General features: G+C 51.1%; 4 protein-coding genes and 1 pseudogene across 4 annotated transcripts; 2 read left to right on the top strand and 3 right to left on the bottom strand.

The window, feature by feature from the left end:
* Positions 1 to 4,055: 4,055 nt before the first annotated feature.
* LOC148590799 (olfactory receptor 14J1-like) lies at positions 4,056 to 5,057 on the top strand. The gene has a single exon (XM_088538589.1). It carries the CDS (start codon positions 4,137 to 4,139, stop codon positions 5,055 to 5,057), a length of 921 nt encoding a protein of 306 aa, XP_088394715.1. The 5' UTR covers positions 4,056 to 4,136.
* Positions 5,058 to 58,189: 53,132 nt separating this feature from the next.
* Positions 58,190 to 59,149, bottom strand: LOC148590798 (olfactory receptor 14A16-like). The gene has a single exon (XM_088538570.1). The coding sequence runs from the start codon at positions 59,147 to 59,149 to the stop codon at positions 58,190 to 58,192; it is 960 nt and encodes a 319-aa protein (XP_088394696.1).
* A 3,767-nt stretch (positions 59,150 to 62,916) lies between these two features.
* On the top strand, positions 62,917 to 87,996 carry LOC148590797 (olfactory receptor 14C36-like; annotated as a pseudogene).
* Positions 87,997 to 90,601: 2,605 nt separating this feature from the next.
* LOC148590796 (uncharacterized) lies at positions 90,602 to 127,624 on the bottom strand. The gene is made up of 4 exons (XM_088538588.1): positions 127,184 to 127,624; positions 126,324 to 127,019; positions 125,694 to 125,763; positions 90,602 to 90,618 (listed from the first exon to the last, which is right to left on the bottom strand). The coding sequence occupies exons 1-4, from the start codon at positions 127,622 to 127,624 to the stop codon at positions 90,602 to 90,604; spliced, it is 1,224 nt and encodes a 407-aa protein (XP_088394714.1).
* Positions 127,625 to 127,722: 98 nt separating this feature from the next.
* LOC148590795 (uncharacterized) lies at positions 127,723 to 128,869 on the bottom strand. The gene is made up of 2 exons (XM_088538587.1): positions 127,886 to 128,869; positions 127,723 to 127,743 (listed from the first exon to the last, which is right to left on the bottom strand). Exons 1-2 carry the CDS (start codon positions 128,867 to 128,869, stop codon positions 127,723 to 127,725), a joined length of 1,005 nt encoding a protein of 334 aa, XP_088394713.1.
* Positions 128,870 to 141,675: the final 12,806 nt, after the last annotated feature.

Below are 141,675 nucleotides of genomic sequence, written 5' to 3'. Positions count from 1 at the left end.
ACCCTTAATCTGATGCTCACCCACAAGCACTACCCAAACCATTGCCTAAGTCATGGAAGCTCTGCATACATCTGAGCTGCCCCTCCATACAAAACAGCCTTCCTGAGAGTCTCCCCTGAAGAGCTTTTACCCCAGCAGCACAGACCCCCAGTTTTGTGAGTGGTCCTAATGCATCTCAGTTATTCCAACGATGTAGAGTTCCTGTGATAGTTTATGCTGCGTATGCCAGGCTCCAGGTATTTGCATATATTTGGGCTGCAAAACATCAGGTGTGGCACAGAAAAGAGATTTCTCACAGTGAAACTCACTACCAAGAGCCAAAGACGCTGTGTGCAATGGCCCACTTGAGAGCAGAGCCATGCTGACATGGAGAGCAGGTGGCAATGTAAATGGTGAGAGGACGTTCCCACTAAGAGAGCAAAGCCTGCAATGCCCAAGACCAGGGAGAAACAGAGTGTGGCTGTGCAGGAATGGCAAGAGAGGGCTTTGTTGCCTGAGCTGATTTGTAGCACTTTGTAGACTGTGATAGAGGTGAGCCAACCTCCAGACAGCACAAGGCATCACTGAAGGTGTTCTTGGGCTTGAGCCAGCTGTGATCCAGCCATCCTGGGGTCATCATTAGCCCCATCATATCATCCAGGGTGAAAAGAGGTTCTGTAGGAGCAAAGTGAGAAGCTTTTAAGAGTGCAAAGACCAGAGCAGACTCCTTGGTGTGACATGCCTCTCCCATTTATGGAGCATGCTCGGCTGCAGGAGGGACGGACTTGGCCGAAAGGCAGTGGTGGGATCCAGTTGTTTGGGCACTGCTAGGGAACCTGAGGTGTCCTGGGGCACTTTTCCAGCTCCAGCTCCAAAGGGACATGGCTTCCCATAGATCCCATGCTGTGTCTGCTGGAGGAGACGTTTGGTTATGCTGGACAACAAAGGCATCTGTCTCGGCCCAGCCTGCCTGTTCCTTTGTCACTGAGTGATATGTCTGCACTGAATTATATTAACTTTTTGCACTGTGATGATCTGCCTGTGTCTCTGCTTTATACTACATGGTGCTCACATAGTAGTGGAAGGCACCTGGGGTCATTTGAGATGGCCAAGGACATTCCCCACCTGGTCTTGTCCTGGAGCTCCATGAGAATGTGGGTCTGAAATTTGCTTCTTAAGAGCAAACAGACATGGGCACATTTTTGGTACCTCCACTGTCTCTTCAACTGTCCCCAGCTGTTTGTGTGTTGTCAGCTGACTCCCACCCTCCATCAGCAGTGATTACAAGGGGAGCTTAGAGAAGGAGCTCCCGTGGAGATGTCAGTGCTGTGCACACTTTGGCGTGGGCAAGCAGAATCCCACCTTCTGTGTGTTTGTGGAGTTCAGGGGAAGAATGTGAATCCCATCCCAGATCAGTGACTTCTGAACCAGCATGTGATGCCCACATTGACTCATCTGAATCAATGAGCCTCCTTCTTGCCCCTGTCTCAGTGTCCTGCCTATTAGGGTCTTACTAACTAGGGACTTCCAGAGTGGGACCTTTTTAACTTGCATAGATAGTCACCCTCTGACGAAATAGATGGCAACCTGGGAATCATTCTTTCTCCACTCAGTTGGAAAGGACAACAAGTGATTATTTTAGTTTACTTAACAAACGTTTCCCAGGAGGAGGGGGGACAAGGGACAGAGAAATTCTCTGCTCCTGAGCGGGGCCAGGCTCCTGGGACGGAGGCAGCTCGTGGCGGCCTGGCAGCACTGCCCAGAGACAGCCGAGTGCAGGAGCAGCTCCTGTGCCAAGAGCAGCAGGGCTGCGGGCACTGCCTGCTGCTGCGGACAGGAGAAGAGAGAAGGCAGCGAGGGGTGAACGGCAGCGTGAAGGAGAGAGGAGAGCTTGTTGTGGGGCAAACTTCTCCGCCCTTGACACGGTTAGTTTCTAGCTGCAGGGCAATGCTGCTGAGGTTCCTGGCGGGGACTTCTACACTTGGTCCATGTCATTGTGCATTGGGTTTTTAATAGTCTCTCTTCTGAATTATTCAGGGCATAACAGGTTGAGGAGATGCTTCAGAGCAGGGATTCCCTGCCACACACTCACAGGGACAGGGCATCCTGCTCCCTTTTCTTAGGGAAGATGGGGGGTATGAAGCCATGGTCTGCACCCAGCTCTGCATGGGCTGTGATTGAGAGCAGCATCCACCAGGCCCAGGGTGCTGTGTGCCCAGGACAGTGACTCTGCAGCCTGCGAGGGGCAGCACCTGCCCAGGGTGCTCCCCACAGCGCTGCGGGGAAGCGCTGCGTGGGGAGACAGACACCCGTCAGGGCAGGATCATTTTGCTGCTAAGAGGCTGCTGCAGAGTGAAGTCTGCTCACAGCTCCAGCTCATACACAGGGCATGTGCGAGGGGTCCTTTATAGGAGAAGATCAAGAGAAGGGCTACTTGGATGGGAAGGACCTTTCCTTTGTGTCTCTGCTCTTTCAGTCTCCTTATTATGGCAAGGAGAATGAAGGAACAAGTTTTCTGTTTTGACAGGGAAGTGGGAGTCCTAAACCTTCACTCTGAAAGATTAATAGGTGTGTGAGAAACCTCAGCAAGCTGCTTCATCCCCACCTTAGTCTAGAGGCAGCATCAATATCATCTTTGTGGCCTCCTAGGACTGTATGTGACTTCCTTCTTAGGATCTGCAACTGCAGCGCTTCCCTTGGACATTGCCCAGAGGTTTGTGCAGGGCAGAGCTGACCACAGATAGGGTCATATGGGATCTGTGAGCAGTGGCAGGGACAAGACCCAGGGACAGAGGAAGGGCTGCTGTCAGGGACAGCTGCAGGCAGCAGAGATGGGCAGGGAAGGGGCAGGAAGTGCAGGGCAGGAGCCGCCTCCTCTGCAGCCAGACCTGGGAGATCTCTCCTGCCACGGGACCATCTCCAGCCTCCCCACCAAGGGACTAAGATGTCCCCTCTGTGAGGTGACATACCCAGCTGGTAAGGTGAAGCTTTTCCACAATGCTTCTCCATTCCTCTCCCTTCCTCCACCCAGCACATTGAAGGTCTTGCTCCTTAATTCTTCTCCTGTCCATGCTGCTCCTGTTCTTGCTCTCAGCTTTCCGTGGTTGAGTGTTTTCAGCTGCACTTCAGACATTGATGCTGCAAGGTGTAGAACAGAGGGGTCTGAATGGGAATGAGGTTCTTCCCAAGCCTACCCTGTAGAGCTCCTGGAAAAGCAGTCCCTGGGTCTGGGAATTGAGCTGACTCTCCCTTAAGGAGAGCCCGTCTTCAGTGTTGCCAGTCCTTTGGCTATTGCCCTGTGGTGTCCTGCCAGGCTGCCCCCTTCCCTCCTGAAAGGCTCTGCTGTCTCATGGCCTATCTGTGCTATCTGAGCAACCCATGAGGAAGCTGCTGAGATGCTGAGGGTATGGAGGTGGTAGTGGGAGATTGCCCAGGAGCAGCTGAAATGAGCCCTGTGCGTCTTTGGCCAGGAGTGTGGAGCCCTCCCTTAGGTGTATGGAGACAGGGTGAGAAAGGTGGAGGTGGGCACTTAGAAACTGTACTGCTCTGCTCTCAGCAGGGCCTGTCTCTTTTTAGGGCACCATATGAGCAAGATGACACTCTAGCTCAAGGAAACCGGTGCACAGGACATCTGGGAACGAAACTTAACAGACAAATGAGATGTCCCCACTCTGCACATAAGTGACTGTGGATGCATTCCTCTAAGGACTCAGAGTTGAAATGTGAAGGATTTGTCCTTTGGGGAACACTCCCAAGGAGTGACAAGGACATCTCAAAGAAACTAAAACTTACTGTTCCTCAAACATCTTTGCTTATTCTTGGGAGTAAAGCTGCTGAAAAGCTCATCTACATCTTGAATGAATCTCACCGGCTAGAAAAGGTAAAACATCCAAAAGTGTGGCCTCCGTTCCCCACTTCCCGCTACTGTCCAGCACAGACGGTTCACGAGTTGAGGTCTCTGCTCCTCACGGCACACTCAACCAGTGCAAAATGGAGCTCAAGCAAAGGAACTGCACTAAGACACTCTTACTAAAGAGAGGCAGTGCTGGGCAGTGTCATAAAAGAAATGACTTTGGAATTTTATTTCTTGTAAAGTCCCTCCTAACTTTTCATTGTTTTCTGTTCCTTAGACAGGCCCACACAACTGCAGGGAGCTAATGTCCAACAGCAGCTCCTTCAATGAGTTCTTCCTCCTGCCATTCGCAGACACGCGGGAGCTGCGGCTCTTGCACTTCTCGCTCTTCCTGGTCATCTACCTGGCTGCCCTCCTGGCCAATGGCCTCATCATCACAGCCGTAGCCTGCGACCACCATCTCCACACACCCATGTACTTCTTCCTCCTCAACCTGTCTGTCCTTGACCTAGGCTCTATCTCCATAACCATGCCCACATCCATGGCCAATTCCCTGAGGGACTCAAGAGTAATTTCCTATTTGGGGTGTGCTGCCCAGGTCTTTTTCTTCTTTTTTTTAGTAGTAGCAGAGTATTTTCTCCTCACAGTCATGGCCTACGACCGCTTTGTGGCCATCTGCAGACCCCTGCACTATGGGACCCTCATGAGCAGCAGAGCTTGTGTCAAAATGACAGCAGCTGCCTGGGCCAGTGGCTTTCTCAATGCTCTCCTGCACACTGGGAATGCATTTTCCCTGCCACTCTGCCAAGGCAATGTGGTGGAGCAGTTCTTCTGTGAGATCCCCCAGATCCTCAAGCTCTCCTGCTCACACTCCTACCTCAGGGAAATTGGGCTTCTTGGGGTTAGTGCCTGTTTAGTCTTTGGTTGTTTCATTTTCATTGTGGTGTCCTATGTGCAGATCTTCAGAGCTGTGCTGAGGATCCCCTCTGAGCAGGGCCAGCACAAAGCCTTTTCCACGTGTCTCCCACATCTGGCTGTGGTCTCCCTCCTGACCAGCACTGCAGCATTTGCCTACCTGAAGCCCCCCTCCATCTCTTCCCCAGTTCTGGATCTGGTAGTGGCTGTTCTGTATTCGGTTGTGCCTCCATCACTGAACCCCCTCATCTACACCTTGAGGAATAAGGAGCTCATGGAAGCCCTGAGGAAAATCATCCAGTGGGTCTAACCTCAACATCAATACCTCTACCCAGAGAAATGGCATCAAGGATTTGTGTTGTTCCATTATTTATTTCTTACCTTTCTTTTTTTTTTTTTTTTCTTTTACTGTAGCATTCCTGTAAAGGAAAATGAATGTTCTGGTTCATGTCACTTGTTCTCAGGAATCTCTCATTTCAATCTGACTCTTTGGCATTTTGAAGTTGACCTGAGTCTGTTTCCCACCCTGACAAGCAGCAGTTGTGGCAGGGCCAGGGCTCTCATGCTGTGCTGGCCAGCAGGGTGGGCCTGGAGGGCCTGGAGGCAGCCAGGGAGCGGATCTGCTGGGAACAGGGGAAAAAGAGAGGGATCAGCCTCATTGCAGGGCCTCCTGCTCCTGTCAGGGAGCTTCTGCCCTTGTCCTCGGAGTTGCCCTGCGGGGCCCAGGTTCTGCTGGATGCTGCTCATGTTCTCCCAAATGTCGCTCTTCAGAGCCACATCGCAGAGCCAGGAGGAGGAGAGAGATTTCCCTTCATGTCCTGGAAAGCAGTCCTATCCTTACCCTACAGGGATTTCCCAAAACCGTTCTTTCAGGAACATCTCCAGATGGTGCCAAAGGCTGTGAAATGGCTCAAAGAGAGCCTTGGAGAGGTGCCTTCTGCACCCCTGCCCCATCAGGTCTCTTTTCTGGGCAGTCCAGTGTGGGAATCTAGGACTTGAGAATGGTACAGGGCAGGATCAACATCCTGTGGTCTGTAACAGCACAAAGTGTGGCTACACGCTGAGATGCTTTGAGGAGCCTCAAAACTTGTTTCAATGGTCAGTAGCTCTTTCAGTAGCAGAAGGATGGAGGACTGGACAGGACAGGACACAGCCTTTGTCCTCGAGGCACCACTGGAGAATCTCTTTTTACAAAACTCCTCAGAGGGGTTTCTCAGACTGTGGTGCTCAAGATAGAGATGAGACATCAGAAAGGAGCCGATATGCCCTTTAACACGTTATCTCGAGGGCTTTATTTGAGGGTGATGGCTCTTGCCATGCTAGGTAAGAATGCTGACTGTAGCATAAAAACATGATGCTGCATGCAAAAATTGTGTGCAAGTTTAGAAATGAGGATTTTGTTTTTTAATTATTGCATTGATGATACTTTAGAGACATCTTTAAAACTTACTTTAACAGGGATATATTTAGTTTGTGCAAAGCTGACTATGCCAAAACAGAGCATTTCCTTGAAGCTGCTCCCCTGACTTTCCACACCAGTTGAGAGAGGATGACACCTCCAAGAGTGATGGGCTCTGTGCAGAGAGTGAGGGGTGGCAGGGGCAGCTGTGGGCAGAGGGCTTTTCTCAGTGCTGGTCTCTGAGTGGTACAAAGAAACCTCCTGCTTAGTGGTATAGGCCTGAATATAACAGAAATGTTTAGAAAATGTCTTTAAAAACAAAGCTAGAAATAAATTAAGTGAAAGAATTTGAGCAAATGTTTTTTTCTTACACTTTCCACCTTGTTCTATTCTAGCACACCAGACTTCGGCATCATCTTTTTTTCTTGCAAAATAGTGATTTTCAGAAGTGGGTGGGATGCAGTCCCAGGGTCCTGCACAGCTGGTGCCATTCCAGGTGCCGTGGTCCCCTGTGCCCAGCCTCCCTCTGCAGCTCCAAGGGGCTCTGCTCTCCCGCAGGTCCCTGCGAGAGCTCTCAGGCCCATGCAGGTCACTCAGAGATACTGGGACATCTCCAAGTTCCACTGGGTGCTGGTGCTCGGACACTTGAGCTGTGTCTGCAAAGATGAAGGACTGTTTTGAATGTTTTGCAGTGATGAAAGAGTGGAAATCTTCAGGAACTTGCTGAATCTGCTGTGAAGAACTATTTATTTGCCCTTGCCTTTTATTTTCCAGTGCTCCCTCTATCGGACTGTAGAGGAAATCTCTGTGATCACTCCCATATTCTCTATGTCTTGAATACATTGATCATTCCTGCAGCCCCTCTGGGCAGCCCCTCTCCCAGCACAGCACTCACCCCCACTGCAGGCATCTTCTGCCCCTGGAGGTCTCCTGTGCTCCCTGGTGGCTCCATAGCCCCTTCCAGGAGGATGGGCGTCTGTCCCAGCTCTGTAACGAGTGTAACTGTCCTCAGCAGATCCCTCCTGAGCACTCACCCTCTGCAGGGCACTGGGCACTCACAAGTGGCACATGAATCCAGTCCTCTTTCCCTAACACATCACTCCAAGAGCTTTTGACCTTTGGCCCATACAAAACTTAGAGGTTTCCAGTATTTTTTTTTTTGAGGGCTATTCCCTGTTTCCATTCTTACTTCCAGCTTTGGAAGAAGAGCCCAGTCATCAGGCAGAGAGGAGACAATCCTGTTTTACTACTAGGGAGGCCAGTTCTGACCCAGTGTGGGGCAGATTGATAGAAGGGTGCTAGGTCAGACCAGGTGGGTTTGTGCCTATTGAGGAGAGAGATGAATTTAGATATTTGTGTAGAAATGTGCTTATCAAACACAGAACAGCCAAAACACCGCTGTTACCTAAAACAGCTATGAAATCACTTTCAAAGAATGATGTGCAACACGTGTGCCCCGTAATTAGAATAAGGGAGACGTAGTGAGATCATTTGAATGGCTATAGTCCTTCAATGGCAACCTGGAATTCTGGAGGGGAGACCACCAGGGAAGATGAGTAGGCGGAAATGCTAGAATGGAGAGCTTGGATACATGGAGCTCTTCCATTTGATGGACCAAGGCAAGTAGCTCTGAAGGATGGAGGACCTCAGGAGAGGCAACCATTAATTAAGCATCTGTCAAGAAGAAGAATGCTGCATACAAACAGTTGTTAAAATTAGGAAAATCTCTGGAGCCCAGCTTGACTAAACAAGGAACTGGCATGTGGTCTTCAAAGTCAATAAGGCAGCATGTGGAAAGAGGAAGAAGAGAGAGGCTGCAAAGAAGGAGGTCAGAAATATTGTTGAGCAAAGTAAGGATGGTTTGAGGAAAGACAAATCTCCCTTCTCCTGCTTCAGTGACAGGAAAAGAATAAAGAAGGAAAATGTGGGTTCATAGACGAATAGGACTGGGATTCTAGCAAGTGCAGCCCTGCTTGGCCTCAGTCAAACTTCACCAACAAGGTGAAGCCCGAGAAATGTCTAAAAGGGGCAACTGGAGAGGTCAATTCTCCGTCCCTGCCCTGGCAAGTGTGTGCCCTGGGCAGACCATGGTGTTGCCTGAGCTTGGGGTTTGGGGCTTGGTTTGGAGGTTTGGCATTTGGTAAGACAGGATCAAAGGCCTGTGGGATAAAAGAGCCCAAAGTTTGAGCACAGGTTGAGATGAGGGTGAGCCTCAGCTCCATGATGACTGCTGTGGGCTGCTCTTTGGGTAGAAGTGGGATGTAGGACTGTCTGTGACAGAAGACAGTCTTCCTCCTGGAGGCACCGAAGCAGGCTCACTGTTCTTCAGTTCCTCAGTGGGGTTTCATGCACTGTGCGGATTAAGATAGAGATGATAGGCCAGAAAAGAGCAAAGGTGCCCTTAACACAGATCCTCCTGAGAATCTTATCTCGGAGTCTGCTTCCTGCCTTACTTCATTGCCATGGTGAACGTTGTGCACCAACATGGTGCTGCCAAAAAAGAAGAATGAAAATGTATTTCATAATGTTAAAAAAGGCCAGAAGTTTTGGAAGGGTTAATTTTTGTTATTCTATGAAAATGTTCTGACTTATGACTAAAATCTGCTGGAGGGGTTGGATTCAATTTGATCACATAGAGAGGCTGGTGCTGCTGGAGATTCCCTGGAGCAGTTGTGTTCCCCTGTGGTGCTGAAATCAAATGTCTGTTAAGACCACCTATTCCGCTCCATTGACTAGAAAGGGAATTCCAGACAACTGCATTTGACAGACACAACTACATGGATGGGGTCTGACATAGAGTGGAATCTGCCTCCTCACAGACATAATGTCACCAATTTCTCACCTATCTCTAAATGCTTGATAAATTTTATCACTTTGAAAGTCAGCTTTGATTCAGATGATCTGTACATCTGCACTTTTCATGGTTTGATTATTCCTTCCCCCCTTGCGCTTTATTGTTCAGACAGCTCTCAACTCTTCCCTTGCTGCTTTCAGTTTCAGGGAGTCTTTCAGGAGTCTCTTAACCAGCTCATTCACCCTGTGTCTATGCAGCCTTTTCTATCTATTCGTGAAAAACAGTTTAAGGAAGGTTATTCCTTGTAGGCTGTGAAGCTCCTTGGAGGAAACTCAGGACTCAACCTGCAGTTTCGGAGTATTTTGTTTTCTATGACAGTGTATTTTGTTTTCTATGACAGAGGATCAAGGTTATTTTGTTTAAACACACTTAACTCTTCTGAATGTTTGCAGCTAGTTCAGGTGGGAATTGGTGCACATGAACTGTAACATTCAACTACTGGAGTGGAAAAACAGTTTGATTTTAAGCAGAGTGATCCGAGTCCCCAGTGGCTAACGAGGGAAGTGGCAGGGCTGGGAAGCTGGGCAGGAAGCTTCTGCATACAGGTCTCTCCTCAGAAATACTCCTTTTCACACATCTCCAGACTTCATTGGGAGACACTCTAGGAAGTGAAGAAAGTATGTATGGCTGATTCAGAAAAAGAAAGAATAAAGACAGCTGAAAAAAAAAGTCATCTTTCTTTTTCAGGTGCTCATTGAAATCCACCTAATTTCAATACACTCCAGTCCAATTAGCTACAGCAGACTTGAAGATTGACGAAAATTATGGCAAGAATCATGGCTTCTGAGGGGGTTTGCATTTGACTGACCTCTTGTGTGTATTTGGTGCTGAGTCCATAAACGTCTGATGCTGAGAGGGGACTGAAGAAACTTCTCCAAAAGTTCAAGTCAGAAGCACATCCCGAAGTTTCTTGGAGGGTTAATGGATCCCACTGTGGTTCACTACCAAGCAAAGACTCCTCAGGGGTTAATTAGAGCAGAGAGTTGGAATCCATGATTGCAAGAAGGCAAAGTGCAGGTGCCTTCTGATGCCATCTCAACCCTTCATGTGTGTTATCAAGAAGATTGACCAGACGTGCCCAGGCCCTGAGTAGGGGTGTCCTTTCCACCATGCTTTCCCAAGGCTTTTGGTTGGAGCAGTGTGTAGGTGGGGGTTTCAAGGCCTGGGCGGGACACCTTGTGTCTCTGGGGGAAAGCAGGCAAGGAGGCCCTGTTGCCAGAAGGAAGAAGTGTCTTCTCTTAGGCCTCAATGGCAGATACACCAGCCATGGCCAAGAAGACATAGACCTAGTTCTTGAGGAGGTTTTTGGCTGAGGCACTGCCCTCGGTTTTTCTCCCCCTCGAACTGTCCTACACTTTCCCATGCTTGTGCCTTTTTCCCTGCAGCTTGTAGACACCCAGGCTGCTTCCCCACCTTGTTCTCCCCCCAGCATCTCTCCATCTTTTCCCATGTCTCTTTGTCCTTGGTGAGTGTTCTTTGAAACACAAAGGCATGGCTTGATCTCAGGTCCCCTCTGGGGGACCTCTTGCACCACAGCAGTGCTCTTAGGTGACATTTCTTTTTTCTTCAAGACATGTCTGTACCTCAAGCTGTAGTTTGTGGCTCTTTCCCCTTCGCAATTTCTTTCCCACTACCAGAACAACTTCCATCATCCCTGAAACCACCCTGCAGGCAGTCACAGGCTGCTGCTCTCTTCCCATTAGCTGTAACACTTCAGCAGGCTAAAGAAGCTCATGGCCCTCAGCTTCTGCATGCAGGCTGTGTGCTTACCAGGCCTGAAAAAGCAACGTCACACCAGTAGAATGGCCTGACTCTGTGGAGGCCATGTCATGTGCTGACACACAGGCAAACAAAAAAACAAAATTAAAAAAAGAAAAAGAAAAGAAAAATTCAGCAGAAACCATACCTTCTTTACACTGTACAAACCCATAACCTCTCCTCACAGTGGGGCAAGTGGTGCTCCAGCCCCCAACTGCCTTGGAGGCCTGACACTGAACTCACTTCATTTGATGAGCAGAGTTCTACGGAGAGCCCCAAATGGATGCATAGCTAGAGGTACTCTCGTGAGTAAAGAGCAGGGGGCTCCTGTTCATGCAGTCCAGGACACTGTGGCCTCCAAAGCATGTTGCTGGCTCACATGCGACTCTCTGCTCACAAAGGTCCTCCAAAGAGCTGCTGCCCAGCTAGACATTCCCCAGTCCATATCACTGCGAGGGTTGATCTGTCCTAAGATAGGACCTGGTTTTTGTCCTTATTGTAACACCATCCCTTCAAAGTAGACAACACTATCCTGTGTAGCCAAGCTGATCTCCCAAGGTATCTTCTAGTTTTAATGAGCATCGGGATGGACCATCCTTCTTCTGGGTGGCTATGGTCCTTAAAGACCTGCTGGCTTTCCTAAGCTTCACTGCCCTTCAGATTGTCGGTTCCCCCCATCGGTAGGGAGCCTACGCAAGCTCTCCCTCAGACCTTGATCCAACCCCTGCAAGAGCTCCTTCCATCTGAATTGTCCATTCACATCAAGGACATACACCCCACTCTGCTCCTCCCTGCTCACCTTTCTTCCTGTGGAGCTTGTCCTCTGCTATCACAACCCTCTACTCATGTGAGTGGTCTCAAAGCATCTCCATTATTCCAACCATGGTTCAGTGCAGTGACAGCTTGTGCTGCTCCATGTGCTCCCCTCTGCCCCCCAGGCTGCATGCATTTGTGTGGGATACTGGGGTTGGAGAGCCTCAGCTGTGGCACAGAGAAGAGATCTGCAATGGTGCAACCTGTTACCAAGAGCCAAGGACGCCCTGTGTGCAATGGCCCCACTTGACAGCAGCGACATCCTCGTGTAGAGAGCCCTTGTCAGGGCTATGCTGAAAGGAGGTTCCCATAAAGAGAGCAAAATCTGTAATGTTCAAGGCCAGGGAGAAACAGAAGAGGGATTTGCGTCCCATGGGTAATTAATGGCAACTTGGGCCTGTGACAGAGGTGAACCCCTCTCCAGGAAGGACAAGGTGACCCCCAAGGAGTCCCTGGACCTGGGCAGCCTGTGACTTGCCACGCTGAGGTCATCATTAGCCCATTTCCCTCATCTAAGCATGAGAAGAGTCTCTGGAGAGGGAGCTCTACAAGAGTTTAAGAGTGCAGTGACTAGAGCAGAGACCTTGGTGTGATGTGGCTCTACCATTTATGAAGCATGCGTGGCTGGAGATAAGGAGGCCTTGGCCTTAGGCAGTGGCGGCATCCAGTTGATTGAGTAACTGGAAAGAAACTTGAGTCACTGTAGGTCTCTCATCAGCAATCACTCCAAAGGGACGTGGCTTTCCTAAAAGTCCCATGCTGTATCTGCTAGAGACATGTGCTTGTTCAGGACCCCAGGTGACCAGTTCTGCTAAAGCATCACTCACTATGAAGCTAGGACACAAGTAGTTCCTTACGATGCAAAATCATAATGCCATCCCCTCAGACTCTTCATCCAATCAATGACACAAAAATAGACCTGAAAGGCCATGTCAGCTGCCTGGGACATCCTGCACAACTGCATGTTTCTAGCACATAGAGCCTGGCACCCCCAGGAAAGCCATGTCCTTTTGCAGTGGTGCTGGGCAAGTGCCCCAGGGCATCCCCAGTGTCCCACCTCTGCCTTTAGGCACAGTCTGCGCTGTCCATATCCAAGTGTGCTGCTTTAATGGGACACACATCACACAAAGTTCTTCACTTGTATCCCTGGGCTCTTGAAACCTTGTAGTTCTCCTTTACCCTCTTTTCACCACCAGATGACAAGAATAAGGACACTGTTAATTATATCCACAGGGTCACTGGATTGCGGACCAAGCCAGGACCTTCTTCACTGGTGCATTGTCCTTCCCTGGAGATCAGTTCAGCTCTGTTCCATGCACCAAGGTGCTGCAGAGGGAGCTCAGGCAGCAAAACCCTCTCCTGCCAAGGCTGGGCGGCCCAGCTCTGCTTCCCCCTGGGCTCTGCAGGCTTTGCTCTCTTAGTGGAAATCTCCTCTCACCATCACATTGGCACCTGCTCTGCATGACAGCATGTCTGTGCGCTGAAGTGCAGACACCGTAAATGCTGTGTCATGGCCTTTGGTAGAACAAGTTTCACTATCGCCAATCTGTTCCCTGTGCCACACCTGAGGCTTTGCAATGGAAACCTGCACAAGTGTGTAAAGCCTGGGACCGAGAAAGGAGCAGACGGAGGTGCCCAACTGACGGCGGCATTCTTGCTAGAATAGCTGGGATGTGGTGGAATCTCACACAGGATTATACAGCCCGTACAGTGGCAGGGTACGAGATCTTCAGGAGAGAGCAGAGGATGATGAGCAAGGGGGCTGCCCTTGGTGTGAAGGGGCAACTCAGCTGTGTGGAGTTCTTTGAACATGAGGGCTAGGGCTTGGGTGCGAGCTTGTAGGTGACAAGGGTGAGACCACAATGGGAGTGACCAACCACTCAAGCAGGATGAGGAGGTGGGTGCAGTCTACAGTCTCCTTTAAGCAATGTGATATGAGCAAGTGTGTCAAAGGGCACCCCATGTGCACACACCCTCCCTGCACTGGCTCCCAGGTTGTGGGGATAGTTGTTCTCCAGGCCTGGCTGGCTCCTGCAATGACCTCCCAGGAGCTGGCAGAGGGCCTAGCAGGCAGCCGTGCCCCGGTCCCCAGCACACGTCAGGATCTTCACCTCGCAAACCACAGGAGGACTCATGTCCCTTCTTCCTGCACTCCTCCCAGCGACCAACTCCTCCCCAACAGGCTGAGGGAGCCTGAGGCCTCCCTGTCCACCCAGAGGGCATGTCCCGGATGGGCTCCCATCAACACTGCCAGCTGCTTGTTCCCAAGTGCCTGTCCCAGGAATCGTTCTCTGGAGGGGACTGCTCACTTGTCATAACCACAGGCAGGGCAGTGCCAAGAGGATGGCGCCAGGCCTGTTCTTCCAACATTGCCTCACAAGTGGCTTGTGAGGAGCAGGAATGGCCAGGCCCCATGGGTGTCCCTGCAGCCAGCTGTAGGGAGCAGCTTGGAGAGGTGGTTGGGTTCAGCATGGAGAAACTGTGGGTGCAGCAGCAGGGCTGGCCATCACTGGTGCTGGAAAGCCCTGAGAAAGAAACAGACACTTTGATGGTGAAAGTCCCTGAGCACATTTTAAAATCCAACTTTGGAAGGAGAGGCAAAACTTCAAGTACTACAGTGAGGAAAAACACTTTTATTTGAGCTAAGCCAGGACTGATATCGAGACACAAGGACAGACATATTTAAAGCAGGTACGGCAATTACACAGAGTGGGTTCATGCTTCTGGCAAAGTAGGATGCATTTAAAAACATATGTTAAAAAAAAAAAGCATTATAAACACAGAGAAAATGCCCAAAGCACAGAACTATCTGAGATGCATTAGGAACCACTTGTTAGGAAGGACAGGGAGCTTATTTCTAGCACCGACTGAGACAGTTTCTTTAGGGCGTTCTTGAGATCCTTGCTCCTCATGCTATAGGGGAGGGGGTTGACCACTGCATACAGAACAGCCACCACCAGATCCAGAGCTGGGAAGGAGATGGCTGGGGGCTTCAGATAGGCAAACGTGCCACTGCTGAGAAACAGGGAGACCACGACCATGTGCGGGAGGCACATGGAAAAGGCACATGGAATGTATTGCATGGACCGCAGGTGCCTGCTGGATTCAGGGCAGCAGGACCTGGCGCGAGAGCTCCTGGGGGCAGTCAGGAGCCCTGGAGAGTCCCAGCCCCACAGGGAGCAGCCCTGCATGGCCAGCATGTTTCCAGCCTGTCCTCTGCACAGACAGACGCGTCTGCACAGTCCGTGTCACAGCTCCATCCTCTGATCAGCTGCTCACACTGAGGAGACCTGACACGCCCTTGGCTAGTGCTGGTCCTGCTGCTGGCCAATCCCGCACGGCAGCAGCAGTGACCTCACAGTGTGCCCTGGAACCTTCAATGGGCTCTGGCCTATCAGCTGCAGGGACAGAGGTGACATCACAAGAAACCTCAGCAACCCAGAGCCTGCTGATGGCCTCAGGTCTACAGAGAACGATGTGACCTCACAGTCACCATCAAAGTCATGTCCCTGCTTTTGGCCTATCAGGATCAGGCACAGCAGTGACCTCACAACCAACATCCAGGTCATGTGCCTGCTGTTGGCCTATCAGGGACTGGCACAGCAGTGACCTCATAAACATGATCCAAGCCAGGTGCCTGCTGCTGGCATATCAGGTACTGAAGCAAAAGTGGCCTTGTAATCAACATTCAAGACATCAGCTTGCAGTCGGACAGGTGCTCCTTTCCTCTTCTCCAGGGACATCCCTGCTTCCCAGAGAGCCCTTCCCAGGTTGGTGCACCAGTGCTGGCCTGCCTGGCCATTCCTGGAGCTTCCCCTGTGCTCCCTGCAGGCTCCCAAGCTGGAGGGGCTGCTCTGCAGAGTGAGAGGGCTGTGGTGCCCAGGGCCACAAGGTAACTCCATGTTTGCCATGGTGACTTGGGTGGGAAGCAGATCCAGCTGGACGGGTGTCACTGAATCTGACAACCTCCTACCAAGGAGTCTGTGGCCATGGATGGTGCTTTGAGTAATCACAGGCCATTTCAAATGGCTCAGACTGTGTCCAGGTGTGTTGCTAGATCCAGACCACGGTTCTCTATTGAAGGTGACAGAAACCACTCTCCAGGCTCCCTTTCCATTTGCCACCAGTCATTTCATACATGAAACAGTCCTAGGTAGATACTGCTTGACCATTCACCACTACCAGGAGCACTGGGCACCCACACGGGAGAGTTGAATCCAGCGCTCATTCCGCATCACATGATCCCATTAGCTCATCACCTTCAACCCATGGAGAACCCTGGAAAGCAAGAGGCCCTTTCAGAGTGGAAATCTTTGAGCAGATTCTTGCCTCCGACTTAGGAAGAAGAGCTCAACTTGCAAGAACTGCACTGACAGCATCACTGACTTGGCATCCTCCTGGAGAAGTGGGATGAATTCCAACACTTCTGCACAAACATCTTTATCACAGAGAGAATGCTCAAAGCACAAGAGCAGTGTGAGACAAAAGAGAAGTCACTTACGAAGAGGGATAGGCGACTTATTGCTGCTGAACTAGTACCCGTTGGATCAGTTTCTTCAGGGCCTCCTTGAGCTCCTTGTTCCTCATGCTGTAGATGACGGGGTTCACTGCTGGAGGCACCACTGCATACAGAATGCCCAACATAAGATACAGAGCTGGGGAAGAGATGGAGGGGGGCTTCAGGTGGGCAAACACTACAGTGCTGACAAACAGGGAGACACGGCCAGGTGTGGGACACACATAGGAAAGGATTTGTTCTGGCCCTGCTCAGAGGGGATCATGTGAAGATCTGCACATAGGATAGGACAATGAAAGCAAATCACACAAAGTCTACAGAAAGAATAACCACCAGGATCCCAATTTCCCTAAGGTGGGAGTCTGAGCAGAAGAGTTTGAGGATCTGGAGGATTTCAGATGGATTTGCTATTGCAAATGTATTCACAGTATGCAGGATGGCACAGAGAAAACCATACATCCTCCATCCCAATAAATAAATAATTAAATAGGTAGGAAACTGAAAGCAGAGACTCAAGAAAAGTCCTTAAGTTAAGCTATCATGACTATCCTCTTGAAGAGACCCCCCAGCAGATATTGTGGGGATCAACTCAAGCAGAGAGCAGCCTTAACCCATAGAACACCCTTGTGATGGGGGAACAACCCTGCCCTGATGAGGGTCTCTCCTGCCACCCAGAGCTTCTCCCTACAGTGCAATGGTCATTTCCGTAGGCAGGCTGAGTGCCGACCCTCGCGGGTGGCAGAATCACTGCCCTGGCCACACAGCACCCTGGGGCACAGGGGCACTGCTCTGCATTGCTGCTCACGCACACCTGGGTGCCCTCTGCAGCTTCACACTGCTACACCTGCCCTAGGAGAAGGGAGTCATCATGCCCTGTCCCTCTAAATGTGTGGCTAGGAATCCCTGCTCTGAAGCACCTCCTGCTCCAAACAGGAGAAGCTGGGAGAGACACCCTGACACATCCTATTAGCCTGAAGGTGCCAGGTTCAGAAGATTCCTCCAGGAACCACAACAGTGTTGCCCTGCAGCCAGAAACTTACTGTGTCTAGGAAGAGCTGGGAAGATTCATCCCTGCAGAGAGCTCTCAGCTGTCCTCCCATTCCCGACTATGTTTCACTTATGAGTGACTCATCCCAGCCTGGTGCCTGCGGGCAGTGCCGTAAGTCTTGCTGCTCCTTTAGGAGGAGCTGCCCATGGGCAGAGCTGTCTTTCTGCAGCACCTGCCAGGTTGCCATGGGCTCCTGCAGCCCCAGGAGCCAGGCCCAACTCAGGAACAGGGACCCAGCTGCAGAGGGACATTTCCTGTCCCCTCTTCACCCTCCAGGTGGTTCTGGGGCTGCAAAGCTGACAGTTCCTGAAAGGCAGCAGGTCACCCTGGGCAAATGTCCTCTGAGGTAGTCTAAAATGATCACGGATGGTCCCTTTGTGAGCCTTGGAGACTGAGCACAGTGTTGAAGTTGATGTCATCAGAGGATGGTTATCTAAGAGAGGGGGATATGTTCTGCTCTGGAAGCCCCTGCTCCCATCGCATGATAGGACAGGATCCCTGCACAGTGAGAAGAAGGGATTTTTTTTACTTGTGCTTCGGGGAATGATTGGAGGACTTAAGATATTTACTGACCACTGAGAAGCCCCGAGAATGGAGCAGGATTCCACTGTTTCCCAAGAATTCCACAAACTGACAGGAGGTGGGAATCCCTTTGCCCAAGTTTTGGGATGTTGGAACTGGGTTTCTGCCTGGGAGCTCCTTACCTAAGCTCCCGCTGTAACCAGTGGAGATGAAGGGAGGGAGTCAGGGGTACACTCACAGCACCCTTTGAATATTTGAAGGCACAGAGGTGGATATGTGCAAGTATCTGCTTCCTCTGATTGAGCAATCAGGAGACCCATGTCCCTCTAGAGCAGGGGTCCTCAAACTACGGCCTGGGGGCCAGATACGGCCCCCCAGGGTCCTCAATCTGGCCTGTCGGTATTTACAGAACCCCCCCGCTCCCCTGACGGGGTTGTGGGGGGGAACCAAGCAGCCGCAGATGACTTCCTGCCGCTTAATCTGCGCAGCCCCCAAGCACCCGCCGGGACAGGGCTGAAACCAGTACCTCGTCCTTGACCTGCCCTCGCCAGGGGGTGACTCTCGGCTACAAACCGCGCCATCCTCCTCCTCCTCCTCTGCAATGCACGGCAGGCGAGAGGCGCAGGCATCTCCTCTGCTGGGAAGCTCAGTCGGCAGCCTCTGGACCGCGAGGTCCAGCCAACTCGGGCGAATCGCCAGAGCCCCGGCACGGCAAAGTTCCTTCGGGCCCTTCTGGCCACCCTTTCAAGACTGCACGGCCAGGCTGAGGAGGGGAACGGCGGCATCAGTGAGGGGGGCGGCTGCCCCGTCTCTCCCTCCCTCCCTCCAGCTCCCAGGCAGGACAAGCAGCCAGCACCAGTGGGAAGCGCGCGCACCATCATGTCAAAAAAAAGAAAAATTGACTCCGAGTGCAGGGTGTTCCAAGAAAAGTGGACTTCTGATTATTTTTTCACAGAGTACAAAGAAAGAGCTGTTTGTCTGATATGCCAGAATTCAGTGTCTGTGTTCCAGGAATACAATTTGCATCGACACTACGAAACTCAACATAAAGATAAATATGATTCTTTGGTCGGACAAGTGAGAAAAGATAAAATATTAAGACTGAAACATGGATTGACAACTCAGCAAAATACTTCTGTGAAGCAAAAGGCAGCTCAATATATCATCACTTCGAGCAAGCTATCAAGTTGCCAAGCTCATAGCGCGCACTTGCAGAGCATTCATAGAGGGAGAATTTGTTAAAGAATGCCTTCTTTCTGTTGCCAAGGAGATGTGTCCAGAGAAGGCAGATTTATTTAGTACAGTGAGTTTTTCAGGACCTACAATGACACAAAGGATTGAAGAAATGGGGGAAAATTTGAATCTGCAGTTGCAAAACTCCTCAAAAAAACTTTGCTATTTCTCATTGGCACTCAACAAAAGCCATGATGTTCATGATTCTGCACAACTTCTGATTTCATTCGTGGGACAAACGATTCTTTCGAAGTCACAGAGGAGCTTGCTGCACTGAAAAGCATCAAAGGAACAATTACAGGGGAGGATATCTATGAGAAAGTTTGCCAAACTATGAATGATTTGGAGCTGGACTGGGGTAAACTATTCAGTGTGACAACTGATGGTGCTCCTAGCATAGTGGGGTCCATGAAAGGAGTGGTTGCACGCATTAACAAAGAGAGGGACAAACGCAACCATTCACATCCAATAGCCATACACTGCATCATGCACCAACAAGCACTGTGTTGTAAATCACTGAAGCTGGACTCTGTCATGAAAATTGTAGTTTCTTGTGTTAACTTAATTAGAGCTCATGCACTAAACCACAGACAGTTTCAGGAATTTCTGTCTGAGCTAAATGTTGCTTATGAAGATATTCTGTACCACACAGAAGTCCATTGGCTGAGTCAAGGGAGAGTTTTGAAACGATTTTATGACTTACTTCCACAGGTTTATGATTTTATGCTTTCTAAAAACAAAGAAGTACCAGAGCTCAAAGATGCAGAATGGAAATGGCACCTTGCATTTCTGACAGATGTGACAGAACTACTCAACAATTTCAATGTCCAACTTCAAGGAAAGGGGAAGCTCATCTGTGATATGTATTCACATGTGAAAGCATTTCAAGTCAAATTAGACCTGCTCATGAACCATGTAAAGGAGGAAAACTTCTGCCATCTCCTCACAACTCAAAACCTGTCTGCAGAAAAACCAGCAGTTGCACTCCCAAACAAAACATGTATGGATGTACTAGAAATGTTGCAAAAGGAGTTTCAAATTAGATTTAAAGAAGAACATGAACAGGACATACAGCTTTTCCGGAACCCATTTTCTGTTGACACTGAAACTGTTGATCTGATTTACCAAATGGAATTGGCCGAACTACAGACTTGTGACTCGCTGAAAGATGCATTCAAATCAAGCAGCCATATTAATTTCTATGTATCTCTCCCCTCGGAGACATATCATCATCTCAGGAACCATGCACTCAAAATTGCAACCATCTTTGGCAGCACCTATGTCTGTGAGCAGACTTTTTCAGAATGAAACATCTGAAATCTCCAATCAGATCCAGACTAACTGATGAACATTTGCATCACTTGCTACGACTATCAGTGAGAAATATGGAACCTAACATTGACCATCTCATTAGCCAAAAGCAGGCCCATAGTTCACATTGAAATATTATTTGTTTTTCTTGATTACAGTTGTTCTTCATTTTAATTATTGCATTCTTCTTCCTGCTTTTTGTGCACTACTACAAATAAAATATGTACAGTGTGGATAGGAATTCGTTCATTTTTTTCCAAACTATAGTCTGGCCCCCAACAGTGTCTGAGGGACAGTGAACTGCCCTGCTGTTTAAAAAGTTTGAGGACCCCTGGATTAAAGGTTATGATACCCATTTGGTTGGGCCTGACTCCTACTCCTGGTCACAAGGGCAGTGAATTGTCACCCTTAGCCGCCTTATCTCTCCCCCCTCCCCCCTCCAACATCCTTCCCAGCTCTGGATCTCTCTGTACTGGCCAGTCGGTACTCAGTGGTGCCTCCAGCTCTGAACCCCCTTGTCTACAGCATGAGGAACAAGGAGCTCAAGGAGGCACTGAGGAAACTTCCTCAATGGGTACAAGGCCAGTGCCAAAAAATGTCCTGTGTGCTGTCACTTGTCATTCCCATGTACATGGCATGAAACACGTGCTCTTCATTTATTTCTTTCTGAATTTTTACTCTTACCTTCCTGATAAAATAATAATAAATACTTATTTAAAATACAATACAACAATACGGTAGGAAGAAAAGGCAGACTAGGGAAAATACGGGCCTGCTGCTAAATGGGCCAAGAGCCCTGGTGAGAGAGGACACAGAAAAGGCCACCTTTGCCGCAGGCTTTAGTGCTAAGAGTGACCCTCAGGAATCCTAGGCCCTGGACACCCTGCAGAAATGGAGAAAGGAAGACTTTCCCTTGCTGGAGGAGGATCTGAGTAGGGCTCACTTCACCAAACTGGACACCCACAAAACCATGGGCTCTGAGGGGACTCTCTTGCACTGTTCAGTGCCCACGTCTGACAGAGCTCCATGAACTGGAAGAAACTGAGTCCCTCCAGTTACACTGCTTGTACCTCTGGCCCTTGGCAAGCGATCTTCACACATTAGAGACTCTCTGAGCAGTGCCTGATAGATGCAAAAAGGGTCTCACATTGGAATGCTGCATTTATGACACTGCATCTCGCACTGCTTTCATGCCTCCTGATGGTTAGCTTGCTTCCCTTTACCCCTTCTCTGTTTGTCGCACTGCACCATTGCATGTGTCACGATCACATCTCAAAGTGCACAAGTGGCAGTTTCTCCTCTGGTATTATTCCTGTGTTTCACACCTCAGACAACTTCACCTGCCACCTGCATGGTCAAAGTGACAACTGGGAACAGAAGAGCTGAGCGCAAGGAAGGACCTTGTTCTACCTTGCTTGGTCTTGTTACAGATATTGCCTGGTTCAGGCTGGGCTGCTTTTTCTTGGAGAGCAGCAAGAGAAGAGGCATCTTTCCCTTCTTTTAAAAGTCATCAGGCAATAATTTGCATGCTGCTTGTAACACACACTTGCTACTCAGGACCATAAGGGCTCAGGGCTTGGGGCATGCAAAGGAGCACGGTGAGAATGAAGAGCACCTGCACAGTTCTGGGGCAGATGGGGTGGCGGAAAGAACCAGACCCCACTGGAAAGAATGGTCTTATTTCATGGTCTTAATATTAAGGCAGTACAGAATATGGTCTTAATATTAAGGCGCTACAGAATGATACATTTAACAAAATAAGCTTATTACACACTGGTTTAAGCAACAGACAAAATAACCAAAGTAATGCACCTAACCATTAGTATATGAGAAAGAGAATAGCGATTAAAAGATACATCACCAATTGCCTAAATATGCCATCATATGTCATCATCATCCAGATGCCCAGTCGCTAGGGAGTCCCTGTTGCGGCAAGGATTTGGAGAACCTCCTGGCAACTGGGAGGTCTTACGTGCTGCATCCTCCCATGAGGTCTCCAAAATCGTGGCAAGAGTGTCCATCTTTTATAGAGACAAATCAGCAAATCATGATAACTTGAATTTTGTTTGTGAGCAATAACATCTGATGTGGCATACTTTCCCTATCATGTGGGATGGGGATCTGGTCAGAGCCCAGGCCTTGGATGGGAGGGTTCCCTTCAAGGTCAAAAACAGCCGCACGAGAGATTTAAAAAGCTACAGTTTAATAAGCCTCTGTGCAAGCTGGCACGAGCAATTCTACAGGTAGTGTTGTGTACTGCAAAGGCAGTGAAAGGCAGTTCATCACTAAGTGAACTCTGACTCGGGCCTGTCGTTCAGGCCCTGGCACATCAGTTCCTCACGTTCCACTCTGTTGGGACACACCAGGTTATATTCATCCTCACATTGTGGGGATGAATATATGTGCCAAGACATTTCCCTGATAGTGGGAAGCAGCATGAAAAGAGGAAACAGGACCAAAATACAGCTTGGGAAGCTCAGATTGGGCAATAGGATGAAGAAATATCACTTGAAGGGTAGAGCAGTGGTGCTACAGGGCACCCAGAGCGAGTCTGTCACCGCCAATGGTTTTTTGTTCCAAGAAACAGCCTCTGAGAATGCAAAAGCCATCAAGGAAGGGAAGGAGAACCTCTTGTGAGAACTTGCTGGGGAAGCAGATTGGGTGTCCATAGTCTGCAGGGACACAGGAGCAGGTCAAGGATGGCCTGTGGTAGAGATGGCCAAGGGCACTGCCAAGGCCCCAACAGAATGGAGGTCTTTAACCTCTTGACTATGGCTGTTGTATCTGTCACCGAGGCCTATCAGGAATCATCAGGACTTCTTTGCCCCCTTTATCCTTCTGCGGACCCTGGGAGGTGTCGTGTGTTTGTCCTGCACTCAGCACTGCACACTCTCACCCAAACACTGATACCAGGGAGGACGTGGGCAACACATGGAGCAAAGGATCTCCCTTCCCAGGGTTTCTCTGCCTGTGTTCTGCCATTTTCCTTGATAAAACACATCAAGGGTGTATTCAGCATCACAGCCACCTGAGTATTTTCTCTACCTAACTATTACCAGTGATTATATTTTTTAGCTTTAACCAGCCCCTGGTGAGTTGTTGTAGTTAATGGCCTCAGTGGGATTCATTAATGCTCTACAAAACTTTAGAGTTTCCTTCTGATTTTGACTTCTTCATGGATTTCTTCAATCTCCTTTCAATAGCTGCAATTCTTGGACTCAGCTGCAAGTACTGCATGGAGCTCATTAAAAAGCAAAAAGCCCTGATGCACCAGGACTCTCCCTGCAATTTCCTTCAAGTGTCCATGGCTAATTGGAGAGGTTTGGGATGTGTAGCTGAAAGCTGAAGACAACAATTATATACAATTATATTTCATCTTTTTAAAGTTTTCTATTATTATTCTAAAGAATAGGTGACAGCACACTGTTCAATTCATAGCCATCCAAAGTGACTCCTAATGAAGTCAGCACATATAGGAAAAGCAGTGTCCCAGAGATCAGGCACTGTATGCACAATCTTCCTCCCCACCTCCCCAGTCCCAGCATTTCCCTCACCAGCCTCTCAGGAATTTAAATCAATCCTGTTGAAAGCTGTCCTTAGTCCACTGAAGTCTGCACTCAGTGTTATAGCTCACCTGCCCCAATTCTCACCTGCTCTACTTAGACAACTGTCTGCCAACACTGCACAGGGGGATCTTCTTTTAGTTACAAGGAAACAAAAAATAAAGCAGAGTATAGTTTCATGGAAAATAATGACACTCTTTTTGTTGGGAATTGGCTACGAGAGCGTGGACATGATTATGGTTATACTGACTTTGGTTCAGGCCTGCAACTGAGCAAGCAGGGGCTTCTGGGAGATTGGGCCTCAGGAGAGAAGTGCTGAGGACGTGCTGGTAAGGCAAGGACACTCTGTCCTTGGCTAGTTTCGTAAACAACTTTGAGGGGATAAGGCAGGAAGAATGAAGAAGCTGCTTGCTTATCGATCGTAATCTGGGCTGGCCAGACAGAAGTTATCTTTCGAATAAACAACCAAATACCGTCGAATAAACAATCAAATACCGTTAGCAACCAATCATGAGCTCAAGTTCTGTAATATGCATGAGGCTGATTAAGAAATGTATAAGAAGCAAGCTAAAACGACTAATAAACGAGTCTTGTTGATGACCAACTGGTGTCAGCAGTCTCCCTTTCTCCTACAAATGGTGACCCTGGCGACGTGATACAGCAAAGGACTGAAATCCTCCCGGACTGAAAAGAAAACGGGGGAGGACGCGCCACGGTGGAGAAAGTAGGAGTTGGGTCCCCTGCAGCCGGGACGGTGTGAAGTCCGCCGAGCAAACGCTGGAAAGACGGCACCCCTGAAGATCATATAGGTGATTTCGGGCCATACGTGCCACCGGAGCCTGGAGAGCTGCAACAGCGCTGACGCAAAAAATGGATAGGCAAGTGGCATATGAATTATTTACTCGTACCCTGCAGCAGTGTAACGTACAGGGAATTGACTTAAAGAAAGAATTACCGGGATTATTAGCATGGAGGTATGCGAAAGGTTGCTTTATTGTCCCACATACAGTGCATGAATTATCGGAGTGGCGAAAATTGGGGGATAAGTTATGGGAAGCAACTATAGATGATGATAAGACAGCTAGGAAGATGGGGAAGCTGTGGAGGGTGGTACACAATACTCTGCTACAACGGGTGGCAGAGAAAAAGGCCGCAGATCAGGTGACTGAAGCTCATAAGAAAAATTTGCAGTACCCGGAGGGGGGCTATCAGCCACGAGCTCCTTCCGTGACTAGAGTAATGCTACCTACGGCACCACCGCCACCTGAAACTAGCGCTGCCCCTCCAGAAGAGCCGCAGCAAAAGGAGCAATCGGGGGACCCCCAGTCTTCAGCCTCAATAACGGACCCTTGGGAGGGCAGTGACGGGAATTTGATCAAAGAAAGAGTAAGGGAGAGAAAGGACGCGTGGCAAAATGTCGCGCAGCAGGCGCTGTTTTTAGTGCTGTCAGAACGAAAGGCCCCATCATTTACCATGGTGAAGCAGGGATTGTGGAAGTCCTACGGAAATTTGGTGAATAGGCTCGTGCAATCCCTGGAGCAAGCTACTGATGAACAGGCCCTCTGCAAGCTTTTGATCTGGTGCAGAGAGAATGGGTTCAAAGCCGAGCCCCACCTAGTATTCAAATCCGATGTGAAAGCAAAAAGCAAAGTGGCCGCCGGAGTCACGGCAGCCTTTGTGAGCACTTCAGGACCGGGACCGCCAAGCCACCGACAACGGCTGGTGTTTGGAGATCCATCGCTAACCCCCCCGCCCGTGCCTGCCTCTGTGCCTGCACCTGCGGTGCCTACAACGTCTGTGCCCCTGCTTCCGGACTGCTCCCGTCGCGCCTGAAGAATGGCCCGGCTGGGTCCAGGACTTGTTAGATCGCCTTGAAAAAAAAAAAAGGAGAAAGGGGGGCCGGGGAAGAGAAGGCGAATGAGATCAAGGAAACTTACGTTGCTGAGGGCTTGACAACAGCCGGGGGGAGGTGCAGGGGGGTTTGATCTGTCTTTTAAAGTGGGGGTTGAAGAATTGTAATGCTTTAAGTGAGGACAGAAACCGTTATTAGGGCTATTATTTCTGTTTGCTATGTTCGTCTGTATTATGTGTTGTGTCCTTTGTATAATAATGCTGACACGAGGTATGGTTGAAAGGAGGAAATTTGTATGATCTGTAGAGTCATAATGCGATCTTGAGAAAGAAGATGTTTGCCTGCCCGGGAACTGCAAACATCCTCTAAACTAGTTTGAAGGTCAAACACCCGAGAGGAAGATGAGGAAGGCAGGAGCCTCAGACTGACGGCTGAGACCACTTACTGGTATGCGCACCTGCGCGACCAGGATGGAAGGTTATGTGACTGAAGGCGGGTTTGTCCGCCCCCCGGACTGCTTGCTGGCACGTACTGGCCCTACGTGGCAGGATGCACCGGGCATAAACAGACAGTGCAGAGAGAGGCGGGGTGAGACTCCTAGCACTGAGACCCACGTTGTCTCTGCGGGGACGCCCGCTGAGTTAGGAGCCTGTCAGCAACCCTCTAATCTGCCAACTCGAGAAGAGGTTCAGTCTCAGTATCCTGCCAACAAGTATTACCTCAAGAGTAATTATTCATACTTTGCTTATTAAAGGTGCTTTCACCTGAATAGAGGCTCGAAGTAGCCACATTGTTTTGGGTGATTATTGCCAAATCCCAAGCCCATTCGCACCTAATTGGCGACAAGGATGGGCTTTGGCAATTGAGACAGTGGAACTCACTAGTGAAGTGCACGGCTACGTGAGGTCGTGCCACTAGACAGAAACTATGTTTGTGCTGTTTGTGTGTGTAGTCTTTAGATGTTTATTGTGTAATGTGTATCAGCAGAGAGGGCTGACTAAGTACAACAAGAAAGTGCAGAATTTGAAAGCGGGAAAGCCAGGAGTAACTCAGACTACAGTGTACTCCACCCCACCCCCACCAGTGGAGGACTGGGAGTTGTACTCTGACTTGTATCCCTGGAAAGAGACTAGGGAAATACTTCAGCACAGGAAGTAAGAATGAAGAACCAAACACTGAAATGCCATCTCGAATGGTTGTATACATCACTGCAACCACACACAACTATTCAGCAGAAAGTAGAAAACTTGGCGGAACTGATTATGAAAGGGAGAACACGAGTGGTGCAGATCACAGGAATGGAACCAGGTGTAATTAGAATTCCAATAAAAAGAGATCTGCTTGAATGGTACCTGCAGCATTCTGGAGAATTACAAGCGAGTCTATTACCAACAGCTGCTGATATCAAAGTAGATTCTATAAAGTCACCGGAACTACAATGGGTGAGCCGAAATGAGTGGATTATGCCACATAAAAGAAGTGAAGTACCGTTAGCGGACGCAGTCACCGCGTTCACGGATGCAGGGAAGAAATCACGATGAGCAGCTATCACCTGGATGGAAGGAGTGGAATGGCATCACCACCTGCTAGAAGCAGAAGCAGGAGACTCACTACAAACGCTGGAACTGGCTGCGGTGGTTTGGGCGGTGCTTAGATGGCAAAATGAGCGACTCAATCTGGTCACGGACTCTTTATATGTTGCTGGAATTGTTACGCGCATAGAGGGGGTGAGGGTCCGGGATGTTAAAAATCCGCGGTTGAATGAGCTCTTACGCATGTTGCAAACTGCTTTGCAACAACGGTTGTGCCCGTATGCTGTGATACACATCAGGAGTCACATGTGGACTCAGGGTCTGGGCGAGGGTAATCACAGGGCTGATCAATTGGTGGCCGCGGCTGTACCTCTCAATGACTTCATTAAGGCTAGGGAAGCACATCACATGTTCCACCAGAATGCTAAAGGCCTTAAAAGTCAGTTTAATATAACAATGGAAGAGGCCAGGGGAATCGTGCGCGCCTGCCCCGAATGCAGCCATCATGGACCGGGGTTGGGCATTGGGGTAAATCCGCGTGGTCAAGGCCCTTGTGAGCTCTGGCAAATGGATGTTACCCATGTTCCAGAGTTTGGCCGCTTGAAGTACCTTCATGTCACTATTGACACATTCAGCCACTTCATATGGGCAACTCACAGGTGGGAGAAAAGGCGGTCCATGTAATCTGTCACCTGATGGCCTGCTTTGCTGTAATGGGAGTTACTGGATGGCTCCGCAATATTTTGCAGAGCTTGCTAATGTTTTTAGTAGTAGCTATAATTGTATTGTTATGTTTAAGCTGTATCTTATCCTATGTAAAACGCATGATAAATAAGAGCATGGGGGATGTCCTGCTCGCGCAAAAAGAAAAAGGGGGAATTGTTGGGAATTGGCTACGAGAGCGTGGACATGAGTATGGTTATACTGACTTTGGTTCAGGCCTGCAACTGAGCAAGCAGGGGCTTCTGGGAGATTAGGCCTCAGGAGAGAAGTGCTGAGGACGTGCTGGTAAGGCAAGGACACTCTGTCCTTGGCTAGTTTCGTAAACAACTTTGAGGGGATAAGGCAGGAAGAATGAAGAAGCTGCTTGCTTATCGATCGTAATCTGGGCTGGCCAGACAGAAGTTATCTTTCGAATAAACAACCAAATACCGTCGAATAAACAATCAAATACCGTTAGCAACCAATCATGAGCTCAAGTTCTGTAATATGCATGAGGCTGATTAAGAAATGTATAAGAAGCAAGCTAAAACGACTAATAAACGAGTCTTGTTGATGACCAACTGGTGTCAGCAGTCTCCCTTTCTCCTACATCTTTTAATGTATCCATACAATCCGTACATATAGTAAGGACTTGGCTAGTGGGGCAGACTACAGAAAGACAGAGCAAGCTTTAACCTCCCTAAAGGGCAAACCAGCCTCTGAGTGAACAGAGTATCAGGAGGATTCACAATGTGTCCAGAGAGTGCCCTAAAGGGGATGTTAGAAATTGTCACTTCAAACAGGACACGTGGGAATGGGAGACTTATGTAGATGCACAGGAGACAGGGGAGCGAACGGGCCAAGACTCCCAGCATGCAGAGCTGGGCCCACAGCATCACTGATGAGCTGCTACAGACTGAATAAGCAACCCAAAGAAGCCCTTCCTTTGCCAGTGACTTGGAAAGCCACATCTCTGACAGGGTTCCAGGCAGATGGGGTTTCCCTTCTGTAACATGGTCCCCAGGACTCTGCAGAGATTAGAAACAGCATGAAGGGAGGTTGCAGGGATATTCACCAGCTTCATCAGCTGCAGAGCAGGGAGCTGGTCAACTCAAAATTGCTGATGGAGTCAAATGAAATGGGGGACTGATGAGTGAGATGGGAACTGCTGGAACAACACCTGCAGCCTGGACCTCAGTTCTTGTTCTCAGTGATCCTGCTGTTCTCCATCAAGGCTCCGAGCTTCGGGAGCTCCTTCCCGAGGTGTCACAGAGAAACTGTCACTGCAAAGACCCCTGTGGATCCCGGGCTGTGGCAGTGGCTGCTCAGAGCTGGAGGCTGCCAGAAGAGTCCTGCCTGAGGGTCCCACCTTGCTTGGGAACAATGTGGCAGCAAGGACTCCTGGGGGCTGGGGCTTCCCTGAGACCCAAGGCTCCCATGGGGCAGCTCCAACCCTTGTGTGGGTGCTGGGGGCAGAAGGAGAGAATCCAGGGCAGGTTTCCCTGGCACTGGCTGCCCCTCTTCTCCCCACGCCGGGATGGGCAGTGCTGGCTGAGCCCAACACAGCAGCTCACACAGCCCCCCAGGCCCCCACACCAGCACCCCCAGCACCCCCAGCCCTGAGCTGGGCTCCCCTCCCTGCCCCGGCCCTGCACAGACGCCAACACAGCCAGGAGCCCCAGGGGGCCTCACAGCCAATGGCTGCCCTGGGCACGAGGAGGTCACTGCTGCCGCAGCCCCTGATAGGCCAGCTGCAGGGAGAGGGCGTGGCTGCTGCTTGGGAGGTCCCCGCTGCGGGCAGAGCTGATTGGGCAGCAGCAGGGCTGGCTCTGCCTGGTGACTGTGAGGTCACCGCTCCCGCAGCGCCTCATTGGGCAGCAGCCAGGCCCTGCGGGGCTCTGCGCTGCTGAGATCATCTCTGCGGAGCAGCTGCTGAGCCTGGGCTGGGCTCCTGGCGGGGAAGGGCTGGGGAGGCCATTGCTGCCCTGGAGGGCAGGGCCAGAGAGCTGGGCGGGACGGCGCTGTGACGTCATGTCTTTGTGAGTGCCTGATTGGCCGGCAGCAGGCAGGCAGGCGTGGGCGGTGGGTGGGGGGTCTCTGTGGTGAGAGGAGCTGAGAGGGCAGCAGTGGTTCCTGTGTGGGGAAGGGGTTTGAGGAAGCTGCTGTCTCTGAAGGCCACAGGCAGCAGCAGGGATGTGGTGGGGTTTGCACCTGTGAAGTCACCTCCATGTGAGCAGCTGGGTTTGGGGTTTAGGCTTTTGGGTTGTGATCAAAGGTGCAGAGCCTAGTTGGAGACCTGCAACTATTGGTATCAGGAGTCAGTCAAAACCTGTTCAGTTTATTAATCAGTGACCTGAAGGGACAGAGTGCACTCTCAGCAAGTTTTCTGAGGGTAGAAAATTGGGAGGAATGGCTGATAGCCCAGAGGTCTGTGCAGGCTTTAAGAGGGACCTGGACAGCCTGGAGAGTTGCGGGTACAGGAACCTCATGAATTTCAACATGGGCAAGTGCAGGGTCTTTCATCTAGGAAGGAATAACCCCATGCACCTGGACAGGCTGGGGTTTGACCTGTTGGAGAGCAGTTCCACAAAAAGGGACCTGGGAATTGTGGTTGGCAACAAATTGACCATGAGCCATCAGTGTGCCCTTGTGGCCACTGATACTGGTGGCTGAGGTCTGACAGTACTCAGAGTGCCCCCACAATATTGCAATGACAGGAGATGTCTTTGGGTGTCCACTAGCTCCAGGCTGTGGTGTTTCACTGCAGGTGCAGGAATCGATTTCCACTGTCCCTTTTCCAGGCTTCCTGGGTCCCCACTGCCTCTCTGGCAATTGCAGAACCCTCCTTTCCCCATGTGCACCTGAGGTTAGTGCTGTACCTTCTGGTCCCTGCACTGTGAGTCATCCGTGTTTCGTTAAAGCTGCACTCAGTGCCCACTTCCAGGCAAACACTGTGCCTGGAGATCCCCTGGGGGTTCTCTCATCACCACAGTCACGTGTGGGGCAGCCTGGAACAGGCAATGCAGAGACCATTGCCTGTCTGCACTGGTCACTGGAAGATGAACCCTAGATTGAGGCTAACAGATCACCCTGGAATGCTGAGGTCATCCCCTGGATCTCATGGAGTTCACAAGCAGAAGAGCAGGCCCACTTGTGATTGCACAGCCTTGGACATATTTTTTGATTTCAGTTTCTAAAGAGAGGCCAGATTCAGGACCATCATAGGGCAGATCCCCTTTTATTATGGAAATGTTATTCTGGAATCCAGCTGTGGCTTAAGGGAGCCCAAGGACTGATCCTGCCTGTTCTTCCAGGGTACGAGGGAAAACAAGCCTATCTCTACCAGGTTATGAGAGTTCCTGGGCCATATCTGCAGAATAAAGCATGGAAGGACAGCACGGAAATGAGGAGGACAACTCTAAATAGAGAAAGTCCTGCTGCCCTCCTGGAATGTTTCTTCAGGAAAGATGAACTGACACGGGAAGGCTGCCTCTAGACTTTCCTTCAATTCACTCATATTTAGTTTTTTGTGTTGGAGCTTTGCATGGAACCATGGAAACCTGTGGTGACACTTGGTTGCTATTTCTCTCCTATTAGAGAGATTTGAGATCACACTCTAACCATAGCCACGAGAGCTGAGATTTCCTAAACAACACTGGAGCTCTCTCAGCCCACCTGCCTTTGTCCCACCGTGATTCTGTATCCCAGAGGTTCCTTGGTGTCAGTGCTGGAAAAGACGCTGCAGAGGGAAACTCTCCTCCCGGCACTGGGCACATCCAAGGGAGCTCAAAGAAGCGGCTCAGAGAATCCCTGCTCTCTGCTACTGAAGGGGGAAGCCTGGCTTCCTGCTTTATCATGGTCTGTGTTTAAGTGCTAAATGAGAGATTCCTGTGCAGATGTGACAAAAACTAGGTATCTTTATTTTATTATTTATTATTTTAAGATGGATGCAAAAGAGAGAAGTAAAAACAAAAGAAATGGATAAAATACAGCCTCGATGCCAGATATCCTGGTGAGTGAATGAAACAGTTGTTACCACTGACCTTGTGCCCACTGGATGAGTTTCTTCAGTGCCTCCTTGAGCTCCTTGTTCCTCATGCTGTAGATGAGGGGATTCAGGGCTGGAGGCACCACAGAGTACAGAATGGACACAACCATATCTAGAAGTGGGGAGGAGATGGAGGGGGGCTTCATGTAGGTAAACAATACAGTAATGACAAACAAGGACACCAGAGCCAGGTGTGGGAGGCACATGGAAAAGGCTTTGTGCTGGCCCTGCTTGGAGGGGATCCTCAGCACAGCTCTGAAGATCTGCACGTAGGACACCACAATGAAAACGAAACACCCAAAAACTATAGAAAAACTAACCACAATAACTCCAACTTCTCTGAGATAGGAGTGTGAGCAGGAGAGCTTGAGGATCTGGGGGATCTCACAGAAGAATTGCTCCACCACATTGCCTTGGCAGAGTGGCAGGGAAAATGTGTTCCCAGTGTGCAGGAGAGAATAGAGAAAGCCGCTGGCCCAAGCAGCTGCTGCCATTTTGACACAAGCTCTGCTGTTCAGGAGGTTCCCATAGTGCAGGGGTCTGCAGATGGCAACGTAGCGGTCATAGGCCATGACTGTGAGAAGATAAAACTCTCCTCCAAACAAGAAGACAAAGAAAAATATCTGGGCAGCACATTCCGAATAGGAAATGGCCCTGGTGTTCCACAGGGAATTGGCCATGGATTTGGGAACAGTTGTGGAGATGGATCCAAGGTCGAGGAGGGAGAGGTTGAAGAGGAAGAAGTACATGGGGGTGTGGAGGCGGTGGTCGCAGGCTACAGCTGTGATGATGAAGCCATTGGCCAGGAGGGCAGCCAGGTAGATGGCCAGGAAGAGCGAGAAGTGCAAGAGCTGCAGCTCCCGCGTGTCTGCGAGTGGCAGAAGGAGGAACTCATTGAGGGAGCTGCTGTTGGACATTAGCTCCCTCCAGTCATGTGGGAATCTCTAAAGAATAGAAGATATGGAGAAGTTAAGAGAAACTTTTGAACATAAAAACCCTCAAGTCGTTCAGTTGTCTGACACCGTCCTCCATTACCTCCCTTTAGTAAGAGTATCTTAGTGCAGTTTATCTTGTTTATCTATTAGTCTTGTTCTCATCTGTCCTGTACTCGTGTCTGCTTGAGCTAGAGGATCATCGTGTTCATTATGCTGCCCTCAAAGGAGACCAGGCTCTGCTGAGAGCAGAGCTGTGCAGTTTCAAAGTGCCCATCTCCAAATTTCTCACCCTTTCTCCACATACCTAAGGGAGGTCTCCACAATCTCCTTCTAGCCAAAGACACACAGGGCTCATTTCAGCTGCTCATGGACAGCCTTCCACCACCACCTCCATACCCTGAGCATCTCGGCAGCTTCCTCACACATTGCTCAGTTATCACAGATAGGCCATGAGACAGCAGAGCCTTTCTGGAGGGCAGGTGGCAGCCTGGCAGGGAAACACCACAGGGAAACAGCAAAAAGAGCATTAGCACTGAAGACGGGCTCTCCTTAAGGGAGAGTCAGTGCAATTGCTAAGCTCACAGTCTGCATTTCCAGGAGCTCCACAGGACAAAAGGGGGCTTGGGAAACCTCACTCCCATGCAGACTCCTCTGTTCCACAACTTGTAGCATTAGGGTCTGAAGTTCAGCTGAAAATATACAGCTGCAACAAGCTGAGAGCAAGAACAGGAAAAGCACGGACAGGAGGGGAAACAAGGAGCAACGCCTTCAATGTGCTGCCAAGGGAGGCAAGGAGAGGGACAGATAGGCCTTCTGGAAAACTTTACCGTCTGGGTATGTCATCTTTCCAAGGGGGACGTCCCAGGGCAGTCCCTCTTACCCCTTTGGTGGGGCAGCAGGCAATGACCTGTGGCAGGAGAGCTGCCCATCTCTGCTGCCTGCAGCTGTCCCTGCTACCAGTTCTTCCTCTATCCCAGTGTCCTGTCCCCGCCATTGCTCACAGATCCCATATCGTATCACCCTCTCTGTGCTCAGTTCTGCCCTACAGAAACCTCTGGGCAATGTCCAGGGGGAGCTCTGCAGTTGCAGATCCTAAGGAGTCAGTCACTTTAGGTCCTATGAGTCCACAAAGACGATATGGATGCTACCTGTAGGCTAAGGTGGGCATGAAGCAGCTTGCTGAGGCTTCTCACAGACCTATGAATCTCTAGGCATGAAGATCTAGGACACCCAGTTCCCTGTCAAAAAGAGAAAACTTGTTCCTTCATTCCCCCTGCAATATTAAGGAGGCTGAAAGAGCAGAGAGAGGAAGGAAAGCTCCTTCCCTTTCAAGTGGCCCTTCTGATCTTGCTCCTGTAAAGGACCCCTCGCACATGCCCTGTGTATGAGCTGGAGCTGTGAGCAGACTTCTCTCTGCAGCAGCCTCTTAGCAGCAGAATGAACCTGCCCTGACGGGTGTCTGTCTCCCCACGCAGCTCTTCCCCGCAGCGCTGTGGGGAGCACCCTGGGCAGTGCTGCCCCTCGCAGGCTGCAGAGTCACTGTCCCGGCCACACAGCACCCTGGGCCTGGGGGATGCTGCTCTAAATCACAGCCCATGCAGAGCTGGGTGCAGACCATGGCTTCATACCCCGCATCTTCCCTAAGAAAAGGGAGCAGGATGCCCTGTCCCTGTGAGTGTGTGGCAGGGAATCCCTGCTCTGAAGCATCTCCTCCTCCTGCTAAACCCTGGATACTTCAGGAGAGAGACATTTAAAATCTCAATCCGTAATTACATGCACTGAGTTCAGAAGAGCCCTCCAGGAACCTCAGCAGCATTGCCCTGCAGCCAGAGACTCACCGTGTCGAGGTCTGGGAAGGTTGCTCCCACAACAGCTCTGCTCTGTGCTCCCACTCCACACTGCCGTTCACCTCTCGCTGCCTTCTCTCCTCTGCTGTCCGCAGCAGCAGGCAGTGCCCGCAGCCCTGCTGCTCTTGGCACAGGAGCTGCTCCTGCACTCGGCTGTCTCTGGGCAGTGCTGCCACGAGCTGCATCTGTCTCCAGTTGCTGCTCCTGAGCAGGGGTTCAGAAATAGAGTCCCAGCTGAATTCAACAATTTCTCTATCCCTTGTGCTCATTACCCCTGGGAAGTTATAACTGGAATATACTTCAACACTCCCTGATGTTCCATCTCTAAGTATTGAAGGAAGACTGATGCTAGAAGGGCAATTGCTCTCATCAGAAATTTTCCACCTCTTATTTCCCAGAGTTGGAAATATCCTGCTCTGAAAGCCCTCATACACATCTCTCAGCTAGGGAGGACACCTAGATAGGGACAAGAAGGGAGTTTATTTAACCATGGTTCAGATATTGATTCCAATCTGTCAATATGGATATGTCATGCTGGTTTAGAGGTCCCTGGCATGCAGTGGGATTCAGCTCCCTGCCCAGAACTCCACGAACATAAATGTTGTGGGATTCCCCTTTCCCAAGCTGAAGGATGAACTCCAACGATGACTGCATGGGAGGTGCTCGTCTAAGCTTCTGCTGTAACCACATCAGATGCAGGGTGGGAGTCAATTGCCTGGTGACACCAGGTGACATCTGAAGAGACAGGGTTGTCCCAGGCACGGGCTAGTGTCTATTGCTATGATAGAGCAACTGTGATACTCACATCTTTCTAGAATGCCTTGTCAGGGCCTGGTGGGCATCTTCCTTGGCCATCTGAAATCGCACTAGATGCTCACTAGTGTTAGAGCCACACTCACTAGGAAGCTGAGACGTGGAGATATTAACAATGTAAACTGTGACTGTAATTCATTTCGGACACTTGATTCAGTGACACTGAAGTAGGCCTGCAAGGCCTGGGATTTTTAGCACATCTGCATGGGCAGGAGCTATGAGGAAACTCTGCCTTTGTTTAGTAGTTGCTAGGAAAAGACCCCAGGTTCTCACAAGTTTTCCTACTTGTGCCCAGACATTTGCACAGTCTATTGGGGGCCTGGAGGCAGCTGTGACCCCTGGGAGTAGTATTGGGTCCAATCCTATTCAACTTCGCCATCAGTAACCTGGAAGAAGGAACAGAGTGCACTCCCAGCAAATTTTGTGATGATACAAATGCGGGAGGCTTGGCTGATACACCAGAGGGCTGTGCAGCCATGTTCCTGAGTGAGGGAAAGAGGACTGGATTCAGCTGCCACTTGTGGGTGTCCAGGCCCCTGGAGAGGGTGAGTGCTCAGGAGGGATCTGCTGAGGACAGTCCAACTCATTACAGAGCTGGGACAGATGCCCATCCTCCTAGAAGGGTCTATGGGGCCACCATGGAGCACAGGAGACCTCCAGGGGCAGAGCATGCCTGGAGTGGGGGTGAGTGCTGTGCTGGGAGAGGGGCTACCCAGAGGGGCTGCAGGAATGATTCAAGACATTCAAGACTATTCAAGACATAGAAAATATGGGAGTGATCACAGAGATTTCCTCTACAGTCCAATGGAGAGAGCAGTGGACACTAAAAGGCAAGGGCAGATAAATAGTTCTTCGCAGCAGATTCAGAAACTTCCTGAAGATTTCCACTCTTTCATCTCTGCAAAACATTCAAAACAGTCCTTCATCTCTGCAGGCAGAACTCAAGTGTCTGAGCACCAGCACCCAGAAGGACTTGGAGATGTCCCAGTGTCTCTGAGTGACCTGTGTGGGCCTGAGAGCTCTCGCAGGGACCTGTGGGAGACCAGAGCCCCTCAGAGCTGCAGAGGGAGGCTGGGGACAGGGGACCATGGCACCTGGAATGGCACCAGCTGTCCAGGACTCTGCCTTTCATGCGCCTTTTCATGAAAAAAAAGATCATGCCGAACTCTAGTGTGCTAAAACAGATCAATGAATAACGGGGGAAAGTATAACAAAGCATTTACTTGCTTTAATTCTTTCTCTAAATTTCTTTTTAGCCTTTTTTTTTAAAGACATTTTCTAAAATTTCTGTTATAATCAGGCCTATAGCACTAAATAGGAGGTTTCCTTGTCCCACTCAGAGCCCAGCACTCAGAAAAGCCCCCCTGCCCACAGCTCTCCCTGCACAGAGCATGTCACACTCGGAGGTGTTGTCCTCTCCTGACTGATGCGGAAAGGCGGGGGACCAGCTCCAAGGAAATGCACTCTTTTCATGTGTCTGACTTTGCCCAAAATAAATCTACCCCAGTTAAAGCAAAAGCCTGGGCCAGGAAGAAATGAGTCCTCCCCAGAAGAGCTCCTAGCTCTCCCCTCATCCCAGCTTACCTTCGACACCATCCTTGTGCTCTCCATGTCAGTCCCATCCCTGCTGTCTGCCTCTTCCTTCAGCCCCACTGCCCACCTCGCTCCCACTCTCCTGCAAGCCTGAGAGCCCAACTGTGGTCTGGGAGCAGGCGTTGGCCTGCCGCTCCTTGTCCATGTTCAGGATCCTCTCATGGGGACCTGACAGTGGCACGAAGGAGAGCTGCTCCCTCCTGATGGAGCTGCTGTCCCCAGAGTGGGGATCCTGGGATATTTGCCCGCAAGGAGGACATGGTCACCATGGGGACCACCCCCTCACAGTGGCCTTATGGGCATGAAGCCACTGCCATCACAAAGCCCTGGTGGTTTCTATGGGCAGCCTATCATCATGCCCTAGTGCAGACCATGGAGATCTATCACGATGTCTTCATGAAGACGATGGAGACCCCATCACGATGTCTTTGTGAAGACTATGGGGATCCCACCACAATGTCCTGGTGGAGACCATGGAGATCCCATTGCAAAGCCCTGGGGGAGACTATGCAGACCCCATAACGATGTCTTGGTGGAGATGACAAGGACCACGTCATGATGCCCTGGTGGATACCTCATCTTGGTAGAGACCACGGAGACCCCATCATGATTCCTTTGTGGGAAATATGGAGACCCCATCATGATGCCCTGGTGGAGACCATGGAGAGAGACTCCATCACAGTGTTTTGGGGAAGAGCATGGCAATCTCATCATGGTGCTTTGGTGGAGATCCATAGCAGAGATCTACACAAGGCCACTGCTCTTGCTCTGCCCACTAATCCTCATCCCTAGAAACCTGACTGAATCTCTGTCCATCCCTAAGCAGAGCTCCCTGCATCCCATTGCTCTCTCCAGGGTTTCCTTTGTCTACATCTCCTGCACATATCCCTGCCATCCCAGGCCATCAATTCCTCACTCTTGCTGGAGTCTTCTTCTGCCTGGACTCACTCCCTACTTAAGGCTGTCCTCACCAGCTTAGCCAGCTGCTTGGTGACCATCAGTTTGGCAGATGGGAACAGTCTCCTTCCAAAGGAAATGTGACAACCTGCAGCCTTGCTGCCTTGCTGTGGCCTAAGCTCCAGGTCCTCATCCAACTCCTGCAAAATAAATAAATAAATAAAAATAAATAAAAAATAAAAATAAAGGAGGGGAGAAAAGGGAAAAAAAAGTCCTTTGCTCTTTGTGCTCTCCATTTTCAGCTTGTAATAAGCTGGTATGAGGGTACATGAAAGCAATGTGAATTAGGCTATCTGAAATGCAGAATTAAACCATGAATCCTTAGGACATGTTTCTCCGTCTTGCATCAGTGCATGTCCAGATGTGCAGGGATGCTGCTGCTGGAGGCATGTTCTGTGCATCACTGTGCCAGAGAAAAGGCCATCCCAAGGGAACTGACTGACGTCTCCAAAGCCCACGGAGAAACCAGCAGGTTGTGAGGAAGCTCCAGAAGTGCCTTTGCCCACTCTGGCCCATGGACAGCACCAGCAGCCTCTTTGCTGGCCCCCTGAGTCCACGAAGGAGGGTTAAGGAGATAACGAAGGGATACGAGGCACCCAAGGTCCCTTGTATGGGGAGTATGGCCAGTGCCATAGGGACCACGGGTGTGCGTGTGCAGGCGTTGTAGATGGGCACAGGGGCCACTGGTGACTATCACAGCTGCCTAGCCTGCGGGACAGGGCAGGATGGCAGATTTCTGGAAGCAATCTCTGGGAAAGCAAAGGTGCTACTGCAGAAGTCCCTAGGCCTGGGTAGCAAGTGGTCCATCCACCCTCAGGCTCTCATTGGCCCAGTCCCTGTTCATATCATCTGGCAGAGTGAGAAGAAATTCAGGGGAGAAGAGCTAGAAGGGTGTGAGAGTTCAGAGACCAGAGCACAGAGCTCAGTGTGATGTGTCTCCTATTATTGCCACATGCTGCGTGCCGGCGGGATGGATTTTCCCTACAGTCAGTGTTGGAATTCATTTATTAGTGTAGAGGTAGGAAACCCAGCACAACCTGGGGCACTTGCCCAGCAAGCACTGCAGTGTGACATGGTTTTCCTACAGGTGCCCTCCTGTATCTATTCCTGTCCCCACTGCTAACGCTTTCCTGTTTACTTTCTGTAGAGAGAACTCTGTGGACAGTTCTTGTGTGAAATCCTTCAGACCCTCAAGCTCTCCTGCTCACACTCCTACCTCAGCCATGTTAGGCATCTTATTATTACTGCCAGTTTAATGTTTGATTGTTTCATTTTCACAGTCTTATTCTACGAGCAGATCTTTGCTGTTGAGCTGAGAGCAGGGCCAGCACAAAGCCTTTTCCATGTGCCTCCCACATCTGCCCATTGTCTGTTTTTCTCTTTAGCACTGTCATGTTTGCCTACCTGAGGTCCCCTATGTCTCCTCTCCTGCTCTGGATCTGGTAGTGGCTGTTCTGTACATGGTGGTGCCTGCAGCACTGAACCCCCTCATCTACGGCACGAGGAACAAGGCACTCAAGGAGGCTGAGGAAAACAATTTCACTGATTATTTTTCAGCCTGGGGAAATTGTCATTACTCTCTAAAAAATGACTCCCTCAGCATCCCATACCAATGCTGAACATTGTTTCTTCACTTTTTTTTTAATATTTGTATTATATTTTTAATATTTTTTCACTTCATTTTTTATTAACAGTAGTAGTATTTTATATCCTGTTGCTACCCAAACTGTTGCATATCTTCCACCTTCACTGAGACTTGTCTGTTGCATCTGGTGTCCACACTCCAGAAACCTCATGGCCTGTTTACACTCTGGTCTTTGCCTTTCCAGTGAATGTTAGGGGGATCCGAGAGCCTTCCAACCTGTTCTGCCAGTAAGAATCAGGGCCTGTGATCCACATACTTTGTCATGTTGCTTAAAGATGTCATCCATGTCATCAGTCTGACTGCATGGTCTGTAGCTCCCAGCACGATGTCACCCTTCATCTGATGCTCACCCACAAGCACATACCCAAACCTTGTCCATGCCATGGAAGCACTTTGTACATCCGAGCTGCCGCTCCACACAAAGGACCTGCCCCCTCCTCCTCTTCCCTCACAGCCTCCCCTGAAGAGCTTTTACCCCAGCAGCGCAGGCCTCCAGCTTTGTGAGTGGTGATAATGCATCTCAGTTATTGCAATGATGTTGAGGTCCTGTGACAGCTTGTGCGTCTGTCTCCATGCCAGGCTACAGGCATTTGCATATATTTAGGCTGCAGATCATCAGGATGTGGCACAGAAGACAGATTGGTCCTGGTGAAACGTGTAATGTGTTACCAAGAGCCAAAGACACTGTGTGCAATGGCCCCACTTGAGAGCAGAGCCATGCTGGCATGGAGAGCAGGGGTCAATGCAATGATGAGAGGAGGTTCCCACTAAGAGAGTCAAGGCTGCAGTGCCCAAGACCAGGGAGAAACAGAGCTGGGCTGTGAGGGAATGACAGGAGAGGGTTTTGTTGCCGGAGCTGATTTGTAGCACCCTGGGGCCTGGGACAGAGGTGAGCCCATGTCCAGGCAGGAGAAGGTGCCCCTGAAGATGTCCTTGGGCTTGAGCCAACTGTGATCCACCAATCCTGGGGTCATCATTAGCCCCATCATATTTTCCAGGGTGCAAAGAGGTTGTGTGGGAACAAAGTGAGAAGCTTTTAAGAGAGCAGAGACCAGAGCAGACCCCTTGGTGTGAGGTGCCTCTCCCACTTATGAAGCATGCTCAGTTGTAGGACAGATTGGACATGGTTTGTCAGAGATCCCAGGCTGTGCCTTCTAGAGGAGACATCTAGTTATGCTGGACAAGCTAGACATCTATCTTGGCACTGCAGCCTATTTCTATGTCAGCTGAATTAAATGTCTGCACTGAATTATATGAACTTTTTGCGCTGTAATGATCCACCAGAGTCTCTACATTATACTGCACTGTATTATGGTGCTCACATAGTTCCCCTTTCTTGCCTCTTTCTGGATGTCCTGCCTATTAGGGGCTTCATAACTAGGGCCTTCCAGAGTGGGACACTTCCAACTTTCATAGCTAGTCATCCTCTGATGAAACAGATGGCAATTTTGGAATCCTTTTTTCTTCATTTATTAGGAAAGGACAACAAGTGTGATTCTTTTAGGTTACTTCATGCACATTTCTCAGGAGGAGGGAGCACAAGGGACAGAGAAATTGGTGAGTTCACCTGGGCCTCTGCTCCTGAGCGGGGCCAGGCTCCTGGGATGGAGGCAGCTCGTGGCAGCCTGGCAGCACTGCCCAGAGACAGCCGAGTGCAGGAGCAGCTCCTGTGCCAAGAGCAGCAGGGCTGCGGGCACTGCCTGCTGCTGCAGACAGGGGAGGAGAGAAGGCAGCGAGAGGGGAACGGCAGTGTGGAGCGGGAGCGGAGCTCATTGTGGGGGAAATCTTCACAGCCCTTGAAACAGTGAGTCTCTGTCTGTAGGGCAATGCTGCTGAGGTTCCTGGAGAGCTCTTCTGAACTCAGTGCATATAATCATGGATTGGGATTTTAATGGTCTCTCTCCTAGAGTATCCAGGGTTTAGCAGGAAGAGGAGATGCTTCAGAGCAGGGATTCCCTGCCACATGCTCACAGGGAAATGGCAACCTGCTCCCTTTTCTTAGGGAAGATGGGGGGTATGAAGCCATGGTCTGCACCCAGCTCTGCATGGGCTGTGATTGAGAGCAGCATCCCCCAGGCCCAGGGTGCTGTGTGCCCGGGACAGTGACTCTGCAGCCTGCGAGGGGCAGCACTGCCCAGGGTGCTCCCCACAGCGCTGCGGGGAAGCGCTGCGTGGGGAGACAGACACCCGTCAGGGCAGGTTCATTCTGCTGCTAAGAGGCTGCTGCAGAGTGAAGTCTGCTCACAGCTCCAGCTCATACACAGGGCATGTGCGAGGGGTCCTTTACAGGAGCAAGATCAGAAGGGCCACTTGAAAGGGAAGGAGCTTTCCTTCCTCTCTCTGCTCTTTCAGCCTCCTTAATATTGCAGGGGGAATGAAGGAACAAGTTTTCTGTTTTGGCAGGGAACTGGGAGTCCTTGATCTTCACGCCTAGAGATTCATAGGTCTGTGAGAAGCCTCAGCAAGCTGCTTCATGCCCACCTTAGCCTACAGGGAGCATCCATATCGTCTTTGTGGACTCATAGGACCTAAAGTGACTGACTCCTTAGCAACTGCAACTGCAGAGCGGCCCCTGGACATTGCCCAGAGGTTTCTGCAGGGCAGAACTGAGCACACAGAGGGTGATACGATATGGGATCTGTGAGCAATGGCAGGGACAGGACACTGGGATAGAGGAAGAGCTGGTGGCAGGGACAGCTGCAGGCAGCAGAGATGGGCAGGGAAGGGGCAGGAGGTGCAGGGCAGGAGCCTCCTCCTCTGCAGCCAGACCTGCAGCAGAGGAGAGGGGCAGCTCTCCTGCCACAGGTCATTGCCTGCCGCCCCACCAAAGGGCTAAGAGGGACTGCCCTGCGACGTCCCCCTTGGAGAGGTGACATATCCAGCCGGTAAAGTGAAAGTTTTCCAGAAGGCCTCTCTGTCCCTCTCCTTGCCTCCCTTGGCAGCACATTGATGGTGTTGCTCCTTGTTTCCCCTCCTGTCCATGCTTTTCCTGTTCTTGCTCTTAGATTTTTGCAGCTGGATGTTTTCAGCTGCAGTTCAGACACTGATGCTACAAGTTGTGGAACAGAGGGGTCTGCATGGGAGTGAGGTTTCCCAAGCCATCTTTTGTCCCGTGGAGATGTAGCATGTGGAAATGTAGCCTGTGGAAATGTAGCCTGTGAGCCTAAGCATTGCACTGACTCTCCCTTAAGGAGAGCCCTTCTTCAGTGCTAACGCTCCTTTGGCTCTTTCTCTGTGGTGTCCCGCCAGGCTGCCACCTGCCCTCCAGAAAGGCTCTGCTGTTTCATGGCCTATCTGTGATACCTGAGCAATGTGTGAGGAAGCCACAGAGATGCTGAGGGTATGGAGGTGGTGGTGGGAGGCTGTCCATGAGCAGCTGAAATGAGCCCTGTGTGTCTCTGGCCAGGAGTGTGGAGACCTCCCTGAGGTGTGTGGAAAAAGGGAGAGAAATTTGGAGATGGGCACTTTGAAACTGCACAGCTCTGCTCTCAGCAGAGCCTGGTCTCCTCTGAGGGCAGCATAATGAACACGATGATCCTCTAGCTCAAGCAGACATGAGTACAGGACAGATGGGAAAAAGACTAATAGATAAACAAGATAAACTCCACTAAGATACTCTTCCTAAAGGGAGGTAATGGGGGACGGTGTCGGACAACAGAATGATTTCAGGGCTTTTATATTCAAAAGTTTCTCTTAACTACTCCATATCTTCTGTTCTTTAGACAGTCCCACATGCCTGGAGGGAGCTAATGTCCAACAGCAGCTCCCTCAACGAGTTCCTCCTCCTGCTGTTCTCAGACACACGGGAGCTGCAGCTCTTGCACTTCTCGCTCTTCCTGGCCATCTACCTGGCTGCCCTCCTGGCCAACGGCCTCATCATCACAGCTGTAGCCTGCGACCACCGCCTCCACACCCCCATGTACTTCTTCCTCCTTAACCTCTCCCTCCTCGACATTGGCTCCATCTCCACAACTGTTCCCAAAGCCATGCACAATTCCCTGTGGAACACCAGGGACATTTCCTATTCGGAATGTGCTGCCCAGATATTTTTCTTTCTCTTCTTTTTTGGAGGAGAGTTTTATCTCCTCACAGTCATGGCCTACGATCGCTACGTTGCCATCTGCAGACCCCTGCACTATGGGAACCTCCTGAACAGCAGAGCTTGTGTCAAAATGGCAGCAGCTACCTGGGCCAGTGGCTTTCTCTATGCTCTCCTGCACACTGGGAACACATTTTCCCTGCCACTCTGCCAAGGCAATGTGGTGGAGCAGTTCTTCTGTGAGATCCCCCAGATCCTCAAGCTCTCCTGCTCACACTCCTACCTCAGGAAAGTTTGGTTTCTTGTTGTTAGTACCTCTTTAATCTTTGGGTGTTTCATTTTCATTGTGGTGTCCTACATGCAGATCTTCAGAGCTGTGCTGAGGATCCCCTCTGAGCAGGGCCAGCACAAAGCCTTTTCCATGTGCCTCCCACACCTGGCTGTGGTCTCCTTGTTTGTCATTACTGTAGTGTTTGCCCACCTGAAGCCTCCCTCCATCTCCTCCCCACTTCTAGATATGATTGTGTCCATTCTGTACTCTGTGGTGCCTGCAGCGCTGAATCCCCTCATCTACAGCATGAGGAACAAGGAGCTCAAGGAGGCACTGAAGAAACTCAGTACAGTGGGTACAAGGTCAGTGGTAACAGCTGTTTCACTCACTCACCAGGATATCTGGCATCGAGGCTGTATTTTATCCATTTTTTTCTTTTTTACTTCTCTTTTATATCCGTTTTAAAATAATAAATAATAAAATAAAGATACCTAATTTTTGTCACGTCTGCACAGGAATCTCTCATTTAGCACTTTAACACAGACCATGGTAAAGCAGGAAGCCAGGCTTCCTCCTTCACTAGCAGAGAGGGGGGATTCTCTGAGCCTCTTCTTTGAGCTCCCTTGGATGTGCCCAGTGCACGGAGGAGAGTTTCCCTCTGCAGTGTCTTTTCCAGCACTGACACCAAGGCACCTCTGGGGTACAGAGTCACGGTGGGACAAGGGCAGGTGGGGCGAGACCAGGGGTCCAGTGTTGTTTAGGAGATCTCAGCTCTTGTGCCTATGGTTAGAGTGTCATCTCAAATCTCTCTAATAGGAGAGAAATAGCAACCAAGTGTCACCACAGGTTTCCATGGTTCCATGCAAAGCTCCAACACACAAAACTAAACATGAGTGCATTGAAGCAAAGTCTAGAGGCAGCCTTCCTGTAGCAGTTCATCTTTCCTGAAGACACATTCCAGGAGGGCAGCAGGACTTTCTCTATTTAGAGTTGGCCTCCTCATTTCCGTGCTGTCCTTCCATGCTTTATTCTGCAGATATGGCCCAGGAACTCTCATAACCTTGAAGAGATAGACTTGTTTTCCCTCGTACCTTGGAAGAACAGGCAGGATTAGTCCTTGGGCTCCCTTAAGCCAAAGCTGGATTCCAGAATAACATTTCCATAATAAAAGGGGATCGGCCCTATGATGGTCCTGAATCTGGCCTCTCTTTAGGATTTGGAATCAAAAAATATGCCCAAGGGTGTGCAATAACAAATGGGCCTGCTCTTCTGCTTGTGAACTCCATGAGATCCAGGGGATGACCTCAGCATTCCAGGGTGATCTGTTAGCCTCAATCTAGGGTCTCCATGGTTCCCACAAAGGCATCATGATGGGGTCTCCATGGTCTCTACCAAGATGAGGTATCCACCAGGGCATTGTGACGTGGTCCTCGTTGTCTCCACCAAGACACCATCATGGGGTCTGCATGGTCTCCCCCAGGGCTTTGCAATGGGGTCTCCACGGTCTCCACCAGGACATTGTGGTGGGATCCCCATTGTCTCCATGAAGACATCCTGATAGATCTCCATGGTCTGCACTAGAGCATGATGACAGGCTCCCCATAGAAACCACCAGGGCTTTGTGATGGCAGTGGCTTCATGCCCATAAGGCCATTGTGAGGGGTTGGTCCCCATGGTGACCATGTCCTTCCTGGGGGCAAATATCCCAGGATCCCCACTCTGAGGACAGCAGCTCCATCAGGAGGGAGCAGCTCTCCTTGGTGCCCCTGTCAGGTCCCCACGAGAGGATCCTGAATATGGACAAGGAGCGGCAGGTGAACGCCTGCTCCCAGACCACAGATGGGCTCTCAGGCTTGCAGGAGAGTGGGAGCGAGGTGGGCAATGGGGCTGAAGGGAGAGGCAGGCAGTGGGGATGGCACCAACATGGAGAGCACAAGGATGGTGTCGAAGGGGAGCTGGGATAAGGGGAGAGCTAGGATCTCTTCTGGGGAGGACTCATTTTCTCTTGGCCCAGGCCTTTGCTTTAACTGGGGTAGATTTATTTTGGGCAAAGTCAGCCATGCAAAAAGAGTGCATTTCCTTGAAGCTGGTCCCCCGACTTTCCGCAGTCAGGAGAGGACAACACCTCTGAGTGTGACGTGCTCTGTGCAGGGAGAGCTGTGGACAGGGGGGCTTTTCTGAGTGTTGGGCTCTGAGTGGGACAAGGAAACCTCCTATTTAGCGCCATAGGCCTGATTATAACAGAAATTTTAGAAAATGTCTTTAAAAAGAAGCTGGAAAGAAATTAAGAGAAAGAATTAAAGCAAGTAAATGCTTTGTTATACTTTCCCCCATTATTCATTGATCTGTTTTAGCACACTAGAGTTCAGCATGATCTCTTTTTTCATGAAAAGGCAAATGATTTTCAGAACCCGATGGGACTGAGTCACAGAGTCCTGGACAGCTGGTGCCATTCCAGGTGCTGTGGTCCCCTGACCCCAACCTCCCTCTGCAGCTCTGAGGGGCTCTGGTCTCCTGCAGGTCACTGCGAGAGCTCTCAGGCCCATGCAGGTCACTCAGAGACACTGGGACATCTCTAAGTCCCGCTGGGTGCTGGTGCTCGGACACTTGAGCTCTGCCTGCAAACCTGAATGGCTATTTTCAATGTCTTCCAGTGATGAAAGAGTGCAAATCTTCAGGAAGTTTCTGAATTTGCTGTGAAAAAATATTTATCTGTCCTTGCCTTTTCGTGTCCACTTCTCTCTCCATTAGACTGCAGAGGAAATCTCTGTGATCGCCCCCATATTTTCTATGTCTTGAATACAGGAATCATTCCTGCAGCCCCTCTGGGCAGCCCCTCTCCCAGCACAGCACTCAGCCCCCACTCCAGGCATGTTCTGCCCCTGGAGGTCTCCTGTGCTCCATGGTGGCTGCATAGCCCCTTCCAGCAGGATGGGCATCTGTCCCAGCTCTGTAATGAGTGTGACTGTCCTCAGTAGACTCCTCCTGAGCACTCACCATCTCCACGGGCCTGGGCACCCACAAGTGGCACCTGAATCCAGTCCTCTTTCTGATGAATTTAGATATTTGTGTACAAATATGCTTATTGAAAATAGAAGAGCCAAACCACCTCAAACAGCTATGAAATCACTTTCAAAGAGTGGTGTGCTGCTTATTGACATCTGTACATCCTTGAGCTCCTTGTTCCTCATGCTGTAGATGTAGGCACCACCAAGTACAAAGCAGCCAGGGCCAGATCTAGAGCTGGGGAGGAGATGGAGGGAGCTTCAGCTAAGCTGCCAGTGCTGACCAAGAGGGAGACCACAGCCAGATGTGTGAGGCACATGGAAAAGCCTCCCATGTAGCCTGTGATACAGCCAGGTGCAAAGGGAGATGCACAAGTTGCCACAGGAGTGCCATGTAGATAGAAGAAGGGAGATGTGGTTAGATCATTTGAATGGCTACATTCCTTCAAGGGCAACATGGAATTCTTGACGAGAGACCACCAGGGAAGATGAGCGGGGGAAATTATAGAATCATAGAATGCTTAAGCTTGGAAGGGACCTCCAGAGGTCGTCTAGTCCAACCTCCCTGCACACACAAGGTCACCTAGAGCACGTGGCACAGGGCTGCATCCAAGCGGGTTTTGAAGATCTCCAGAGAAGGAGACTCCACAACCTCTCTGGGCAGCCTGTTCCAGTGCTCTGTCACCCTCACTGTTAAGAAATTTTTCCTTAAGTTCCTGTGGAACTTCTGATGCTTCAGTTTGTGAACCATTTCCCCTAGTTCTATCAGTGACCACCACTGAAAAGAGGCTGGCCCCATCCTCCTCACTGCCTCCCTTGAGGTACTTAAAGCCACTGATTAGATCCCCTCTCAGCCTTCTCTTCTCCAGGCTGAACAGGTCCAGCTCCCTCAGCCTCTCCTCATAGGGCAGATGTTCCAGGCCCCTGATCATCCTCATAGCCCTGCACTGGACTCTCTCCAGCAGCTCCACATCCCTCTTGTACTGTGGAGCCCAGAACTGGACACAATACTCCAGATGTGGCCTCACCAGGGCTGAGTAGAGGGGCAGGATCACCTCCCTCGACCTGCTGGAGACGCTCTTCTTAATGCAACTCAGGATCCCATTGGCCTTCTTGGCCACGAGGGCACACTGCTGCCTCATGGTCAACTTGTTGTCCACCACGACGCCCAGGTCCTTCTCTGCAGAGCTGTCCTCCAGAAGGTCAGTCCCCAGCCTGTACTGGTGTCTGGGGTTATTCCTCCCCAGGTGCAGAACCTTGCACTTGGCCTTGCTGAATTTCATGAGGTTTTTCACCACCCAGTTGTCCAGGCTGTCCAGGTCCCTCTGGATGGCAGTGCAGCCCTCTGGGGTATCGGCTACTCCTCCCAGTTTGGTATCATCAGCAAATGGACATCCTGGATACAGGGAGCTCTTCCATAGGATGGACAAAGGCAAGAAGCTATGGAAGGTGGAGGACCTCAGGAAAGGCAGCCATTAATTAAGCAACTGTCAAGCAGAATAATGCTCCATACAAAGAGTTGGTAAAATTAGGAATAATCTCTGGAGCTCAGCTTGACTAAACAGGGAACTGGCATGTGGTCTTCCAGTCAATAAGGCAGCATGTGGAAAAGGGAAGAGGCTGCAAAGGAGGAAGTCACAAATATTGTCCAGTAAAGTAAGGATGGTTTGGGGAAAGCCAAATCTCCCTGCTCCTGCTTCAGTAAGAGTAAACAATGAAGAAGGAAAATGTGGGCTCACTGGGATTCTAGGAAGTGCAGCCCTGCTTGGCTTCAGTCAATGTTCACCAACAAGGTGAAGCCTGAGAAATGTCTAAAAGGGGTAACTGGAGAGGTCACTTCTCTGTCCCTGCCCTGACAAGTGTGTGCCCTAGGCAGAGCTATAGGGTTGCCTGGGGTTGGGGCTTGGTTTGGGGGTTTGGCATTTGGTAAGACAGGATCAAAGGCCTGTGGGATGAAAGAGCACAAAGTCTGAGCACAGGCTGAGATGAGGGTGAGCCTCAGCTCCATGATAACTACTGTGGGCTGCTCTTTGGGTAGAAGTGGGATGGAGGACAGTCTGTGGCAGAAGACAGTCTTCCTCCTGGAGGCACCGAAGCAGGCTCGCTGTTCTTCACTTCCTCAGCAGGGTTTCATGCACTGTGCCACTCAAGATAGAAGGGATAGGCCAGAAAAGAGCAAAGGTGCCCTTAACATAGATCCTTCTGAGAACTTTATCTAGGCCTCTGCTGCTTGCCTTACTTCATGGCCATGGTGAAAGTAGTGCAAGAACATGGTGCTGCCAAATTAGAAGAATGAAAATGTATTTCAAATTGTTAAAGACTGCCTGAAGTTTTGGAAAAGGCCATCTTTGTTATTCCTTGAGAATGTTCCTATTTATGACTATAATCTGCTTTAGGGGATGGATTCCATTTGATCACGTAGAGAGGCTGGTGCTGCTGGAGATGTCCTGGGCTAGTTGTGTTCCCTTGTGGTGCTGAAAATTTTGGAGGTGTCTCCTGCAGGCCTTTAGCTTGTCATTAGGAAATATGTCTGAAATAATAATAATAAAAATGCTAAGACCACTTATTTTCCCTCCATTGACTAGAAAGGGAAATGCAGACAACTGCATTTGACAGAGACATCTGCACGGATGGGGTCTGTCATGGGGTGGAATCCGCCTGCTCACAGACGCACTTTGACCAATTCCTCACATATCTCCACATGTCTGATTGACTTGAACTTTTTGAAAGTCAACATTGATTCAGATGATCTGCACATCTGCACTTCCCATGCTTTTAGTCTGCCTCCTCCCCTTGCTCTTCATTCAGACACCTCTCAACTCTTCCCTTGCTGCTTTGAGCTTCAGGGAGTCTTTCAGGAGACTCTTGTTGTCTCTTAACCAGCTCCTTCACCATGTGTCTATGCAGCCTTTACTGTCTGTTGGTGAAAAGCTGTTCAGGGAAGGTTATTCCTTGTAGGCTGTGAAGCTCCTTGAAGGCAACTCGGGATTCAACCTGCAGTTGAGGTTTGGATTTTGTTTCCTATTGACATAGGACCCAGGTTATTTTGTTTTATCATACTTAATACTTTTACATGTTTGCAGCTAGTTCAGGTGGGAATTGGTGCACATGAGCTGTAACATTCAGCTACTGGAGTGAGAAAAACAGTTTGACTTTAGCCAGAGTGATCCAAGTTCCCAGTGGCTGATGAGAGAAGTGGCAGGACTGGGGAGCTGAGCAAGAAGGTTCTTCATACAGGTCTCCCCTCAAAAACATTACTTTTCACATGTGTCCAGACTTCATTAGGAGACCCTCTAGGAAGTGGAGAAAGTGCATATGGCTGATTCAGAAAATGGAAGAATAAAGAAAGCTCAAAAAAAAAATTAGCCATGTTTCTTTTCCAGGTGCTCATTGTAATCAGTCTAATGTTAAGACACTCCTTTCCAATTAGCTATAGAAGATTTGAAAATTGAAGAAAATTATAGCAAGAATCATGGCTCCTGAGGGGTTTTGCATTTGACTGACCCTTTGGGAGTAGCTGGTGCTGAGCTCATGAATAACCAATGCTGAGAAGAGAGTGAAGAAACTTCTCCAGAAGTTCAAGTCAGAAGCACGTCCTCAAGTTTCTTGGAGAGTTAATGGGTCCCACTGTGGTTCATTACCAAGCAAAGCCTCCCAGGGACTGATTAGAGCAGAGAGTTGGAAGCCATGATTAAATGTAGGAAAATGCAAAGTGCAGGTGCCTCTGATGCCATCTCAACCCTTCATGTGTGTTATCAAGCAGATTGACCAAACAGAGGCCCAGTCCCTAAGGAGGGGGATCCTTTACACCATGCTATGCCCAAGGCTTTTGGTTGGGTAGGTGGGGGTGTTCAAGGCCTAGGGCAGGACACTGACCCAGGACACCTTGTGTGCCTGGGGGAAAGCAGACAAGGAGGCCCTGTTGCCAGAAGGAAGAAGTGTCTCCTCCTAGACCTCAATGGCAGACACACCAGCCATGGCCAAGAGAACATAGACCTAGTTCTTGAGGAGGTTTTTGGTTGTGGCACTGCCCTCAGCTGTCTCCCCTTTGGGCTGTCCCACGTTTTCCCATGCCTGTGCCTGTTTCCCAGCAGCTTGTAGACCCCCAGGCTGCTTCCCCACCTTGTTCTCGCCCCAGCATCTCTCCAGCTTTTCCCATATTTCTCTGTCCTTGGTGACTCTTCTTTGAAACAATAAGGCATGGCTTGATCTCAGGTCCCCTCCAGGTGACCTATTGCACCACAGCACCGGTCTTAAGTGACATTTCTCTTTTCTTCAAATCAAGTCTGTACCTCAATAAGCAGTTTGTGGCTCTTTCCCCTTCACAATTTCTTTCCCACTACCAGAACAACTTCCAGCGTCTCTGAAACCACCCTGCAGGCAGTCACAGGCTCCTGCTATCATCTCATTAGCTGTAACAGTTCAACAGGCTAAGGAAGGTCATGGCCCTCAGCTTCTCCATGCAGCTCATGTGCTGACCAGACCTGTAAAAGCAACCTCACCCCAGTAGAAAGGCAGCCAGTTCAGGTACTGACCCATAGGCAAAAAAAAACAAAAACAAACAAACAACAACAACAAAAAAAAAAAAACACCCACATCAGTAGAAGCCTTAACTTCTTTGCACTAAACAAACCCAAACTTCTTTGCAAACTGAACAAACTCAAACCCTCTCCTCACAGGAGCGTAAGTGGTACTCCAGCCCCCAACCACTTTGGGGACCTGACACTGAACTCACTTCATGGAATGAGCAGAGTTCTTCTACAGAGAGTCCTAAGTGGATGCAGTAGCTAGAGATACTCTAATGAGTACAGAGTAGGGGGACTCCTGTTCATGCAGTCCAGGACACTGTGACCTCCAAAGCATGTTGCTGCCTCACATGCAGCTTGCTGCCCACAAAGGTCCTTCTCCAAAGAGCTGCTGCCCAGCTGGACATTCCCCAGCCCATATTACTGCAAGGGTTGGTCTGTCCCAGGAGCAGGACCTGGTTTTTGTCCTTATTGAAACACCATGCTATCCTGTGTAGCATGCAAACCCCAACACAACGATCAAATCCCCATCCTCCCACTCCTGGGATTAATTATTGCTGCTACCGGCAAATCCGCACAATTTGGTCTTCACCCATGACTCCCTGCTGCCATAGAAGGCCCCACACCAGTATCCGCCCTATTACACTCAAGCACTATAGTTGTAGCCGGCATCTTCCTACTTATTCGCACCCACCCCATGTTCTCCAACTCCCCAACAGCCCTAACCCTGTGCTTATGTTTAGGTGCTATCTCCACTACATTTGCAGCTATCTGTGCATTAACACAAAATGATATTAAAAAAATCATTGCTTTCTCTACATCTAGCCAACTCGGACTAATAATGGTAACCATCGGTCTCAACCTCCCTCAACTAGCATTCCTACACATTTCCACTCACGCCTTCTTCAAAGCCATATTATTCCTATGCTCAGGCTCAATTATCCACAACCTTGCCGGAGAACAAGACATCCGAAAAATAGGCGGATTACAAAAACTTCTCCCCATAACCTCTTCCTGCCTCACCATCGGCAACCTTGCCCTGATCGGCACCCCCTTCTTAGCCGGGTTCTACTCTAAAGACCTTATCATCGAGAGCCTCAACAACTCCTACCTAAACTCTTGAGCCCTACTACTTACATTACTCGCTACATCATTTACAGCTACATACAGTCTACGAATAACTCTTATAGTTCAAACCAGATATTGTCGAATCACCCCCTACAGCCCCCATTAACGAAAACTTACCTAACATCCTAAACCCCATGACCCGCCTCGCTTTAGGAAGCATTACTGCAGGTCTTCTAATCTCATCCAACATACTTCCCACAAAAACACTTCCAATAACAATACCCACCATCATCAAAATTGCTGCCCTCCTAGTCACAATCCTAGGTATCCTCTTAGCTCTAGAACTAACAAACCTAACCCACAACCTTACTCTCCCCAACCAAAACACCCTAATGAACTTCTCTCTAACATTAGGTTACTTTAACCCACTTACCCACCGAACAACCTCCACTAAACTTCTCAACTCTGGACAAAAAATTGCATCCCACCTAATTGACTTATCATGATGCAAAAAAATCGGACCAGAAGGGCTCGCTGACACCCAACTCTTAGCCGCAAAATCCTGCACCCTATTACACTCAGGATTAATCAAAACCTACCTAAGCTCCTTTGCCCTGTCAATCCTTATCTTGCTTCTACTTAACTAATGGCCCCAAACATCCGAAAATCACACCCCCTACTTAAAATCATCAACAACTCCCTAATTGACCTACCATCCCCCTCAAACATTTCAACCTGATGGAACTTCGGATCCTTACTAGGAATCTGTCTCATTACACAAATCCTAACCGGATTACTACTAGCCACTCACTATACAGCCGACACCTCCCTAGCCTTTCACTCTGTAGCCCATATTTGCCGAGACATCCAATATGGCTGACTTATCCGTAATCTTCACGCAAACGGAGCCTCCTTCTTCTTTATCTGCATCTACTTACATATTGGACGAGGACTATACTATGGCTCATACCTCTACAAAGAGACATGAAATACTGGAGTTATCCTCCTCTTTACACTTATAGCCACAGCTTTTGTAGGCTATGTTCTGCCATGGGGACAAATATCCTTCTGAGGAGCTACCGTTATCACTAATCTTCTTTCAGCTATCCCCTACATCGGCCAAACCCTTGTAGAATGAGCCTGAGGAGGATTTTCCGTAGACAACCCCACCCTAACGGGATTCTTTGCCCTTCACTTCCTCCTACCTTTTCTCATCGCAAGCCTCTCAATCATTCACCTAACTTTCCTCCACGAATCCGGCTCTAATAATCCCCTAGGAATCATCTCCCATTGTGACAAAATTCCATTTCACCCCTATTTTACCACAAAAGACATTCTAGGATTCATCCTACTATTTATCCCACTCTTAACCCTCACCTTCTTCTTCCCAAACCTTCTAGGAGACCCAGAAAACTTTACCCCAGCTAATCCACTAACCACACCTCCACATATTAAACCAGAATGGTTTAGCTACAATGCTATCCTGTGTAGCCAAGCTGATCTCCCAAAGTGTCTTCTAGTTTTAATGAGCATCGGGATGGACCATCCTTGTGCTGGGTGGCTGTGCTCCTTAAAGACCTGCTGGCTTTCCTAAGCTCCACCACCCTTCAGATTGTCGGATTCCCCCAGCAGGAGGGAGCCTACGCAAACTCTCCCCCACACCTTGATCCATCCCATGCAAGAGCTCCTTCCATCTGAGCTGTCCCTTCCCATCAAGGACATCCAAACCATCCTGCTCTTCCCCCCTAACCTTCCTGCCTGGGGAGCTTGTCCTCTGCCATCACAACCCTCTAGTCATGTGAGTGGTCTCAAAGTATCTCAATTATTCCATGTTAACAGTGTTTCAGTGCAGTGACAGCTTGTGCCTCTCCATCTGCCGTCCTCTGTGCCCCAGGCTGCATGCACTTGTGTGCGATATTGGGGTTGGGGAGGCTCAGCTGTGGCACAAAGAAGAGATCTGCAATGGAGAAACCTGTTACCAAGAGCCAAGGACACCGTGTGTGCAATGGCCCCACTTGACAACAGTGATTCGCTTGTGTAGAGAGCACTTGTCAGGGCTATGCTGAAAGGAGGTTCCCATAAAGAGAGCAAACTCTGGAATGTCCAAGGCCGGGGAGAAACAAGAGAGGGATTTGTGTCCTATGAGTAATTAATGGTAACTTGGATCTGTGACAGAGGTGAACCCCTCTTCAGGAAGGACAAGGTGCCTGAAGAAGTGCCTGGACCTGGGCAGCCTGATATTTGCCACACTGAGGTCATCATAGTCCATTTTCCTCATGTAAGGGTGTAAAGAGTTTCCAGAGAGGGAGAGCTACAAGATTTTAAGGGTGAGACTACTAGAGCAGGAACCTTGGTGTGATGTGGCTCTCCCATTTATGAAGCATGCTTGGCCTTAGGCAGTGGTGGAATCCAGTTGATTGGGTCCTGGTAAGAAACCTGAGTCACTGTAGGCCTCTTGCCAGCAACCATTCCAAAGGGATATGGCTTTCCTAAAAGTCCCCTGCTGTATCTGCTAGAACCAGGTGGTTGTGCAGGACACCCCAGGCATCCCACATGTCCCTGCAGATCTATTTCTGTGTCACTAAATCAAGTGCCTGCTCTGAATGACATCAGCTCTTTTCAGTGTGTGCACGAGTCTCCGCTGCCTGGTGAGAGGAGCTCTGGTGGCAGTCAGCATCTGTCTCATTTCAGGTAATCCCTGGAGATGGGGAGTGGGAATGAGGTGGCCACACAGAAACACATGGTGACACGGGATGAGACAGAGGTGGTGCAAGGCATATGCTAGTGTCTACTGGCTCTGATAGAGCAGCTGGGAGACCTGTATCTTTCTAGATCATGAGCTGGAGGCCAAGTTGAGAATTTCCATGGCCATCACAAATTACCCCAGATGACCAATACTGCTAGAGCAGCAACTACTATGAAGCTGGGACACAAGTATGCCCCTGTGATGCAAAATCATCATGCCAGCCCCTCAGACACTTCATCCAATGACATAAAAATAGACTTGAAGGACCGTGTCAGATGCCTGGAGCATCCTGCAGAACTGCATGTTTCTAGCAGATAGACTGGCTCGCCCAGGAAAGCCATGTCCTTTTGGAATAGTGGTGGGCAAGTGCCACAGGCATCCCCAGTGTCCCACCTGTGCCCAAAAAAGTGAGTCCCACATCTGCTTTTAGGCACAGTCTGTACTGTCCACATCCAAGTGTGCTGATTTAAAGGTCACCACTCATGTCCCTGAGGTCCTGAAACCTTCTAGTTCTCTTCTCCGTTACCCTCTTTTCACCATCGGATGACAGGAACCAGGACAGTGTTAATGATTTCCAGAGGGTCACTGGATTGTGGTCCAAGCCAGGACTTTCTTCACTGGTGCATTGTCCTTCCTGGAGATCAGATCAGCTCTGTCCCAGGCCCCAGGGTGCTGCAGAGGGAGCTCAGGCAGCAAAATCCTCTCCTGCCAGGGCTGGGCAGTCCAACTCTGTTTCCCCCTACCCCGGACTCTGCAGGCTTTGCTCACTTAGTGGGAATCTCCTCTCACCATCACATTGCCACCTGCTCTCCATGACAGCATGCCTGCGCTCTGAAGTGCAGCCATCGTAAACGCTGTGTCCTTGGCCCTTGGTATAACAAGTTTCACCATCATCAACCTGTTCTCTGTGCCACACCTGAGGCTCTGCAATGGAAACATGCACCAGTGCGTAAAGCCTGGGGCTGAGTGAAGAGCAAATGGAGGTGCCTGACTGAGACATTATTGCCACAATAGCTGGGATGTGGTGGAATCTCACACATGATTATAGAGCCTGTACAGTGGCAGGGTCCGAGATCTTCAGAAGAGAGTGGAGGAAGATGAGCAAAGGGGCTGCCCTTGGTGTGAATGAGCAGCTCAGCTGTGTGGAGCTCTTTGAACATGAGGGCCAGGGCTTGGGTGCGAGCTTGTAGGTGACAAGGGTGAGACCACAATGGGAGTGACCAAGCACCCAGGCAGGATGAGGAGATGGGTACAGTGGTACATTAAGCAATGTGAGCAAGTGTGCGGCCCACAGGCCACCCCATGTGCACACACTCTCCCTGCACTGTCTCCCAGGCTGTGGAGATAGTTGTTCTCCAGGGTTTGCGATGACCTCCCAGGAGCTGGACCTAGGAGGCAGCAGTGCCCTGGTCCCCAGCACACCTTCACCTCGCAAACCACAGGAGGACTCATGTCCCTCCTCCCTGCAGTCCTTCCAACAAACAACTCCTCCCCAATAGGCTGAGGGCAGCCTGAGGCCTCCTTGTCCACCCAGAGGGCATGTCCTGGATGGACTCCTATCAATATTGCCAGCTGCTTGTTCCCAAGTGCCTGACCCAGGAACTGTTCTCTGGAGGGAACTGCTCACTTGCCATAGCCACAGGCAGTGCAGGACCAAGAGGATGGTGCCAGGCCTGTTCTTCCAGCATTGCCTTGAACAAGCAGCTTGTGAGGAGCAGGAATGGCCAGACCCCATGGGTGTCCCTGTAGCCAGCTGTAGGGAGCAGCTTGGGGACGTGGTTGAGTTCAGCACCAAGAAAGTGTGGGTACAGCAGCAGGGCTGGCCATCACTGGTGCTGGTGGGGCAGGGGTGGGAGAGCTCTTGGCACTTTCCCTTCTCCCAACTGGAACATGGGGGCTTCCATGTGTGCCCATCCCTGCACTCACACATGGCTCCCTGGCTCCACTGTGCAGGCAGCACCCAGGGCAGGGTGCTCAGCCCTGGAGAAATGTCCCTCTGACATGGTCCCCATGACAGCCCGCATTGCCCTGTCCCCCCACAAACCCTGCTGGGCCCAGCCTTGTACTACGTTGGGGCTGATGCAGAGCCGTCCTTGGCCTCTGAGCTGGGAGGGAGGCTGGGCAGGGCCGGCTGCTCCTCTGGCTACAGGCACTGAGGCCAGCAGGAAGGAGCTGCCCAGGCAGCCAAACACTGACAATGAAGGTGACCTCAGTGACTCTCCAGGCTCCCTTCCCTGGGCCTCCTGGGTCCCCATTGCCTCTTGTGGGAGTGCAGAGCTCTCCCTAGCCTGCACATTCATTGCTTTTGCCCCTTCCATTTGGGTGGCTCCCCTTGAGTTCCTGAAGCTTCATTCACAGCTAGGAACACGGTGCTCTTGGAGATGCCCTGTGTTCTCCTGGAAGCTCCATATCCATCTTCAGCCCTGTCATATGAGAGATGTGGCTTGACCATTCACCACCTGCAGGAGCTCTGAGCACCCACAGGTGAGAACTGAATCCAACCCTCCTTCCCTAACACATCATCTATTAGATCATTGCTGGAGGCCCTGAAGAGCCCTGAGAAAGAAACAGATACTTTGATGGTGAAAGTCCCTGAGCACATTTTAGAATCTGACTTTGGAAGGAGAGGCCAACCTTCAAGGACTGCAGTGAGGAAATCCACTTTTATTTGAGCGAAGCCAGGACTGACACAGAAACGCAAGGACAGACATATTTACAGCAGGTATGGCAATTACACAGAGTGGGTTCATGCTTCTGGCAAAGTAGGATGCATTCAAAAACTTATGTAAAAAAAATCATTATAGACACAGAGAGAATGCTCAAAGCACAGAACTATCTGAGACGCATTAGGAACCACTTTTTAGAAAGGACAGGGAGCTTTTTTCTAGCACTGACTGAGCCAGTTTCATTAGGGCGTTCTTCAGATCCTTGTTCCTCATGCTGTAGATGAGGGGGTTGACCATTGGAGGCACCACTGAGTACAGAACAGCCACCACCAAATCCAGAGCTGAGGAGGAGACGGTTGGGGGCTTCCCGTAGGCAAACGTGCAACTGCTGAGAAACAGGGAGACCACGACCATGTGCGGGATGCACATGGAAAAGGCTTTGTGCTGGCCCTGCTCGGAGGGGATCCTCAGCACAGCTCTGAAGATCTGCACGTAGGAAACCACAATGAAAACAAAACATGAAAAGAATAAACAAATACTAAACACAATAATCCCAACTTCCCTGAGGTAGGAATCCGAGCAGGAGAGCTTGAGGATCTTTGGGATCTCACAGAAGAACTGCTCCACCACATTGCCTTGGCAGAGTGGCAGGGAAAATGTGTTCACAGTGTGCAGGAGAACATTGAGGAAACCATTGGCCCAGGCAGCTGCTGCCATTTTGACACAAGCTCTGCTGTTCAGGAGGGTTCCATAGTGCAGGGGTCTGCAGATGGCAACGTAGCGGTCATAGGCCATGACTGTCAGGAGACAAAACTCTGCTGAAAACAAGAATGCTACCAGTAAGACCTGGGTAACACATCCTGAGTAGGAAATGGTCCTGTTGTTCCTCAGGGAATTGGCCATGGATTCGGGAACAGTTGTGGAGATGGAGCCAAGGTCAAGGAGGGAGAGGTTGAGGAGGAAGAAGTACATGGGTGTGTGGAGGTGGTGGTCGCAGGCTACGGCTGTGATGATGAGGCCGTTGGCCAGGAGGGCAGCCAGGTAGATGGCCAGGAAGAGCGAGAAGTGCAAGAGCTGCAGCTCCCGTGTGTCTGAGAATGGCAGGAGGAGGAACTCATTGAATGAGCTGCTGTTGGACATTAGCTCCTTTGGGAGTCCGGTCCAAGGAAGGAAAGAAAGCAGAAATTTAGAGCAGACTTGTCTGAGCCAAACCATTTCAGTTTCTCAAAAATCCCCCCATATTTCCTCTCTCCCTTAATTCAGCCCCATTTCAGGTGATCCACATTGAAATGGCTGTATTCTCTGCAGCAGGGACCCCCTTCCCATGGCTCCAAAGGAGTTGTTTCTGCTGTGCTGCAGGTGTAATTGGATGTGTCAAACTACTCTTTGATTAGTATTTCTGGAGATGTCTGGGAATGGTGTCTTGCATTGCTTGGAAGGGACTTGTCCCGGAAAACCCGCTGGGAATATTCTCCATTCACCAGCATCAGAGCTGAATACAGCGCTCACACCAGTGGTATCTGAAGGAGAAGAGCTTTGTGAAGGATTTGTCCCCATCAACCTTGCCCTCCTCAACAGAGATATTTGTGTCTGAATCTGTCACACCAGATCTGACTCCAGCCAGGGAGGAGAACAGTCAAATGGAAGCAAGGAAAGACCTTACCTCTTTTTAGATATCAAGATGTCTAGAGATAGACCTTGTCCTCATGGCACTTCACCATCTGCAGCTGTATTCCAGAAACTTCAGAGAGAAGGAGCAGCTTTGCTGCACAAAATCTGCAGGAGTCGATGGCCTCCCCTTCCATGGCAGGGCTCTTCAATATGCAGAAATCAAGTCTTCTCTGCAAAAGGGTCACTGCAGGAGTCTGTTGATATAGAAATGTGCGTATATATAATATATATAATGGTGCACACACAAACACACAAAGGTGCCTCCTCAATGTGGGAGCATTCTTAGATAGAATAGAAATCTTTGGCATTTCAATCACTCTCAGCATGAACCCTTGTGCATTCCAACAGCAGAAAAAGGACTTTGTCACGGGACCTGCTTCATCACTGAGCCTTGCCCCTCACTGTCATGTTCTTGCACCTCAGTCAAATGAAGGACAACGACACTCACAAGTGAGCCCAGTTCTCCCTGCAGAAAGCTCTCAGGAGCAGGACACTGTCCAGGGGCACCCCCATGTCTGCAGGTGCTAAGGAGCAGCTCAGATAGACCCTGATGCAGCAGCCCAGGAGAAGCTGGTGCTGTCTATGGCCTAAGGGATGGCTGAGGGGACATTCAGATGTCCCTGGCAGACTCTTTGGCTGCTCCTTGAATCTCTTGATGAGTCTCAGTCTCTTGTCCAAATCTGCCAGTTTTGTTTCCATTTTCCTCTTACCAAGTGGAAGGAAATTCTAAGCACCATCTCATTGGCTTTCCTTCCAGGAAATGCCTGCCCTGCCTTTCCTTTTGCAAAGTGCCCCCTGAAATGTGCTCACAGCTAGACCTGTGAGCAGACCTGACCCCTGCAGCACCCTCCCAGCAGGAGAAGGAGCTTGTCCTGGTGGAGGATAATCCTCCCACCCAGAACTTCTCCCCTCAGTGCTGTGGGGAGCTCCCTGGGCAGGCTGAGCGCTGACCTTCACAGGCGACACAGTCACTGCTGCGGGCACACAGCACCTTTGGGTGCAGGGACCCTGCTCTGAAGTGCAGACCTCTCACCCTGTCTGCACAACCCGGCTTCACATCACTGCTGTTTCTGTTGGGGAAGGCAGCAGGATGACCTGCTCATAGGTGGTATGTTAGAGAATCCCTGCTCTGAAGCAGCTCCTCTTCCTCTGCACTGCAAAAGCCAGGATAAAGAAGAGAAAAATGCTGGGAGCCATGGAGTGGGATGGGTTTTTATGTCCCCCTCAAGAAGCTCCGTAGCATTGTCCTGTAAGCAAAAACTCACCATGTCAAGAGCTGTGAAGGTCTCTTCTGTCCTCCCGCTCCACACTGCTGTTCCCCTCTCGCTGTCTTCTCTCCTCCCCTGTCCGCAGCAGCAGGCAGTGCCCGCAGCCCTGCTGCTCTTGGCACAGGAGCTGCTCCTGCACTCGGCTGTCTCGGGGCAGTGCTGCCAGGCTGCCACGAGCTGCCTCTGTCCCAAGAGCCTGGCCCCACACAGGAGCAGAGGCCCAGCTGAACTCATTAATTTATCTGTCCCTCGTGCTCCCTCCTGCTGGGAAATGTTCTGGAATAGACTGAAGTGATCACCTGTTGTCTCTTTTCATTGAGTGGAGAGCAACTATTTCCAACCTTGCAAATTCTTTCATCAGAGGATCACTACCTATGAGAGATGGAAAAGTGCTCCTGTGGAACCCCCGATTCTCCTCTCTGACCTAGGCAGGACACCTAGTTAGAACAAGAAGGGAGCTCCTCGACACATGGTTCAGGGATCGACTCAGATGTGTCAGTCTGGGCATCTCATTCTGGTCTAGAAGTGCCTGGCATGTAGTGGGATTCATAAAACTCCTGTGAACTCCACAGGCAGGTCAAGTGATTCCCCTTGCCACAACTGAAGTGAGCACAACACAGAGGTCTGCAAGAGAGCTCCTTGTCTAAGCTGCAATTGCAATCACTGGAGATGGAGGATGGGAGTCAGTGGCTCCTGCACAAACACCTGGGGATAGTTGAAAAGACTGAGGAGGTCCAAGGCATGTGCCAGGGCCCACTTGCTCTGATGCAGCTCCTTGGAGACCTGCATCATCCCAGAGCATCAGGGTGGGGGCCTCAGGAGAATTGCATTGCCCATCTGAAATGACCCCAGATCCTAAATACAACAGGAGCCCCATTAACTATGAAGACCAGGCATAGAAAGATTCTGGCATAAAGCAGCAGTTCTGGTAATTCAATGCAGATACCTGATCTGGTGGCATAGAAAAATGCTGGCAGGGCCTTGTCAGATGCCTGGGGTGTCCAGCACAACCACATGTCTCTAGCAGATACAGCAGGGCACCTGCAGGAAAACCATGCCCCATTGCAGTGCTTGCTGGGCAAGTGCCCCAGGCTATGCTGAGTTTCCTACCTCTACCCTAATCAATGAATTCCAGCAGTGACTGTAGGGAAAATTGTCCCACCTACATGCAGAATGCTGCAAAAAGAGGAGGCACATCACTCCAAGTTCTGTGCTCTGGTCTCTGAACTCTCAAATCCTTCTAGCTCCTCTCCCTTGAATTCCTGCTCACCCCGCTACATTATATCAACAGGGACTTCTTCAGTGGCACCTTCACTTTTCTAGAGATTGCTTCAAGAAATCTGCCATCCTGCCCTGTCTCTCAGGCTAGGCAGGTGTGACAGTCACAAGTGCTCCATGTGCCCACCTACAGCACCTGCACACATACACCCACGGTCCCTATGACACTCGCATGGTCCTTGGCTGCCTGGCACCCCTTGAGTATCTCCTTTCCCCTGCTTATTGGCCGGATAGGCCCAGCAAAGGTGCTACTGGTGCTGTCAACAGGCAGAGTGGGCAAAGGCACTTTTGGAGCTTCCTCACAACCTGCTGATCTCTCCATGGGCTTTGTAGTCTTCAGCCAGTGTCCTTGGGGTGGCCTTTGCTCTGGCACAGTGATGCACAGAACCTGCCTCCAGCAGCAGCATCCCTGCACATCTGGGCATGCGCTCATGCAACAAGGGGAAACATGTCCTAAGGATTCATGGTTTAATTCTGCATTTCAGATATCATAATTCATATTGCTTTCATGTACACTCATACACACTTATTACAAGCTGAAAATGGAGAGGAAAATGAGCAAAGATTTTTTTTTTACTTTTTCTTTTTTAGCAGGATTTGGAGGAAGATCTGGAGCTGAGCCCACGACAAGGCAGCAAAGCTACCAGGTGCCACATTTCATTTGGAAGGAGACTCTTCTCATCTGCCAACATGAAGGTTATCAACCAGCTGGCCAAGCTGGTGAGGAGAGCCTTAAATTGGGAGTGAGTCAGGGGAGAAGACGACTCCAGCAAGAGAGAGAAGGTGATGGCCTGAAATGATAGGGAAAGGTGCAGGGGAGAGAGCAGTGGGATGCAGGGAGCGAGGCTTAGGGATGGAAAGAGAGCCAGTCAGGATTGTTGGTATGAGGATTAGTGGGCAGAGCAACAGCTATGGCCTTGTGAAAATTTCTGCTATAGATCTCGAAAAAAGCAATAATGATGAGGTCCCCATGGTCTTCACCAAGACATTGTGATGGTGTCTTGCTCCATGGTCTCCACCAAGGCATCATGATGGCATCTCCATAGTCCCCACAAAGGCATCGTGATCAGGTCTCGGTGGTCTCCACCAGGGCATCGGAATAACGTCCCCATGGAAACCACCAGGGCTTTGTGATGGCAGTGGCATCATGTCCATAAGGCCGCTGTGAGGGGATGGGCCCCATGGTGGCCATGCCCTTGCTGGGGACAAAGACCCCAGGCTCCCCACTCTGAGGAGAGCAGCTCCATCAGAAGGGAACAGCTCCCCTTGGTGCCACTGTCAGGTCCCCACGAGAGGATCCTGAACATGGACAAGGAGCGGCAGGCGAACGCCTGCTCCCAGCCCACAGACGGGCTCTCAGGCTTGCAGGAGAGCAGGAGAGCGAGGTGGGCAGTGGGGCTGAAGGGAGAGGCAGGCAGCGGGGATGGCACCAACACGGGGAGCACAAGGATGGTGTCAAAGGGGAGCCGGGATGAGGGGAGAGTTGAGAGCTCTTCTGGGGAAGGTTCATTTATGCCTGGCCCTGGGCGTTGATGTAACTGGGGTAGATTTAGTTTGTGCAAAGTTGGCCCTGCCAAAACAGAGCATTCCCTTGAAGCTGCTCCCCAACTTCCTGCACCAGTCGAGAGAGGACGAGACCTCCGAGTGCGACGTGCTCTGTGCAGAGAGTGAGAGGTGGCAGGGACAGCTGAGGGCAGGGGGCGTTTTCTGAGCACTGGGCTCTGAGTGGGACAAAGAAACCTTATAGGTATAGGCCTGATGGTAAAAGAAAGGTTTAGAAAAATTGTTTAAAAACAAATCTGGAAAGAAATTAAGAGAAAGAATTAAAGCAAAAAAAATCATTTGTTATACTTTCCGCCTTTATTCGTTGTTTTGTTTTAGCACACTAGACTTGGGCATGATCATTTGTTCTTGAAAAGGGAAGTGATTTTCAGAAGAGGGTGGGATGCAGTCCCAGAGTCCTGCACAGCTGGTGCCATTCCAGGTGCCGTGGTCGCCTGTCCCCAGCCTCCCTCTGCAGCTCTGAGGGGCTCTGCTCTCCCGCAGGTCCCTGCGAGAGCTCTCAGGCCCATGCAGGTCACTCAGAGACACTGGGACCAAGTCCCCCTGGGTGCTGGTGCTTGGACACTTGAGCTCTGCCTGCAGAGAGGAAGGACTGTTTTGTATGTTTTGCAGTGATAAAAGAGTGGAAATCTTCAGGAAGTTTCTGAATCTGCTGTGAAGAACTATTTATCTGCCCTTGCCTTTTAGTGTCCACTGCTCTCTCCATTGGACTGTAGAGGAAATCTCTGTGATCACTCCCATATTTTCTATGTCTTGAATAGTCTTGAATGTCTTGAATCATTCCTGCAGCCCCTCTGGGTAGCCCCTCTCCCAGCACAGCACTCACCCCCACTCCAGGCATGCTCTGCCCCTGGAGGTCTCCTGTGCTCCATGGTGGCTCCATGGCCCCTTCTAGGAGGATGGGCATCTGTCCCAGCTCTGTAATGAGTGGGACTGTCCTCAGCAGATCCCTCCTGAGCACTCACCCTTTCCAGGGGCCTGGACACCCACAAGTGGCAGCTGAATCCAGTCCTCTTTCCCTAACACAGGAACATGGCTGCGCAGTCCTCTGGTGTATCAGCCAATCCTCCTGCATTTGTGTCACCACAAAATTTGCTGGGAGTGCACTCTGTTCCTTCTTCCAGGTTACTGATGAAGAAGTTGAATAGGATTGGACCCAATACTACTCCCGGGGGGGCACAGCTGCCTCCAGGCCCCCAACAGACTCTGTGCAAATGTCTGGGCACAAGTAGGAAAACCTGAGAGAACCTGGGGTCTTTTCCTAGCAACTACTAAAGAAAGGCAGAGTTTCCTCATAGCTCCTGCTCATGCAGATGTGCTAAAAACCCCAGGCATGTATCATGGCCTTACAGGGCTACTTCAGTGTCGCTGAATCAAGTGTCCGAAATGAATTATAGTCACAGTTTACATTGTCAACATTTCCATGTGTCTCAGCTTCCTAGTGAGTGTGGCTCTAACACTAGTGAGCATCTAGTGCTATTTCAGATGGCCAAGGAAGATGCCCACCGGGCCCTGACCAGGCATTCTAGAAAGATGCGAGTATCACATTTGCTCTATCAGAGCAATAGACACTAGCCCGTGCCTGGGACAACCCTGTCTCTTCAGATGTCACCTGGTGTCACCAGGCAATTGACTCCCACCCTGCATCTGATGTGGTTACACCAGAAGCTTAGACGAGGACCTCCCCTGCAGTCATTGTTGGAGATCATCCTTCAGCTTGGGAAAGGGGAATCCCCCAACCTTTATGTTCGTGGAGTTCTGGGCAGGGAGCTAAATCCCACCGCATGCCAGGGGATTGTAAACCAGCATGAAATGTCCATATAGACAGATTGGAATCAGTATCTGAACCATGGTTAAATGAACTCCCTATCTAGGTGTCCTGTCTAGCTGAGAGATGTGTATGAGGGCTTTCACAGCAGGAAATCTCCAACTCTTGCAAATTTCTGATGAGAGCAATTGCCCTTCTAGCATCAGTCTTCCTTCAATACTTAGAGATGGAACATCAGGGAGTGTTGAAGTCTATTCCAGTGATAACTTCCCAGGAGTAATGAGCACAAGAGATAGAGAAATTGTTGAATTCAGCTGGGACTCTACTTCTGAACCCCTGCTCAGGAGCAGCAACTGGAGACAGATGCAGCTCGTGGCAGCACTGCCCAGAGACAGCCAATTGCAGGAGCAGCTCCTGTGCCAAGAGCAGCAGGGCTGCGGGCACTGCCTGCTGCTGCGGACAGGGGAGGAGAGAAGGCAGCGAGAGATGAACAGCAGTGTGGAGTGGGAGCACAGAGCAGAGCTTGTTGTGGAAGCAACCTTCACAGTCCTTGACACGGTGAGTCTCTGGCTGCAGGGCAATGCTGCTGATCTTCCTGGAGGGCTCTTCTGAACTCAATGCATGTAATTATGAATTGAGATTTTAAAGGTCTCTCTCCTAGAGTTTCCGGAGTTTAGCAGGAAGAGGAGATGCTTCAGAGCAGGGATTCCCTGCCACACACTCACAGGGACAGGGCATCCTGCTCCCTTTTCTTAGGGAAGATGCGGGGTATGAAGCCATGGTCTGCACCCAGCTCTGCATGGGCTGTGATTGAGAGCAGCATCCCCCAGGCCCAGGGTGCTGTGTGCCCGGGACAGTGACTCTGCAGCCTGCGAGGGGCAGCACTGCCCAGGGTGCTCCCCACAGCGCTGTGGGGAAGCGCTGCGTGGGGAGACAGACACCCGTCAGGGCAGGTTCATTCTGCTGCTAAGAGGCTGCTGCAGAGAGAAGTCTGCTCACAGCTCCAGCTCATACACAGGGCATGTGCGAGGGGTCCTTTACAGGAGCAAGATCAGAAGGGCCACTTGAAAGGGAAGGAGCTTTCCTTCCTCTCTCTGCTCTTTCAGCCTCCTTAATATTGCAGGGGGAATAAAGGAACAAGTTTTCTGTTTTGGCAGGGAACTGGGAGTCCTAGATCTTCACGTCTAGAGATTAATAGGTCTATGAGAAGCCTCAGCAAGCTGCTTCATGCCCACCTTAGCCTACAGGTAGCATCCGTATCGTCTTTGTGGACTCATAGGACCTAAAGTGACTGACTCCTTAGGATGTGCAACTGCAGAGCTGCCCCTGGACATTGCCCAGAGGTTTCTGCAGGGCAGAACTGAGCACACAGAGGGTGATACGATATGGGATCTGTGAGCAATGGCGGGGACAGGACACTGGGATAGAGGAAGAGCTGGTGGCAGGGACAGCTGCAGGCAGCAGAGATGGGCAGGGAAGGGGCAGGAGGTGCAGGGCAGGAGCCGCCTCCTCTGCAGCCAGACCTGCAGCAGAGGAGAGGGGCAGATCTCCTGCCACAGGTCATTGCCTGCCGCCCCACCAAAGGGCTAAGAGGGACTGCGCTGCGACGTCCCCCGCGGAGAGGTGACATACCCAGCCGGTAAAGTGAAAGTTTTCCAGAAGGCCTCTCTGTCCCTCTCCTTGCCTCCCTTGGTAGCACATTGATGGTGTTGCTCCTTGTTTCCCCTCCTGTCCATGCTTTTCCTGTTCTTGCTCTTAGCTTTTTGCAGCTGGATGTTTTCAGCTGCAGTTCAGACACTGATGCTACAATTTGTGGAACAGAAGAGTCTGCATGGGAGAGAGGTTTCCCAAGCCCCCTTTTGTCCTGTGGAGCTCCTGGAAATGCAGCCTGTGAGCTTAGCAATGGTACTCTCTCTCCCTTAAGGAGAGCCTGTCTTCAGTGCTAACGCTCCTTTGGCTGTTTCCCTGTGGTGTTCTGCCAGGCTGCCATCTGCCCTCCAGAAAGGCTCTGCTGTCTCATGGCCTATCTGTGATACCTGAGCGATGTGTGAGGAAGCTGCCGAGATGCTGAGGGTATAGAGGTGGTGGTAGGAGGCTGTCCATGAGCAGCTGAAATGAGCCCTGTGTCTCTCTGGCTAGAAGGAGAGTGTGGAGACCTCCCTTAGGTGTGTGGAGAAAGGGTGAGAAATTTGGAGATGGGCACTTTGAAACTGCACAGCTCTGCTCTCAGCAGAGCCTGGTCTCCTTTGAGGGCAGCATAATGGACACGATGATCTTCTAGCTCAAGGAGACATGAGTACAGGACAGATAGGAACAAGACTAATAGATAAACAAGATAAACTGCACTAAGATACTCTTACTAAAGGGAGGTAAGGGAGGACAGTGTCAGAAAACTGAATGACTTCAGGGCTTTTATATTCAGAAGTTATCTTAACTACTCCATATCTTCTATTCTTTAGACAGTCCCACATGCCTGGAGGGAGCTAATGTCCAACAGCAGCTCCCTCAATGAGTTCCTCCTCCTGCCATTTGCAGACACAAGGGAGCTGCAGCTCTTGCACTTCTCGCTCTTCCTGGCCATCTACCTGGCTGCCCTCCTGGCCAACAGCCTCATCATCACAGCTGTAGCCTGCGACCACCGCCTCCACACCCCCATGTACTTCTTCCTCCTCAATCTCTCCCTCCTCGACATTGGATCCATCTCCACCACTGTTCCCAAAGCCATGCACAATTCCCTGTGGAACACCAGGGCCATTTCCTATTTGGAATGTGCTGCCCAGATATTTTTCTTCCTCTTCTTGTTGGGTGGAGAGTTTTTTCTCCTCACAGTCATGGCCTATGACCGCTACGTTGCCATCTGCAGACCCCTGCACTATGGGAACCTCCTGAACAGCAGAGCTTGTGTCAAAATGGCAGCAGCTACCTGGGCCAGTGGCTTTCTCTATGCTCTCCTGCACACTGTGAACACATTTTCCCTGCCACTCTGCCAAGGCAATGTGGTGGAGCAGTTCTTCTGTGAGATCCCCCAGATCCTCAAGCTCTCCTGCTCACACTCCTACCTCAGGGAAGTTGGAGTTATTGTGGTTAGTGTCTCTTTAGGATTTGTCTGTTTCATTTTCATAGTGGTGTCCTACGTGCAGATCTTCAGAGCTGTGCTGAGGATCCCCTCTGAGCAGGGCTGGAAGAAAGCCTTTTCCATGTGCCTCCCGCACCTGACTGTGGTGTCCTTGTTTGTAATTACTGTATTGTTTACCTACCTGAAGCCCCCCTCCATCTCCTCCCCACTTCTAGATATGGTTGTGTCCATTCTGTACTCTGTGGTGCCTGCAGCGCTGAATCCCCTCATCTACAGCATGAGGAACAAGGAGCTCAAGGAGGCACTGAAGAAACTCATCTAGTGGGTACAAGGTAACAACTGTTTCATTCACTCATCAGGATATCTGGCATCGAGGCTGTATTTTATCAATTTCTTTTGTTTTTACTTCTCTCTTTTACATCCATCTTAAAATAATAAATAATAAAATAAAGATACCTAGTTTTTGTCACGTCTGCACAGGAATCTCTCATTTAGCACTTAAACACAGACCATGATAAAGCAGGAAGCCAGGATTCCCCCTTCACTAGCAGAGAGGGGGGATTCTCTGAGCCCCTTCTTTGAGCTCCCTTGGATGTGCCCAGTGCAGGGAGGAGAGTTTCCCTCTCCAGCGTCTTTCCCAGCACTGACACCAAGGCACCTCTGGGGTACAGAGTCACGGTGGGACAAGGGCAGGTGGGCTGAGACCAGGGGTCCAGTGTTGTTTAGGAGATCTCAGCTCTCGTGGCTATGGTTAGAGTGTCATCTCAAATCTCTCTAATGTGACAGAAATGGCAACCAAGTGTCACCACAGCTTTCCATGGTTCCATGCAAAGCTCCAACAAACAAAACTAAACATGAGTGAATTGAAGGAAAGTCTAGAGGCAGCCTTCCCATGGCAGTTCATCTTTCCTGAAGACACATTCCAGGAGGGGAGCAGGACTTTCTCTATTTAGAGTTGGCCTCCTCATTTCTGTGCTGCCCTTCCATGCTTTATTCTGAAGATATGGCCCAGGAACTCTCATAACCTGGTAGAGATATGCTTCTTTTCCCTCATACCCTGGAAGAACAGGCAGGACCAGTCCCTTAAACCACAGCTGGATTCCAGAATAACATTTCCATAATAAAAGGGGATCTGCCCTACGATGGTCCCGAATCCGACCTCTCTTTAGAAACTGGAATCAAAAAATATGCCCAAGGGTGTGCAACCACAAAGGGGCCTGCTTTTCTGCTTGTGAACTCCATGAGATCCAGGGGATGACCTCAGCATTCCAGGGTGATTTGTTAACCTCAGTCTAGGGTTCATCTCTCAGTGACCACTGCACATAGGCAATGGTCTCTGCATTGCCTGTGCCAGGCTGCCCCACACGTGACTGTGCTGATGAGAGAACCCCCAGGGGATCTCCAGGCACAGGGTTTGCCTGGGAGTGGGCATTGAGTGCAGCTTTAATGAAAAAGGGATGACTCACAGTGCAGGGACCAGAAGGTACAGCACTAAACCCAGGTGCACATGGGGAAAGGAGGGCTCTGCAATCCCCAGAGGGGCAGTGGGGACCCAGGAGGCCCAGGGAAGGGGCAGTGGAGGGCAATTCCTGCACCCACAGCGAAACACCACAGCCTTGAGCTAGTGGCCACCCAAAGACATCTCCTGCCATTGCAATACTGTGGGGGCATTCTGAGTACTGTCAAACCTCAGCCATCAGTATCAGTGACCACAAGGGCACACTGATGGCTCATGGTCAATTTGTTGTCAACCACGATTCTCAGGTCCCTTTTTGTGGAGCTGCTCTCCAACAGGTCAACCCCCAGCCTGTCCTGGTGCTTGGGGTTATTCCTTCCTAGCTGCAAGAGCCTGCACTTGCCCGTGTTCAAGTTCATGATGTTCCTCTACCTCCAACACTTCAGGCTGTCCAGGTCCCTCTTAAGGCCTGCACAGACCTCTGGGCTATCAGCCATTCCTCCCACTTTTCTATCCTCAACAAACATGCTGAGGGTACACTCTGCCCCTTCAGGTCACTCATTAATAAACTGAACAGGTTTTGACTGACTCCTGATACCAAGAGTTGCAGGTCTCCAACTGGGCTCTGCACCACTGATCACAACCCTAAAGCCTAAACCCCAAACCCAGCTGCTCGGATGGAGATGACCTCACAGGTGCAAACCCACCACATTCCTGCTGCTGCCTGTGGCCTTCAGAGACAGCAGCTTCCTAAAACCCCTTCCCCACACAGGAACCACTGCTGCCCTCTCAGCTCCTCTCACCACAGAGACCCCCCGCCCACCGCCCACGCCTGCCTGCCTGCTGCCAGCCAATCAGGCACTCACAAAGACATGACGTCACAGCGCCGTCCCGCCCAGCTCTCTGGCCCTGCCCTCCAGGGCAGCAATGGCCTCCCCAGCCCTTCCCCGCCAGGAGCCCAGCCCGGGCTCAGCAGCTGCTCCGCGGAGATGATCTCAGCAGCGCAGAGCCCCGCAGGGCCCGGCTGCTGCCCAATGAGGCGCTGCGGGAGCAGTGACCTCACAGTCACCAGGCAGAGCCAGCCCTGCTGCTGCCCAATCAGCTCTGCCCGCAGCGGGGACCTCACAAGCAGCAGCCACGCCCTCTCCCTGCAGCTGGCCTATCAGGGGCTGCGGCAGCAGTGACCTCCTCATGCCCAGCGCAGCCATTGGCTGTGAGGTCCCGCGGGGCTCCAGGCTGTGCTGGGGTCTGTGCGGGGCCGGGGCAGGGAGGGGAGCCCAGCTCGGGGCTGCTGGTGCTGGGGGTGCTGGTGTGGGGGCCTGGGGGGCTGTGTGAGCTCCTGTGTTGGGCTCAGCCAGCACTGCCCACCCCGGTGTGGGGGAGAAGAGGGGCAGCCAGTGCCAGGGAAACCTGCCCTGGATTCTCTCCTTCTGCCCCCAGCACCCACACAAGGGTTGGAGCTGCCCCACGGGAGTCTTGGGGTTTGGGAAAGCCCCAGCCCCAGGAGTCCTGGCTCCCGCATTGTCCCCTGAGCAAGGTGGGACCCTCAGGCAGGACTCTTCTGGCAGCCTCCAGCCCTGAGCAGCTGCTGCCACAGCCTGGGATCCACAGGGGTCTTTGCAATGATAGTTTCTGTGTGACCCCTCGGGAAGGAGCTCCCGAAGCTGGGAGCCTTGGTGGAGAGCAGCAGGATCTCTGGGAACAAGAACTGAGGTCCAGGCTGTGCGTGTTGATCCAGCAGTCCCCATCTCACTTATCAGTTCCCCCATCTCATTTGACTCCATCAGCAGTTTGTTAGATGACCAGCTCCCTGCTCTGCAGCTGATGAAGTTGGGGAAAATCCCTGCAGTCTCCCTTCATGCTCTTCCTCATCTCTGGAGCAGAGTCCTGGTTACCATCCTAAAAAAGAAAACCCCATCTCCCTGCAACCCTGTCAGAGATGTGGCTTTCCAAGTCACTGCCAAAGGAAGGACTTCCTTGGGTTTCTTATTAAGTCTGTGGCAGCACATGAGTGATGCTGTGAGCCCAGCTCTGCATGCTGGAGGTCTTTCCCACATGTCCTGTTTAAAGTGACAATTTCTAACATCTGCGTTGGACACATTGTGACTCCTCCTGATGCTCTGTTCACTCAGAGGCCCAGCGGCTGGTTTGCCCTTTGGGGAGGTTAAAGCTTGCTCTGTCTTTTTGCAGTCTGCCCCATTAGCCAAGACCTTACTATATGTACAGACTGTATGGATACATTCAACGAGTGTCGTTATATTCCATGAAACTATACTCTGCTTTGTTTTTTTATTTATTTCTTGTAACTAAAAGAAGATCTCCCTGTACCTGTTGGCAGCCAGTGCTCTAAGTAAAGCAGGTGAGAACTGAGGCAGGCGAGCTATAACATTGAGTGCAGACTTAGGTGGACTAAGGCTAGCTTTCAACACGAGTGATTTAAATTCTCGAGAGGCTGATGAGGGAAACAGTAGGGTTGGGGAGTTGGAGAGGAAGATTGTGCATACAGTGCCTGATGTCCGGGACACTGCTTTTCCTACATGTGCTGATTTCATTAGGAGTCACTCTAGATGGCTATGAACTGGATGGTGTGCTGTCACCTATTCTTTAAAATAATAATACAATACTTTAAAAAGATGAAATACTTGTATATAATTGTTGTCTTCAGCTTTCAGCTACACTCCCCAAACCTCTCCAATTAGCCATGGACACTTGAAGGAAATAGCAGGGAGAGTCGTGCTTTATCAGAGCATTTTGCTTTTTAATGAGCTCAATGCAGTATTTGGAGCTGAGTCCATGAATTGCAGCTATTGAAAGGAGATTGAAGAAATCCGTGAAGAATTCAAAGTGAGAAAGAAACCCTAAAGTTTTGTAGAGCATTAATGGATCCCACTGAGGCCATTAACTACAACAACTCACCAGGGACTGGTTAAAGCTAAAAAATATAATCATTGGTAATAGTTAGGTAGGGAAAATACTCAGGTGGCTCTGATGCTGAATACACCCTTGATGTGTTTTGTCAATACACATTGGCCAAGCACAGGCAGAGAAACCCTGGGAAGGGAGATCCTTTCCTCCATGTGTTGCCCTTGTCCTCCCTGGCATCAGTGTTTGGGTGAGGGTGTGCAATGCCGAGTGCAGGACAAACACACGACACCTCCCAGGGTCCCCAGAAGGATAAAGGGGGCAAAGAAGTCCTGATGACTCGGGGTAGGCCTCAGTAACAGACACAACAGCCATAGTCGAGAGGATTAAGACCTCCATTGTGTTGGGGCCTTGGCAGCGCCCTTGGTCATCTCTACCACAGGTCATCCTAGACCTGCTCCTGTGTCTCTGCAGACTATGGACACCCAATCTGCTTTCCCAGCAAGTTCTCACAAGAGGTTCTCCTTCCCTTCATTGAGAGCTTTTCCATCCTCAGTGGCTGTTTCTTGAAACACAAAGCCATTGGTGGTGAAAAACTTGCTCTGGGTGCCCTGTAGCACCACCGCTTTACCCTTCAAGTGATATTTCCTCATCCTATTGCCCAATCTGAGCTTCCTAAGCTGTATTTTGATCCTGTTTCCTCTTTTCATGCTGCTTCCCACTACCAAGGAAATCTCTTGGCAGCCCCACAATGTGGTGACGAATATAACCTGGTGTGTCACGACAGAGTGGAACGTGAGGAACTGAAGTGCCAGGGCCTGAATGACAGGCCTGAGTCGGGGCTGACTTAGAGATGAATACGGCACTGCCTATGCAGTACACAGCACTCACCTGCAGAATTGCTCACTCCAGCTTGCACGGAGGCTTATTAAACTGCAGCTTTTTTACGCTCTCGTGCGGGTGTTTTTGACCTTGAGGGGAACCCTCCCATCCGAGGCCTGGGCTCTGACCAGATCCCCATCCCACATGATAGGGAAAGTATTCCACATCAGATGTTACCGCTCACAAACCAAATGCAAGTTATCATGATTGCTGATTTGTCTCTATAAAAGATGGACACTCTTACTGCGATTTTGGAGACCTCACGGGTGGATGCACCACATAAGACCTCCCATAAGACCTCCCTCCTGCTGGAAAGGTTCTCCAAATCCTCGCCACAACAGTGACTATGGATCTGGATGACAGTAACATATTTAGGCAATTGATGATGTATCTTTTAATCACTATTCCCTTTCTCATATATTAATGGTTAGGTGCATTAGCTTGCTTATTTTGTCTGTTGCTAAAACTGAGTGTGTAATAAACTTATTTTATTAAATGTATCATTCTGTACTTCCTTAATATTAATAGTGAAATTAGACCATTCTTTTCAGTGGTGTCTGATTCTTTCTGTCGCCCCATCTGTCCCGGTCAATTGGCAAAACACCATGTTCTTTGCAGATGCCCATTGCAGCTCTCAGGATGCAAGGTTGGCCTCTGATTTTCAGCCTTGCAGGCCACAGTATTTCTGAAGGCAGCTGTACTTCTGGTCTGGTGTTGCTTCCTGCAGGTGGTCACCCTCAAATCAAGACCAGTTGGAGGGGGCCAGAAGTGTTTCCAGCCAGCTCTGAAGAGGTACCAAGGACACAAGTTGCACCTGGAGTTCTCTCAGGGAGCAGTTGCCTGCTCCAAGGTAGTGAGGAAGCAAGTGTTAGTGTACTCTTCATTTGGTAAACAAGTGTCCTGGTTTTCACTCGATGTTTCTTACTCGGGTCACAGATACCTCTTTCCTACATCCTGTGGTGTAAAGAATGAAGACAACTCTCCGGTGCTCCATGCTTTCTGTCCTTTCTTTTGTCCAAACCTGATTTCTGGGCTCTACATAGCAGTCAGCAGATGGCCTGGAGGTGTGGATCTTGTCACCTCGGGTCCTGCCTTAGAGCCTGTTCACTTAAAATGCAGTGGGCATTGGTGGCAAGTAAAACTGTCTTTTCTTTTGCCAGGGTCAGGGAGGACAAAGAGCAGGTCCAGTCCTTGTGGTTTTGTTCTGATTGCAGGCCAAGATTGTTCAGTGTGTCGTGACTCAACTGTGCTTTGGTAACCTCCATGAGCTGCTGTAGGTTCAGACAAGCCCTGGAAGCAGCAGTCCTCTTCCCCTGTGACCCTCTTCATCCTGCCGGGGCTCATTTTCAGGCAGAAGTCCCTCTCAGCACACACACCCCCATCCTGTGAAAGGCAGGAGTGCAGGACTGTAGAGGAAGGGCCACATGCTGTGTGTGACAGCATGGCTTTCCATCCCTGTGGGTGACTGTGACACCAGCCACTAATCTCCCTCCAAGGGGAAAAAGAGCTTAGTTCCAGTGCTGAGCTGTGCTGGTGCTCTTCTTTCTCCTCGTGCTCCTTTGCATGCCCGAAGCCCCCTGCCCTTATGGCCCTGAGTAGCAAGTGTGTGTTACAAGCAGGATGCAAATTGTTGCCTAATGACTTTTAAAAGAAGTGAAAGATGCCTCTTCTCTTGCTGCTCTCCAAGAAAAAGCAGCCCAGCCTGAACCAGGCAATGCCTGTAACGAGACCAAGCAAGGTAGATCAAGGTCCTTCCTTGCACTCAGCTTCTTCTATTCTCAGTTATCACCCTGACCATGCAGGTGGCAGGAGAAGTTGTCTGAGGTGTGAAACACAGGAATAACACCAGAGGAGAAATTGCTACTTGTGCACTTTGAGATGTGATCGTGACACATGCAGTGGTGCAGTGTGACAAACAGAGAAGGGGTAAAGGGAAGCAAGCTAACCATCAGGAGGCATGAAAGCATTGCGAGATGCAGTGTCATAAATGGAGCATTCCGATGTGAGCCCCTTTTTGCATCTATCAGGCGGTGCTCAGAGAGTCTCTGATGTGTGAAGGTTGCTTGCCAAGGGCCAGAGGTACAAGCAGTGTAACTGGAGGGACTCGATTTCTTGCAGTTCATGGAGCTCTGTCAGATGTGGGCACTGAACAGTGCAAGAGAGTCCCCTCAGAGCCCATGGTTTTGTAAGTGTCCAGTTTGCTGAAGTGAGCCCTACTCAGATCCTTATTCCAGCAAGGGAAACTCTTTCTTTCTCCATTTCTCTATGGTCTCCAGAGCCTAGGATTCCTGAGGGTCACTCTTAGCACTAAAGCCTGCGGCAAAGGTGGCCTTTTCTGCGTCTTCTCTCGCCAGGACTCTGGGCCATTTATCAGCAGGCCCGTATTTTCCCTAGTCAGCCTTTTGTTCCTGCTGTAGTGCTCTATTGTATTTTAAAAAATTATTTATTATTATTTTATCAGGAAGGTAAGAGTAAACATTGAGAAATAAAGAAATGAAGAGCACATGTTCATGCCAGGTACATGGGAATGACAAGTGACTGCACACAGGACAGTTTTTGGCACTGCCATTGTACCCATTGAGGAAGTTTCCTCAGTGCCTCCTTGAGCTCCTTGTTCCCCATGCTGTAGACAAGGGGGTTCAGTGCTGGAGGCACCGCTGAGTACTCAATGGCCAGAACAGAGAGATCCAGAGCTGGGAAGGATATGGAGGATTGAGAGGTTGGAATAAAGTGGCTAAGGGTGACATCTCACTGCCCCTGTGACCAGGGGTGGGAGTCAGATCCAACCAAATGGGTATCATGACCTCTCATCTCTCCGGGGGACTGCAGATGACTGCACAGTCCAGGGCACCTGGGCTACAGAGCATTTCCAAGGGTGCTCGTTGTGTCCAGTTGTGCCTATACATCCTGCCCCTGGTATTTGATAGATAGTGACCCAGAGGACTCTCCGTTCTCCCTTCTTCCTGACTCTCAGAGTCAGTCCTCACTGCCTCTCCTGAGACTGCAGAGTCCTCTTTTGCCTGTGAATACCCAGTGCTTTACCTCTAAGAAACTCCATCTTTGAGGACCTCCCCCTTTATGAGGCTCTACTCACAGTCCATCCCAAGCATATGCTGTCCCAGGAGGATCTCTGTGCTTTCCTGACACTGCCAGCTTCCCCTCCATGAGAACAACCATCTGACACTGTGCCTTAATACGTTGGAGAGTTGTGCATGTGTAAATCCATGACCATTCAGCGTCTCCACTATCCTTGGACCCTGATAGGTGAATTCTCAAACCAGCCCTTGGTCTCTGAAAGATCATTACACGATTCTGAGCTCTGCGTTGCAGAAGCCATGGAGAATCCTGTGCAGCAGGCCCTTGAAGGGTGCAAGTCCTTGAGCTTATTCTTGACACCAGCTTTGGAGGAAAAGCCCAGCTTTCACGCACTGTACTGATAGAAATTACTTTATTACAGAGATACTGTTAAGGATCCAGTCCTTGTCCAGCATTCGACACAATTTAGGGTATCAGGTGAGACAAAGCAGACACCGTAAAAAGGGGAATGAATACAAGCAGTTGTGTAGGAACACGATAACAATTATTATCACTAATAAAAGCCATAATAAAAATAACATGAAGAAACAATGCGCAATCCAGTCACGGAATACAGAAAGAATCATTTGTGGAGTGATGTGGAAAAATTACCACTGCTTAAAAATGTTCATGAAATCACTTTCCTAATGGCATCCTTGAGCTCCTTGTTCCTCATGCTGTAGATGAGGGGGTTCACTGCTGGAGGCACCACCGAGTACAGAACAGCCAGCACCAGATCCAGAAATGGGGAGGAGATGGAGGGGGACTTCAGGTTGGCAAATGCACATGTGCTGAGAAACAGGGAGACCATGGCCAGGTGTGGGAGGCACATGGAAAAGGCTTTGTGCCGGCCCTGCTCTGACGGGATCCTCAGAACAGCTCTGAAGATCTGCACGTAGGACACCACAATGAAAGTGAAACACCCAAAGCCTAAACAGGCACTAACCACCCGAAGCCCAACTTCTCTGAGGTAGGAGTGTGAGCAGGAGAGCTTGAGGATCTGGGGGGTCTCACAGAAGAACTGCTCCACCACGTTGCCTTGGCAGAGTGGAAGCGAAAATGCGTTCCCAGTGTGCATGAGAGAATTGAGGAAACCACTGGCCCAGGCAACTGCTGCCATTTTGACACAAACTCTGCTGTTCAGGAGGTTCCCGTAGTGCAGGGGTCTGCAGATGGCCACATAGCGATCATAGGCCATGACAGTGAGGAGATAATACTCCGCTGATATGAAAAAAAGGAAGAAAAAGACCTGCCCAGCACATTCCAAGTATGAAATTACCCTGTTGTTCCACAGAGAATTGTGCATGGATTTGGGAACGGTGGTGGAGATGGATCCAAGGTCAAGGAGGGAGAGGTTGAGGAGGAAGAAGTACATCGGGGTGTGCAGGTGGTGGTCGCAGGCTACGGCTGTGATGATGAGGCCGTTGGCCAGGAGGGCAGCCAGGTAGATGGCCAGGAAGAGCGAGAAGTGCAAGAGCTGCAGCTCCCGCCTGTGTGAGAACGGCAGGAGGAGGAAGTCGTTGATGGAGCTGCTGTTGGACATCTGTTCGACTGGGCTCAGGAAAACTTTGTAGGGAAGAAAAGGCAATAATAGCTTAGAAGAATTTTCTCTGAAATAAACTTTCCATTTTTCATAGAAATGCTTCTCGACCCCATCCTCTATCTCAGTAATTTCTTCTTCGCACTATCACCTTCAGTCACCTCCTCAGTCTTTGCTCCAGCTGAGTGTTCTGGGAGGAGCCGGAGCCTGAGCTACTCTACGCCAATGTGTATAAAGGACTGGTTCTTGATATCTCTCCTTTTTGGAGTTGATGTCACAGGACATCCACCTTGAATATAAAGGGTCTTTTCATATTCCCACACACACACTTCCAAGGAGTTTGGGGTGCAGTAGGGGGTTTTAGAATTTTGTTTTAGAATTACTTATTTTGGAGATTTTTAGATTCTGTCACCATATCTGGTCAGGTTCTTTGCATGTCTTTATTGACATGGAAATAAAGACAGATGTCTCTATTTCTGTAAACGTGAACATTAAGCAGACTGGAGATGGAAATGGGGTCTCTGCTGCTTAGGGAACAGTGTGGAGTGCTGTTGAGTCCATCTGCTTTGTTCCTCCAGACAACCCTGGACTCTGTTGAGATCATAGAAGACTGGTTCCAAAGCACTCATTTAACTCTGCTCTCCCTCTAAGTTTAAGGTGCATATGTGATGGAGAGAACAGGACACTGCTACTGACATGACAAGCATTCTGTGCACTGAGTCCACTTATGCAGGGCAGCTCACAACCCCAGTAGGACAAAAGAGACAGTCACGTCTCCTGACAGTCACAGGGTCTCCTAAAGGGAGAGTCAACCCCTTTGCAGCCCCTCCAATGATGCTGCCCAGCACCCTGGGCACATTGTCCCTCTTCAGACACCTCCATGGCAGGACCACAGAGTGAGTATCTGAATTTGTAGCTGAAGCCCCAGCTGACTGCCAGGACAAGAGCAGAAAGGAGAGGCAGGGAAACGAGGAGAAACTACTGTGACTCTGCTGCCAAGGCAGGACAGAGAGACAGAGCAGCACCGTCCCCAGGTTGCACCTCCTAGACAGTGTGGACTCCCAGGGCAGTGGTTCTCAGCCCCTGTGCCTTGCAATGGGAAATGGGCACATGGCAGGAGAGAGGCAGCTCTGCTATTCTGGAAATCTGACTGCAGAGGAGGTCAGAAATGCCCTGGAGCCCTTCCCCTTGAGAGCAGAGTGATACTAAGCACAATGAGAATGAGGAGAGCTGCAAAGGGGATATTGCTGCTGCCCACAGGTGAAAAGGCAGTTGAAGGAATATTGTGGGGTCCTCGCAGACCTATTGATCCCTCAAAGCAGCACTGCAGAACTCTGCTTCAGGCATCTAAAGCTAAAATGTCCCATTCATTTACTGCCTTGTCAAGGATACAAAACAAAATCCTAGACTCTGGATATTGCCTTCCCTTTCATAGAAGCTTGCCAAGAGTGTCCTCTGAAAAAGCCCCTTCCAAATATGTTATGTGGGTGACGCTGAGCGGTGAGCAGTCCTGACCCCACACAGCAGCCTCTCAGCAGTAGAATGAACCTGCCCAGGGGGGATCTCTCCTCCCACCCAGAGCTTCTCCCTGCAGTGCCCTGGCAGGCTGAGTGCTGATCCTCACAGAATCACTGCACGGGGCACACAGCACCCTGGGGCGCATGGACATTGCTCTGAAGAACAGTGCTCTGAAGAACCTGTGTGCCCACATTGCCTTCACTGTCTTGCACCAGCTCCAGAAGAAGCAGCCGTGATGCCCTGACCTTGTGATGCTGGGACAGGGAGTTTCTGTTCTGAAGAATCTCCTCATATGCAAAGTAGAAGCAGGGAGAACAATCCTGACAAAAAAAGTCATCAGCTGGAGAGGTGCTGCAGACCCCTCCAGAAACCCCAGTAGCATTACCCTGCAGCCAGCGACTTACCATGTCACAGATTGCTCCTACCATGAGCTCTCCTCTGTCCTCCCACTCCATGCTGCCTTTCACCTCTCTGTCCTCTCTCCTTTCCTGTCTGCAGCAGCAGGCAGAGCCCTGCTGCTCTTGGCACAGGAGCTGCTCCTGCACACGTCTGTCTCTGGGCAGTGCTGACAGGTTGCCACGAACTGCAGCCCAGCTGAATTTATGAATTACTCTGTCCCTTGGGATTCCTCCCTCTGGGATATGTTCCATCAAGTAGAGTAACCTGTTTTCCTTCTCTAAAGACTACAGGGATACAGATTCCAACATTGCAGTTAATTTCAACAGATAATGATTATCTACCAAAGTTAGAAATGTCCCACGGGAAGTCCTGATTCACATCTCTTAACTAGGCAGGACACCCAGACAGGGATAAGAAGGGAGCTTGTTGATACATGGTGCTATATGATTTAGATGACTTATTCAGATGGCTTATTGGGGCTCCACATGTCTGTTCAGAAATGCCAGGTTTGGAGAAGGATTCAGCTAACTCATGAACTCCACAAATACATGGCAGGTGGGATTCCCCTTACCAGGCTAAGCATGCACACATGGTCTGCTTGCAAGCTCCTGGCCTAAAGGTCCTAATGGAGTCACTGGAGATAGAGCTTCAGCAGGAGGCTGGGTTAGGAATTTTCTTGCTCATCTCTAATGACCCTGGATGCCTTCTATCCTACTAGAGCAGCATTCACAATAAAGGTGAGGGACAGGCAGATCCCTACAGCTCAAAGGGGCTTGAGGGAGAGAAGGCACCTTTCTCTGGTTGCAAGGGACGTTTGGAGATCATCTAGTCAGATGATGGTCAAGTCAGTGTTTGTAAGCACCTGGGAAGCCAGCAGCAGGCACATGGCACTACTACTGCTTGGGAGGGGCTTCACATTGTCTGTGCTTCTGGCTGGACAGCACCAGGCATTAGCAGGTCCATACATGTCTGTGAGGGTGACCGTGAGCTCTGCCCTTTGCTGTGTCACAGGCAGGCCAGCAAGAGGCGCCTGGCTGGGCAGTTCCTTGGGAGGTCCCTGCTGGCAGAGCAGCTGCGAGGCCAGCGCTGGCCCATGGCTGGGGACGGGCTCTGAGGCCGCTCCTGTCCCAGCAGCAGTGGTGGGGACAAGAGGGTTTGCTGAGGGTGCCCCGGGGAGGGGCTGACACCTGCAGAGCTCTGCAGCCCTGGAGAAGGACACCTCCTTAATCAAGAGGAGGGAGATGGAGCACTTAGCACCACGAATTTGTGCCACTGTGAGCATGATCTTCTCTGGGAAATGTCGACAAGGAGCAGAGACTTGTGGCCAGCTACCATTGGACCAGGGAGTCCAGCAAGACCTTTTAGGCTGCTAAATGAATCCAGTGCCTGAGCGAGCATGGTGTAACAAGAGCAGTGGCTTTAGTAATTTATGATTGCCAGGTTGTTTGTGCTGCAGTAATTCCCCTCCCTGTCTGATGGGTGCGTTAATGTAGACTCAGCTGAATTGCACTCTGAAGACATGGTAAGGGAAACAATGGGCACTGTCCGCAGCAGCAAGTTCACAGAATCACAGAGTGGTTAACATTGGAAGGGACCTCTAGAGATCATCTAGTCCAACTCCCCTGATCAAGCAGGGACACCTAGAGCATGTGGCACAGGGTGGCATCCAGGTGGGTTTTGAAGATCTCCAGAGAAGGAGACTCCACAACCTCTCTGGGCAGCCTGTTCCAGGGCTCTGGCACCCTCACAGTAAAGTTCTTCCTTACATGGAGATGGAACTTCCTGTGTTTCAACTTGCACCCATTACCCCTTGTCCTGTCACTGGCCACCACCAAGAAGAGTTTGGCCCCATCCTCCCTACAGTCACCCCTACGGTTCTTATTTCTACATGTTGATCAGATCTCTTCTCAGTCTTCTCTTCTCCAGACTAAACAGGCCCAGCTCGCTTAGTCTTTCCTCATATGATAGATGCTGCAGTCCCTTAATCATCTTTGTCGCTTTATGCTGCAGCCTCTCTAGAACCTCAATGTCCCTCTTGTACTGCGGAGCCCAGAACTGCACACAGTGCTCCAGGTTAGGCCTCACCAGAGCTGAGGAGAGGGGGCAACATCTGCTGGCAACACTCCTCCTGATGCAGGCCAGGATGCCATTAGCCTTCCTGGCCACGAGGGCACATTGCCGACTCATGTTTAACTACTTGTCAATCCGGATTCCCAAATGCCTCTCTGCAGAGCTGGTTTCCAGCAGGTCAACCTATAGTCTATACTGGTTTCTGGAGTTATTCCTCCTCAGGTGCAGGACCCTGCACTTGTCCTTGTAATGTGATGCTGGGCAATATTTCTAAATGCCTCTGCCTTTGCCTCTGCCTTTTTTTCTCCTCTACATTGCCCTATTAGCCTGGAGCTAAGTAACGAGTCTACCCAAGGGGTATCTGCTGGTTTGTGTGCCCTGAGTTATCTGATAGTTTTAGTGAGTATTGGAATAGGCCATCCTTATGTTTGGCAGGTCTGTCTTTAAAGACCTGCTGTCTTTCCTGAGCTCTGATGTCCTTGAGAGCTGCCTCCCCTGGAATCTCCCACCAGTCCCCTGAACAGCCCAGGAAGTTGGCTCTTCTGAAGCCCAGTCTCTATTCTGCTACTGTCCTTCTGCACTCCCCTCAGCATTAGGCACTCCGGATTCTCATGGTCACAGTAGGCAAGGCAGACACTGACTATCCCATCCCTGATTGGTTTGTCCTTGTTTGAAATGTCCAGATACCAGAAAGCATCATCCTTATCAGCCCATCTGGCAGCTGTGCAAGAAAGTTCCCCTTAATGCCCTCCAAAAGCCTCCCAGACTGCTTGCACCCTGCAGTCTGCCTTTCCAGGTCGTGACAGGGGGATTAAAGTCTGCCCAACTAGAACCAGGGCCAGTGATCCACAGACTTTTTTTATACTGCCGAGAAATAGGAAAGCTCCCTCCTGAGATGTTCACCCACAAGCTCTCACTTCAAACCTTGCCTCTTCCAAGGAAGAGCTCCACACATCCAATCTGCTCCTTCACACAAAAGGCATCCTCCCTCATCTTACATTGATCACCATTCCAATGATCTTTCTGGCCTGTGACAGCTTGCACATCTTCACATGCTCCTGCCTCTACTTCAGGCTGCCTACACTTGCATGTATTTGGGCTTCAGCTGTGGCACAGAGAACAGAATGGTCACAGAGAAACCTGTTACCAAGAGGCAAAGACACTGCGTGTGCAATGGCCCAGTTCAGAGCAGAGCCATGCTGCCATATATAGCAGGAACAATGCAATGGTGGAAGCAGCTTCCTACTAAGAAAGTGAATCCAGCAGTGTCCGAGGCCAGGAAGACACAGAGCTGGGCCATTGAGAAACAGCAGGAAAGGGGGTTCTGCCTGAGGTGACTCTGTGGCTATACTGGACCTATGACAGACTTCTTGCACAAACCTCCAGGAAGGACAACGCGTCCCTGAAGATGTCCATGGACCTTGACAGCCTGTGATCCAGACACGCTGAGGTCCACGTTAGCCCAGTCCCTGTTCATACAATATGATGGAGCGAGCAGATGTTGAGGGGAGGAGAGCAAGAAGGGCTTGAGAGTGCAAAGAATCCCAAGATGCCTTGGTGGAATGTGCCTCTCATTTATGCAGCACACATGGATATAGACAGGATGGACTTTCCCTACAGACAGTGCTGGACTTCATTTGTTTGGTTTCAGGACGGAACCCCAGGATTCTCTGCAGCACTTGCCCAGCAAGCACTCCCTGTTGGCATGGATAGTTTCCCTGTAGGTCCAACCTGCTAGAAACATACGGTTGAGCTGGACAAGCCAGGCATCTGACAAGACTCTTCCAGCACTTTTCAACCCATCAAATCAAGTGTCTGCACTGAATTACAAGAGCTGCTGGTTAATACCGGAATATTCCTGTGCCTCAGCTGGAGTGAGTGGGGCTCTAGTTGTATTTGGCACCAGGAGGTCATTTCAGATAGCCAAGACAATTCCCCACCTGATCCTCACCTCATCCTCTAGGATGATGCAGATCCCCTAGCTCCTGCAGTAGAGCAAGCAGACGCTGACACCACATCTGTGTGTGGCACATCTGCCTTGGACCACATCTGTCTCTTCAACTGTCACCAGATATCTGTGTGTAAGCAACTGACTCTTCCATCTCCAATGATGATAGTGGGATCTTAGACAGAGCACACACACACACCTGTGCTGTGCTCACTTTGTTTTTGGCAAGGGGAATCCCACCGATGGCAATCTGTGGAATAATCTGAATATCACTTCAGACCCAGGGCTGGGGGTCTGAATTCTGTAATTCCCAGATTGATTAATCCTAATTAAAACCTGAACCACTGTGAGTTCACTTTTGTCCCATCTAGGCGTCCCTGTCTGGTTGAGAGATGAAAGTCATTCTTCCAGAGCGGGACATTCACAACTTTCATAGCTCCTTATCCTCTGATGACATAAGTTTCAGTGTTGGAACTTATCTCCACTCACGAGAAAAGGAAAACAGATGATTATTTTAGTTTTCTTGAGGGAACATTCCCCAGGAGGAGGGGGCACAAGGGACAGAGAAATTGGTGAGTTCAGCTGGGCCTCTGCTCCTGAGTGGGGCCAGGCTCCTGGGACAGAGGCAGCTCGTGGCAGCCTGGCAGCACTGCCCAGAGACAGCCGAGTGCAGGAGCAGCTCCTGTGCCAAGAGCAGCAGGGCTGCGGGCACTGCCTGCTGCTGCGGACAGCAGAGGAGAGAAGGCAGCGAGAGGGGAACGGCAGTGTGGAGCGGGAGCAGAGCTCATTGTGGGGGAAATCTTCACAGCCCTTGAAACAGTGAGTCTCTGTCTGCAGGGCAATGCTGCTGAGGTTCCTGGAGGGGGTGTCTGCACCCCAGCCAAACCATGGCTCATAGGATTTTTAATGGTCTCTCTCCTGGAGTAAACAGGACATAGCAGGAGGAGGAGATGCTTCAGGGCAGGGATTCCCTGACACATGGTCAGAGGATCAGGGTATGCTTCTCTTGGGTATGCCACTTGAACAAAGAGCTGTGAAGGCAGGGAGTGCACCAAGGTCTGCGTGGGGCTGTGATTCAGAGCAGTGTCCCTGTACCTCATGGTGCTGTTTGCCCAGGGCAGTGACTCTGCCACCTGTGAGGGTCAGCACACAGCCTCTCCAGGGAGCTCCCTGTGGTGCTGTGGGGAGAAGCTTTGGGTGGGAAGAGAGATCCCTGGCAGGGCAGGTTCTTTCTGCCTTTGAGAGGTGCTGCAGGGGTCAGGTTCTGCTCACAGCTCCAGCACATGCACAGGACATGTCTGAGGGATCCTTTCAAGAGGAAAATCAAGAGAAGAGCTTTTGAAGGAGAAGGAGCTTTCCTTCAGGTCTCTGCACTTTCACTTTCCTCATTTTGACAGGGAGAATGAAGGAACAACTTTTCTGTTTTGGCAATAAGCTGGGAGTTGTAAACCTTCACTCTGAGAGATTAGTAGGTCTGAGAAATGTCAGTGAGCTGCTTCATCCCCACTTTAGTCTAAAGGCAGCATCAGCATCTTCTTTGCAGCATCCTAGGACTTTATGTGACCTGCTCATTCCAACCTGCAACCACAGAGCTGGCCCTGCACGTTGCCAGAGTTTTCTGTAAGGCAGAACTGAGCACCCAGAGGGTGACATGGGATCTTTGAGCAGTGACAGGGACAAGACACTGGGACAGAGAAAGAGCTGCCAGCAGGGACAGCTCCAGGCAGCAGAGATGGGCAGGGAAGGAGAAGGAACTGCAGGGCATGAGAGTCTGGCTGAACTCTGCGGCCAGAGAAGAGGGCAGAGAAGAGGGGTGTCGCTTTGGTGCCTCCCCACCAAAGGGCTGAGAGGGGCAGTGCTGCAATGCTCCCCTCTGCAAGGTGCCATAACCTGCTGGTAAAGCGAAGGTTTTCCAGAATGCCTCTCTGTCCCTCTGCTTGCCTCCCTTGGCAACAGGGTCATGGTGTTGCTTCTTAATCCTTCTCCTGTCCATGCTGCTCCTGTTCTTCCTCTCTGCTTCCTGTGCTTGGGAGTATTCACCTGCAGTGCAGGGAGCAAAGCTGCAAGTAGTGGAAAAGAAGCATTTCCAAGGGAGTGAGGTCTCCACAGCCCCATTCTGTCCTGTGGAGCTCCAGGAAATGCAGTACAGGGAAATGAGTTGACTGTCCCTTAAGGAAAGTCCTTCTTAAATTCTCACAGTCATTTGGCTGTTACCCTGTGGTGTCCTGCAGGCTGCCACCTGCCCTCCAGAAAGCCTCTGCTGTCTCATGGCATATCTGTGGTATCCCAGTGACCTATGGGGAACCTATGGAAATACTGATAGTATGGAAGTGATGGTGGGAGGCTGTAAATGGGCTGCAGAAAAGGGTCTTGTGTGTTGTTTGCTAGAAGGGGAGTGCGGAGAACTCCCTCAGGGGCATGTAGAAAGGGTCAGAGATGGGCACTCTGAAACCAGACTCTGCTCTCAGCAGGGGCTGCTCGATTTTTAGAGTAACATCATTTTCTAGCTAGAAGAGGCATGACCCTCAGAGATCTGGGAATGAGACAAAGAGATACGAAAATGTCATTAATTTGTTTATTTTCCTTTTAAGAGTGTCTCCTAACTTGTCTCTGTTTTTTCCCTTGGTGAGTCCCCCATATGCATGGGGAGGAAATGTCCAACAGCAGCTCCCTCAAAGAATTCCTGCTCCTGCCATTCGCAGACACGCGGGACCTGCAGCTCTTGCACTTCTCGCTCTTCCTGGCCATCTACCTGGCTGCCCTCCTGGCCAACGGCCTCATCATCACAGCCATAGCCTGCGACCACCACCTCCACACACCCATGTACTTCTTCCTCCTCAACCTCTCCCTCCTTGACCTTGGATCCATCTCCACAACTATCCCCAAATCCATGCACAATTCCCTCATGGACACCAGAGCCATTTCCTACTTGGGGTGTGTTGGGCAGGTCTTAAGTTTTACTATTTTCATGTCAGCTGAGTATTCTCTCCTCACAGTCATGGCCTATGATCGCTACGTTGCCATCTGCAGACCCCTGCACTACGGGACCCTCATGGGCATCAGGGATTGTGTAAAAAAAGCAGCAGCTGCCTGGGCTACTGGTTTTCTCTATGGCCCCCTGCACACCGGGAACACATTTTCCCTACCCCTCTGCCAAGGCAATCTGGTGGAGCAGTTCTTCTGTGAAATCTCCCAGATCCTCAAGCTCTCCTGCTCAGATTCCTACCTCAGAGAAACTGGGATTATTGCGGTTAGTGCCTGTTTAGGCTTTGGGTGTTTCACTTTCATTGCGGTGTCCTATGTGCAGATCTTCCAAGCTGTTCTGAGGATCCCCACTGAGGAGGGCCGGCACAAAGCCTTTTCCATGTGCCTCCCGCACCTGGCTGTGGTCTCCCTGTTTCTCGGCACATGTGCATTTGCCTACCTGAAGCCCCCCTCCATCTCCTCTCCAGCTCTGGATCTGGTGCTGGCTGTTCTGTACTCGGTGGTGCCCCCAGCAGTGAACCCCCTCATCTACAGCATGAGGAACAAGGAGCTCAAGGATGCCATTAGGAAACTGATTTCATGGACCTTTTTAAGCAGCGGTAATTTTTCCACATCTCTCCACAAATGACTCTTTCTGTATCCCGTAACTGGACTGAGCATTGTTTCTTCATGTTATTTTTATTATGACGTTTACTAGTGATAATAATTGTTATCGTGTTTCTACATAACTACTTGTATTCATTCCCCTTTTTATGGTATCTGCTCTGTCTCACCTGATACCCTAAATTGTGTCAATGCTGGACAAGGACTGGCTCCGTAACAGTATCTCTATAATAAAGTAATTTCTATCAGTACAGTGCGTGAAAGCTGGGCTTTTCCTCCAAAGCAGGTGCAAAGAATAAGCCCAAGGACTTGCATCCCTCAAGGGCCTGCTGCACAGGATTCTCCATGGGTTCAGCAACACAGAGCTCAGAATCATGTAATGATCTTTTAGAGACCAAGGGCTGATTTGAGAATTCACCTATCAGAGTCCAAGGATAGTGGAGATGCTGAATGGTCATGGATTTACACATGCACAGCTCTCCTACGTATTAAGGCACAGTGTCAGACGGCTGTTCTCATGGAGGGGAAGCTGGAGGTGTCAGGAGAGCACAGAGATCCTCCTGGGACAGCATACGCCTGGGATGGACTGTGAGTAGAGCCTCATAAAGGGAGAGGTCCTCGAAGATGGAGTTTCCTAGAGGTAAAACACTGGGTATTTGCAGACAAAAGAGGACTCTGCAGTCTAAGGAGAGGCAGTGAGGACTCACCTGTCAGGAAGAAGGGAGAACAGAGAGCCCTCTGGGTCACCATCTATCAAATACCAGGGGCAGGATGTACAGGCACAACTGGACACAACGAGCACCCTTGGAAATGCTCTGCAGTCCAGGTGCCCTGGACTGTGCAGTCATCTGCAGTCCCCCGGAGGGATTAGAGGTCGTGATACACATTTGGTTGGGTCTGACTCCTACCCCCAGTCACAGGCGCAGTGAAATGTCATTCTTAGCCACTTTATTCCCTCCTCTCCTCCCTCCATATCATTCCCAGCTCTGGATCTCTCTATACTGGCCATTCTGTACTCAGTGGTACCTCCAGGACTGAACTACCCTGTCTACAGCATGAGAAACAAGGAGCTCAAGGAGGCACTGAGGAAACTTCCTCATTGGGTACAATGCCAATGCCAAAAACTGTCCTGTGTGCAGTCACTTGTCATTCCCATGTACTTGGCATGAAACATGTGCTCTTCATTTATTTCTTTAGGAATTCTTACTCTTATCTTCCTGATAAAATAATAATAAATAATTATTTAAAATACAATACAACAATACAGCAGGAACAAAAGGTGGGCTAGGGAAAATATGGGCCTGCTGATAAATGGGCCAAGAGTCCTGGCGAGAGAGGACACAGAAAAGGCCACCTTTGCCACAGGCTTTAGTGCTAAGAGTGACCCTCAGGAATCCTAGGCCCTGGAGACCATGGAGAAATGGAGAAAGGAAGACTTTCCCTTGCTGGAGGATGATCTGAGTAGGGCTCACTTCACCAAACTGGACACCCACAAAACCATGGGCTCTGAGGGGACTCTCTTGCACTGTTCAGTGCCCACGTCTGACAGAGCTCCATGAACTGGAAGAAACTGAGTCTCTCCAGTTATACTGCTTGTGTCTCTGGCCCTTGGCAAGTGACCTGCACGCATCAGAGATTCTCTGGGCACCTCCTGACAGATACAAAAAGGGGCTCACATTGGAATGCTGCATTTATGGCACTGCATCTCGCACTGCTTTCATGCCTCCTGATGGTTAGCTTGCTTCCCTTTACTTCTTCTCTGTTTGTCGCACTGCACCACTGCATGTGTCACGATCACATCTCAAAGTGCACAAGTGGCAATTTCTCCTCTGGTGTTATTCCTGTGTTTCACACCTCAGACATCTTCACCCGCCACCTGCATGGTCAAAGTGACAACTGGGAATAGAAGAAGCTGAGCACAAGGAAGGACCTTGCTCTACCTTGCTTGGTCTTGTTACAGGCATTGCCTGGTTCAGGCTGGGCTGCTTTTTCTTGAAGAGCAGGAAGAGAAGAGGCATCTTTCCCTTCTTTTGAAAGTCATCAGGCAATAATTTGCATCCTGCTTGTAACACACACTTGCTACTCAGGGCCATAAAGGCCCAGGGCTTGCGGCATGCAAAGGAGCACAATGAGAAAGAGGAGCAATGGCGTAGCTCTGGGGCAGACTGGGCAACAGAAAGAACCAGACGCCACTGGAAAGAATGGTCTTAATCTGCCTTTTAATATTAAGGCAGTACAGAATGATACATTTAACAAAATAAGCTTATTACACACTCGGTTTTAGTAACGACAAAATAAGCAAGGTAATGCATCTAACCACTAGTATACGACAAAGAGAATAGTGATGAAAAGATACATCACCAATTGCCTAAATATGTCACTGTTATACAAATCCGTAGTCGCTGGGGAGTCTCTGTTGCAGTGAGGATTTGGAGAACCTTCCCGGCAACTGGGAGGTCTTACGTGGTGCATCCACCCGTGAGGTCTCCAAAATCATGGCAAGAGTGTCCATCTTTTACAGAGCCAAATCAGCAAATCATGATAACTTGCATTTTGTTTGTGAGCGGTGACATCTGATGTGGCATACTTTCCCCATCATGTGGGGTGGGGATCTGGTCAGAGCCCAGGCCTCAGATGGGAGGGTTCCCTTCAACGTCAAAAACAGTCGCACGAGAGCTTAAAAAAGCGACAGTTTAATAAGCCTCCGTGCAAGCTGGCACGAGCAATTCCACAGGGGAGTGTTGCGCACTGCAAAGGCAGTGCCGTATTCATCTCTAAGTCAACCCCAACTCGGGCCTGTTGTTCAGGCCCTGGCACTTCCGTTCCTCACGTTCCACTCTGTCATGACACACCAGGTTATATTCATCCCCACATTGTGGGGCTGCCAAGAGATTTCCTTGGTAGTGTGAAGCAGCATGAAAAGAGGAAACAGGACCAAAATACAGCTTGGGAAGCTCAGATTGGGCAATAGGATGAAGAAATATCACTTGAAGGGTAGAGCAGTCTGTCACCACCAATGGTTCTGTGTTTCAAGAAAAAACCACTGAGGATGGAAAAGCTCTCAATGAAGGGAAGGAGAACCTCTTCTGAGAACTTGCTGGGGAAACAGATTGGGTATCCATAGTCTGCAGGGACACAGGTGCAGGTCTAGGATGACCTGTGGTAGAGATGGCCAAGGGCGCTGCCAAGGCCCCAACAGAATAGAGGTCTTTATCTTCTTGACTATGGCTGTTGTGTCTGTCACCGAGGCCTACCCCGAATCATCAGGACTTCTTTGCCCCCTTTATCCCTCTGGGGACCCTGGGAGATGTCGTGTGTTTGTCCTGCACTCAACATTGCATACCCTCACCCAAACACTGATGCCACGAAGAGACTTGGGCAACACATAGAGGAAAGTATCTCCCTTTCCAGGGTTTCTCTGCCTGTGCTTGGCCAATGTGTGTTGACAAAACACATCAAGGGTGTATTCAGCATCAGAGCCATCTGAGCATCTTCTCTACCTAACTATTACCAATGATTATATTTTTTAGCTTAAACCAGCCCCTGGTGAGTTGTTGTAGTTAATGGCCTCACTGGGATCCATTAATGCTCTGCAAAACTTTAGGGTTTCCTTCTGACTTTGACTTCTTCCGTGATTTCTTCAATCTCCTTTCAATAGCTGCAATTCATGGAGTCAGCTCCAAGTACTGCATGGAGCTCATTAAAAAGCAAAAAGTCCTGATAAACTAGGACTCTCCCTGAAATTTTCTTCAAGTCTCCATGGCTGATTGGAGAGGTTTGGGGAGTGTTAAGTGAAAGCTGAAGACAACAATCATATACAAGTATTTCATCTTTTAAAAGTTTTCTATTATTATTCTAAAGAATAGGTGACAGCACACCATCCAATTCATAGCCATCCAAAGTGACTCCTGATGAAGTCAGCACATGTAGGAAAAGCAGTGTCCAGAGATCAGGCACCATATGCACAATCCTCCTACCCACCTCCCCAACCCCACCATTTCCCTCATCAGCCTCTTGGGAATTTAAATCACTCCTGTTGAAAGCTAGCCTTAGTCCACCTAAGTCTGTACTCAATGTTATCGCTCACCTGCCCCAATTCTCACATGCTTTACTTAGACAACAGACTGCCAACAGGCACAGGGGGATCTTCTTTTAGTTACAAAGAAACAAAACAAAACAAAACAAAAAAAAAGGATAGTTTCATGGAAAATAATGACACTCTTTGAATGTAGGCTAGGTCCATATAATCCATATATATATTACGGACTTGGGTAATAGTGCAGACTGCAGAAAGACAGAGCAAGCTTTAACCTCCCTAAAGGGCAAACCAGCTGCTGGGTCTCTGAGTGAACAGAGTATCAGGTGGAGTCACAAAGTGTCCAGATAGAGCCCTAAAGGAGATGTTAGAAATGGTCACTTTAAATAGGACACGTGGGAAAGAACCCCAGCATGCAGAGCTAGGCTCACAGCATCACTGATGAGCTGCCACAGACTTAACCCAAAGAAGTCCTTCCTTTGGCAGTGACTTGGAAAGCTGCATCTCTGGCAGGGTTGCAGGGAGATGGGTATTCTCTTCTGTGACATGGCTCTGCTGCAGAGGTGAAAAAAAGCATGAAGGGAGACTGTAGGGATTTTCCCCAACTTCATCCACTCCAGAGCAGGGAGCTGGTCACCTCAAAAACTGTGGATGGAGGCAAATGAGATGTGGACTGATGAGCGACATGGGGACTGCTGGATCAACACCCGCAGCCTGGACCTCAGTTCTTGTTCCCAGGGATCCTGCTGCTCTCCACCAAGGCTCCCAGCTTCAGGAGCTCCTTCCCAAGGGGTCACACAGAAACTGTCACTGCAAAGACCCCTGCGGATACCGGGCTGTGGCAACGGCTACTCAGGGCTGGAGGTTGCCACAAGAGTCCTGCCTGAGGGTCCCACCTTGCTCAGGGGACAATGCGGCAGCCAGGACTCCTGGGGCTGGGGCTTCCAAGGCTCCTGTGGAGCAGCTACAACTCTGTGGATGCTGTGTCAGAAGGAGAGAATCCAGGGCAGGTTTCCCTGGCACTGGCAGCCCCTCTTCTCCCCCACGCCGGGGTGGGCAGTGCTGGCTGAGCCCAACACAGCAGCTCACACAGCCCCCCAGGTCCCCACACCAGCACCCCCAGCACCCGCAGCCCCGAGCTGGGCTCCCCTCCCGGCCCCGGCCCCGCACAGCCCCCAGCACAGCCAGGAGCCCCGCGGGGCCTCACAGCCAATGGCTGCGCTGGGCATGATGAGGTCACTGCTGCTACAGCCCCTGATAGGCCAGCTGCAGGGAGAGGGCGTGGCTGCTGCTTGTGAGGTCCCCGCTGCGGGCAGAGCTGATTGGGCAGCAGCAGGGCTGGCTCTGCCTGGTGACTGTGAGGTCACCGCTCCCGCAGCGCCTCATTGGGCAGCAGCCGGGCCCTGCGGGGCTCTGCGCTGCTGAGATCATCTCCGCGGAGCAGCTGCTGAGCCCGGGCTGGGCTCCTGGAGGGGAAGGGCTGGGGAGGCCATTGCTGCCCTGGAGGGCAGGGCCAGAGAGCTGGGCGGGACGGCGCTGTGACGTCATGTCTTTGTGAGTGCCTGATTGGCCGGCAGCAGGCAGGCAGGCGTGGGCGGTGGGTGGGGGGTCTCTGTGGTGAGAGGAGCTGAGAGGGCAGCAGTGGTTCCTGTGTGGGGAAGGGGTTTGAGGAAGCTGCTGTCTCTGAAGGCCTCAGGGCATTAGCAGGGGTGTGGTGGGTTTGCACCAGTGAGATCACCTCCATGTGAGCAGCTGGGTTTGGGGTTTAGGCTTTAGGGTTGTGATCAGTGGTGCAGAGCCCAGTTGGAGACCTGCAACTATTGGTAGCAGGTGTCAGTCAAAACCTGTTCAGTTTATTAATGAGTGACCTGAAGGGGCAGAGTGCACCCTCAGCAAGTTTTCTGAGGATAGAAAAGTGGGAGGAATGGCTGATAGCCCAGAGGTCTGTACAGGCTTTAAGAGGGACCTGGACAGCCTGGAGAGCTGGGGGTAGAGGAACCTCATGAAGTTCAACACAGGCAAGTGCAGGATCTTGCAGCTAGCGAGGAATAAGCCCATGCACCTGGACAGGCTGGGGGTTGACCTGTTGGAGAGCAGCTCCACAAAAAGGGACCTGGGAATCGTGGTTGGCAACAAATTGAGTATGAGCCATCAGTGTGCCCTTGTAGCCACTGATACTGGTGGTTGAGGTCTGACGGTACTCACAGTGCCCCCACCATATTGCAATCGCAGGAGATGTCTTTGGGTGGCCACTAGCTCCAGGCTGTGGTGTTTCACTGCGGGTGCAGGAATCTCCCTCCACTGCCCCTTCCCTGGGCCTCCTGGGACCCCACTGCCTCTCTGTGGATTGCAGAGCCCTCCTTTCCCCATGTGCACCTGGGTTTAGTGCTCTGCCTTCTGGTCCCTGCAGTGTGAGTCATCCCTGTTTCGTTAAAGCTGCACTCAGTGCCCACTCCCAGGCAAGTACTGTGCCTGGAGATCCCCTGGGGGTTCTCTCATCAGCACAGTGACGTGTGGGGCAGCCTGGCACAGGCAATGCAGAGACCATTGCCTATCTGCAGTGCTCACTGAGAGATGAACCCTAGATTGAGGCTAACAGATCACCCTGGAATGCTGAGGTCATCCCCTGGATCTCATGGAGTTCACAAGCAGAAGAGCAGGCCCATTTGTGACTGCACACCCTTGGGCATATTTTTTGATTCCAGTTTCTAAAGAGAGGCCAGATTCCGGACCATCATAGGGCAGATCCCCTTTTATTATGGAAATGTTATTCTGGATTCCAGCTGTGGTTTAAGGGAGCCCAAGGACTGGTCCTGCCTGTTCTTCCAGCGTTCAAGGGAAAACAAGCCTATCTCTACCAGGTTAGGAGAGTTCCTGGGCCATATCTGCAGAATAAAGCATGGAAGGACAGCACGGAAATGAGGCAACTCTAAATAGAGAAAGTCCTGCTGCCCTCCTGGAATGTGTCTTCAGGAAAGATGAACTGCTACAGGAAGGCTGCCTCTAGACTTTCCTTCAATGCGCTCATGTTTAGTTTTGTGTGTTGGAGCTTTGCATGGATCCATGGAAACCTGTGGTGACACTTGGTTGCCATTTCTCTCCTATTAGAGAGATTTGAGATGACACTCTTAAGCATAGCCGCGAGAGCTGAGATCTCCTAAACAACACTAGACCCCTGGTCTCAGCCCCCCTGCCCTTGTCCCGCCGTGACTCTGTACCCCAGAGGTCCCTTGGTGTCAGTGCTGGAAAAGACGCTGCAGAGGGAAACTCTCCTCCCTGCACTGGGCACAAGGGAGCTCATAGAAGCGGCTCAGAGAATCCTCCCTCTCTGCTAGCGAAGAAGGAAGCCTGGCTTCCTGCTTTATCATGGTCTATGTTTAAGTGCTAAATGAGAGATTCCTGTGCAGATGTGACAACCACTTGTTGCCTTTCAAACGGCATGGCGACCTGGTTCAGGAACGGCACGGCGACCACCCCCAGGACGCTCGGGTCATCAACTCGCTAACAGCAATGTGGTGGACGGCAAATGGCGTTTATTGATGGGTAACACAGTGTTATATAGCTAAGGTTTACAACGTCACATCCGCCTGCTTACATCATAAACTAAACGCTATTGGCTATTAGGGGCCCTACCTTTCCGTACAGCGCGATGTCTTCCGGCTGCCAGACCCTAACTATCTGCAATATTTCCCCCCTCTCTATGCATAACAAAACTAGCTAAAATACAACTATCTTATTCTTACTTATTCTTATTACTATCTTATTATTATCTTATTGTGATCACTTATCTTACTCTTACTTATTGTTATTATTATATTATTCTTTTCTTATAATTTATAATAATCTTAAAATTATATATCATAAGCTTGACATAAAAACATAACGCACAAAGCGTAAAATGTAGGGCATGACAGGTAATACCGCGGTATAGGAATAGGGTGTACCTTGGGATAATTTGGGGATAGTACTGAGTGGATATATTCTTAAAGCAGTTGTTGGCGTTCTACTAACATGATGTTAACCTTCTCTAGCCGACTCTTGACAAATGACATGAGCTTATTCAATATACAGGGTCCAAAGATTAGTGTCATCATGATCATTGTGATCGGCCCTACCAAGGTAGATATCAGAGTGGTTAACCACGGTGAACTGGTGCACCAATTTTCGTACCAGCTGTGTTTGGAACAGGGTTCAGTGGGTGCTAGTTGGCAAGTCGTGTTATTATTTATTATTTTAATAATAAAAATTATTAAAATAATTTTATTTTATTTATTTATTTTTACATCCAAATGTAAAATAGAGAAGTAAAAATGAAAGAAATAGATCAAATACAGCCTCGATACCAGATATCCTGGTGAGTGAATGAAACAGTTGTTACCACTGACCTTGTACCCACTGGATGAGTTTCCTCAGTGCTTCCTTGAGCTCCTTGTTCCTCATGCTGTAGATGAGGGGATTCAGGGCTGGAGGCACCACAGAGTACAGAACAGCCAGTACCAGATCCACAACTGGGGAGGAGATAGAGGGGGGCTTCAGGTAGGCAAATGCTGCCGTACCAATTAACAAGGAGACCACAGCCAGGTGTGGGAGACACATGGAAAAGGCTTTGTGCTGGCGCTGCTCAGAGGGGATCCTCAGCACAGCTCTGAAGATCTGCACGTAGGACATCACAATGAAAGTGAAACACCCAAAGCCTAAACAGACACTAACCACAACAACTCCAACTTCCCTGAGGTAGGAGTGTGAGCAGGAGAGCTTGAGGATCTGGGGGATCTCACAGAAGAACTGCTCCACCACATTTCCTTGGCACAGTGGTATGGAAAATGTGTTCCCAGTGTGCAGGAGAGCATAGAGAAAGCCACTGGTCCAGGCAGCTGCTGCCATTTTGACACAAGCTCTGCTGTCCAGGAGGTTCCCATAGTGCAGGGGTCTGCAGATGGCAACGTAGCGGTCATAGGCCATGACTGTGAGAAGAAACAACTCTCCTCCAAGAAAGAAGAGGAAGAAAAATATCTGGGCAGCACATTCCGAATAGGAAATGGCCCTGGTGTTCCACAGGGAATTGTGCATGGCTTTGGGAACAGTTGTGGAGATGAAGCCCAAGTCGAGGAGGGAGAGGTTGAGGAGGAAGAAGTACATGGGGGTATGGAGATGGTGGTCACAGGCTACGGCTGTGATGATGAGGCCGTTGGCCAGGAGGGCAGCCAGGTAGATGGCCAGGAAGAGCGAGAAGTGCAAGAGCTGCAGTTCCCGCGTGTCTGAGAACAGCAGGAGGAGGAACTCATTGAGGGAGCTGCTGTTGAACATTAGCTCCCTCCAATCATGTGGGAATCTCTAAAGAATAGAAGACATGGAGTAGTTAAGAGAAGCTTTTGAAGATAAAAGCCCTGAAGTCATTCAGTTATCCGACACCATCCTCCATTACTTCTCTTCAGTAAGAGTATCTTAGTGCATTTTATCTTGTTTATCTATTAGTCTTGTTCTCATCTGTCCTGTACTCATGTCTCCTTGAGCTAGAGGATCATCGTGTTCATTATGCTGCCCTCAAAGGAGACCAGGCTCTGCTGAGAGCAGAGCTGTGCAGTTTCAAAGCGCCCATCTCCAAATTTCTCACCCTTTCTCCACACACCTAAGGGAGGTCTCCACAATCTCCTTCTAGCCAAAGACACACAGGGCTCATTTCAGCTGCTCATGGACAGCCTCCCACCACCACCTCCATACCCTCTGCATCTCGGCAGCTTCCTCACACATCGCTCAGATATCACAGATAGGCCGTGAGACAGCAGAGCCTTTCTGGGGGGCAGGTGGCAGCCTGGCAGGACACCACAGGGAAACAGCAAAAGGAGCGTTAGCACTGAAGACAGGCTCTCCTTAAGGGAGAGTCAGTGCAATGCCTAGGCTCACAGGCTGCATTTCCAGGAGCTCCACAGGACAAAACGGGGCTTGGGAAATCTCACTCCCATGCAGACCCCTCTGTTCCACAACTTGTAGCATCAGTGCCTGAACTGCAGCTGAAAACATCCAGCTGCAGAAAGCTGAGAGCAAGAACAGGAAAAGCATGGACAGGAGGGGAAACAAGGAGCAACACCATCAATGTGCTGCCAAGGGAGTCAAGGAGAGGGACAGAGAGGCCTTCTGGAAAACTTTCACTTTACCGGCTGGGTATGTCACCTCTCCAAGGGGGACGTCGCAGGGCAGTCCCTCTTAGCCCTTTGGTGGGGCGGCAGGCAATGACCTGTGGCAGGAGAGCTGCCCCTCTCCTCTGCTGCAGGTCTGGCTGCAGAGGAGGAGGCTCCTGCCCTGCACCCCCTGCCCCTTCCCTGCCCATCTCTGCTGCCTGCAGCTGTCCCTGCCACCAGCTCTTCCTCTATCCCAGTGTCCTGTCCCTGGCATTGCTTACACATCCCATATCGTATCACCCTCTGTGTGCTCAGTTCTGCTCTGCAGAAACCTCTGGGCAATGTCCAGGGACAGCTCTGCAGTTGCAGATCCTAAGGAGTCAGTCACTTTAGGTCCTATGAGTCCACAAAGATGATATGGATGCTACCTGTAGGCTAAGGTGGGCATGAAGCAGCTTGCTGAGGCTTCTCACAGACCTATTAATCTCTAGGTGTGAAGATCTAGGACTCCCAGTTCCCTGCCAAAACAGAAAACTTGTTCCTTCATTCCCCCTGCAATATTAAGGAGGCTGAAAGAAGAGAGAGAGGAAGGAAAGCTCCTTCCCTTTCAAGTGGCCCTTCTGATCTTGCTCCTGTAAAGGACCCCTCGCACATGCCCTGTGTATGAGCTGGAGCTGTGAGCAGACTTCACTCTGCAGCAGCCTCTTAGCAGCAGAATGAACCTGCCCTCACGGGTGTCTGTCTCCCCACGCAGCGCTTCCCCGCAGCGCTGTGGGGAGCACCCTGGGCAGTGCTGCCCCTCGCAGGCTGCAGAGTCACTGTCCCGGGCACACAGCACCCTGGGCCTGGGGGATGCTGCTCTCAATCACAGCCCATGCAGAGCTGGGTGCAGACCATGGCTTCATACCCCCCATCTTCCCTAAGAAAAGGGAGCAGGATGCCCTGTCCCTGTGAGTGTGTGGCAGGGAATCCCTGCTCTGAAGCATCTCCTCCTCCTGCTAAACCCTGAATACTCCAGGAGAGAGACATTTAAAATCCCAATCCGTAATTACATGCACTGAGTTCACAAGAGCCCTCCAGGAAGATCAGCAGCATTGCCCTGCAGCCAGAGACTCACTGTTTCAAGGGCTGTGAAGGTTGCTCCCACAAGCTCTGCTCTGTGCTCCCACTCCACGCTGCCGTTCCCCTCTCGCTGCCTTCTCTCCTCTCCTGTCCGCAGCAGCAGGCAGTGCCCGCAGCTCTGCTGCTCTTGGCACAGGAGCTGCTCCTGCACTCGACTGTCTCTGGGCAGTGCTGCCACAAACTGTATCTGTCTTCAGATGCTGCTCCTGAGCAGGGGCCCAGAAGTAGAGTCCCAGCTGAATTCAACAATTTCTCTATCCCTTGTGCTCATTACTCCTGGGAAATTATCACTGGAATAGACTTCAACACTCCCTGATGTTCCCTCTCTAAGTACTAAAGGAAGACTGATGCTAGAGGGGCAATTGCTCTCATCAGAAATTTTCCACCTCTTATTTGCCAGAGTTGGAAATATCCTGCTCTGAAAGCCCTCATACACATCTCTCAGCTAGGGAGGACACCTAGATAGGGACAAGAAGGGAGTTCATTTAACCATGGTTCAGATATTGATTCCAATCTGTCTATATGGACATGTCATGCTGGTTTAGAAGCCCCTGGCATGCGGTGGGATTCAGCTCCCTGCCCAGAACTTCAGGAACATAAACGTTGTGGGATTCCCCTTTCCCAATCTGAAGGATGAACTCCAATGATGACTGCATGGGAGGTCCTCATCTAAGCTTCTGCTGTAACCACATCAGATGCAGGGTGGAAGTCAATTGCCTGGTGACACCAGGTGACATCTGAAGAGACAGGGTTGTCCCAGGCACGGGCTAGTGTCTATTGCTCTGATAGAGCAACTGTGATACATCTTTCAAGAATGCCTGGTCAGGGGAGGGTGAGTGCTCAGGAGGAATCTGCTGAGGACAGTACCACTCATTACAGATCTGGGACAGATGCCCATCCTGCTGGAAGGGGCTATGGAGCCACCATGGAGCACAGGAGACCTCCAGGGGCAGAACATGCCTGGAGTGGGGGTGAGTGCTGTACTGGGAGAGGGGCTGCCCAGAGGGGCTGCAGGAATGATTAATGTTGTAGAGGAATGGTTAGAGAGCCGCGGACATGGCTGCCCAGCAGGCCTGCTCAATTCCAGCCTTCAGGTTTCAGTGAAAGAACAAAGGGACTGCTAACTAGGAGATAAGGAAGTAGACCAAGGTCAGAGGGAATAAAAGAGCTGTTGAACTAAAAGGATGAGCTAAACAAGTAAGGGGGGCTGTAAGGGTCTTAGTTAGATCATTGTCTACCAATTAGGATCCTGTGTAATTACATCACTAACTGCTAGAATCATATAAATGTACTGCATGTAAGCTAATATACAAAGTCAGTTCCAGCTTCTATGAAGTTGTTGCCTGGCATTCCTGACCCGCTCCAAGCTGCAACATAATGTATTCAAGGCATAGAAAATATGGGGGCGATCACAGAGATTTCCTCTAAAGCCCAATAGAGAGAGCAGTGGACACTAAAATGCAAGGGCAGATAAATTGTTCTTTGAGCAGATTCAGAAACTTCCTGAAGATTTCCACTCTTTCCTCCCTGCAAAATACTCAAAACAGTCCTTCATCTCTGCAGGCAAAGCTCAAGTGTCCGAGCACCAGCACCCAGAAGGACTTGGAGATGTCCCAGTATCTCTGAGTGACCTGCATGGGCCTGAGAGCTCTCGCAGGGACCTGTGGGAGAGCAGAGCCCCTCGGAGCTGCAGAGGGAGGCTGGGCACAGGGGACTACGGCACCTGGAATGGCACCAGCTGTGCAGGACTCTGCCTTTCATGAGCCTTTTCATGAAAAAAAGATCATGCCAAACTCTAGTGTGCTAAAACAGATCAATGAATAACGGGGGAAAGTATAACAAAGCATTTACTTGCTTTAATTCTTTCTCTAAATTTCTTTCTAGCTTTTTTTAAAGACATTTTCTAAAATTTCTGTTATAATCAGGCCTATAGCACTAAATAGGAGGTTTCCTTGTCCCACTCAGAGCCCAGCACTCAGAAAAACCCCCCTGCCCACAGCTCTCCCTGCACAGAGCACATCACACTCGGAGGTGTTGTCCTCTCCTGACTGTTTCGGAAAGTCGGGGGACCAGCTTCAAGGAAATGCGCTCTTTTCATGTGTGTGATTTTGCCCAAAATAAATCTTCCCCAGTTAAAGCAAAAGCCTGGGCCAGGAAGAAATGAGTCCTCCCCAGAAGAACTCCTAGCTCTCCCCTCATCCCAGCTTACCTTCGACACCATCCTTGTGCTCTCCGTGTCAGTCCCATCCCTGCTGTCTGCCTCTTCCTTCAGCCCCACTGCCCACCTCGCTCCCACTCCCCTGCAAGCCTGAGAGCCCATCTAAGGTCTGGGAACAGGCATTGGCCTGACGCTCCTTGTCCATGTTCAGGATCCTCGCATGGGGACCTGACAGTGGCATGAAGGAGAGCTGCTCCCTCCTGATGGAGCTGCTGTCCTCAGAGTGGGGATCCTGGGATATTTGCCCCCAAGAAGGACATGGTCACCATGGGGACCACCCCCTCACAATGGCCTTACGGGCATGAAGCCACTGCCATCACAAAGCCCTGGTGGTTTCTATGGGGACCCTATCATCATGCTCTAGTGCAGACCATGGAGATCTATCACGATGTCTTCATGGAGACGATGGAGACCCCATCACGATGTCTTTGTGAAGACAATGGGGATCCCACCACAATGTCCTGGTGGAGACCATGGAGACCCCATTGCAAAGCCCTGGGGGAGACCACGCAGACCCCATAATGATGTCTTGGTGGAGACAACGAGGACCACGTCACGATGCCCTGGTGGATACCTCATCTTGGTAGAGACCATGGTAAGAGACCTTTGTGGGAACTATGGAGACCCCTCATGATGCCCTAGTGGAGACCATGGAGAGAGACCCCATCGCAGTGTTTTGGGGAAGAGCATGGCAATCTCATCATGGTGCTTTGGTGGAGATCCATAGCAGAGACCTACACAAGGTCACTGCTCTTGCTCTGCCCACTAATCCTCTTCCTTAGAAACCTGACTGAATCTCTGTCCATCCCTAAGCAGAACTCCCTGCATCCCACTGCTCTCTCCAGGGTTTCCTTTGTCTACATCTCCTGCACATATCCCTGCCATCCCAGGCCATCGATTTCTCACTCTTGCTGGAGTCTTCTTCTGCCCGGACTCACTCCCTATTTAAGGCTGTCCTCACCAGCTTAGCCAGCTGCTTGGTGACCATCAGTTCGGCAAACAAGAACAGTCTCCTTCCAAATGAAATGTGACAACCTGCAGCCTTGCTGTGGCCTGAGCTCCAGGTCCTCCTCCAACTCCTGCAATAAATAAATAAATAAATAAATAAAAATAATTATAATAAAGGAGAGGAGAGGAGGGAAAAAAAAGTCCTTTGGTCTTTGTCCTCTCCATTTTCAGCTTGTAATAAGCTAGTATGAGGGTCCATGAAAGGAATATGAATTAGGGTACCTGAAATGCAGAATTAAACCATGAATCCTTAGGACATATTTCTCCGTCTTGCATCAGTGCATGTCCAGATGTGCAGGGACGCTGCTGGAGGCATGTTCTGTGCATCACTGTATCAGAGCAAAGACCATCCCGAAGGAACTGGCTGACCTCTTCAAAGCCCATGGAGAGACCAGCAGGTTGTGAGGAAGCTCCAGAAGTGCCTTTGCCCACTCTGGCCCACGGACAGCACCAGCAGCCCCTTTGCTGGCCCCCTGAGTCCACAAAGCAGGGTTAAGGAGATAATGAAGGGATACTAGGCACCCAAGGGCCATGCCAGTGCCATAGGGACCACAGGTGTGCGTGTGCAGGGGTTGTAGGTGGGCACAGGGGCCACTTGTGACTATCACAGCTGCCTAGCCTGAGGGACAGGGCAGGATGGCAGATTTCTTGAAGCAATCTCTGAGAAAGCAAAGGTGCTACTGCAGAAGTCCCTAGGCCTGGGTAGCCAGTGATCCATCCACCCTCAGGCCCTCATTAGCCCAGTCCCTGTTCATATCATCTGGTGGAGTGAGCAGAAATTCAGGGCAGAAGAGCTAGAAAGGTATGACAGTTCAGAGATCAGAGCACAGAGCTCAGTGTGATGTGTCTCCTATTTTTGCAGCACACTGCGTGCAGGCGGGATGGATTTTCCCTACAGTCAGTGTGGGAATTCATTTATTAGTGTAGAGGTAGGAAACCCAGCACAACCTGGGGCACTTGCCCAGCAAGCACTGCAGTCGGACATGGTTTTCCTACAGGTGCCCTCCTGTATCTGTTCCTGTCCCCACTGCTAACGCTTTCCTGTTTTCTTTCTGTAGAGAGAACTCTGTGGACAGTTCTTGTGTGAAATCCTTCAGACCCTCAAGCTCTCCTGCTCACACTCCTACCTCAGCCATGTTAGGCATCTTATTATTAGTGCCAGTTTAATGTTTGTTTCATTTTCACAGTCTTATCCTACGAGCAGATCTTTGCTGTTGTGCTGAGAGCAGGGCCAGCACAAAGCCTTTTCCATGTGCCTCCCACACCTGCCCATTGTCTGTTTTTCTCTTTAGCACTGGCGTGTTTGCCTACCTGAGGTCCCCTATGTCTCCTCTCCTGCTCTTGATCTGGTAGTGGCTGCTCTATACACGGTGGTGCCTCCAACAGCGAACTGGCCCCCATCTACGACACGAGGAAAAAGGCGCTCAAGGAGGCTGAGGAAAATAATTTCACAGATATTTTTCAGCCTTGGGAAATTGTCATTGCTCTCTACAAAATGACTCCCTCAGCATCCCATACCAATGCTGAACATTGTTTCTTCACTATTTTTTAAATATTTGTATTATATATTTAATATTTTTTCACTTCATTTTTATTAACAGTAGTAGTATTTTATATCCTGTTGCTACCCAAACTGTTGCATATCTTCCACCTTAACTGAGACTTCTCTGTTGCATCTGGTGTCCACACTCCAGAAACCTTACGGCCTGTTTACACCCTGGTCTTTACCTTTCCAGTGAATGTTAGGGGGATTCAAGAGCCTTCCAACCTGTTCTGCCAGTAAGAATCAGGGCCTATGATCCACAGACTTTGTCATGTTGCTTAAAGATGTCATCCACGCCATCAGCCTGACTGCATGGTCTGTAGCTCCCAGCATGATGTCACCCTTCATCTGATGCTCACCCACAAGCACATACCCAAACCTTGTCCATGCCATGGAAGCACTTTGTACATCCGAGCTGCCGCTCCACACAAAGGACCTGCCCCCTCTTCCTCTTCCCTCACAGCCTCCCCTGAAGAGCTTTTACCCCAGCAGCGCAGGCCTCCAGTTGTGTGAGTGGTGATAATGTGTCTCAGTTATTGCAATGATGTTGAGGTCCTGTGACAGCTTGTGCTTCTGTCTCCATGCCAGGCTACAGGCATTTGCATATATTTAGGCTGCAGATCATCAGGATGTGGCACAGAAGACAGATTGGTCCTGGTGAAACCTGTTACCAAGAGCCAAAGACACTGTGTGCAATGGTCCCACTTGAGAGCAGAGCCATGCTGGCATGGAGAGCAGGGGTCAATGCAATGGTGAGAGGAGGTTCCCACTAAGAGAGTCAAGGCTGCAGTGCCCAAGACCAGGGAGAAACAGAGCTGGGCTGTGAGGGAACGACAGCAGAGGGTTTTGCTGCCCGAGCTGATTTGTAGCACCTTGGGGCCTGGGACAGAGGTGAGCCCATGTCCAGGCAGGAGAAGGTGCCCCTGAAGATGTCCTTGGGCTTGAGCCAACTGTGATCTACCAATCCTGCGCTCATCACTAGCCCCATCATATTTTCCAGGGTGCAAAGAGGTTGTGTGGGAACAAAGCGAGAAGCTTTTAAGAGAGCAGAGACCAGTGCAGACCCCTTGGTGTGAGGTGCCTCTCCCACTCTCCCACACTCCCACATTCAGCTGTAGGAGGGATTGGACATGGTTTGCCATAGATCCCTGGCTGTGCCTCCTAGAGGAGACATCTAGTTATGCTGGACAAGCCAGACATCTATCTTGGCCCTGCAGCCTATTTCTATGTCACTGAATTAAATGTCTGCACTGAATTATATGAACTTTTTGCACTGTAATAATCCACCAGGGTCTCTACATTATACTGCACTGTATTATGGTGCTCACGTAGTGCCCCCTTCTTGCCCCTTTCTGGGTGTCCTGCCTATTAGGGGCTTCATAACTAGGGCCTTCCAGAGTGGGACACTTCCAACTTTCATAGATAGTCATCCTCTGATGAAACAGATGGCAATTTTGGAATCCTTTTTTCTTCATTCATTAGGAAAGGACAACAAGTGTGATTCTTTTAGGTTACTTCATGCACATTTCCCAGAAGGAGGGGTCAGAAGGGATAGAGAAATTGGTGAGTTCAGCTGGGCCTCTGCTCCTGAGCGGGGCCAGGCTCCTGGGACAGAGGCAGCTGTGGCAGCCTGGCAGCACTGCCCAGAGACAGCCGAGTGCAGGAGCAGCTCCTGTGCCAAGAGCAGCAGGGCTGCGGGCACTGCCTGCTGCTGCGGACAGCAGAGGAGAGAAGGCAGCGAGAGGGGAACGGCAGTGTGGAGCGGGAGCAGAGCTCATTGTGGGGAAATCTTCACAGCCCTTGAAACAGTGAGTCTCTGTCTGCAGGGCAATGCTGCTGAGGTTCCTGGAGGGCTCTTCTGAACTCAGTGCATGTAATCATGGATTGGGATTTTAATGGTCTCTCTCCTGGAGTAACCAGGGTTTAGCAGGAAGAGGAGATGCTTCAGAGCAGGGATTCCCTGCCACACACTCACAGGGACAGGGCAACCTGCTCCCTTTCCTTAGGGAAGATGGGGGGGTATGAAGCCATGGTCTGCACCCAGCTCTGCATGGGCTGTGATTGAGAGCAGCATCCCCCGGGCCCAGGGTGCTGTGTGCCCGGGACAGTGACTCTGCAGCCTGCGAGGGGCAGCACTGCCCAGGGTGCTCCCCACAGCGCTGCGGGGAAGCGCTGCGTGGGGAGACAGACACCCGTGAGGGCAGGTTCATTCTGCTGCTAAGAGGCTGCTGCAGAGAGAAGTCTGCTCACAGCTCCAGTTCATACACAGGGCATGTGCGAGGGGTCCTTTACAGGAGCAAGATCAGAAGGGCCACTTGAAAGGGAAGGAGCTTTCCTTCCTCTCTCTCTTCTTTCAGCCTCCTTCATATTGCAGGGGGAATGAAGGAACAAGTTTTCTGTTTTGGCAGGGAACTGGGAGTCCTTGATCTTCACGCCTAGAGATTCATAGGTCTGTGAGAAGCCTCAGCAAGCTGCTTCATGCCCACCTTAGCCTACAGGTAGCATCCATATCATCTTTGTGGACTCACAGGACCTCATGTGACCGACTCCTTAGGAACTGCAACTGCAGAGCTGCCCCTGAACATGGTCCAGAGGTTTCTGCAGGGCAGAACTGAGCACACAGAGGGTGATACGATATGGGATGTGTAAGCAATGGCAGGGACAGGACACTGGGATAGAGGAAGAGCTGGTGGCAGGGACAGCTGCAGGCAGCAGAGATGGGCAGGGAAGGGGCAGGGGGTGCAGGGCAGGAGCCGCCTCCTCTGCAGCCAGACCTGCAGCAGAGGAGAGGGGCAGCTCTCCTGGCACAGGTCATTGCCTGCCGCCCCACCAAAGGGCTAAGAGGGACTGCCCTGCGATGTCCCCCTTGGAGAGGTGACATACCCAGCCGGTAAAGTGAAAGTTTTCCAGAAGGCCTCTCTGTCCCTCTCCTTGCCTCCCTTGGCAGCACAGTGATGGTGTTGCTCCTTGTTTCCCCTCCTGTCCATGCTTTTCCTGTTCTTGCCCTTAGCTTTTTGCAGCTGGATGTTTTCAGCTGCAGTTCAGACATTGATGCTACAATCTGTGGAACAGAAGAGTCTGCATGGGAGAGAGGTTTCCCAAGCCCCCTTTTGTCCTGTGGAGCTCCTGAAAATGCAGCCTGTGAGCCTAGGAATTGCACTGACTCTCCCTTAAGGAGAGCCCGTCTTCAGTGCTAACGCTCCTTTTGCTGTTTCCCTGTGGTGTCCTGCCAGGCTGTCACCTGCCCTCCAGAAAGGCTCTGCTGTCTCACGGCCTATCTGTGATATCTGAGCGACGTGTGAGGAAGCTGCTGAGATGCTGAGGGTATGGAGGTGGTGGTGGGAGGCTGTCCATGAGCAGCTGAAATGAGCCCTGTGTGTCTCTGGCTAGAAGGGGAGTGTGGAGACCTCCCTTAGGTGTGTGGAGAAAGGGTGAGAAATTTGGAGATGGGCACTTTGAAACTGCACAGCTCTGCTCTCAGCAGAGCCTGGTCTCCTTTCAGGGCAGCATAATGGACATGATGATCTTCTAGCTCAAGCAGACATGAGTACAGGACAGATAGGAACAACACTAATAGATAAACAAGATAAACTGCACTAAGATACTCTTACTAAAGGGAGGTAATGGAGGACGGTGCCGGACAACTGAATGACTTCAGGGCTTTTATATTCAAAAGTTTCTCTTAACTACTCCATATCTTCTATTCTTTAGACAGTCCCACATGCCTGGAGGGAGCTAATGTCCAACAGCAGCTCCCTCAACGAGTTCCTCCTCCTGCTGTTCTCAGACACGCGGGAGCTGCAGCTCTTGCACTTCTCGCTCTTCCTGGCCATCTACCTGGCTGCGCTCCTGGCCAACGGCCTCATCATCACAGCCGTAGCCTGCGACCACCACCTGCACACCCCCATGTACTTCTTCCTCCTCAACCTCTACCTCCTCGACCTTGGATCCATCTCCACCACTGTCCCCAAAGCCTTGCACAATTCCCTGTGGAACACCAGGGCCATTTCCTACTCAGAATGTGCTGCCCAGATATTTTTCTTCATCTTCTTGTTTTCAGCAGAGTTTTCTCTCCTCACGGTCATGGCCTACGACCGCTACGTTGCCATCTGCAGACCCCTGCACTATGGGACCCTCATGGGCATCAGGGCTTGTGTCAGAATGGCAACAGCTGCCTGGGCCACTGGTTTCATCAATGCGCTCCTGCACACTGGGAACACATTTTCCCTACCTCTCTGCCAAGGCAATGAGGTGGAACAGTTCTTCTGTGAGATCCCCCATATCCTCAAGCTTGCCTGCTCACACTCCTACCTCAGGGAAGTTGGGGTTCTTGTTCTTGATATTTATTTATCTTTGGGCTGTTTCCTTTTCATTCTGATGTCCTACATGCAGATCTTGGCTGCTGTGCTGAGGATCCCCTCTGAGCAAGGCCGGCACAAAGCCTTTTCCATGTGCCTCCCGCACCTGGCTGTGGTCTCCTTGTTTGTCAGTACTATATTGTTTGCCTACCTAAAGCCCCCCTCTGTCTCCTCCGCACTTCTAGATATGGTAGTGTCCATTCTGTACTCCGTGGTGCCTCCAGCCTTGAACCCCCTCATCTACAGCATGAGGAACAAGGAGCTCAAGGAGGCACTGAAGAAACTCATCCAGTGGTTACAAGGTCAGTGGTAACAACTGTTTCATTCACTCACCAGGATATCTGGTATCAAAGCTGTATTTTATCCATTTCTTTCATTTTTACTTCTCTCTTTTACATCCATCTTAAAATAATAAATAAAAAAAAAAATAAAGATACCTGTTTTTTGTCACATCTGCACAAGAATCTCTCATTTAGCTCTTAAACACAGACTATGATAAAGCAGGAAGCCAGGCTTCCCCCTTCACTAGCAGAGAGGGGGGATTCTCTGAGCCGCTTCTTTGAGCTCCCTTGGATGTGCCCAGTGCAGGGAGGAGAGTTTCCCTCTGCAGCATCTTTTCCAGCACTGACACCAAGGGACCTCTGGGGTACAGAGTCATGGCGGGACAAGGGCAGGTGGGCTGAGACCAGGGGACCAGTGTTGTTTAGGAGATCTCAGCTCTCGTGGCTATGGTTAGAGTGTGATCTCAAATCTCTCTAATATGACAGAAATGGCAACCAAGTGTCAGCACAGGTTTCCATGGTTCCATGCAAAGCTCCAACACACAAAACTAAACATGAGTGCATTGAAGCAAAGTCTAGAGGCAGCCTTCCCGTGCAGTTCATCTTTCCTGAAGACACATTCCAGGAGGGCAGCAGGACTTTCTCTGTTTAGACTTGGCCTCCTCATTTCTGTGCTGTCCTTCCATGCTTTATTCTGCAGATATGGACCAGGAAATCTCAGAACCTGGGAGAGAGAGGCTTGTTTTCCCTCGTACCCTGGAAGAACAGGGAGGACCAGTCCTTGGGCTCCCTTAAGCCACAGCTGGATTCCAGAATAACATTTCCATAATAAAAGGGGATCTGCCCTATGATGGTCCTGAATCTGGGCTCTCTTTAGGAACTGGAATCAAAAAATATGCCCAAGGGTGTCCAACCACAAATGGGCCTGCTCTTCTGCTTGTGAACTCCATGAGATGCGGACCACTGCAGATAGGCAATGGTCTCTGCACTGCCTGTGCCAGGCTGCCCCACACGTGACTGTGCTGATGAGAGAACCCCCAGGGGATCTCCAGGCACAGGGTTTGCCTGGGAGTGGGCACTGAGTGCAGCTTTAATGAAACAGGGATGACTCACACTGCAGGGACCAGAAGGTAGAGCACTAAACCCAGGTGCACATGGGGAAAGGAGGGCTCTGCAATCCACAGAGAGGCAGTGGGGACCCAGGAGGCCCAGGGAAGGGGCAGTGGAGGGCGATTCCTGCACCCGCAGTGAAACACCACAGCCTGGAGCTAGTGGCCACCCAAAGACATCTCGTGCCATTGCAATATTGTGGGGGCACTGTGAGTACCGTCAGACCTCAGCCACCAGTATCAGTGGCCACAAGGGCACACTGATGGCTCATGCTCAATTTGTTGCCAACCACGATTCCCAGCTCCCTTGCTGTGGAGCTGCTCTCCTACAGGTCAACCCCCAGCCTGTCCAGGTGCACGGGGTTTTTCATCCCTAGCTGCAAGACCCTGCACTTGCCCGTGTTGAACTTCATGAGGTTCCTCTACCCTCAACTCTCCAGGCTGTCCAGGTCCCTCTCAAAGCCTGCACAGACCCCTGGGCTATCAGCCATTCCTCCCACTTTTCTATGCTCAGCAAACTTGCTGAGGGTGCACTCTGCCCCTTCAGGTCAGTGATTAATAAACTGAACAGGTTCTGACTGACTCCTGATAGTAATAGTTGCAGGTCTCCAACTGGGCTCTGCGTCACTGATCACAGCCCTATACCCTAAACCCCAAACCCAGCTGCTCGGATGGAGGTGACCTCACATGTGCAAACCCACCACATTCCTGATGCTGCCTGTGGCCTTCAGAGACAGCAGCCTCCTCAAACCCCTTCCCCACACAGGAACCACTGCTGCCCTCTCAGCTCCTCTCACCACAGAGACCCCCCACCCACCGCCCACGCCTGCCTGCCTGCTGCCGGCCATTCAGGCACTCCCAAAGACATGACGTCACAGCGCCGTCCCGCCCAGCTCTCTGGCCCTGCCCTCCAGGGCAGCAATGGCCTCCCCAGCCCTTCCCTGCCAGGAGCCCAGCCCGGGCTCAGCAGCTGCTCCGCGGAGATGATCTCAGCAGCGCAGAGCCCCGCAGGGCCCGGCTGCTGCCCAATGAGGCGCTGCGGGAGCGGTGACCTCACAGTCACCAGGCAGAGCCAGCCCTGCTGCTGCCCAATCAGCTCTGCCCGCAGCGGGGACCTCCCAAGCAGCAGCCACGCCCTCTCCCTGCAGCTGGCCTATCAGGGGCTGCGGCAGCAGTGACCTCCTCGTGCCCAGCGCAGCCATTGGCTGTGAGGCCCCGTGGGGCTCCTGGCTGTGCTGGGGTCTGTGCGGGGCTGGGGCAGGGAGGGGAGCCCAGCTTGGGGCTGCTGGTGCTGGGGGTGCTGGTGTGGGGGCCTGGGGGGCTGTGTGAGCTGCTGTGTTGGGCTCAGCCAGCACTGCCCACCCCGGCGTGGGGGAGAAGAGGGGCAGCCAGTGCCAGGGAAACCTGCCCTGGATTCTCTCCTCCTGCCCCCAGCACCCACACAAGGGTTGGAGCTGCCCCATGGGAGCCTTGGGGCTCGGGAAAGCCCCAGCCCCAGGAGTCCTGGCTGCCGCATTGTCCCCTGAGCAATGTGGGACCCTCAGGCAGGCCTCTTGTGGCAGCCTCCAGCCCTGAGCAGCTGCTGCCACAGCCTGGGATCCATAGGGGTCTTTGCAATGATAGTTTCTGTGTGACCCCTTGGGAAGGAGCTCCCGAAGCTGGGAGCCTTGGTGGAGAGCAGCAGGATCTCTGGGAACAAGAACTGAAGTCCAGGCTGTGCGTGTTGATCCAGCAGTCCCCATCTCACTCATCAGTTTCCCCATCTCATTTGACTCCATCAGCAGTTTGTGAGATGATCAGCTCCCTGCTCTGCAGCTGATGAAGTTGGGGAAAATCCCTGCAGTCTCCCTTTGTGCTCTTCCTCATCTCTGGAGCAGAGTCCTGGTTACCATCTTAAAGAAGAAAACCCCATCTCCCTGCAACCCTGTCAGAGATGTGGCTTTCCAAGTCACTGCCAAAGGAAGGACTTCCTTGGGTTTCTTATTAAGTCTGTGGCAGCACATGAGTGATGCTGTGAGCCCAGCTCTGCATACTGGAGGTCTTTCCCACATGTCCTGTTTAAAGTGACAATTTCTAACATCTGCGTTGGACACATTGTGACTCCTCCTGATGCTCTGTTCACTCAGAGGCCCAGCGGCTGGTTTGCCCTTTGGGGAGGTTAAAGCTTGCTCTGTCATTCTGCAGTCTGCCCCATTAGCCAAGACCTTACTATATGTACAGACTGTATGGATACATTCAAAGAGTGTCGTTATATTCCATGAAACTATACTCTGCTTTGTTTTTTTTTATTTCTTGTAACTAAAAGAAGATCTCCCTGTACCTGTTGGCAGCCAGTTGTCTAAGTAAAGCAGGTGAGAATTGAGGCAGACGAGCTATAACATTGAGTGCAGACTTAGGTGGACTAAGGCTAGCTGTCAACACGAGTGATTTAAATTCCCGAGAGGCTGATGAGGGAAACGGTAGGGCTGGGGAGTTGGAGAGGAAGATTGTGCATACAGTGCCTGATGTCCGGGACACTGTTTTTCCTACATGTGCTGATTTCATTAGGAGTCCCTCTGTATGGCTATGAATTGGATGGTGTGCTGTCACCTATTCTTTAAAATAATAATAGAAAACTTTAAAAAGATGAAATACTTGTATATAATTGTTGTCTTCAGCTTTCAGCTACACTCCCCAAACCTCTCCAATTAGCCATGGACACTTGAAGGAAATAGCAGGGAGAGTCGTGGTTTATCAGGGCTTTTTGCTTTTTAATGAGCTCAATGCAGTATTTGGAGCTGAGTCCATGAATTGCAGCTATTGAAAGGAGATTGAAGAAATCCATGAAGAATTCAAAGTGAGAAGGAAACCCTAAAGTTTTGTAGAGCATTGATGGATCCCACTGAGGCCATTAACTACAACAACTCACCAGGGACTGGTTAAAGCTAAAAAATATAATCATTGGTAATAGTTAGGTAGGGAAAATACTCAGGTGGCTCTGATGCTGAATACACCCTTGATGTGTTTTGTCAACACACATTGGCCAAGCACAGGCAGAGAAACCCTGGGAAGGGAGATCCTTTCCTCCATATGTTGCCCTTGTCCTCCCTGGCATCAGTGTTTGGGTGAGGGTGTGCAGTGCTGAGTGCAGGACAAACACACGACACCTCCCAGGGTCTTCAGAAGGATAAAGGGGGCAAAGAAGTCCTGATGACTCGGGGTAGGCCTCAGTGACAGACACAACAGCCATAGTCGAGAGGATTAAGACCTCCATTCTGTTGGGGCCTTGGCAGCGCCCTTGGCCATCTCTACCACGGGTCATCCTAGACCTGCTCCTGTGTCCCTGCAGACTATGGACACCCAATCTGTTCCCCCAGAAAGTTCTCACAAGAGGTTCTCCTTCCCTTCCTTGAGAGCTTTTCCATCCTCAGTGGCTGTTTCTTGAGACACAAAGCCATTGGTGGTGAAAAACTTGCTCTGGGTGCCCTGTAGCACCACCGCTTTACCCTTCAAGTGATATTTCTTCATCCTGTTGCCCAATCTGAGCTTCCCAAGCTGTATTTTGATCCTGTTTCCTCTTTTCATGCTGCTTCCCACTACCAAGGAAATCTCTTGGCAGCCCCACAATGTGGTGACGAATATAACCTCGTGTGCCACGACAGAGTGGAACGTGAGGAACTGAAGTGCCAGGGCCTGAATGACAGGCCTGAGTCGGGCTGACTTAGAGATGAATACGGCACTGCCTATGCAGTACACAGCACTCACCTGCAGAATTGCTCACTCCAGCTTGCACGGAGGCTTATTAAACTGCAGCTTTTTTACGCTCTCGTGCGGCTGTTTTTGACCTTGAAGGGAACCCTCCCATCCGAGTCCTGGGCTCTGACCAGATCCCCATCCCACATGATAGGGAAAGTATTCCACATCAGATGTTACCGCTCACAAACCAAATGCAAGTTATCATGATTGCTGATTTGTCTCTATAAAAGATGGACACTCTTACTGCGATTTTGGAGACCTCACGGGTGGATGCACCACATAAGACCTCCCAGTTGCTGCAAAGGTTCTCCAAATCCTCGCCACAACAGTGACTATGGATCTGGATGACAGTAACATATTTAGGCAATTGATGATGTATCTTTTAATCACTATTCCCTTTCTCATATATTAATGGTTAGGTGCATTAGCTTGCTTATTTTGTCTGTTGCTAAAACTGAGTGTGTAATAAACTTATTTTATTAAATGTATCATTCTGTACTTCCTTAATATTAATAGTGAAATTAGACCATTCTTTCCAGTGGTGTCTGGTTCTTTCTGTCACCCCATCTGTCCCGGTCAATTGGCAAAACACCATGTTCTTTGCAGATGCCCATTGCAGCTCTCAGGATGCAAGGTTGGCCTCTGATTTTCAGCCTTGCAGGCCACAGTATTTCTGAAGGCAGCTGTACTTCTGGTCTGGTGTTGCTTCCTGCAGGTGGTCACCCTCAAATCAAGACCAGTTGGAGGGGGCCAGAAGTGTTTCCAGCCAGCTCTGAAGAGGTACCAAGGACACAAGTTGCACCTGGAGTTCTCTCAGGGAGCAGTTGCCTGCTCCAAGGTAGTGAGGAAGCAAGTGTTAGTGTACTCTTCATTTGGTAAATGGGTGTCCTGGTTTTCATGTGATGTTTCTTAGTTGGGTCACCAATTCCTCCTTCCTACATCCTGTGGTGTAAAGAACGAAGGAGGACAACTCGCTGGTGCTCCATGCTTTCTGTCCTTTCTTTTGTCCAAACCTGATTTCTGGGCTCTACATAGCAGTCAGCAGATGGCCTGGAGGTGTGGATCTTGTCACCTCGGGTCCTCCCTTAGAGCCTGTTCTCTTAAAATGCAGTGGGCATTGGTGGCAAGTAAAACTGTCTTTTCTTTTGCCAGGGTCAGGGAGGACAAAGAGCAGGTCCAGTCCTTGTGGTTTTGTTCTGATTGCAGGCCAAGATTGTTCAGTGTCTCGTGACTCAACTGTGCTTTGGTAACCTCCATGAGCTGCTGTAGGTTCAGACAAGCCCTGGAAGAAGCAGTCCTCTTCCCCTGTGACCCTCTTCATCCTGCCCGGGCTCATTTTCAGGCAGAAGTCCCTCTCAGCACACACCTCCCCATCCTGTGAAAGGTAGGAGTGCAGGACTGTAGAGGAAGGGCCACATGCTGTGTGTGACAGCATGGCTTTCCATCCTTGTGGGTGACTGTGACACCACCCACTAATCTCCCTCCAAGGGGAAAAAGAGCTTAGTTCCAGTGCTGAGCTGTGCCGGTGCTCTTCTTTCTCCTCGTGCTCCTTTGCATGCCCCAACCCCCCTGCCCTTATGGCCCTGAGTAGCAAGTGTGTGTTACAAGCAGGATGCAAATTATTGCCTGATGACTTTTAAAAGAAGGGAAAGATGCCTCTTCTCTTGCTGCTCTCCAAGAAAAAGCAGCCCAGCCTGAACCAGGCTATGCCTGTAACAAGACCAAGAAAGGTAGAGCAAGGTCCTTCCTTGCGCTCAGTTTCTTCTATTCTCAATTATCACCCTGACCATGCAGATGGCAGGAGAAGTTGTCTGAGGTGTGAAACACAGGAATAACACCACAGGAGAAATTGCCACTTGTGCACTTTGAGATGTGATCGTGACACATGCAATGGTGCAGTGTGACAAACAGAGAAGGGGTAAAGGGAAGCAAGCTAACCATCAGGAGGCATGAAAGCAGTGTGAGATGCTGTGTCATAAATGCAGCATTCCCATGTGAGCCCCTTTTTGCATCTATCAGGCAGTGCTCAGAGAGTCTCTGATGTGTGAACATCGCTTGTCAAGGGTCAGAGGTACAAGCAGTGTAACTGGAGGGACTTGATTTCTCCACTTCATGGAGCTCTGTCAGACATGGGCACTGAAAAGTGCAAGAGAGTCCCCTCAGAGCCCATGGTTTTGTGGGTGTCCAGTTTGCTGAAGTGAGCCCTACTCAGATCCTCCTCCAGCAAGGGAAAGTCTTCCTTCCTCCATTTCTCCATGGACTCCAGGGCCTAGGATTCCTGAGGGTCACTCTTAGCACTAAAGCCTGCGGCAAAGGTGGCCTTTTCTGCATCTTCTCTCGCCAGGACTCTGGGCCATTTATCAGCAGGCCTGTGTTTTCCCTAGTTAGCCTTTTGATCCTGATGTAGTGCTCTATTGTATTTTAAATAATTATTTATTATTATTTTATCAGGAAGGTAGGAGTAAACATTGAGAAAGAAAGAAATGAAGAGCACATGTTTCATGCCAGGTACATGGGAATGACAAGTGACTGCACACAGGACAGTTTTTGGCATTGACATTGTACCCATTGATGAAGTTTCCTCAGTGCCTCCCTAAGCTCCTTATTCCTCATGCTGTAGACAATGGGGTTCAGTGCTGGAGGCACCACTGAGTATCGAATGGCCAGTACAGAGAGATCCAGGGCTGGGAAGGATATGGAAGGGGGAGAGGGGAATAAAGTGGCTAAAAGGGTGACATCTCACTGCCCCTGTGACCAGGGGTGGGAGTCAGATCCAACCAAATGGGTGTCATGACCTCTAATCCCTCTGGGGGACTGCAGATGACTGTGCAGTCCAGGGCACCTGGACTACAGAGCATTTCCAAGGGTGCTTGTTGTGTCCAGTTGTGCCTATACATCCTGCCCCTGGTATTGGATAGATGGTGACCCAGAGGGCTCCCTGTTCTCCCTTCTTCCTGACAGTTGAGTCCTCACTGCCTCTCTGGAGTATTGTGTCCAGTTCTGGGCTCCACAGTACAAGAGAGATGTGGAACTGCTGGAGAGAGTCTAGTGCAGGGCTATGAGGATGATCAGGGGCCTGGAACATCTGTCCTATGAGGAGAGGCTGAGGGAGCTGGGCCTGTTCAGCCTGGAGAAGAGAAGGCTGAGAGGGGATCTAATCAGTGTATATAAGTACCTCAAGGGAGGGAGTGCAGAGGATGGTGCTGGTCTCTTCTCAGTGGTGGCCACTGATAGGACTAGAGGAAATGCCCACAAACAGAAGCACCAAAAGTTCCATAGGAACTTAAGGAAAAATTTCTTAACAGTGAGGGTGACAGAGCACTGGAACAGGCTGCCCAGAGAGGTTGTGGAGTCTCCTTCTCTGGACATCTTCAAAACCCGCTTGGATGCAGTCCTGTGCCACGTGCTCTAGGTGTCGCTGCGTATGCAGGGGGGTTGGACTAGATGATCGCTAGAGGTCCCTTCCAACCCTAAGCATTCTATGATTCTATGATCCTGAGGCTGCAGAGTCCGCTTGTGCCTGGGAATACCCAGTGTTTCACCTCTAAGAAACTCCATCTTTGAGGACCTCTCCGTTTATGAGGCTCTACTCACAGGCCATCCCAGGCATATGCTGTCCCAGGAGGATCTCTGTGCTCTCCTGACACCGCCAGCTTCCCCTTCTGGAGAACAGCCATCTGACACTGTGCCTTAATATGTAGGAGAGCTGTGCATGTGTAAATCCATGACCGTTCAGCGTCTCCACTATCCTTGGACTCTGATAGGTGAATTCTCAAACCAACCCTTGGTCTCTGAAAGATCATTACACGATTCTGAGCTCTGTGTTGCAGAAGCCATGGAGAATCCTGTGCAGCAGGCCCTTGAGGGGTGCAAGTCCTTGAGTTTATTCTTGACACCAGCTTTGGAGGAAAAGCCCAGCTTTCACGCACTGTACTGATAGAAAATACTTTATTACAGAGATACTGTTAGGGAGCCAGTCCTTGTCCACCATTCAACACAATTTAGGGTATCAGGTGAGAGAAAGCAGACACCGTAAAAAGGGGAATGAATACAAGCAGTTGTGTAGGAACACGATAACAATTATTATCACTAATAAAAGCCATAATAAAAATAACATGCAGAAACAATGGTCAGTCCAGTCACGGGATACAGAAAGAGTCATTTGTGGAGAGATGTGGAAAAATTACCACTGCTTAAAAAGGTCCATGAAATCACTTTCCTAATGGCATCCTTGAGCTCCTTGTTCCTCATGCTGTAGATGAGGGGGTTCACTGCTGGAGGCACCACCGAGTACAGAACAGCCAGTACCAGATCCAGAAATCGGGAGGAGATGGAGGGGGGCTTCAGGTTGGCAAATGCACATGTGCTGACAAACAGGGAGACCATGGCCAAGTGCGGGAGGCACATGGAAAAGGCTTTGTGCCGGCCCTGCTCTGACGGGATCCTCAGCACAGCTCTGAAGATCTGCACGTAGGACACCACAATGAAAGTGAAACACCCAAAGCCTAAACAGGCACCAACCACCAGAAGCCCAACTTCCCTGAGGTAGGAGTGTGAGCAGAAGAGCTTAAGGATCTGGGGGATCTCACAGAAGAACTGCTCCACCACATTGCCTTGGCAAAGTGGCAGGGAAAATATGTTCCCAGTGTGCAGGAGGGAATTGAGGAAACCACTGGCCCAGGCAGCTGCTGCCATTTTGACACAAGCTCTGCTGTTTAGGAGGTTCCCGTAGTGCAGGGGTCTGCAGATGGCCACATAGCGGTCATAGGCCATGACAGTGAGGAGATAATACTCTGCTGATACGAAAAAAAGGAAGAAAAAGACCTGCCCAGCACATTCCAAGTAGGAAATGACCCTCATGTTCCACAGAGAATTGTGCATGGATTTGGGAACAGTGGTGGAGATGGAGCCAAGGTCGAGGAGGGAGAGGTTGAGGAGGAAGAAGTACATGGGGGTGTGGAGGCGGTGGTCGCAGGCTACGGCTGTGATGATGAGGCCATTGGCCAGGAGGGCAGCCAGGTAAATGGCCAGGAAGAGAGAGAAGTGCAAGAGCTGCAGCTCCCACCTGTGTGAGAACGGCAGGAGGAGGAACTCCTTGATGAAGCTGCTGTTGGACATCTGTTCTACTGGGCTCAGGAAAACTTTGTAGGGAAGAAAAGGCAATAATAGCTTAGAAGGATTTTCTTTGATATAAGCTTTCCATTTTTCACAGAAATGCTTCTCGACCCCATCCCAACTCTCAGTAATTTCTTCTTCTCACTATCACCTTCAGTCAGCTCCTAAGTTTCTGCTCCACCTGAGTGTTTTGGGAGGAGCCGGAGTCTGAGGTACTCGATGTCAATGTGTATAAAGAACCTTCTTGTTATCTCTCCTTTTCGGAGTTGATATCACAGGACATCCACCTTTACTATAAAGGGTCTTTTCATATTCCCACACATACTTCCAAGGAGTTTGGGGTGCTGCAAGGGGTTGTAGCATTTTGTTTTGTAATTACTTTTTTTTGGAAATTTTTAGCTTCTGTCACCATATCTGGTCAGGTTCTTTGCATGTCTTTATTGACATGCAAATACAGACAGCTGTCTTTATTGCTGCAAGCATGAACATAAAGCAGACTGGAGAAGGAAATAAGCTCTCTTCTGCTTAGGGAAGAGTGCGGAGTGCTGTTGAGTCCATCTGACTTGTTCTTACAGACAAACCCGGATTCTGTTGAGTTCATAGAAGGCTGGTTTCAAACCACTCATGTAACTCTGGTCTCCCTCCAAGTTTAAGGTGGATATGTGATGGAGAGAACAGGACACTTCTCCTGGCATGGCAAGGACTCCATGCACTGAATCCTCTTCTGGAGGGCAGCTCACAACCCCAGCAGGACAGCCAGAGATGGTCACATGTCCTGACAGTCACGGGGTTTCCTAAAGGAAGAGTCATCCCTTTGCAGCCCCTCCAATGACGCTGCCCAGCACCCTGGGCACATTGCCCCTCTTTAGACACCTCCATGGCAGGAGCTCAGGGTGAGTATCTGAATTTGTAGCTGAAGCCCCAGCTGACTGTCAGGACAATTCTGGAAACAGTTTCCTGTTCTGGAAATCTGACTGCAGAGGAGGTCAGAAACACCCTGGAGCCCTTCCCCTTGAGAGGAGAGTGAGACTAAGCACAACGAGAATGAGGAGAGCTGCAAAGGGGATATTGCTGCTGCCCACAGGTGAAGAGGCAGTTGAAGGAATATTCTGGGGTCCTTGCAGTCCTATTGATCCCTCAGAGCAGCACTGCAGAACTCTGCTTCAGGCATCTAAAGCTAAAATGTCCCATACATTTGCTGCCTTGTCAAAGATACAAAACAAAATCCTAGCCTCTGGATATTGCCTTCCCTTTCATAGAAGCTTCCCAAGAGTGTCCTCTTGAAAAGCCCCTTCCAGATATGTGGTGTGGGTGAGGCTGAGCTGTGAGCAGCCCTGACCCCACACAGCAGCCTCTCAGCAGGAGAATGAACCTGCCCAGGGGGGATCTCTCCACCCACCCAGAGCTTCTCCCTGCAGCGCCCTGGCAGGCTGAGTGCTGATCCTCACAGAATCACTGCACCGGGCACACAGCACCCTGGGGCGCATGGACACTGCTCTGAAGAACAGTGCTCTGAAGAACCTATGTGCCCACATTGCCTTCACTGTCTTGCACCAGTTCCAGAAGAAGTAGCCATGATGCCCTGACCTTGTGATGTTGGGACAGGGAATATCTGTTCTGAAGCATCTCCTTGTATGCAAAGTAGAAGCAGGGAGAACAACCCTCAAAAAAAAAAAAAGTTATCAGTTGGAGGGGTGCTGCAGACCCCTCCAGAAACCTCAGCAGCATTACCCTGCAGCGGGGGACTTACCGTGTTTTCGGATACTGTGGACTGCTCCCACCATGAGCTCTCATCTGTCCTCCCACTCCACACTGCCTTTCACCTCTCTATCCTCTCTCCTCTCCTGTCCCCAGCAGCAGGCAGAGCCCACAGCCCTGCTGCTCTTGGCACAGGAGCTGCTACTGCCAACGTCTGTCTCTGGGCAGTGCTGACAGGTTGCCACGAGCTGCAGCCCAGCTGAATTCATGAATTACTCTGTCCCTTGGGATTCCTCCCTCTGGGATACGTTCCATCAAATAGAGTAACCTGTTTTCCTTCTCTAAAGAGTACAGGGATACAGATTCCAACATTGCAATTTATTTCATCAGATAATGATTATCTACCAAAGTTAGAAATGTCCTATGAGAAGTCCTGATTCACATCTCTTAACTAGGCAGGACACCCAGACAGGGATAAGAAGGGAGCTTGTTGATACATGGTGCACATATGATTCAGATGACTTATTCAGATGGCTTATTTGGGCTCCACATACCTGTTCAGAAGTGCCAGGTTTGGAGAAGGATTCAGCTAACTCATGAACTCCACAAATACATGGCAAGTGGGATTCCCCCTTACCAGGGTAAGCATGCACATGGTCTGCTTACAAGCTCCTGGCCTAAAGGTCCTAATGGAATCACTGGAGATAGAGCTTCAGTGGGAGGCCAGGTCAGGCATTTCCTTGGTCATCTCAAATGACCCTGGATGCCTTCTATCCTACTAGAGCAGCACTCGCAATAAAGCTGAGGGACAGGCAGATCCCTACAACTCAAAAAGCTGATCTATTCCAGTGGAGACCATTTATAGAATCACAGAAGGGTTGAGGTCGGAAGGAGCTTTGCAGATGATCTAGTTGAATCCCCTTGATCAGGCAGTGTCACCTACAGCACGTTGCGCAGAGCTTGTGCAGGCAGGTCTGGAATATCTCCACAGAAGGAGTCTCCAAAACCTTTCTGGGCAACCCATGCCAGTGCTCTGTCACCCTCACAGTCAAGATGCTTTTCCTCAAATTCAGGCAGAACGTCCTGTGCTTCAATTTGTGTCTGTTGCCTCTTGTGCCATCACTAGGCACCAATAAAGAGAGTCTGGGCCATCCTCTTCTGCTCTTGGCATCCTCCCTTCAGGTATTTGCATACCCTGATGAGATCACCTCTCAGCCTTCTCTTCTCCAGGCTAAAACAGGCTCAGTTCTCTCACCTTCTCCTCATAGGAGAGATGCTCCAGCTCCCTGATCAACTTCGGAGACCTATACTGGGCTCTCTCCAGTAGCTTCATGTCCCTCTTGTACTGCGGAACCCAGCACTGGACACAGGACTCAAGGGGTGGTCTCCCCAGAACCTAGTAGAGAGGCAGGATGACCTCCCTTGACCTCCTGGCAACAGTCTTCCTACTACACCCCAGAAGACCAGCAGGAGGCAGCAAGGGGACAGTGCTGGCTCATAAGCAAGCTTCAAGGGGGCTTGAGTGAGAGAAGGCACCTTTCTCTGGTTGCAAGGGATGTTTGGAGATCATCTAGTCATATGATGGTCAAGTCAATGTTTGTAAGCACCTGGGAGGCCAGCAGCAGGCACATGGTACTGCTATGGCTTGGGAGGGGGGTCACATTGTCTGTGCTCCTGGCTGGACAGCACCAGGCATTAGCAGGTCCATACATGTCTGTGAGGGTGACCGTGAGCTCTGCTCTTTGCTGAGTCCCGGGCAGGCCAGCAAGAGGCGCCTGGCTGGGCAGTTCCTTGGGAGGTCCCTGCTGGCAGAGCAGCTGCGAGGCCAGCGCTGGCCCATGGCTGGGGACGGGCTCTGAGGCCGCTCCTGTCCCAGCAGCAGCGCGGCCGGCAGCGGGGTCTGGTGCAGACACGCGGGGAGGTCCCTTGTGTGCGTGGAGCTGCCTGTGAGGCCAGGGGTGTCTCAGCAGCGGGCAGGGACACGGAGGCCATTGCGGGGACGCTGCCGGGAGGCCCCTGCTCTCTGCAGGGCTGGCTCTGTGCTGACGCGTGGGCGTCGGCTGGTGACGTCACTGCTGTTGCAGCCCCTGATAGGCCAGGCCGCACAGCTGGTTGTGACGTCAGCAGCCCCTTCCTGGCCGGGGCGGCTCTGCCGAGGAACCTGGTGTCCCTGCAGGCCGCGGCGGCAGCAGCCCACGCTGGGCTGTGCGCGAGCGAGGTCCCCCTGCCCGAGGAGCTGCTGGGCCAGCAGGAGGCTCACGGCGGGTGCTGGCGCTGAGGTCGCTGCTGCCAGAGCAGTGAGGGGCCAGCAGCAGCGGCGGGGACAAGAGGGTTTGCTGAGGGTGCCCCATGGAGGGGCTGACACCTGCAGAGCTCTGCTGCCCTGGAGAAAGGCAGCTCCTTAATCAAGAGGAGGGAGATGGAGCACTTAGCACCATGAATTTGTGCCGCTGTGAGCATGATCTTCTCTGACGAACGTAGACAAGGAGCAGAGACTTGTGGCCAGCTGCCATTGGGCCAGGGAGTCCAACAAGATCTTTTAGGCTGCTAAATGAATCCAGTGCCTAAGTGAGCATGGTGTAACAAGAGCAGCACCATTAACAATCTGTGATTGCCAGGCTGTTTGTGCTGCAGTAATTCCCCTCCCTGTCTGATGGGTGAGTTAAACTCGGCTGAATTGCACTCTCAAGATGTGGCAAGGGAAACGATGGGCACTGTCTCCAGCAGCAAGTTCACAGAATCACAGAGTGGTTAACATTGGAAGGGACGTCTAGAGATCATCTAGTCCAACGCCCCTGCTCGAGCAGGGACACCTAGAGCATGTGGCACAGGGTGGCATCCAGGTGGGTTTTGAAGATCTCCAAAGAAGGAGACTCCACCACCTCTCTGGGCAGCCTGTTCCAGGGCTCTGTCACCCTCACAGTAAAGTTCTTCCTCACATGGAGATGGAACTTCCTCTGTTTCAGTGTGCACCCATTACCCCTTGTCCTGTCTATCTCGACTTCACCAAGACTTTTGACACCCTCCCTCACAATATCCTCCTGGGCAAGCTCCGGAAGTGTGGGATAGATGAGTGGACAGTGAGGTGGATTAGGAACTGGCTGGATGGCAGGGCCCAGAGAGTGGTGATCAGCGGTGCAGAGTCTAATTGGAGGCCTGTAACTAGCGGTGTCCCCCAGGGGTCAGTCCTTGGTCCAGTCCTGTTCAGTTTATTCATCAATGACCTGGATGAAGGCACAGAGTGCTCCCTCAGCAAGTTTGCTGATGACACGAAACTGGGAGGAGTAGCCGATACCCCAGAGGGCTGCGCTGCCATCCAGAGGGACCTGGACAGACGGGACAACTGGGCGGTGAAAAACCTCATGCAATTCAACAAGGCCAAGTGCAAGGTTCTGCACCTGGGGAGGAATAACCCCAGACACCAGTACAGGCTGGGGACTGACCTTCTGCAGAGCAGCTCTGCGGAGAAAGACCTGGGTGTCATGGTGGATGATAAGTTGACCATGAGGCAGCAGTGTGCTCTTGTGGCCAAGAAGGCCAATGGAATCCTGGGGTGCATTAAGAATAGCGTCTCCAGCAGGTCGAGGGAGGTGATCCTGCCCCTCTACTCAGCCCTGGTGAGGCCACATCTGGAGTATTGTGTCCAGTTCTGGGCTCCACAGTATAAGAGGGATGTGGAGCTGCTGGAGAGAGTCCAGCACAGGGCCACAAGGATGATCAGGGGCCTGGAACATCTGCCCTATGAGGAGAGGCTGAGGGAGCTTGGCCTGTTCAACCTGGAGAAGAGAAGGCTGAGAGGGGATCTAATCAGTGTATATAAGTACCTCAAGGGAGGGAGTGAAGAGGAAGGTGCTGGTCTCTTTTCAGTGGTGGCCACCGACAGAACTAGAGGTAATGGCCACAAACTGAAGCACCAAAAGTTCCACAGGAACTCAAGGAAAAATTTCTTAACAGTCAGGGTGACAGAGCGCTGGAACAGGCTGCCCAGAGAGGTTGTGGAGTCTCCTTCTCTGGAGATCTTCAAACCCGCTTGGATGCAGTCCTGTGCCACGTGCTCTAGGTGACCCTGCGTGTGCAGCGGGATTGGACTAGATGACCTCTAGAGGCCCCTTCCAACCTCAACCATTCTATGATCTCCTGCACTTTTGACCCTGGATATCTCAGGACATGGCCACACACTGCAGTGCTGCTGTCTGGGCTTGGTGCAAAGCCTGTAAAGTGGTGCAGTGCCGCAGGATCTGCATTTTGATGCAAGCAGCATTTTGTGAGATGACCAGCTCTCTGCTCTGCAGCTGATGAAGTTGGAGAACATCCCCACAACTTCCCTTTGTGCTCTCCCTCATCTCTGCAGAATCCTGGAGAACAGAAGACCCATCCACCTGGAATTCTGTCAGAAATGTGATTTTCCAAGTCACTGCCAAAGGAAGGACTTCTTTGGGTTGCTCGTTTAAGTCTGTGGCACCTCATTCATGATGCTGTGAGCCCAGCTCTGCATCTTAGGGCCTTGGCCCTTTCTCTCCCATCTCCTGTGTGTCTACCCAAGGTCTTCACCATTCCCCACGGCCATTGGAAACGTTGATTTAAGGCCTACATGTGAAGCTCTGACATCTTGTGGAGCTGAAGGTGTCCTGGAGACTGTCTGGGATGTGGCTTTGTCCCCATGCCTCCTCCTGCTCAAAAACGCAAGGATCCAGGAGATCTATGGGAAGAGCCAACAGGAGAGCTCAGGTCCCTTGGGGCCGGGTATTTTCAGTCATAGGATCCCTCTACAGACTCCAGTGAATAATGTCACCCACAGAAGGGAGCTCACAAGGATCCTCAGTGAATGGGGCTCTGGGCCCAAGGACAAAGCGTATTTACCACACACAAACTAAACAACAGGCATGTGCAGTAGTACTGTTTCAGCTCTCCAAAATATGCCTGCAAGCTTTTATTACTCCCGTTTTAGATTTCCCCTGGAGTAACAGAGCTGTAGGACACAGTGTGGCCGCGCTGCTGTAGCCGCCCGCAGAGCATCCCCGTCGCTCTGGCTCTCTGCTCGGCACTGGCCCTGTCTTAGGGCAGCTCTCAGTGCCTCGCGGCTCGGCAGCAGCACAAGGCTCTGCGCAGGGCTCGCAGCGCTGTCCTGAGCCGCCCCGGCCGTCGCGCGGGAGCCGCAGCGGGTGGGAGGGCACTGGTGCCTGTGGGGGAAGGAGAGCCGTGGGCGAGGGGCTGCGCAGGGCAGGGCGAGCGCCTGCCTGTCCCCACACCCCGGGCTTTCCCGAGGCTCCTGGCCTGGGCATGGCAGCCCCAGGGCGCTGCCTGCTGCCGGCCTCAGCACCGATCGCTGTCCCAGCACGGGCTCGCCATGCCCAGGAGGGCTCTGCCCTTGGCTCCGTACCTGCCTCTACCTCTGGTGAGTGCCTGAAGGAAGACGGCGGCGTCTGCTGCTCCTGGGGCTTGGGGGCAGCCTGCGTGGGGAGAGCAAGGACACAGAGCCGTGTGGTATGAGCTGGCCATGCTCAGGGTGCTGCTGCCCGGGATGTCCGGGGGAAGGGTTTGGCACGGGGGCTGCTCCGAACGGCTGCGAGTCCCCAGGGGAGGGAGCGGGGGCTGTTCGGCAAGGGGACAAGGTTGTCTTGGGGCTGTAGCAGCAGGGCCGCGGTGCGGGCTCCGATGGGCGTCGGGAGCGGAGGTGGCTGGTGTGTGGCACAAGGGGGCTGGGTGGGTGGGTGTGGAAGGGGCTGCTGCTGGGGCTGCCCCTTCCCTCCTGGCTTCATATCCGTGCCCCAGGATGCAGGGGACAGAGGGCATGGCAGCCCTGCGCCTTTGGCTCCTACAAAGGGACAGCAGGCGGTTTCCCCGCGGCAGACAGGCCCATGGGTAAAGGGCTGGGGGTGGCAGCTTCCGACCACGCGCAGGGGAACACGTGGCCGGGGGCAGCTCTGCACAGCCCCCCTGCAGCCCCCCAGCACTGCTCACATGGAGGCTCCCTTTGGGGGTGTCTGCTGATGACAAGCTCCCCGCTCACCTGCTGAGGAGGCCCTCTGGGCAAGGCAGAGCCGTCTGACCCGGCACCTTCAGGCAGCCGTGTTCCGACAGGGGGGCTGTCGCTCCCATCACAAGGGCCCACGGCCAGGGGAGAGGCCTCTGCCTCCTGCTCTGTTGGAACTGCTGGAGTGGCAGCTGCATTTTCCACAGCGTCCTGGGGCTCTTTGAGTGCCAGGGGAGCGTCGGCCATTGTTCTGCTGGTGTCTGATGGAGCGACAGATGCATTTTCTCCCACATCCTGCAAGCCTCCAGCCAGGGGAAACGCTGCTGCCTCGGCTCCATGGGGCAGTGCTGGGGTGAGAGGTGAGCTCTGCAGGTCACCAGCTGCCTCCCTGGCAGCGTCTCGTTCCTTGGTGCTGTTGGAGCCAGACTGCTCCGTGTGGCACATTGGAGGGTCTGCCAAAAGGCTCCTGAGGCTTGGTGTGACCCAGCGCATGCACACGGGGTTGTCCCTCTCCGTCTGGTCCCATTGCAATAGCTCTTCCTCAGCCTCCTCTTCCTCATCGCTCCACTCCACTCGCTCCACATGCTGCTGTGCTCCCACCTCATGATGGCCCTTGGGGGCATGGGCGCACAGCCGCTCCAGCACCTCCCACTTGGAGCTCGCATCCTTGAGGAGCTCCACTCGTGTCAGCTCAGGTTGCCACAGGTTGTGGAAGGAGTTTCTGGCACAGAGCTGAAGGGAGACAGGGGGACTGGTGAAGGGAGCTGGTTTTCCACCAGCAAATGCCCCCGTGGCCATGCCAGCCCCAGGACAATGTGGCTGTTGCAGCAGGGCACAGTGGCTGACCTCAGCACAGGGAGTGTTTCCAGGTGCCCCAGCCCATGCCTTGCACTCACCTCCTTGGGACGAACATTCAGGCATCCTGATGCTGTCAGGCAGAAACGTTTCCCCTTGGCCTCCAGTTCCTGGCCCTCGCTCTCCTTTGGGCTCAGCTCCTTCCTTTCAAGGCTGGCCTCTCGCAGCTGTGCCAAGCTCTGTCCAGTGCGCGCCAGGCAGCTCCTCTCGAGCTCCTCCAGCGGCTCCGTTGTGACTGAGAGCACGGACAGGTACTTCGCTGGGTTGTCTCTGTGTATGCGCTGCGGCGCGTCTCGAATGCAGCAGAGGATTCCCAAAGGCTGCTGTTTTGAGGCCTGCCATGCAGGTTGCCCCCGCAGTGGCACCGGCCCGTAGCCACTGCCCCAGGAACGTTGTGTACCGGCCGCCAGGACATTCCTTTCTCCTCGGCAGACACTGCTCTCGCCATGCTCTGCGCTCTCCCTCTGGGCTGCTCGCACCATGGTGTGTGCCAGTGTCCTCTGCAGCACTGCTCCCCTGAGCTCCCAGCCATGGGCCGCACTCGTGTTCTCCGAAGGGCTCAAGGCTGCAGACACGAGTGCTAGGAGTGCGTCCAGCCACTCTGTGGCAGGGGATACACAGCTGTGTGGGGCAGGGCTGCATCTCTCGTTGCTCATTTCCGTGCAGACCTCTGCGAGGATGTTGTCAGCAAGGGCAGCAGGCTGAGGCTGGGAAGCTGACATGGACTCCAATGGGGCCATTGCCCGCTGGGAGCTGACAGCGATGGCCCTGGCAGAACTGGCTGGTCCCTCTGCAAAGTGGGGGCTGCTGATGTTTGGATCTTTCAACACCTCTGAAACCCCTCTAGCCATTTTCTCCCAGCATAGCAGCTGCTCCAGGCCAGAGGAGGATGTTCCTCCTTGGACATTGTCAGAGGTGGCCACTTGCCATTCAAGAGGCTGCACATTTCCAGCATGGGCCACTGATGTCTTGCTTAAAGACCAAGAGAGAACCTGTGTTCCTGGCACAAAGGAGGAGTGTCCTGGGAGCTGCTGGCTTTTCATAGGAAGAGTTTTCTTCCTGGCACCATCTTCTGGCACCATCCTTGTTTTTCCCAGCACACAAGGCCCACGTCTGGCCTCAGGCAAGCAGTGGCCGTGCTCTGGAATTGCCCAGTGGGGAACACCAGCATCTTGCTTGGCTTTTTGAAGGGCAGGCAAATCAAGAGGCATGGAGTCTTCCAGTCTCTTCCCGCACTCCAGAGACATCACAGCACCCCCAGCAGCCCCCAGCACTTCCCTGGCAGCAGCTTCCCTGCAAGTTATTGCCACTGTCTCTAATCCTTCCATCACCACGTCCACCAGTCTCCTGGCCACATCTTCCGTATCGATGGCGTTGGTCTTGCACCTGCCAGAAGCTCTGCAAGGCTTTTCTGGAGCAGGCAGCTTCTTTTTCCCTGCAGATCCTGGCGTTTTACATGCAGGAGCTCCCAGGCCTCCATGTGCCTGGCTGGCTGCCCTGGCAGTGTGCGTTGGTTTGGGAGGCAGATGTGGCACCTCCGCTCTTAGCCCAGCCCTGCTGGGCAGGGTCTCCCTGAGCATCACAGGAATCTTCTTGAGAAAGGCAGCAGAGGGATGAACAGCTTGCAGGGTGGAAAGAACGTCATTGACAGTGTCCTCTGCCATCTGCAATGAAAATGCACAGGGGAATTCCTGATGGCCTTTGCTCCACCCTCCAGCCTTCCGCATGGAACCTTCCTGTGGTCCCTCATGCCCTCCATGACCTCAATGCTCTCCCACGCACACAGGTGGCTGCCAGCCTGTTGCCAAAGGCTGGGAGAGGCCTTTGGAGAGGGCTCGTCACTGCGGGGCAGGCACAAGATCGGCACATGGAGCAGCACCGTGGCCCAGCGCAAAGCCTGGCCTTGCAGAGTGCCGTGCAGAGCACGCGCTCCTGCTGCTCTTCACTTCCCGCCTGCTTCCCGGCAGCTCCACGCAGTCAGGCAGGGCCTTTGCCGGCCTCACTGCTCAGCTCTGTACCTTTGCGATGGCCTGATCAGCATCTTCAAAGCCCTGGGGGTCAGACAGCAAAGGCCGCCTGTCCTTTTGTGGGGACGAAGTCAGGGTCCGCCTGCATTGCCTCGCTGCGTGCGGCTCCCGCTTGCCCACCTGCAGGGAGAAGGAGGCACATGATGGAGAGGGTTGTGTTGCTACAAGCAGCCCCTGCGGCATGGGAAGTCCCAGCCCCATGTCAAAGGGAAGCTCATGGTCGAGCACAGCCCAGCTACACGTGGTCCAAAGAGAATCTCTGGCCCTCCGCACAGGGCTCCCAGGATCCGTACAGGCCTTGGAGCATCCCAGTCATGCTTTGTGTTCGAGAAAATCCCCACAGCCAGCAAGAGCAGCCCCTGGCCAGAGAAGGTCACACCTGGCTGTCTTGCCCCACCATGCTTGTGCTCTCCATGCAGCTCCCATCCCTGCTGCTGGCTTCCCCCTCTAGCCCCAGCACTCACCTTCCTTGTGCGCTTGCTCCTGGCAGGATGCCCATTGCTGGGCTGGGAGCAGGCGTTCGCCTGCCTCTCTTTCTCCATCTCCAGGGCACTTGCTGCACCTGGGGACTTGCTGCTCTGGGGACCAACACGAGCTGCTCCTTCTGCTGGAGCTTCTCTCCTCAGAGTGCGACCCTGAGGGTGGTGCTCTGGCCCAACACAGCCTTGGTTGCCATGGGCATCGCCCCATCACAATGGCCTTGGGGACATGATGCCACCCCCATCACAAAGCCCTGGCCGTTGCCATAGAGACTCCCAGGGGTATGTCCTGGTGGTGGCCAAGGGCACCCACATCTCATCTCAGTGCCTTAGTGGTCAGCAAGGGGAGGCCTTTTGGGTCCCTGTGCCATAGTTTGGCCATCCTCATGGATTTTTATTTGGGAGAGCACGGCCAGTGCGGCCACATGTGTGTTCTGCCGCTCTTTTTGGCACAGTGGACACCATGCCTCTATACCGGATCCCATTTGGGCTCTCCAGTTCTGCAAGGAAACAAACAAATGGGAGGGACTTCAGCACAGGGACAACAAGTTGGTCAGGGGCTGGAGCATGGGGCAGGTAAGGAGAAGCTGGAAGAGGGATGTTTGTTCAGCCTAGACAAGAGAAGGCCAGGAGAGATCTTCATGCTGTGCACAAATACCTTGTGGAGGGCACAGAGCAACAGGATTTTCTTGGAAGGCCACAGCAGTTGCATGGGAGGCAGCAGGGAAAAGATGGACAATGGAAAATTTTCAGCGTATGAAGGATTCACAGATTTTGGTGCTGTGAAATCGAAAATCTTTATACACAACTGATAGAGCTCCAGACCCTGGAGACAGCCCCCGCCCTGCCCAGCAGGATGCAAAGCTCCCCAGAGGATTAAGGGGGGAAGTTCCGTGTGGGAAGATTATCCTCTACCAGCACAGGCTCCTTCTCCTGCTGGGAAGGTGCTACAAGGCTCAAGTCTGCTCACGGATCTAACTGTGAGCACATTTCAGAGGGCACTTTACAAAAGGAAAGGCAGAGCAGGCATTTCTTGAAAGAGTAGGTTGACACATCCACTTACAGCTGCAGCACAGCAGAAAAAACTCTTTTGGAGCCATGGGCAGGGGTCCCTGCTGCACATGACACATTCAACCAGGGCAGAGCAGAGTCGCGGAAAAGGGAGGTGAAAGAAGGGAGAGGGAGGAAATACGGGTGTTTCCTTGAAAAACGGGAAGGATTTGGCTTAGGCAAGCCTCCTATAACCTTTGTCTTTCTTTTCCTTCCTTGGATAAGACTCCCCCAAACGAGTTAATGTCCAACAGCAGCTCCTTCAGTGAGTTCCTCCTCCTGCCATTCGTAGACAGGCGGGAGCTGCAGCTCTTGCACTTCTCGCTCTTCCTGGCCATCTACCTGGCTGCCCTCCTGGCCAACGGCCTCATCATCACAGCCGTAGCCTGTGACCACCGCCTCCACACCCCCATGTACTTCTTCCTCCTCAGCTTCTCCCTCCTCGACCTGGGCTCCATCTCCACAACTATCCCCAAATCCATGCACAATTCCCTGATGCATACCAGAACCATTTCCTACTTGGGATGTGTTGGCCAGGTCTTAAGTTTTACTATTTTCATGTCAGCTGAGTAGTGTCTCCTCACAGTCATGGCCTATGATGGCTACAATGCCCTCTGCAGACCTTTGTACTACAGGACCCTCACAGGCAGCAGAGCTTATGTCAAAATGGCAGCATCTGCCTGGGCTAGTGGCTTTCTCAATTCCCTCCTGCACACTAGGAACACATTTTCTCTGCCACTGTGCCAAGGCAATGTGGTGGAGCAGTTCTTCTGTGAGATTCCCCAGATCCTCAAGCTCTCCTGCTCAGACTCCTACCTCAGGGAAATTGGGCTCATTTGGGTTACTGTCTCTTTGGCCTTTGGGTGTTTCAATTTCATTGTTGTGTCCTACATGCAGATCTTCACTGCTGTACTGAGGATCCCCTCTGAGCAGGGCTGGCAGAAAACCTTTTCCATGTGTCTCCTGCACCTGGTTTCCCTCTTGATCAGCACCACAGTTTTTGCCTACCTGAAGCCCCCCTCCATCTCTTCCCCAGCTCTGGATCTGGTGCTCTCTGTTCTGTACACGGCGGTGCCTCCAATGATCAACCCCCTCATCTATAGCATGAGATACAGGGATCTAAAGAATGCACTGAAGGAACTAGTTCAGTTGGTGCTAGAAATAAGCTCCCCATCCTTCCTAAAAAGTGGTTTCTAATGCGTTTCAGATAGTTCTGTGCTTTGGGAATTCTCTCTGTGTTTATAATGATTTCTTTTTACATAAGGTTTTTAATTCATGCTACTTTGCCAGAAGCATGAACCCACTCTCTCTCATTGTCATATCTGCTGTAGATATGTCTGTCCTTCTGTTTCTGTGTCAGTCGTGCTTCACTCATATAAAAGTGAATTTCCTCAGGACAATGCTTGGAGACTGGCCTCTCCTTCCAAAACTGGAGTCTGTATTGTGCTCAGGGACTTTAACCCCCACAGAGTCTGTTGCTCTTCTGGGGCTCTCCAGGGACTCCAGGCAATGGTCTCCTAGATGATGTGTTAGGAAATGTGGGCTGCATTCAGTTTTCAGCTGTGGGTGCTCAGAGGTCCTGCAGGTGGTGAATGGTCAGGCTGTATCTCTCATATGACAGGGCTGGAGATGGATATGGAGCTTCCAGGAGAGCACAGGACATATCCAAGGGCACCATGTTCCTGGGAGTGAATGGAGCTTCAGAAACTCAAGGGGAGCCACCCAAATGGAAAGGGCAAAAGCAATGAATGTGCAGGCTAGGGAGAGCTCTGTAGTCCCACAAGAGGCAGTAGGGACCCAGGAGGCCCAGGGAAGGGAGCCTGGAGAGTCACTGAGGTCACCTTCAGTGTCAGTGTTTGGCTGCCTGGGCAGCTCCTTCCTGCCGGCCTCAGTGCCTGTAGCCAGAGGAGCAGCCGGCCCTGCCCAGCCTCCCTCCCAGCTCAGAGGCCAAGGACGGCTCTGCACCAACCCCAGCGTGGTACAAGGCTGGGGTCAGCAGGGATGGTGGGGGGACAGGGCAGTGTGGGCTGTCATGGGGACCATGTCAGAGGGACATTTCCCCAGGGCTGAGCACCCTGCCCTGGGTGCAGTCTGTACAGTGGAGCCAGGGAGCCGTGTGTGGGTGCAGGGATAGGCACGCATGGAAGCCCCCATGTTCTGCTTCGGAGAAGGGAAACTGCCAGGAGCTCTCCCACCCCTGCCCCATCAGCACCAGTGATGGCCAGCCCTGCTGCTGCACCCACACTTTCTTGGTGCTGAACTCAACCACGTCCCCAAGCTGCTCCTTACAGCTGGCTGAAGGGGCACCCATGGGGCCTGGCCCAGCTTGCTTAGGCTTTCCTCATACGATAGATGCTCCAGTCCCTTAATCATCTTTGTCGCTTTATGCTGCACCCTCTCAAGAAGCTACATGTCCCTCTCGTACTGCAGAGCCCAGAACTGCACACAATACTCCAGGTTAGGCCTCACCAGAGCTGAGGAGAGGGGGCAACATCTGCTGGCAACACTCCTCCTGATGCAGGCCAGGATGCCATTGGCCTTCTTGGCCACGAGGGCACATTGCTGACTCATGGTTAACTACTTGTCAACCACGATTCCCAAATGCCTCTCTGCGGAGCTGCTTTCCAGCAGGTCAGCCTCTAATCTATACTGGTTTCTGGGGTTATTCCTCCTCAGGTGCAGGACCCCGCACTTGTCCTTGTAATGAGATACTGGGCAATATTTCTAAATGCCTTTGCCTCTGCCTTTTTTCTCCTCTATATTGCCCTATTAGCCTGGAGCTAAGTAACGAGATCCCAGTGTACCCAAGGGGTATGTGCTGGTTTGAGTGCCCTGAGCTATCTGATAGTCTTAGTGAGTATCGGAATGGCCCACCCTTATGCTTGGCAGGTCTGTCCTTAAAGACCTGCTGGCTTTCCTGAGCTCTGATGTCCTTCAGAGCTGCCTCCCCTGGAATCCCCCAACAGGCCCCTGAACAGGCCAGGAAGTCGGCTCTTCTGAAGCCCAGTCTCTATTCTGCTACTGTCCTTCTGCACTCCCCTCAGCATTAGGCACTCCAGATTCTCATGGTCACAGTAGGCAAGGCAGACACTGACTATCCCATTCCCGATCAATTTGTCCTTGTTTGAAATGTCCAGGTACCAGAAAGCATCATCCTTATCAGCCCATCTGGCAGCTGTGCAAGAAAGTTCCCCTTAATGCCCTCCAAAAGCCTCCCAGACTGCTTGCAGCCTGCAGTCTGCCTTTCCAGGTTGTGACAGGGGGATTAAAGTCTGCCCAACTAGAACCAGGGCCAGTGATCCACAGACTTTTTTTATACTGCCGAGAAATAGGAGAGCTCCCTCCTGAGATGTTCACCCACAAGCTCTCACTTCAAACCTTGCCTCTTCCAAGGAAGAGCTCCACACATCCAATCTGCTCCTTCACACAAAAGGCATCCTCCCTCATCTTACATTGATCACCATTCCAATGATCTTTCTGGCCTGTGACAGCTTGCACATCTTCACATGCTCCTGCCTCTACTTCAGGCAGCCTACACTTGCATGTATTTGGGCTATAGAGCTTCAGCTGTGGCACAGAGAACAGAATGGTCACAGAGAAACCTGTTACCAAGAGGCAAAGACACTGCGTGTGCAATGGCCCAGTTCAGAGCAGAGCCATGCCGTCATATACAGCAGGAACAATGCAATGGTGGAGGCAGCTTCCTACTAAGAAAGTGAATCCAGCAGTGTCTGAGGCCAGGAAGACACAGAGCTGGGCCATTGAGAAACAGGAGGAAAGGGGCTTCTGCCTGAGGTGACTCTGTGGTTATACTGGACCTATGACAGACTTCTTGCACAAATCTCCAGGAAGGACAAGATACCCCTGACGATGTCCATGGACCTTGACAGCCTGTGATCCAGACATGCTGAGTTCCTCATTAGCCCAGTCCCTGTTCATATAATATGATGGACTGAGCAGAAGTTGGGGGGAGGAGAACAAAAAGGGCTTGAGAGTGTAAAGAATCTCAAGATACCTTGGTGGGATGTGCCTCTCATTTATGCAGCACACATGGATGTAGACAGGATGGACTTTCCCTGCAGACAGTGCTGGATTTCATTTGTTTGGGTTCAGGACGGAACCCTAGGATTCTCTGCAGCACTTGCCCAGCAAGCACTCCAAAGGGGATAGTTACCCTGTAGGTCCAGTCTGCTAGAGACATATGATTGAGCTGGACAACCCAGGCATCTGACAAGGCTCTTCCAGCACTTTTCAATGCCATCAAATCAAGTGTCTGCACTGAATTACAAGAGTTGCTGGTTAGTACTGGAATCTTCCTATGCCTCCGCTGGAGTGAGGGGGCTCTAGTTGTATTTGGCACCAGGAGGTCATTTCAGATAGCCGAGACAATTCCCCACCTGATCCTCACCTCATCCTCTAGGATGATGCAGGTCCCCTAGTGCCTGCATGAGAGCAAGCAGACACTGACACCACATCTGTGTGTGGCACATCTGCCTTGGACCACATCTGTTTCTTCAGCTGTCACCAGATATCTCTGTGTAAGCGACTGACTCTTCCATCTGCAATGATTACAGTGGGATCTTAGACAGAGCACACATGCACACCTCTGTGTTGTGCTCACTTTGTTTTTGGCAAGGGGAATCCCACCGATGGTGTCTGTGGAATTTACAGGAATAATCTGAATATCACTTCAGACCCAGGCCTGGGGGTCTGAATTCTGTAATGCCCAGTCTGGTTAATCCTAATCAAAACCTGAACCATGTCTCAGTGAGTTGGATTTTGTCCCATCTAGGTGTCCCTGTCTGGTTGAGAGATGAAAATCATTCTTCCAGAGTGGGACATTCACAACTTTCATAGCTCCTCAGCCTCTGATGAAATAAATTGCAATGTTGGAACCTCTCTCCACTCACGAGACAAGGAAAACAGATGATTATTTTAGTTTTCTTGAGGGAACATTCCCCAGGAGGAGGGGGACGAGGGACAGAGAAATTGGTGAGTTCAGCTGGACCTCTGCTCCTGAGCGGGGCCAGGCTCCTGGGACGGAGGCAGCTCATGGCAGCCTGGCAGCACTGCCCAGAGACAGCCGAGTGCAGGAGCAGCTCCTGTGCCAAGAGCAGCAGGGCTGCGGGCACTGCCTGCTGCTGCGGACAGGGGAGAGAAGGCAGCGAGAGGGGAACGGCAGTGTGGAGCGGGAGCAGAGCTCATTGTTGGGAAATCTTCACAGCCCTTGAAACAGTGAGTCTCTGTCTGCAGGGCAATGCTGCTGAGTTTCCTGGAGGGGGTGCCTGCATCCCAGCCAAACCATGGCTCATAGGATTTTTAATGGTCTCTTTCCTGGAGTAAACAGGACATAGCAGGAGGAGGAGATGCTTCAGGGCAGGGATTCCCTGACACATGGTCAGAGGATCAGGGTATGCTTCTCTTGGGTATGCCACTTGAACACAGGGCTGTAGGGCTGTGAAGGCAGGGAGTGCACCAAGGTCTGCGTGGGGCTGTGATTCAGAGCAGTGTCCCTGTACCTCATGGTGCTGTTTGCCCAGGGCAGTGACTCTGCCACCTGTGAGGGTCAGCACACAGCCTCTCCAGGGAGCTCCCTGTGGTGCTGTGGGGAGAAGCTTTGGGTGGGAAGAGAGATCCCTGGCAGGGCAGGTTCTTTCTGCCTTTGAGAGGTGCTGCAGGGGTCAGGTTCTGCTCACAGCTCCGGCACATGCGCAGGACATGTCTGAGGGATCCTTTCAAGAGGAAAAACAAGAGAAGAGCTTTTGAAGGAGAAGGAGCTTTCCTTCAGGTCTCTGCACTTTCCTAATTTTGACAGGGAGAATGAAGGAACAAGTTTTCTGTTTTGGCAATAAGCTGGGAGTTGTAAACCTTCACTCTGAGAGATTAGTAGGTCTGAGAAATGTCAGTGAGCTGCTTCATCCCCACTTTAGTCTAAAGGCAGCATCAGCATCTTCTTTGCAGCATCCTAGGACTTTGTGTGACCTGCTCATTCCAACCTGCAACCACAGAGCTGGTCCTGGACATTGCCAGAGGTTTCTGTAGGGCAGAACGGAGCACCCAGTGGGTGACATGGGATCTTTGAGCAGTGACAGGGACAAGACACTGGGACAGAGAAAGAGCTGCCAGCAGTGACAGCTCCAGGCAGCAGAGATGGGCAGGGAAGGAGAAGGAACCGCAGGGCATGAGACTGTGGCTGAACTCTGCAGCCAGAGCTGTGGCAGAGGAGAGGGGTGTCGCTTTGGTGCCTCCCCACCAAAGGGCTGAGAGGGGCAGTGCTGCAATGTCCCCCTCTGCAAGGTACCATACCCTGCTGGTAAACTGAAGGTTTTCCAGAATGCCTCTCTGTCCCTCTCCTTGCCTCCCTTGGCAACAGGGTCATGGTGTTGCTCCTTAATCCTTCTCCTGTCCATGCTGCTCCTGTTCTTGCTCTCTGCTTCCTGTGCTTGGGAGTATTCAGCTGCAGTTCAGGGACCAAAGCTACAAGTAGTGGAAAAGAGGGATCTCCAAGGGAGTGAGGTCTCCACAGCTCCATTCTGTCCTGTGGAGCTCCAGGAAATGCAGTACAGGGAAATGAGTTGACTGTCCCTTAAGGAAAGTCCTTCTTAAATTCTCACAGTCATTTGGCTGTTACCCTGTGGTGTCCTGCAGGCTGCCACCTGCCCTTCAGAAAGCCTCTGCTGTCTCATGGCATATCTGTGGTATCCCAGTGACCTATGGGGAACCTATGGAAATACTGATAGTATGGAAGTGATGGTGGGAGGCTGTAAATGGGCAGCAGAAAAGGCTCTTTTGTGTTGTTTGCTAGAAGGGGAGTGTGGAGACCTCCCTCAGGTGCATGTAGAAAGGGTCAGAATGGGCACTCTGAAACCAGACTCTACTCTCAGCAGGGGCTGCTCTCTTTTTAGAGTATCATCATTTTCTACCTAGAAGAGGCATGAGCCTCAGAGATCCGGGAATGAGACAAATAGATAAGAAAACTTTATGAATTTGTTTATTTTCCTTTTAAGAGTGTCTCCTAACTTATCTCTGTCTGTTTTTTGACTTGGTGAGTCTCCCATATGTATGGGGAGGAAATGTCCAACAGCAGCTCCCTCAAAGAATTCCTGCTCCTGCCATTCGCAGACACACGGGAGCTGCAGCTCTTGCACTTCTCGCTCTTCATGGCCATCTACCTGGCTGCCCTCCTGGCCGACAGCCTCATCATCACAGCCATAGCCTGCGACCACCGCCTCCACACCCCCATGTACTTCTTCCTCCTCAACCTCTCCCTCCTAGACTTTGGCTCCATCTCCACCACTGTCCCCAAATCCATGCACACTTCCCTGAGTAACACCAGGGCCATTTCCTTACTTTCAGCAGAGTTTTCTCTCCTCACAGTCATGGCCTATGACCGCTACGTTGCCATCTGCAGACCCCTGCACTATGGGACCCTCCTGGGCAGCAGAGCTGGTGTCAAAATGGCAGCAGCTGCCTGGGCCAGTGGCTTTCTCAATGCTCTCCTGCAAACTGGGAACACATTTACCCTGACACTGTGCCAAGGCAATGTGGTGGAGCAGTTCTTCTGTGAGATCCCCCAGATCCTCAAGCTCTCCTGCTCTGATTCCTACCTCAGGAAAGTTGGGTTTCTTGTTCTTAATACCTGTTTATTCTTTGGGTGTTTCACTTTCATTGTGGTGTCCTATGTGCAGATCTTCAGAGCTGTGCTGAGGATCCCCTCTCAGCAGGGCCAGCACAAAGCCTTCTCCATGTGCCTCCCACACCTGGCTGTGGTCTCCCTGTTTCTCAGCACAGGTGCATGTGCCTACCTGAAGCCCCCCTCCATCTCCTCGCCATCTCTGGATCTGGTGCTGGCTGTTTTGTACTCGGTGGTGCCTCCAGCAGTGAACCCCCTCATCTACAGCATGAGGAACAAGGAGCTCAAGGATGCCATTAAGAAAATGATTTCGTGGACCTTTTTAAGCAGCTGTAATTTTTCCAGATCTCTGCACAAATGACTCTGTATCCCGTAGTGGTTTGAGCATTGTTTCTTCATGTTATTTTTATTATGACTTTTACTAGTGATAATAATTGTTATCATTTTGCTACACAACTACTTGTATTCATTCCCATTTTTACGGTGTCTGCTCTGTCTCACCTGACACCCTAAATTGTGTCGAATGCTGGACAAGGACTGGCTCCCTAACAGTATCTCTGTAATAAAGTAATTTCTATCAGTACAGTGTGTGAAAGCTGGGCTTTTCCTCCAAAGCTGCTGTCAAGAATAGGCCCAAGGACTTGCACCCCTCAAGGGTCTGCTGCACAGGATTCTTCATGGGTTCAGCAACACAGAGTTCAGGATCATGTAATGATTTTTCAGAGACAAGGGCTGGTTTGGGAATTCACCTATCAGAGTCCAAGGATAGTGGAGATGCTGAATGCTCATGGATTTACACATGCACAGCTTTCCTACGTATTAAGGCACAGTGCCAGATGGCTGTTCTCATGGAAGGGAAGCTGGCGGTGTCAGGAGAGCACAGAGATCCTCCTGGGACAGCATATGCCTAGGATGGACTGTGAGTAGAGCCTCATAAAGGGAGAGGTCCTCAAAGATGGAGTTTCTTAGAGGTAAAGCACTGGGTATGCACAGGCAAAAGAGGACTCTGCAGTCTCAGGAGAGGCAGTGAGGACTCACCTGTCAGGAAGAAGGGAGAACGGAGAGCCCTCTGGGTCACCATCTATCAAATACCAGAGGCAGGATGTATAGGCACGACTGGACACAATGAGCACCCCTGGAAATGCTCTGCCGTCCAGGTGCCCTGGAGTGTGCAGTCATCTGCAGTCCCCCAGAGGGATTAGAGGTCGTGATACCCATTTGGTACCCATGTCTGTTTGGAAGGAGTCTCAGAAAAACAGATTCCTTGACCCTGCTTTTAGGGAGCCCTCTGGAGATAAGGATCCAACACCCTGCTGAAGGCAGGTCCCAGTAGAGGAGGTATCTTTGGGCCTTTTCCAGTGAAATTTAGACCCCTGTGAGTCCTTGTGCCATAGCTTGGCCTCCCTCATTGATTTGTATATGGGAGAGTGCACCAGGAGGGCCACTGCCTCATTCTGCCCCTCTTTTTGGCACAGTGGAGACCACTTCTGCTTACCAGATCTCATTTGGTCTCTCCAGTTCTGCAAAGGCACTAAGACGTGAAAGGAAGTCTAGCACAGGCACACCAAGATGGAGTGTGGAGCAGATAAAGAGATCCCCCTGGGAGAGCGAGGTTTGTTTAGCATACACCAGAGGATGACAAGGGGGATCTTCATGCTGTGCACAACTCCCTTGTGGAGGGCTCAGAGCAGCTGCATTTTCTTGGAGGGACACACTAATGGCATGCGAGGCAACAGTGAGAGAAAAAGAAATGGACAATGGGAAATGCTTCTTAGATGTTAAGAACAAATCTTTTTTGTGTATGAGCATGATTGAATTCTGGCATAGGAATCCAGAGAGATTCTCAGATCTCTATCCTTGCAGAAAATCCAAAGTTCCCCAGAAGAGGCCCCAAGATTCCTCCTCTACTGGGACCTCGTTGCTTTTAAAAGTCCTCAGCAAGATTTCTTGTTCTGTGGTGGGATAGAGATGCTGTATCAGAAAAGAGGAAACGTGCCTTTAGCACATGTCTTCCTTCCTTTCAGAGGGCTTGAGACAGGATGTTGGTTCCTGCTAAGCTCCAAAAGCATGGGCCAGTCTGGGTAGCAAGTGTGGGGAGGTTTTTCCAGACCCCATGGATTTTGCCAGCTTTACTTCGCCTGTCCATGAGGAAAGCCATTTCTCATCTTGGACCTTACTTAGTCCTTGGGCTTTTCCATGACACCTCCGAGTAGTATTTCTCCCCTGGGTATAGTTCCTGGCACTTGCCTCTCTTTGGGATCTGTAGAGCCCTGGCACCCTGCATCTCCCACACTTTTGACCCTGGGTGTCGCAAAACAGGCTCACACGCTGCATCACTGTTGTCAAGGTTCCTGTATGGAGCTCGTAAGGCATGTCTCAGGAGCTGCATTTCATCTTGTTCAGAGGTTTATGAGATGACCATCTCCCCACACCCCTACTGCTAAAGCTTCCAACAGCCAACATTCCTCTTTCTGCAGTTTTTGCACAGTCCTGGTGGCAATCTTGCAGAAGGGAGACCCCATTGCCCCTGAAGCTTGTCAGAGATGTGGCTTTTCAGACACTGAAAAGCCAAGCATGACTTCCTTCCTTCCTTTGGGTTGCTTATTCAGTCTCTAGCAACCTGTCTATGGCAGAAGGAGGCCCGCTCTGCACCCTGGGTCTCTCCCCTTTGTCTCCCCTGTCTGTTCTGTGTCTACTCAGTCTGCTTAATGCACTAGGGTCATGGGAAATATTGGTTTAGGGAGCTCCCTTGAAGCTATGAGAAGCTGTGGATCTCAAGGCCTGATGGAGGAAGTCTGGGATGTGGCTCTCTCCCCTGCCCCCTCCTGCTTCCAGCCCAAGGATCAGGAAGGTCCCGTGCTTTTGGTCTTGGTGAGTTGGGATTCTTTCGACTTGGGTTTCCCGGTCTCTCTTGGGTCGCTCTAAGCAGCCAGGAAAATCCCTCCTCTCTAGGGTCTTGCATCAGAAGCTTTTCTTTACTTTTGTAGAGAAGCTGAGGCAGGCCTGGGTTTTCCAAAAGCAGCATATCCCACATCACAACCCAGGACCCCCAGGAGCTGTATGACTCTCCCATTCCCACATGTCCTGCTTAAATTGACAATTTCTAACACCATCTTTACAGGATACGAGCTGGCCATTGTAAAACTGCAGTATTGTGACTCCCCCTGTTATTCTCTCTTCACTCCGGGACCCAGCTGCTGGTTTGCACTTCAAGGGGTTTAAGGGTTGCTCTGTCTTTCAGGAAGGCTGTTCCTTGTAGCAAGGGAACCTCATTGTTGACATGCTGGACTTAGCCTACACTCAAAGAGCACAATTATTATTTATGAAATTAGTCCATGCTTTAT

This window comes from Tinamus guttatus, unplaced genomic scaffold (assembly GCF_059628265.1).
Source record: "Tinamus guttatus ecotype Peru unplaced genomic scaffold, ASM5962826v1 Tinamus_guttatus_pri_ptg001089l, whole genome shotgun sequence".
In the NCBI taxonomy this organism is placed as follows: domain Eukaryota; kingdom Metazoa; phylum Chordata; class Aves; order Tinamiformes; family Tinamidae; genus Tinamus; species Tinamus guttatus.
Note: the sequence above shows the minus strand (reverse complement) of the source record. Positions and strands in the feature narration are given on the sequence as shown.

What these genes read in the sequence shown, in the direction of transcription:
- LOC148590799 (XM_088538589.1), top strand. Translation starts at nt 4,137, where the DNA reads ATGTCCAACAGCAGCTCCTTCAATGAGTTCTTCCTCCTGCCATTCGCA.
- LOC148590798 (XM_088538570.1), bottom strand. Translation starts at nt 59,149, where the DNA reads ATGTCCAACAGCAGCTCATTCAATGAGTTCCTCCTCCTGCCATTCTCA.
- LOC148590796 (XM_088538588.1), bottom strand. Translation starts at nt 127,624, where the DNA reads ATGGTGCGAGCAGCCCAGAGGGAGAGCGCAGAGCATGGCGAGAGCAGT. An exon ending in TGAATGTTCGTCCCAAGGAG is followed by an intron (nt 127,020 to 127,183) that starts GTGAGTGCAAGG and finishes GTCTCCCTTCAG; the next exon opens with CTCTGTGCCAGAAACTCCTT. An exon ending in CCAGAGGGCCTCCTCAGCAG is followed by an intron (nt 125,764 to 126,323) that starts GTGAGCGGGGAG and finishes CTCCCCACGCAG; the next exon opens with GCTGCCCCCAAGCCCCAGGA.
- LOC148590795 (XM_088538587.1), bottom strand. Translation starts at nt 128,869, where the DNA reads ATGCGGAAGGCTGGAGGGTGGAGCAAAGGCCATCAGGAATTCCCCTGT. An exon ending in TCGCTGTCAGCTCCCAGCGG is followed by an intron (nt 127,744 to 127,885) that starts GCAATGGCCCCA and finishes CCCCTGCCACAG; the next exon opens with AGTGGCTGGACGCACTCCTA.